We start from the raw sequence: 144,179 nt of genomic DNA on the forward strand, positions 1-144,179 counted from the left end.
AACCTTTAAGCAGAGTACTTGCATTTCTTTGGAAGGACAGACTTTCCCTTATCATGTGTAAAAATCCATTTGTTGGGACTGCCTTTTGTATTTCTTGCCTTTGTCTTCCTTCCTCTCCCGGGAAGTCTCATACTGATAATTTATGCATCTAGGGAGTGACCTTGTGATTTCCCTTACTCTCTTTGGAAGTCAAACAGCCAATATGTTGGGCCAAACTGGAGAGACAAAGCTGTTTCTAGAAAGCTAACCAGGTTATGAACTACCTGATTATTAATATGAGGGTGAGGCATGAACGCATGATTGGGGGTAAGTGTAAAGTTGGCCAGGAAGGGATTTGGCTGAACGGAATAAAGGGGGAAAATCATACAGTAACAGGTGAGGTAGTGAGTTTAGGAAGTGGGGAGAAGAGCATATGTTAGGATATGGATGAGTCTGCTGATCCTGCGGTAACTCTAAACAGTTATTAAGCATGAAATTTAGCAAATGCTTCCTGAGCTAAATCACACCATTTAAAAGGAGATAAATTCATACACATATGGACACCTTATCTTTGACAAAGGAGGCAAAAATACACAATGGAGAAAAGACAATCCCTTTGATAAGTGGGAAAGAAGTCATCTGGGAAAACTGTTGAAAAAGTGAGTTCTTTGAGGGCAATGGTGGAAAATTAAAGTTGGCTAAGTCAGTTTAGGCTCAGTTATAAGGTTTGAAATGGCTTAAAATCTAAAAGGCTTATTTATTCTGCAGCTAACAAGGTGACAATTTTTGGTTGTGTATGGAAATGTTACAATCATAACTCCATGTCAGGAATATGAATACAACTATCATTCAACAAATATTTGTTGGGTGTCTACTCATTTGCAAGGTACTATCAATTCTGATGAGAATAAAAAGAAGTATATCACTTAATCCCTGATCTAAAGTTTTTCTTTTTACATTATGGATAAGGAAATACATGCCATATCCAGAGAAAGATAAATAATTATGAATTATTTTAAAATCAGTAGTACTGGATGTACTTGTAACACGTGTACACTTGTATAGTGACACTTGTAACACTCTTTTGGTTTCCATTGAGCATAATCTGGAATCTTCCATTTGAAATTGTTTGTTACAAGTTTGTCTCTTCATTTGCAGTTTGTAATCTGTTAGTTGGCTCTAAATTGCTGCTTGTAAAAGAGAAATTACATAGCAAATGTGAGTGCTGCAAACCCACTACCATGAGAGGATTTATAAAGAAAATCTTGCTAAGTCCCCATCTCTTCTCAACTGTGAAGTGCATTAGCTGAATGGAGATTCTTTGTTTGTCTCAATGATTAATTATGTCTTGCACTGTCCTAGAAGTTGATATTTAATTATCCTAAAATGCTTTATGAATATAGATCAGGTGTCTTCAGGATCATGTGAGTGTGCCAGGTATGTTTGTCGAGTGATCTTTTCTCTAATCAATGTAAATTTTGCCAGAGACAGGAAGCAATAGTGACTTCTTCGTTGTCTGATTTTGAACTATAGCTACATCTGGAGGGAAGGGAACACCACCTTAGAGCACCTTTTATCTCAGGCCACAATTGGAATTTGGATGCTTATTTCAGTCTCAGCTATTAATTCTGGCTTATTTCCTTGTCAGGCACACACACAGTGTGTGTATGTGTGTGTGTGTGTGTGCACATTGTGTGCACGTGCAGATCATTGACATTATAGACAACACAAAATGAGTGTGTTTTGTTTCTGATTTGTATTTTGCTTGTCTTATTTATTTATTCTTGGGAGGAGGGGATCACAAGGAAATTGCTTGCTTTTTGCTGGTGGAAATCTTGGAGAGGATCTTCCTCTTGTTAGTATCACCACCATCATCCCCATCATCATGACAGCATCGTAAGCTTCATCATCAAAACTTTAGTAATCACTGCCTTTGAGATGGATTCTGTTTGGCTGTTTTTTCCACTATAAGAAAGATACACTTAGACTTCTGGACCATAAGGTCCAGGGATGCCACCATTATCTCCCTATCAATAGACTATTCTGTTACATAGTAGAATCAATTGTGCTCTTTCTTAGGTAACTTGAGCTCATCCTCGTGGCTCATGGTAAAGAATCCACCTGCAAGGCAGGGGACCTGGGTCCAATCCCTGGGTCAGGAAGATCCCTTGGAGAAGGGAATGGCTACCCACTCAAGTATTCTTTCTGGGAGAATCTCATGGACAGAGGACCCTGGCGGGCTACAGTCCATGGGGTCACAAAGAATCAAACACAACTAACTCAGGTAACTTGACAAGATGACTAACTGGGATATGGAGCTTAGCTTGAGGCCACAGAATATAACATGTGTAAAGTTAGGACCTATACTTTTATATTAGATTTCATTTGCTCTGTACAGAATTCACTGGGTTAATTGTCAAAGGCAAATAAGGAACTGAGAGTTAATAGAGGACACTGGATGGCTTCTCAAATAACTGCTTCTCTTACATTCTTCCTTCTTATGGGAAGTCTTTCCTTTTCTTTGCCAGCCATACATTAAACCAGCCTTAAAACTGACACAGATGCAGGCTCATGTCTGGAAGATATTAGTCTGCCAAAGAATTCAGCCTGTGAGCTTGTAAGAATTTAACTCAAATATTTGATAATTCCCCTGTTCTAGTGTTTCACAGGTATTTCTATTTTCTGGGTTAGCAGCCACATCACTCAGTATAGTTGAGTATGGAAAGGATTGTGAAAATGTGGGCTGAAGGATGCTTTGAACCTCTGGATCTCCCCAGTGGCACTGAGTCTAACAGCCTAAAAGTGATTTTTCTTTATATTTCACAAATCTAAACTGAGGCCTGTTTCTTAAATACATTTAAATATTAGCTGAATATAAAAATGTTAATATAGCCAACAATCCATGAATGTGCAAATGTATTTCAAAATATTCCTCACCCTGAGAATCAGAAAATGGCATATTTGGGTCAAGTGAAGATGGATACAAAAAACCAAAATGGAAACATGCCTATCTGTGTATCTAAGCATTACTACTGGGTCTATTACTATAGTGCTTGTGTCTTTTGTTGAGAAACGTTTCTCCTCAATGATGATAAACTCAGAAATAAGCAGGAACAAGAGAGCTAATTTATAAATAACATGAATCTCAACCATAATGGCTAATATCAGGAGGACATTATGTAGATGCATCCAGATCATTAAGTGAAAAGGTTGGAAACATTACAAATTCTTTATCCATGTGAAGACACAAAGACAAAAAGGGAGAAGGTAAGAGGGGATGAGAGGCAGGTGCTTTTTGTTCATTAGTTTGTTTTGGAGATCCAAAATGTAACAGGAACCTCTCAATTTTGTATATTAGCATTGCTCTCACCTGTAATACATTGCTGCCCTTCATAACCAAGGTCTTAGTTTACAGATCTTTGTGAAATTAATATCTGGGAATGAGAGTGGTCTGGATGAACTCAATAAAAACCATATTATTACACCATGACTTTGATTTCATTGTGGGTTACATAAAATATTCCATTTACATAGTTACCAATGATGTAACTAAACCCATATACTGATATACTTTATAAGAAATATCTAGAAATCCATCATGACTGGTGACTGAGCCATGATTGAGTTCCAATTTCATAATATTCCCTTTAACTTTTTCATGGAAAACCTTTGTCCCAAATTCGTTTTTCTGCTGAGGCAGTCCACAGTATGTCTTACACAGAATAAAGATTTTCTAATCAGCCCCCATTATAAAGAAGGTCCCATGAATAAATTTGTTGATGAAGCAATTTTAATAGGCATGAACTACTGTTTCTTTTTCTTAGAATGATCACCCAAAGATCAAAAACAACTGAGTGAATCTCATAACTTGAACTATTTTTCATTTTATGTTTCTATCATTCTCAATTTTCATCTCTGTATTTTACAGGAGATCATTAACCAAATAAAAATGTACTTTCAGAGAGTGATAAGTTTTCTCTTTATAGGCTGAATGAGATTCTTTTTTAAATATACTGAAAATAACTTGTAGACACTTCCATTCTTCTGTCATTTATCTAATGTGGTCTGTACTTCAACAGGGTAGATGGCAATGGCACTCCACTCCAGTATTCTTGCCTGGAAAATCCCATAGACGGAGGAGCCTGGTAGGCTGCAGTCCATGGGGTCGCAAAGAGTAGGACACGACTGAGCAACTTCACTTTCATGCATTGGAGAGGGAAAGGCAACCCACTCCACTGTTCTTGCCTGGAGAATGCCAGGGACGGAGGAGCCTGGTGGGCTGCCATCTATGGGGTCACACAGAGTCGGACACCACTGAAACGACTTAGCAGCAGCTAAGTTGTGACTTAGTAGCTTCTTTGTATTCAAGAAATTCAAAAGGAATTTGTACAGCTTTCCTTTGTTCAGCTCCCCAGGTGCTACGTTAAATTCTATCATAGAGTGGTAAACGAAGGCTACTTCCAGATGTCACCGTGCAGAAAGACTAGGGCAGGCACTGCATCAGGTGCTGTAAAGAGGATAAAATATTTAAAGTATAGGTCTTATCTTCAGGAACTGACATTTAGAAAAGGAGAAAATATATGCAGATAATTACCCATTTAATGTAACGTGTGATATGGAGGTGGAGATATCCAGCATGACCAATACTCACATGAAGGTGTTTCATGTTGACACTTTCAAGGAAGACTCCTTGGGAGACGGGACTGACTTGGGATATGAAGGGAAATTTTGACTGGTGGAGAGAGATTTGCAGTGCATGGCAAGGATTGGGGTGAGTTCCCATAATGCACATCCAGAGTGTATTATGCAGGTCAACATGATTAGAACAGAATTTATGCAGGAAAGTGTGAGAAAAGTTTGACTGGTTCAGGTGAGATGGCAAAGGACTTTGAATAGCCAGTTAAGGACTTTAACCATAGAAGTAACTAAAGATTTCTTAGAGTAAAATAAAATTAAATGCTTCAGAATTATATATAAGAGGTTGCAGGAATCTTGTAAGGCTATCAACTTCTAGCTCATGTTTTCATATTGTTGTTCAGTTGCTCTTTTGTGTCCGACTCTTTGTGACCCCATGAATTGCAGGATGCAAGGCTTTCCTGTCCTTCTCCATCTCCTGGAGTTTCTTCAGACTCATGTCCATTGAGTCAATGATGCCATCCAACCATCTCATCCTCTGTCCATCCCTTCTACTCCTGACCTCAATCTTTTCCAATATCAGGGTCTTTTCTAATAAGTTGGCTTTTCCCATCAGATGGCCAAAGTATTGGAGCTTCATTATCAGTCCTTCCAAAGAATATTCAGGGTTTATTTCCTTTAGGATTGACTGGTTTGATCTCCTTGCTGTCCAAGGGACTCTCAAGAGTTTTCTCTAGCACCACAGATCAACAGCATCAATTCTTTGGTGATCAGTTTTCTTTATGGTGCAACTCTCACAGCCATATATGATTACTGGATAAACCATAGTTGTGACTATACAAACCTTTGTCAGCAAAGTGATGTCTCTGCTTTTTAATATGCTGTCTAGGTTTGTCACAGCTTTTCTTCCAAGGAGCAAGCATCTTTTCATTTCATGGCTGCAGTCACTGTCCACAGTGATTTTGGAGCCCAAGAAAGTAAAGTCTGTCACTGTTTCCATTTATTCTCCATCTATTTGCCATGAAGTGATGGGACCAGATGCCATGATCTTAGTTTTTGAATGTTAAGTTTTAAGCTAGCTTTTTCATGCTCCTCTTCCATCTTCATCAAGATACTTTAGTTCCTCTTCCTTCTCTTTCTGCCATAAGGGTGATGTCATCTGCATATCTGAGGTTACTGATATTTCTCCCAGCAACCTGGATTCAAACTTGTGATTCATCCAGCCCATTTTGCAAGATGTACTCTGCATATAAGTTAAATAAACAAGGTGACAACATACAGCCTTGTTGTACTCCTTTCCCAATTTTGAACTGTTGTTCCATATTGGGTTTTAACTGTTGCTTCTTGACCTGTATACAGATTTCTCAGGAGGCAGGTAAGTTGGTCTGGTTATACCCATCTTTTGAAGAAGTTTCCATAGTTTGTTGTGATCTACACAGTCAAAGGCTTTCATATACTCAGTGAAGCAGATGTTTTTCAGGAATTCCCTTGCTTTTTCTATGATCCAAACGATGTTTGCAATTTGACCCCAGGTTCCTCTGCATTTTCTAAACCCAGATTGTGTATCTGGAAGTTCTTGGTTCACGTACTATTGAAGCTTGAAGGATTTTGAGTATTACTTTGCTAGCGTGTGAAACGAGTGCAGTTGTATGGTAGTTTGAACACTCTTTGGCATTGCCCTTCTGTAGGACTGGAATGAAAACTAATCTTTTCCAGTCCTGTTATATGTTTTCAAATAACAAAGTATTTATTATACCAGCTAGATAGGTAGTATTTCTTCTGGAACATTTAAACTCTCTAGTCAAGTAGATCACTGTGTTCTTTCAATTAAAATGTTCATTCTTTTTGCAACTCAACTTGGACAAACAAGATTTTCAGAAATCAAGGCCTTAGTCTTGCTCATCTCGGACAACTTTATGGGATATCTTTGATTACCACATATACTCAAAAGCCTGGCATTTGTCAGAAGTCAACATACTGGTTACTCAGAGTGCCTGAAGAACTATGGACAGAGGTTTGCAACACTGTACATGAGGCAGTGACCAAAAGCAACCCAAAGAAAGAGAAATGCAAGAAGACAAAGTGATTGTCTGAGGAGGCCTTACAAATAGCTGAGAAGAGAAGAACAAAAAAAGCAAAGGAGAAAGGGAAAGATATACCCATCTGAACGCAGAGTTCCAGAGAATAGCAAGGAGAAATGAAAGAAAAAAAGTCGTAAGTGAGCAATGCAATGACACAGAGGAAAACAAAAAAAATGGGAAAGATTAGAGATCTCTTCAAGAAAACTTGAGATACTAAGTGAACATTTCATGCAAAGATGGGCACAATAAAGGACAGAAACAGCAAGGACCTAACAGAAGGAGAAGAGATTAAGGAGAAGTGGCAAGAATATGCAGACGAATTGTACAAAAAAAGTCTTAATGACCCAGATAACCACGATGATGTGATAACTCACCTAGAGCCAGACATCCTGGAATGTGATGTCAAGTGGGCTTTACGAAGCATTAATCTGAACAAAGCTAAAGGAAGTGATGGAATTCCAGCTTAGCTATTCAAAATTCTAAATTATGATGCTGTTAAAATGCTATAGTCAATATGTCAGCAAATTTGGAAAACTCAGCAGTGGCCACAGGGCTGGAAAAAGTCAGTTTTCATTCCAATCCCAAAGAAAGTCAATGGCTAAGAATGTTCAAGCCAACATAAAATTGCACTTATTTCACATGCTAGCAAAGAAATGCTCAATGTCCTTCAGACTAGGCTTCAACAGTGTGTGAACTGAGAGTTTCCAGAAGTACAAACTGGATTTAGAAAAGGCAGAGGAAACAGAGATCGAATTGTCAACAACCTTTGGATCATAAAGAAAGCAAGAGAGGTCCAGAAAAACATCTACTTCTGCTACACTGAGTACGCTAAAGCCTTTGACTGTGTGGATCACAACAAACTGTGGAAAGTTCTTCAAGAGATGGAAATACCAAACCACCTTAGTTGTCTCCTGAGGAACCCATATGCAAGTCAAAAAGCAACAGTGAGAACTGATCATGGGACAAGGGACTAGTCAAAATTGGGAAAGGAATGTACAAGGCTTCATATTGTCACCCTGCTTATTTAACTTATATGCAGAATACACCACGTGAAATGTTGGGCTGGATGAATCACAAGCTGGAATCAAGACTGCTGGGAGAAATACCAACAACCTCAGATATGCAGATGATGCCACTATAATGGCAAAAGTGAAGAAGAACTTAAGAGCCTCTTGATGAGGGTAAAGGAGGAGAGTGAAAAGGCTGGCTTAAAACTTAACATTCAAAAAATGAAGATCATGGCATCTGGTCCCATCACTTCATGGCAAATAGATGAGAAAACAATGGAAACAGTGACAGACTTTATCTCTTGGGCTCAAAAATCACTGCACATGGCGACTGCAGCCACAAAATGAAGACACTTCTCCTTGGAAGAAAAGTTATGACAAACATAGACAGCATATTAAAAAGACCTGTTGACACAGGTTTGTATTGTCAAAGCTATAGTTTTTCCAGCAGTCATGTATGGATGTGAGAGTTGCACCATAAAGACGGCTGAATGCCAAAGTAATGATGCTTTTGAAATGTGGTTCTAAATAAGACTCTTGAGAGTCCCTTGGACTGCAAGGAGATCAAACCAGCCAATCCTAAAGGAAATCAACCCTGAATATTCATTGGAAAGATGGATGCTGAAGCTCCAATACTTTGGCCAGCTGATAGGAAGAGCCGACTCACTGGAAAAGACCCTGATGCTGGGAAAGATTGAGTGCAGTTGTACAAGGGAGTGACAGAGGATGAGATGTTGGATGGCATCATCAACTCAATGGATATGAATTTGAGTAGACTCTGTGAGATAGTGAAGGACAGGGAAACCTGGTGTGCTGCAGTCCATTGGGTTGCAAAGAATCAGACATGAGTTAGTGACAGTACATTTTATAATTGTGATATAGAAAGATGAAATGAGACAGTAACACTCCCTCCATCACATGAAAATTCTTATCCATCTGCTCTGATGTCTCTGTAACAATATTATGAAATTAACATTTGACATGATGATCCAATGATGATCAGGGTGATCCTCAGTACACTGATTTTAGCATTATCTCCCTTATTCCTTTTTTACTTTCAGACACTGTGCAAGTAAAAGCTAGATAAGCATTATTTCCTTTTTTAAGTACATTAAGCATAGGTAGTGGGCAGCCAAGAGGATAAATTAATTGTCTGCTTAATGCATCTGAGTGCATTATCTTACCCAGAAGTGAAAATCTTTAACTCTCAGGTAGCAGCACAATAGGGAAAAACCAACTACGTACTTTTCAGGGATTCAAAATACCGTGAATTGGGAAGTCAGGGAGGCCTTGGACAAAAGTAAAATACATGCACTCATTGGACAGTATTTTGGACTACTTAATATTTTCTTTTTACTCTGATGACTGCACTTTTGCTATGCTTTGCTCCAGAAGTGGTCTGGACTCACTCCTTTCAAATGGACTTATTCTGTTTCACCAGGCAGCAGATCTCTGTGATCCCTAGAATTGGCAGTCTGTTTTCCTGCAGAAGAGCTGATGTAATCTGGAATGCTTGCTCCTTTGTTCTTGCTCCATTTATCTTCTCCCCATTCTTGAAGGTGCCCGCTCCAGGACACTTTCTGTGTCTATACTAACCTCTCACAGTGGCTCAGGTTCACACTGCACCACCTGCAATTGCATTTCACATGCATATTCTCATTTTTGGTTGTGCCAGAGAATCATTCATGCAGACTTCTTTTCTTTTTCTTTCTTTTAAATATTGAATCATTTACTTTCAACTTGACTCTTGTTTCCGAATTAGTTATGCAACTTTGCAAAAACAAAGAGACCATACCCAGAAATCATGCTGGTCCTCTGCATTTGTATAAAGTCCTATGGGTGATCCCGAGGCCTAATTATGGTTCAGAACTTTTGACTTACTATTTTGCATTTTTGCCTTATTTGAGTAAATCTTCTTTGTAACTAAATTACAAGGCACTGCAGTTTCACTAGAGTATTTCACCTTACAGCATCTGCACTGTCAATAGCATTGTGCATTGCTTTGATTAATTCACTTTGCAGAGATACTGGAAGAAGTCATGGCTCTGACCCCAGATACACTTCTCCAGGACAGTTACTAAACACATTTAATCATAAGGAACATGCAAAGACTCCCCCCCCCCCCCCCCCCCCACAGAACACACATGCTTCAAGAGCCCTGTTTATTTAGCCAAGAACAAAAGCCTGCTGGCAGTTTTAGACAATTTTTTTAGAATTCCGAATTAATTTGGACTTACCTACATCTAACCTGACTGTTATGAAATTTATTTAAGAAAACCGTGGTGCTCCAAAATCCCATCTGAATCTGAACAGACCAAAATGAAGCTTAAAGAAGCTAGTGTAGCCTATTCCTCAAGGGCCTGTGCCCCTCAGTGACCTGAAAAATATTAAAGGCAGGTCAGGGAAACCCTTCAGGCTTACCCCCACTTCATCTTCCCTTTCTGGGGCGTTTTCACAGAGCGGTTTTTGCACGGCGGTAGACCTTTGTGTAGCCTCTGTGAGCTCACTGACATGGGGAGTGGTGATGAGGATGCAGGCGCTTCTGGCGTAAGGGCAGGTGACCAGATAGCCTGATGTGCAGCCTCTTCAACAGCATATGCCACTTCTTGCTCGTAAAGAGGAGCCCTGATTGCCCTTACTCCTCTTGCATAGAAAACTGAACCCTGTATGTTCACAACGTTGCCTTGTGACGACGGTGCCCCCCGAAGAAGCCCACCCTCTGCACTCCCCCTCCTATTTTAGCTTGACTGTGGGGGGAATTATGTTGGGTCTCTAAAGGGCGCGTCTTCCATCGGGCTTTTAGGTCAGGGAGCCTGTTCTTCCAGCTGAGCTCCTTTTCGGCCTCTTTCCTTCCTCCCCTCCACAACTTTGAGGGGCGGCTGTTTTCACGTCTGCGCTTAGACTTGCGGAAGCAAACGCCAAAAGGAATTAACTGGAGTCGCTCTATTAATTTATGCTTCGACAGTAATGACCTTAAGACAGAGAGGAATCGTATATTAACTTGTTCCTAGGATATAGCACGGCTAAGTTAACGCGTTTAGGAGAATCGGCCCGGCCGGGCCCATTTGCGAGGGTAAGTGAGGCCGCGCGAGGCCGTGAGCGGAGTTCCTGCGCGTCCCGCTAGATGGCAGGGCGGCCTCGGCCACGGGTGGGCCGCGGCGGCCGCAGACGTTGTGTTTGCCACTCATTATTTGACACGCTCACAAATCGACCATTTTTCTCATGTTGTTCATTTGGAAATTGTATTTAAACTTATTTATTTACACGGGCGCATACATAGCCTGGATGCTTACAAATAAATAAGCCTACACCGGCCGAGGTAAAGGTGTGGAAGAAACAAGGCGTCCCCGCGCGCGGCCGCCGAGTGAGACATCCGCCGCGCCGCAGACGCCCGCCGCGCTCCGCACCAGCGCGCACGCCGCCATCCCGCCTCCTTGATGTCAGGAAGGGAGAGACGGCTGTGAAAGTCAAAGGGCATAATCCCTTCCAGGAGGGAAACTGTTTTTAACACATGGTTTGGTCAGTGAGGGGCGCTTAGGGGAGGGAAAAAAAAAAGGCAGAAAAATCAGCATCGTACATTCAAACCCTCCCCCGAAAGAAGATTAAAACCAGATTAGAAATTTGAATTTTATTCAAATCCTTTCTCCCCTTTCCTCTCCCTCCTTTCATCTCTCCTACCCTTTTTACTTTCCAGTCTCTCTTTGTCCCTGTTCCTATCAAGTCTCCCTCCTCTTTCCGCCTTTCTCCGCAGTCTGAATTTCCACATGTCCCTTCCCCATCCTTCATTCTCTCAGAATTTGATGCCGCTGAGCTGCCTCTGATCCCGCATCCCTTTATGTCGCCTTTTCCCGTTAATGAATTGTTAAATTTTCATAGGGAGCAGTGACTGTGCTCTTCTCTGCTCCTGGGCACTGCAGTTTGCAGGCTGCTTTCCTTCTGGGCAAGAATGCCACAGCTATGAGCCGTCTACTTCTTGTCTGCAAATAATTTTTCAGGGTTTAAACATTGCATATGCAGGAAGATCTTTCTTTCTTTTTTGTCTGTCTTCCTCCCTTCCTCCACCATCCAGGTTTAGTTTAGGTAGGGTTAGAATTTCAATTAATGAAAGGTACTGGAAAAGGAAGACTGACTTCCTTCCGTGGTGATGAAAACGGTTTTCTAAAATGCCTGGCTTTTGTGGCTTTCTGCAGTGGAAACATTTCAGGAAACTCATGCGTGCAGAGGGCCATTTGGCTGCATTTTCAGAGTGAGATTTTTGGAAACACCCTCTGCTGTCATTGCCTAGTGGGCAATCTTGTACCCTTAAATTATAACTTTTAATGTATTTTCTTTCCAGATTACACTGCATTAAGGTCATTGTTCAATTGTTCTATGTTCAATAACACACTCCTTTAGTTGTGTGTCCTTCTTCCTTTTTTGTTACAGGATGATTTATGATTAATGTGTGGGTAAGGAAAAATAGAACAAAAAGTAGTCAATAAATTTCAGTCTGATTAAGAAGTGATTTCTTTCCCCCTTAAAATCTACATGTAGGATATTTAGGGAATTATATGTGGTTCAATATAAAATGTACAAATATAGTTTTAACCCACTCTGATATTTTATACAGTGGTCTGTAGTCTAACCATGTACCTAACCATTTCATCCTCTGCTGCGCCGTTTTTCTTTTTCCTTTCATCTTTCCCAGTATCAGGGTCTTTCCGAACAAGTCAGCTCTTCGCATCAGGTGGCCAAAGTATTGGAACTTCAGCTTCAGAATCAATCCTGCCAATGAATGTCTTAGGCACTTGAAATTCTTAAGTTCTTTGAAATTTTATTACAGAAAGTTATGTTTAATTGGAGTTTTATGTTAAATATATTATATTTTTAATAATAGGAAAGCGATGTATAGTATGCAGAATACTGTCAGTTGTGAAGAAATATTGCTTAAACATACCATGAACATCCCATCCAACTTAAAGACGTTGGGTACCTCAGTACTTAATGCCCTCCCTTCCCTTTTACTTCCCCCACCTCTTTTTTTTTCCCATTATATCTTTCTTATATGTCATTGTGGTCATTAATGAGAAATTCATGTTAGCAGTGTATATAATAAAAAAAAAATGAAAGTAAACCACTTTCTTTTCATTTTAGCATTTTCTTCAAACTAGGGATGCTGACCATTTCAAAAACCTATAGATAGGTGCTGACATTTTATGTTTGTGCCCTTACCATAAACCTTAACCAAATCCTTTAGATTATTTCAGGAGAATCTTTCTTCTCAGCTAATCCTGGACACATTTAGAGATCTATGAAGAAATAAATTGTTCTCCTCCTGATCTACTGTGGCATACTTCCCGTTGTTAGGTGAATAATTGAGCAATTTATTTTAATCAGGAGCTCTTTGCAGAGGGGGTGCTGGAGAGGGTTAATTGCTAGGGTAAAACAACTACAGGAGTTCAGTTTACTGGGGTGCTAATTGGGTAACAGGTGAGCATAAATAGTGTGGAGAAGCAGGAAATTAGAACATGGGAGGGACAATGTAGATTTTAAGCTCCACAGCCCTGTAAATGTACTTAAGTCATCAGTGCTGCAAACTGAGTAGTAAAGTGTTTTCCCTTCAGACATTTCAGCCTGCAGCGCTATCAATGGGATTGGCTTGGGAGAGAAAGGGAGATGGATTTACTGTTGAGTAAATGACCTCGGCTGTAGCAAACAGTTTTCCTTTAGGCTTTCTGCATCGATGTTGTGTGTTGAGGAAAAAGGCAAGTGCTAGTGAAGCTGGGCTAATTCCTAGTTATGCTATGACCAGTGACTCTCTTGTAACTGTATGTGATATAGTTTGATTATTTTGTATTTAGTGTCATACTTTTGGACATCTATGAGGGATAAAGAGAGACTGTGTGTAGGGGATGCAGAATCATTAAAAGGTGATATAAATCTTGTGCTACAGGCCTGAGGGAAAGGGTCATATTTTAGAATAGAACAGAAATTTATTTTCTCCAATTCTGGAAACCAGAAGTCCAGAATAAGTATTACTGGAACAAAATCAATGTGTCAGTAGGTCTTGCGACCTCCAGCCCATAGTGGCTGCTAGCATTCCTTGGTTTATGGCCACCATCTTCAAATCTCTCTCTGCTTAGTCACTGAAGAGAGATGTGTGTGTCAAATTTTCATTTGCCTCCTTATAACATGTGATTGCGTTTAGGTCCCACCTGGATAATCCACAATACTTTCTCTATTGCAAGATCCTTAATCTACTCACATTTGTGATGACTTTACACATAACACTCATAGGTTCTATGATAAGATCTGCTATCTTGGGGGCATTCTTTAGCCTACCGTAGAGGTCTGTGAGTTACTATTGCTGCTGTTCAATATAAGCTTAATGAATTTGATGTAATTGCTCAGAAATATCCAATTTCTCAAACAGGTGCCTCCCCAGACTTGGAGACCCACCTGAACCATCCTCCAACCTAGCCTAAATGAGTGGAACAGACAGTTGGGGAGCTGCTGGAAACTCCTAGGCATTGGGGTAGTATTGGCCAAGAAAAATACAAAGCAATAGTATTTTTCACAAGCCCTTTTTTATCAGTAGCTTTAACTTAATTTCTCATAGTTCTCTTCATCTGGTCTTCCTAACAGTATTAATTAACTCATTAATTAATCCACCAGAAGGCATTTATCAAGCACGGACTGTGTACAAGGTATTGTGTAAACTGTGGAATACAGAAATGAGTTCGGGGCATCCAGAGGACTGCAGTAATCATAGTCCTTAGCTTATTGTTAACTTTTGTCAACAGTTAGCATAGGTTTCTTTCACCTCTCCCTCCTTCTCCTTCCTTGCTATGCTTCTTTCCCTAGGAAATACAAAAAAAAAAAAAAAAATTGCGTCTTGGAGGTCGTGAAGAGGACGTGACTGCCAGTTGACCACAGAGCTGAACCTGGGCAATCTCAGGCGTCTAGTTCCATCCCCCATCTTTGGAACGTATGCTTTGCCCACCGTTCCCACGTTAGGAGCCAGGTTCAGGAATGTAGCCTTGAGAGAAGAATGTGTTGCTGAGACTATCTGGACTGAATTTGTGACTGAACCTGGAAGGTAGAAGACAGAAACTTCTATCACTTTCTTCTTGATTCGCAGGTGTATCTTTTATCTTATAGAGCAGTGTTGTCTGATAGTGTGGCAACTAACTGCTTATGACTATTTGAATTTAAAATAACTAAAAATTAAAATTCAGTGCCTTGGTCACACTAGCTACATTTCAAATGCTCAATAGCCACGTGCTTCTCCATATAGCTACCAGAGACCATGCATAGACAATTTCCATTATCACAGAAAGTTGCATAGGATAGTGCTGTCCTAGAAATATTAGTTCCTTATTGGTTTTAGACATAGTTAATATTTTCTTCAAATCTGTCCTTTACATTTTCTATGATGAAGCAGATTAAAGAAAACTTCCCTTTCTTTGACATTCCCTTTAATGGGAAGTATAATCTATGTCTCCTCCCTTTGAATCTGGGACTCTTTTGAATAGTATAGAAGTGATGCTGTGCCAGCTTCTGGGTGAAAGACTTCATAAATTGGTAGGTTTGAAATCTGATTTCTCTGAAAACAACCAACGTAGGAGGCATGTAGAGGTGTTTTGTCAACAGTCCCAGCTGATCCCGGTTATCAGTTGTTTCTACTTACCCTAGACGTTTTAGTGGAGCTGTCTTGGATGAGTGCTTGGCTAAGAACTACCAAATGGGGTCAATCCATGAAATGTGGACTAGAAGAATAGTCCAGTTAAGCCCTTCTTGAATTCTAGACCCAGAAAGCTATGAAATAAAATAAAATGGAATTTTAAAAGACCGTTACATTTCAGGGTAATCTGTTATGCAGCAATAGGTAACCAGGTAGCCTTTTTATTAAACAGACAAAAAACTGATGTAAGCAATGCAGTTTAATATGCATACTATTGCATAACAGCTATGAATGATAGAGCCTTAGCAACAGTCAGGCTGGAGTTTATATTTTGACTCTGCCCCTTGAACAGGTTGATTGTACTGATTTCATTGTCTGCACTTATAAAAGAGAGAGACTAGTGCATTGCAACACTAATATAGAGACGAGGAAGCAATGAAACGGCAGATGCTAAGAAAGCCCTTGCACAGTGTTTGATTCATGAAGGAGATGCTCTAATTAAGAAATGTGTAAGATATAGATGTGGCGCAAAGGACAAATGATTGACCTACTTGGTCAAGTGAGATGGGGGCAGTTGTCAGGCAAGTATCCTCAGAATTAAAGGATTATCTGTGTATAGAGGTAATAAAAGAATTTTTCAGTCTAATTTAGAGGAGAAAAAGATATCTGAGGTAATGCAATTAGGGTGTGCTAAAGCAGGCTCAGTCATTTATATATTTGTTTAAAAATTTGTATATGCATATATTTGTATAATATATAGGTATATGTCTGTATAGATTTAATATGTCTGCATATATTCTTATATATCTATAAATATATGCATATGAAATAGATATAAATATTATTTATTATATTTCAATGAAGACAGGCCTAACTTAATATAGTCAAATTTATAATCTTTTTTTTTTAATAACTCTGTTTTGGGTGTGTTGTTTAACAAATACTACCCTACGTAGAAAACATAGGTACTTTCCTATAGCATCTTCTAAGATTTAGTTTTGCCACTTATATGTGTCTTTAACACATCTAGAAAAAATTTTGTTTATGAGGTAAGGTAGGAATTTGATTTCATGTGGGTAATCAATTATCGTAGAACAATATATTAAACAATTCATCCTTTCCTGCTGATTTGTAATGCCCTCTGTGTCAAGAATCAAATTTCCAAATAGGCATGGGTCTATTCTTTTCAGCACTTCTGTGTATTTATCAATACATTACTATCACATGGTCTAATTACTATAGAGATCACATCTTGATATTTGATAGGGCAAGCTTTCTTTCTTTCATCCATCTCATTCCTTCTTTCCTTCCTTTCTTTCTTAATTTTTTTAATTAAAATTTTATTTGTCAGAACAGTTTTAGGTTCACAGCAAAATTGAGGGATGGGAGAAGATGTCCTATATAAACCCTGCCCCCACACAAGCACATATGCTCAGTATTCTCCAATATCAACATTTTTTACTAGAATGATATATTTATTATAATTGATGAAATTAGAAGTAACTACATTTTTATTTTCACATTTTGAAGATTAGGTAACAATGTAGGAAAATAATCATGATATTATTAAATGAACAAAAATAAACACAAGATTTCCAAATTTCCAAATCTGCTAGAAATTGTAGATGTCTGTATCATTAAAAGAATGGAAGAAAATATCTCAAAATATTTACCATGATTGTTTCTGGGTAATAGGCCATTTTCTCAGTTATCTCCACACTTCTTTATATCCTACAAATGTTTTAAGAGTACAATTACTTTTACAATCTGAAAAGCCAGTAAAGCTCAACAGAAAGAGCATTCATTTTGAAAATATTTGTGTGCAAAGAAGTCTCAAGAAGGAGCTCTTTATTCTTTTTTTGCTTATTCAGAAGGAAGAAATGCTTGACAGTTCTTCCTTTTCCTCTCACTCTTTCCTCTTGCATCTGTCTCTGGGGGCCACCCTAGTGGGCACCTACATATCCATTATTTTCAATATAACTTAGCAGAAGGGTTATTGGGCTTCCTTGATAGCTCAGTTGGTAAAGAATCTGTCTGCAATCCAGGAGACCCCAGTTAGATTCCAGGGTAGGAAGATTTACTGGAGAAGAGATAGGCTAAGAATACTTGGGCTTCCGTTGTGGCTCAGCTGGTGAAGAATCCACCTGCGATGAGGGAGACCTGGTTTGATCCCTGGGTTGAGAAGATCCTCTGGAGAAGGGAAAGGCTACCCACTCCAGTATTCTGGCCTAGAGAATTCCATGGGCTGTATAGTCCATGGGATTGCAAAGAGTCGGACACGACTGAGAGACTTTCAGTTTCATTTAGTAGAAGGGACAGGTTGTTGCAGAAAATAATGTACTATCCAGCAAGTGGCTCTCCAGCTGTTCAAATCAGGTTTGAGTTCATACTCAGTTGGATGCAGACAGATGTTGTGGAATTCTCTGTCTTCAATCCCCTTCTGGTTTATGGAACCATCTCTGCCTAGGGGTTCACCTCTTATGCTCAGAGATCACCTTACTTTAGTTTGATATGTTCAGTTCAGTTCAGTTCAGTCGCTCAGTCATGTCTGACTGTGACGCCATGAATCGCAGCATGCCAGGCCTCCGTGTCCATCACCAACTCCCGGAGTTCACTCAGACTCATGTCCATCAAGTTGGTGATGCCATCCAGCCATCTCATCCTCTGTCGTCCCCTTCTCCTCCTGCCCCCAATCCCTCCCAGAATCAGAGTCTTTTCCAATGAGTCAACTCTTCGCATGAGGTGGCCAAAGTACTGGAGTTTCAGCTTGACATGTTGGGACTATTTAAAAAAAAAAGTTCCTAAATAATTCTATTTTCTTTTTTGTGTAGTCTCCAATGATGTTGACTTTTTATTCCTACAGAAATTGGTACTATTTTTTTACAGTCTGACTTCTAAGTGAGTTTCCACTCTTTCCCCTTGTTCTGAGCAGAAATGTCTGTGGTCGTGAGATCCAGAGGTCACCACATGTGTGTTGATGGCAATAGTGATCGGCCTGTCCTTTTAATCCCAATTAGTTGCCCCTGAACCCCATTCTTGAAGAGTCATACTGATCAAGGAATCTCTACCATCAAAACAACTCTAATCTTAGGTATTGGCTCACAGATGGAGATGACGATGCTGGGAGACAACTTTTGAAAGTCATCACTTCTTAGTTAGATTTGCATTTTGTCATAAAGTTCATCCTTAATGCTGAAATTCTTTATTTTGAAAAGGTCACTGAGGATTATTGTGCTTTGGAAAATGTCTAGAGGTTTCTGTGTAATGTTCATTCTTTGGCTCTCCTTTGACCATTTACTTGTCCATATTGCACTTTTCACACTTGGAAACAGATCTATATATTCATGGGCTATTGCAGTGTTGATGTTCCTCTGTTCACTATTTTTTTTTTTTTTTTTTACTTTCCATTTTTAAAATATAAGATCTTGTGACCATAGTATTGCATTCAAGGTTCTCAAAAACATGACACCATCCTTTAGTATCATTTCCCACTATACCTCAATTTCCTTAAACCCTCTGGCTCAATAATTTCTCAGACTCATTACCATTTTATAACAAGATCATGTATTTTTCAGTCCATGTTATTCTTAGTTCAAAAAAATCTTTCACCAAAGTTCAAGATCTTAGAAGCCTTTCTTGGCGGTGAGGAGAGAATTGCTGTGTTGACTTACGGTGATCGTCTTATACGCTATTCTGAGCCCGAGGCGGTTCGACTTTGAGCCGGCTCTTGTCCGTTAAGGGAACCAACTGAAGGATGCTTTTACTTCTCTGCAGTGTGTGCTGACCTGATCAGAGGCGCGAAGGAAAAGAATCTAAAAGTGAAAGGACCAGTTCGGATGCCTACCAAGACTCTGAGAATAACTACGAGGAAAACTCCTTGTGGTGAAGGTTCTAAGACTTGGGATCGATTCCAAATGAGGATCCACAAGCGACTCATTGACCTGCACAGTCCTTCTGAAATTGTCAAGCAGATCACTTCCATCAGTATTGAGCCGGGAGTCGAGGTGGAAGTCACCATTGCCGATGCCTAAATCAACCTTTTTAATAAATCGATAATCAGTTGTTAAAAAAAAAAAAAAAAAAGAAGCCTTTCTATTCCTCAACTGTGTCTCGAAGACATTCCTCTCTTTCAGCAGACCCCACCTTCCCTTGTACTACTGCTCCTGCACACATTTAGGAAGTATATGGGAAAAAAAGGAGAAACTTTTAGAAAAAAAACTTATTTTAGAAGCAATCTTCTTTCTTTCATTTTTTAAACCTTCATGTATATTGACAAGCCTATCAAGTTCTATATGGCAGGAAATGAATCAAACTACAAATATTGATCAAGAAACATGTTTGTTGCTGATCAGAGATACAATTGCTTGTAAAAATGTGCATTTTGGTCAATATTTATTCCTTCCTAAAACTACACAATTATGTTTTCTTCTCTTAAACTCAATTTGTCCAGTTTTATTCAATTTCTTGTACCCATGTATAATTTATTTATATGATTAGCTTGTCCTCTGTGGAAACTTAAAATGATATAACTTCCTTTGAACAACGTATCTGGAGCAGTTATGATGTGTTACCATCAGCTAAGGGAAATCTCTTGCTCATGAGTCACAAAAACAGATGTGAGCAAATAATCCCTTATTGTAATCAATTTTCGGAGAAGGCAATGGCAGCCCACTCCAGTACTCTTGCCTGGAAAATCCTGTGGATGGAGAAGTCTGGTGGCCTGCAGTCCATGGGATCGCTAAGAGTCGGACACGACTGAGCGACTTCCCTTTCACTTTTCACTTTCATGCATTGGAGAAGGAAATGGCAACCCACTGCAGTGTTCTTGCCTGGAGAATCCCAGGGACGGGGGAGCCTGTTGGGCTGCCATCTCTGAGGTCGCACAGAGTCGGACACAACTGAAGCGACTTAGCAGTAATCAATTTTCATAAGGTAGTTACAGCAAAGACAAGGGTGGCCAAACTTTATGCTAGTCCCATAACTAAATTTTCACAGTCTTAAATATAGTTAAGTCATTAAGTCTTATCTTCGGAAATAAGATAATAGTAGTTAGAGATCTTAAACTTTTGTTTATTACCTAAGACACATTAACAATCATTAACTGATTGTTACATTATATTAGCATTGTGAAATAATTTTATTTTTTCTTTTAAGTATATTAAAATTTGGTTTATAATGACTCCTATAATATATAGCAACTTACATATGGAGTACAACACTGTTAAGTGATTTATACCTGTACTTTGTAATGTCCTATAAGCCCCATGTGTTGTATAAAATTTTATAATAGTTCAATTCAGTTGCTCAGTCATGTCCGACTCTTTGAGATCCCGTCAACTGCAGCATGTTAGGCTTCCCTGTCCATCACCAATTCCCGGAGCTTGCTCAAGCTCATGTCCATCAAGTTGGTGATGCCATCCAACCATCTCATCCTCTGTCATCCTCTCCTCCTCCCGCCTTCAATCTTTCCGAACATCAGGGTCTTTTCCAATGAGTCAGTTCATTGCATCAGAAAGCCAAAGTATTGGAGCTTCAGCTTCAGCATCAGTAATTCCAATGAATATTCAGGACTGATTTCCTTTAGGATTGACTGGTTTGATCTCTTTGCAGTCCAAGGGACTCTCAAGAGTCTTCTCCAACACCACAGTTCAAAAGCATCAATTCTTCGGCACACAGTTTTCTTTATGGTCCAAATTTCACATCCATACATGACTACTGGAAAAACCATAGCCTTGACTAGACAGACCTTTGTCAGCTAAGTAATGTCTCTGCTTTTTAATATGCCGTCTAGGTTTAGCATAGCTTTTCTTCCAAGGAGCAAGCATCTTTTAATTTCATGGCTACAGTCACCATCTGGAGTGATTTTGGAGTTGGAGAAAATAAAGTCTGTTACTGTTTCCATTGTTTCCCCATCTATTTGCCATGAAGTGACAGGACCGGATGCCATGAGGTTAGTTTTCTGAATGTTGAGTTTTAAGCCAACTTTTTTGCTCTCCTCTTTCACTTTCATCAAAAGGCTCTTTAGTTCCTCTTCGCTTTCTGCCATAAGGGTGGTGTTATCTGCCTATCTGAGGTTATTGATATTTCTCCTGGCAATCTGGATTGCAGCTTGTACTTTATTATTTATAATAATCATAATCACTATTATCATTATTATTTTTTTATACATTTGTAAATTGAGGGGATGGATTAATTCTGTATGCAGTAAAAAATAAATGAATTTTCTTTATAAAAGGTAAATATCATAAGGAAAGTAACATCAAAATAATATGGACCCTAAAATTTGTTCTCATGTCACATTGAGAAAATATTTCTAACATGTAGTTAGAAAAATTCTTTTACTTGCTATATAGAAAGATACTACCTTCATCAAAAAATTTTGGTCAAAAAATATGGATGGGAAATTCACAAAGAACTTACACGTGAAAGTGACTGGTGAACTTATGAAAACTTGTTTAAACGAATTTATGCTTAAAAGGAATTTAAATGAAAGAAAGGTAAGATTTTTCAATCATTACAAGAAACAATATTAAAAATAAGTTGTAATTTTAGTGAGGATATAGGAAAATGGTATTCATACATTGTGATGTAGGTAAAATTGATACAACTCCTATGGAAGAAAAATTTGCCAATATTTGTCAACATTTAGATTTTTTTTTTACCCTTTGACCTTAATCTGTTATTTTAAATAATTTGACCTAAAGAAATAATTGTATGCTCAATATGCATGTGTAAAGATTAACTTTATGGATGGTCATCTTTATATTACTATAGGAAAAAAATTGGAAACAACTTACATTTCTAATATAAGGAATAATGTGTAATAACATGGAAATATGCATACAATTTACAAAAGAAGTTTCAAATTTGACTGTATTATCTCTGTCTATAAAATATAAAGTAAAAGTGAAAGTCGCTCAGTCGCGTTCAACTCTTTGTGACCTCATGAATTATACAGTCCATGGAATTCTTCAGGCCAGAATATTGGAGTGGGTAGCCATTCCCTTCTCCAAGGGATCTTCACAATCCAGGGATCAAACCAAGGTATTCCATGTTATATTTATATTATATATATATATACACACACACACACACATATATATAAATATAAAAATATATAGGCATATACATACATATATATACACACAAATTACATTATTAGGGATTATTTTAAATGACAAGCTTATATTTCTATTTATTTACTTCTTTTACCTTATCTGTTTGAGGTTTCTTCTACTGACCCTATATTCTGTAACAATAAAAAAAGTAATAAAAAACTTCGTGGCCTGGGTAAAATCACAGGCTGAAGCTCTAAGGAGAGAGAACCAAATCAGCATGAGAAGTTTCTTCACAGTAGTCACTGATAAGTTGTATGTGAAACTCCTGTGACTTTTGACCCGTGCTAAGCTCAGTTTTGTCATCTGTTGGCCTGTATTTTATTTTCTGTGCTAATGAAGAGTTCATCTGTATTTGAACCGTCAGTCAGTTTTTTAACTATCTCACCATGGCTATTCAAAGAAAAGTATTATCCCTGAGGATTATTTTGTGATAATTCCCTACACATTTCAAACTTCTATGATAGCATGAAACCCCAAAGCACTAGGGGATATTTTTCTTATCCTTTGAAACTACTGTAATAGAAATTAATGACAAAAATTTTCTAGTTGGTATGTAGTTATTGTCTTGATTTGTTCATTTAAATGTCCAGCTATTACTGCTTCTTGGCCAGTTTGATCACTGTCCAAATAATTAAAATTAGCAAAGTTCCATTCTTCCAAACAACTGACCTTGTATTGCAATTTTTAAACAATTATGCATAAAAACAAATACAGTTTATAAAAGCCTTTCCTCAGTTGTGTTGTGGTCGTGTGTGAGGTGTGCTAAATCACTTCAGTCGTGTCTTACTCTTTGAGACCCCATGGACTGTAGTCCATCAGGCTCCTCTGTCTGAGTGTTATGATATGTGGTAGCATAAAATCTTGAGCTACAGAAAGAAGTTTCAGAGTACACCACACGTAACTGAAGAAATAACTGATCCACATGGATAACAAGAGTCCTAAACTAGTGGATACTTTTCTTGTTGACTGTACTGTTTTACTACAAAGTTCCCATTAGATTGCCAAGTTGAGCACCATCGTGACCTAGAAGAGAGGACACAGTGGAACAAGTAAGGAAAAGAAATAAAACTTTTTTACCAGAAAAAAAAAATCAATCTTATAAGGTCCTCTGATTATTTTGTTTAACACTTTTGCCTTTCTAAGCAAAAATCCATATACACACACTTATCAGGGAGAAAACATATTTTAATAAAAAGAATATAGCAGTAAGAGTCAGAGTCTCATTCCCATCTGTTAGACAAAAGCACCTACATGGCCTCTACCCACAAGTTGAAATAAGAATAAAATGTGAATATGGGAGAATTTTGCATTTTTTTAAAATTGCCTTTAAAAAGGCTCTATGCATGTAATATACTATTAAGTGTTAGTTGCAAGTTTCTCTTATTTTGCAAACTGGAAGGAATAAGGAATAAAATAATATGCTTCCCCTATTTCCTTTAGAAGTTTGAAAAGTAGTAATTAAAACTTCAGATGAATCCAAAGTTTGCTCTTCCATAACCTTTTCATTGTGTCCTGCCTCTTTGAATGTCAATGAGTATACTTCAAAATTATTCCTGTCAATTATAAAGGTTCTTATCTTTGCATTGATTTTTACATGCACAGACCAATAGCAGGAGATGACCCAATAATTAATATTGGGAAACTGAATTGCTTTTTTTCCCTAGGCATTTAGCCTTAGCTATAGAAATATTTCTCTTTTATCAATACTATGTTTTTATATTTATCCCGTTTTGTTTCTGTTTCTGAGACAAATTCTCCCATATAACAACACATTGGTTTTAACTCATCAAATGGAGGTTGAAACCTACTGCAATTTTTTAAACAAAGCTGATTCTTATGCAGTTATATCTAAAATATCCTATGCAAATAGATTTTAAATATAAAGTACATTCTTCATCCATAGATTCTTTCTCACATATTCTCTAACATTGGTGTAATTTCCTCCAAACGCTTTTTTTGATAAGTAGTTCTGTGTGTCCAACACTGTGTGAAGCACTGCAGAAATAAAAATGAACAAGAAATTGTCTCTTTAGTGACTTCACAATCCATTGAGTGGAGAGAGACAGGCATAAGGAACCTGTCATGATCTGTACCATAGATGGACACAAAATGCAGTAGTTAGTTCTCTTTCAGAATGCGGTGGGGCCGGCTCACTCTGAGTTAGATAATGCTCTTCTTCCCAATCTCATTCAGTGACTTGACATTGGGATCTCAAAATCTACTATGGTGAGCATATTTATACCATGGAAATAGGCAAATGCACAAAACAGAAATCCCCCTTCCTAAAGAACCATTTGTTAAATATTTACCCACACCACTGTCATTAAACCTTCCCAGGAGATTCTTTTTAATTTTTTTCAAGGATAAAGTACACAAATCCCTTTACTTCATTTTCTCCCCTTTTATCAAGCTCTAGTTATAAATGCTTCCACATCCTTATTATGCAAAGAAACTAACATACAGCTCTCTTTATTTGTTTAACTTTAAGCACTGACTAAAATTTTTAAAAATCGACACATTACCATTTGTTTAATCATCAGATCAGATCAGATCAGATCAGTCACTCAGTCGTGTCCGACTCTTTGCGACCCCATGAATCGCAGCACGCCAGGCCTCCCTGTCCATCACCAACTCCCGGAGTTCACTCAGACTCATGTCCATCAAGTCAGTGATGCCATCCGGCCATCTCATTCTCTGTCGTCCCTTTCTCCTCTTGCCCCCAATCCCTCCCAGCATCACAGTCTTTTCCAATGAGTCAACTCTTCGCATGAAGTGGCCAAAGTACTGGAGTTTCAGCTTTAGCATCATTCCTTCCAAAGAAATCCCAGGGCTGATCTCCTTCAGAGTGGACTGGTTGGATCTCCTTGCAGTCCAAGGGACTCTCAAGAGTCTTCTCCAACACCACAGTTCAAAAGCATCAATTCTTCGGCGCCTAGCCTTCTTCACAGTCCAACTCTCACATCCATACATGACTACAGGAAAAACCATAGCCTTGACTAGACGAACCTTTGTTGGCAAAGTAATGTCTCTGCTTTTCAACGTGCTATCTAGGTTGGTCATAACTTTCCTTCCAAGGAGTAAGCGTCTTTTAATTTCATGGCTGCAGTCACCATCTGCAGTGATTTTGGAGCCCAGAAAAATAAAGTCTGACACTGTTTCCACTGTTTCCCCATCTATTTCCCATGAAGTGATGGGACCGGATGCCATGATCTTCGTTTTCTGAATGTTGAGCTTTAAGCCAACTTTTTCACTCTCCACTTTCACCTTCATCAAGAGGCTTTTTAGTTCCTCTTCACTTTCTGCCATAAGGGTGGTGTCATCTGCATATCTGAGGTGACTGATTTCTCCCGGCAATCTTGATTCAGCTTGTGCTTCTTCCAGTCCAACATGCTTTTCTCCTGCACAAAATTTTGGAAGCTGTGCTGGTGTCAAATGATCAAGGGCAAGCTGGACTCCAAGAGAAATGTAAGTAGAGCCTGTAAGTGTGTTTTAGTCAAGGATTACTTTACTGCAAGGAACTGAAGCCCACTAACTGGCTCAGGTATAAAGTAATTTTATTGAAAGGACATAGCAGGCGCTATTGCAGCTGAGAGAGTTCACAAAACTAGGTCTTGCTCAGACAACCACAAAAGGACTGGAATAGCCAAGATATGAACAGAGGCTCCTCTCTCAATCACTTGTGGAGGTATGTAGCCTCTGGCTTCCACTCATGCGTGTGTGAGCCTTTCTCTTCCTTCACTCAGCTGGGTTCTGCTGCTCATGGCTTGCCTGTTCCCTTTAACTTTTCTCTGTACTTGTCTTCCGTTTGTCTTGCTGGCTAGTCTAACTGACAACATGACCTCCCAGTTTAAGAACGTCTTCCAGCTGACGACTGTGTAAATTCTGATAAGATCTAGTCTCATTGCCAGCCAGGGGATGGATATTCAACCTGGGGCTAGAGCCACAAGCTGCACTTTCCAAGCTCTGAGGGTAAGGTTAGTTCTCTAAGAAGTGGGTGTGGTAAGAGAAGCAGTAACATGGCAATTTTAACACGCCAGGATTAAAAGGATTAAAGTCAGAATTGGAACCCTTTGAAACTGTAATCTTCTTAAATGTACTGGAGTGAAGGACATAAGTAGAGGAGTAATATCAATTAAGGATAAAGATAGTTGGGGGATTCATATTATTGTATTTTACCTCATAAATAATGAGGATACATTGATGGGTTTTGGTTTGGGAGAACTGTGTACAGGAAACATCCTGTCAGAAGCTTATGGGATATATTATATCCTGAGATGGATAGAAATTTGGAACCATATATGAAGAGGTCATTATTATTGTACATTAAATATGTACATACAGTTTAACTATTATACAAAATGTGATTTATAGTTTCTAGTATTATGACTTTTTATATGTTACCTTTATGCCTTCACCTGACAGAGAATATCTCCTTCACTGGACAGAAATCATGTAGTTCTGTATGTTTATAAATTGCTTGACTCATTTGTAAGAATAGCATATATCATTTTGAATTATGTGTATATATATATATATGTATGTATGTATAAACTGTCTCTTTCCCCTAGTAGACTGCAATTTCTTGAGGGTATTGTTTTTCTACCATCTTATGTCTTTCCTATCCTTACCTTTTGTACAGTGCCTGATACATATCAGGATTTCAATAAGTGGATGTTCTATTTTCTGTTCAGGGAATGCTTTGTTTTCATTTAGAAAATAATTTTCAAACTGAAAAAAAAAAGAAGATAATATTGCAAAAAAAAAGAGGAAATTAGACAAGAAGATAGCAAAAGTTCTTATTCTGAAAGAACTTACAAGCATGATCACAGAACCTTCCACAGTGGACATTGTGGGGTGACTGTGGGAAATGTGAGAGGTGGTAAAGAATAGCAGTGGGTGAGATTGTCCTGAGGTTCAGGATGAGGAAGATATGCATATTTGGAATTGTAGATGTCCAGCTTAGTTCAGCAATGAGCTATCTTGTGGAAGTAAGATAGGACTTAACTTTATGTGGCTCCAGATGACAAAACTAGTGAGTAGGGGGAGGTTGATTCAATATTAAATAAGGAAGAACTTTCAAGAGATGGAGTTACTTCAAATGGGATTGGCTTTCAAAATAACTTTTATTAACAGAGAATGTTCAAACAAAGTCTAATTATTTGAGAGACAACATGGAGATACTTTTACTAGACAGAAGGTTGTGTTAAACTTTAAGGAACTTTTCAAATCTAACATTTTATGAGGTTGCTTACTGAGTTTTATTGAAGCCTTATGTACCTTTAAAATGCAATTCACAAGCATAGTGATGTATGTATTCCTTTGGGGGAAATTAACTAATCAGGTTGGAATAATTACTTCTTTGATGCATTTATATGATTTTTTTTTTTTCACAAAAATCAAGAAAAGACATTAAAAATAACATTTTAAATCATCTGTTACCTAGAGGAAAATATTTCAGTGGAGGAAAAACTGACAGGCTTGTTAAGAGTAAGGAAGGATCCCAAGAAGATTAACAAGTATGAATTATGCGTCTAGATCAGAAGGGTCAGTTCAATAAGGCAAGCTTTAAAAAGGTCCACTGGTCCAATCCCCAAGAGACAAGTTATAAAATGACTGATGCCAATCAAATCTCAAGTTGAAGGTTCTGTGTGTGTGAGTGTGTGAGTGTGCCTGTGTATTTCAACAGTTGAAATATCAAATCAAAACCAATGTCAGTCATCATGGTGTCAGTGTGGTGGAGATAGAATTGGCATGAAGCTAGAGATTTGGGGAAACTGAAAGATTTTTTTAACTGTTGAGAATTCATCTTAGAGTATTGGCAAGCAACAGAAGATTTAAGGCATAGTACATAATTTTAAACATGTTTATAACTAGAAAAGTTTCTGTATTAATGGAAAGAATAGTATTTGTCATAATATAAAACACTTTCCCACAGACAAACTCTAAGGGTGACTTCTCATTTCTAATTCATTTAACCCCAGCATTATCCTATCCTTTTATTTTCTCACCCACAATTCTTACTATTGACTGCAGTCAGCCTTTTCTCCTCCAAGTTCCCCAAACTGATGGTTCTCATGTTCTTATATGTGATTTCTTTCATTCTCATGTGTTCTTATAACTCTTTTCTAGTTATTCATTTGGAGAAGGTGATGGCACCTGACTCCAGTACTCTTGCCTGAAAATCCCATGGACGGAGGAGCCTGGTGGGCTGCAGTCCATGGGGTCGCGAAGAGTCGGACACGACTGAGTGACTTCACTTTCACTTTTTACTTTCATGCATTGGAGAAGGAAATGGCAACCCACTCCAGTGTTCTTGCCTGGAGAATCCCAGGGACGGGGTTGGGGGGCCTCGTGGGCTGCCATCTCTGGGGTCGCACAGAGTCAGACACGACTGAAGTGACTTAGCAGTTATTCATTAGAAGTTAGAGTTTAAAAAAAACCTTAAAACGTAACATGTAATTTTAAAGTCACAGCATAAAGTGAGTGTCACAGTATATCATTCATTCTGACCTATATAGCCTTGTTCCATATTCTCCCCAGAGCTGTTCCCAATTACTCTTGTCCACAGCTCTGTCTGCTCACTGGCCTGCTATTGAAGGAAAATGCATCATCTTTAAGAGGAATGAAAAGCAGCATAACAATTTTTATTCAGCATTTATACTGTGACATCAATGAAAACAATTCATGACTTTTGAGTCTAGCACATTTCTTGTGATTCTCCTAAATTTTTTCTATGATAATGCTTTCATTAAAACACCACATTAAATTTGAGCTCAATCAGAATAACCTATTTTATGGTTAACAACAAGATTATTGAACTTAAAATATGTGAAACAAAGGAAAGATGGAAAGCATCCACCCTGAGTCTTCACTGTACTGACTGCTGCTGCTAAGTCACTGCAGTCGTGTCTAACTCTGTGTGACCCCATAGACGGCAGCCCAACAGGCTCCCCTGTCCCTGGGATTCTCCAGGCAAGAACACTGGAGTGGGTTGCCATTTCCTTCTTCAATGCATGAAAGTGAAAAGTGAAAGTGAAGTCGCTCAGTCGTGTCCGACTCTTAGCAGTCCCATGGACTGCAGCCTACCAGGCTCCTCGGTCCATGGGATTTTCCAGGCAGGAGTACTGGAGTGGGGTGCCATTGCCTTCTCCGACTGTACTGACTAGGTGTTGCCTATTTCACTGGGGCTTGAGTTTCTCAAGGCAGGAGATGCGCCCAAGGAGACTTATTTGGCTCTTTTGGAATGGCATCTTCCATAGTGTTTGGCATATAAAACATAATCATTAATTCATACATTTTAGAAATATTATTGAGTCTTAACTATGGTGAGAGCATTTTTTCTAGTTTTTGAAAAAACAGTGGCCAAAAATAGGAAAACTTGATTTCTGTTCTCTAAAGCAGGTGATATAGTAGCATAGTGATTCAAACATGATCTGAATTCAAATACCTAAAGTAATTTTACTTCGTACAAAAGTATGACCTGGAGAAATCTACTTGAGTCTGTTTTTGTTTGTTTAATCAGAAGAAAGAAATCATTGGTCGGAAGACCTGGAGGATTCATTGAATTACTACAAAATACTTTGATCACTGGGCTTCCCAGGTGTCACTAGGGGTAGAGAACCCACCTGCCAATACAGGAGACATAAGAGATGGAGACACAGGTTCCATCCCTGAATCAGGAAGATCCCCTGGAGGAGGGCATGGCAACCCACTCCAGTATTCATGCCTGGAGAATTCCATGGACAGAGGAATCTGGCGGGCTACAGTTCATAGGGCTGCAAAGAGTTGGATGCAGCTGAAGCGACTGAGCATGCACACGTGCACTTTGACCACTGTCTGTCATGTGAAATGTTTTTAATGATCTTGGGCTTTATATTTCAGCTGAAGGATGGGTAATTTAAAAATAACAGCATAACACCATGAAAGCGTGGCAAGGGTTATGAGAATGAAATTCTGAAGTATTATGGAAAAACTTGCAGAAGTACCTGACCTAGTCTAAAGGGCAAGGGACGTGTCTAGGGGAAGTTAAGTTTGCTCTGAGAGCTGCTTTATTAACACTGGCTGAATGAATGCCAACAGCAACTTTCCATTCCTTGTGGGACTATTACTGAGTCTCTGAGTTTTTCAGCTTTTTTTTTTTTTTTTTTCCATTTTCTCTCTAACTTCTCTTCTGCTAGCCGCAGTGGTGCCCATTTTGGCCTTTTGTACCCTTCAGAGATTTCTGCTTAGCAGATTATATGCACAGTCTTCTGCACATGTGTATTGCATAGCTCCTGTATGCTTTTTCTTGGTTGATTTTAATTAATAGAGTGGTTATAAAAAGATGGGGGAGGTACTACATTACATTCTATGTGTGATGAGGGAAGGGCTGGAAGCCAGGTAGGGGTAGAATGAACTTCCCAGATCAGACCAAGACTGAAGCAAAATTATAAAATAGGTGACATTTACCTTTAGTTCTCACTTATTAATTTTCTCTTACCAGCACATCTATGTAACCAAAGGCCCACTGTCGTCATGTTTCTCCAGGGTCTCTTCTGTTACTGAGAGTAGCAAACTAATGGATGAAAGTATGATTTTTATAGAGTGAATATAATTTATTATTTTATATAAATTTTAAGCATGAAAGAGGTTACTATTAATTATTTCAGGACAATAGGCATAATCCAAGACTGTCTTGGGTAAATGAGGATGTATGGACTTCTTAAATATTAAAGACTTAATATAATAGCCTTTTGGAGATACTTCAGTGTGCACCTAATAAATGCTACCTTTTGCTTTGAATACTTTTTCTTTTAAATTAAAATGACCAAGTGAGAAGACAATAATTAACCCAAGTTAATTCATCTCCAATGATAGAATTCTCTTTGCTTTACTCTCTTTATCCCATGATGAGAAAGATATTTATTGGTGGGTCATATCCCAGTACCTGTTGAATTATACACTTCATAAGTGAATTTAAGCTTGGCCTTTGTATAACCTTTAAAGAACATCAGTGTATATGTGTGTCCAGGGGAATACACAGTCAGAAGAGCTGGCAACTCTTTTTTATTTCAGCTCGTGCACACCAAGACAACTCACAATTAGGACTCGGATCAAAACTAAACTATATCCAGTGGTAAATAATTCATAACGCACTTCTTTGTCTCATCTCCCTTGCTTAACCCAAACCGAGACCCATTTTCTGTTCCATTCCTCCTTTTCCCAGTTTCTGTCTTTCTGATGATGTCTGCTGTTTCAAAACACCTCATTATCTCCACTCTCCCACTGAGCCTGCAATGTGATGGCATTTGCCTTGCCTGAGGAAGGAAGAGAGAGTTTTCCTCTCCCAACAGCCCTGCACATTGAGATCTGACCAGAGCATCCTCAAGCTGATTCCAAATGCATCCCCTGGAAAGGGGAGAGCAGACTTGCTTATCCCACTGTCATCAAGTGGGAGGATGTTCTGCCAGGTCTCCGGACAGATATCATAGTCAAAGAGAAAAGCTCTATAGTGCTTAGAAAACAAAGCTATTTCAGGTTGTTTGGCTGCGAGCTGATAAACAAAGCCTGGGGTAAGAAATGCAAAACACACACACATACACACATAGACATAAAGATAAAGACCCACACACGGGCCTCTGGTCAGCTGAAGACAGAACTGACATATTTAGCAGTCAAGCAGCATTGCTTCTTTCTGACCTGTTGGCTACATATTCAGTTGATAGCTTCCTGCTACCTATCACAAACAATAAAAATCTTTTAAGAAGACAGTCCAAATTGCTCTAATACTTTCTTTAAAGAGAACAAAAATGCAGAAAGTTAGCCTGTAGGGACTTCATTTTTCATAGATATGCAATTTATGGTGTTTAAATATAAGCTTTTGATTTTAGGTTGAAACGATCTTGTCAAAAAGGTACATGAAAGACATTTACTCTGGGCTCTTTTCTATTAATACTTAGGGTTATAGCTGATCCTTCTCACGTCTTTTTATCCCCAGAACACTTGACTGGCACCTGACTTCCCTACTTTACTTTAGTAGCTGATTCAGAGAAGGCAGCTTCTGATTTTCTGTTTTTCCTTTATCTTTTTTTTCTTTCCTTTTTTTTTTTTTTGGTCACGAAGAGATTTGGGGTCAGGTTTAGGGAGAGGTGGGCTTCCCTGGTGGCTCTGTTGGTAAAGAATCCGCCTCCAGTGCGGGAGACTCTGGTTCGATTCCTGGGAAGGGAAGATCCCCGGGATAAGGGATAGGCTACCCACTCCACTATTCCTGGGCTTCCCTTGTGGCTCATTTGGTAAAGAATCTGCCTGCAATGCGGGAGGCTTGAGCTCGATCCTTGGGTTGGGAAGATCCCCTGGACAGTTCAAGGGGTCACAAAGAGTCAGGCACCACTGAGCGACTTTCACTTTCATTTTTCACTTTAGGGTGAGGTGGCTTTCCCAGTAGCTCAGCAGTAAAGAATCCACCTGCAATGCAGGAGCTGCAGGAGCCTTGGATTTGATCCCTGAGTTGGGAAGAAACCCTGCAGGAGAATATGGCAACTCAGTATTCTTGTCTGAAGAATCCCACGGATAGAGGAGCCTGGTAGGTTATAGTCCATAGGGTCACAAAGAGTCGGCCACAACTGAAGCACCTTAGCACACAAAAAATCCCAAGAATCAAGATAGTCATACTTTTGTGCAATATTTTGAAAAATCAAAATCAATGCAAAAATTCATGATGAAGAAAATATCAACATTCTAATATAAGGCAGGAACAGTATTACAGATATTTTCTTTTACCTCAGGCTCCACTATGGTTCTGTACAGCATTGAGTGGAATGTAATGACAATAAGCTGGAGAATGAACTGTATTTCTGAAGCAAATGGACATCTATTTCTCCATCTCTTCTAGGAACATGTTGGACGGGCATCAGGGTTCAGGATCAATGGAATCATGAATTCATTGAGCAAGAATTTTCCTCAGCCTGTAGCTATCATAATTACATAAAACAGACCTGACGGCACAGTGCTCAAAATAAGTCTAAAGAGAAAGATGGGGCAAAGGCAAAACAATTAGATGAGGATCATACATCTGAGTAGGTCTGCTCAGTAGAAAGTGGGAAAAGAAGGGAGAGACAGGGAGTTGGAGTAGGGAAGGCATTAGGCTATTGTGGGAGGTTTCATGGTCAGGCACACAAGGGAACTGGAGTGTGTGCACAGTATTCTTGGCAATGTTTCTATAGATTTCCTGGAGAGGTTGCTGGCATAGGAATTGGAAATTGCAGAAGACCTTGGACAGATTACTTAGCCTTTTTGTGATTCTGTATTTTTGTTCTTGCCTGGAGAATCCCAGGGATGGGGGAGCCTGGTGGGAGGCCGTCTATGGGGTCGCACAAAGTTGGACACGACTGAAGTGACTTAGCAGCAGCAGCAGCAGCATGTTTATCTGAAACATGGAATTCATAGTGTCTGCTAAAGTGATTCATGTGTTAAATGGTTATTGTTTTTGACTTCACACTTTCTACGGAGACACTCGAAGTGATTCACAGCTAAGGTCTGTGAGTCTCATTCCTAGATGATCTCCCTGATATTGTCATTTTGTGTGTGTGTGTGGTGAAAGGTAGAAGTTTACTATTTTAACCATTTTAAAATATACAGTCCTGTGGCATTAAATACATTCACAATGCTGTGCAACAGTAATGTGCATGCTAAGTTACTTCAATTGTGTCAGACTCTTTCAACTCCATGGACTGTAGCCCACCAGGCTCCTCTGTCCATGGTTTCTCCAGGCAAGAATACTGTAGTGGGTTTCCATGCCATTCTCTGGGGATCTTTCTAACCCAGGGATCGAACCCATGTCTCTTATATCTCCTGCATTTGTAAGCAGGTTCTTTACCACTAGCACCACCAGGGAAGCCCAGTCACCACCATACATTCCCAGAAATTTTTCATCTTTCCCAGTGGAAATTCTGTATGTGTTAAACACAAATTCCCCACTTCCCCTCTCTCTAACTTCTGGCAACCACCATTCTACTTTCTATTTCTATGAACTTGATTAGTCTAGGTACCTCAAACAAGTGGAATCATGTAGCATTTGTTCTTTTGTGTCTGGCTTCTTTCACCGAACACAATTTCTTCAGATTCATTTATGTTATAGCAATTGCCAGTTTTCCTTCCTTTTTAAGATTGAATAACATTCCATGGTATAGATACATAACAATTTGTTTATTCATCTACTGATGGATGCTAAGGTTGCTTCCACTTTTTGGCCATTGTGAATAGCACTGTAATGAACTTGAGTGTACAAATGTCTCTGATTTCGATTCTTTTGGATATATACCTGGAAGTGGAATTGCTGAATCATTTGATAATTTTTTGCTTAATTTTTGTGAGGAGCTGCCAAGCTGTTTTCTTTCCACAGAGGCTGTTGCTTACCTTTTCACCAGCAGTGCCGAGAGTTCCAATTCCTGTATGTCCTCAACCACATATTATTTTCTACTTTTGCTTGTTTTATAATAAAAGAGATCCTAATGGGTGTGAAGTGGTATTTCATTGTGATTTTGATTTGCGCTTCTCTAATAATTCATTATATTGAGCGTTTTATCATGTACTTGTTGGTTGTTTGTATATTTTTGAGAAAATGTCTCTTTAAATCCTTTACCCATCTTCAAACTGAGTTATTTCTTTTTGTTGTTGTTAAATTGTAGAAGGTCTTTATGTATTCTGGGCTTTTGTTGTTCAGTTGCTCAGTCATGTCTGACTCTTTGCAACTCCATGGACTGCAACACTCCAGGATTTCCTGTCCTTCACCATCTCCCAGAGTTTGCTCAAACTCATGTCCGTTGAATCTTTAATGCCATCCAACTATCTCATTCTCTGTCACCCGCTTCTCCTCCTGCCCTCAATCTTTCCCAGCATCAGGATCTTTTCCAATGAATTGACTCTTCACATCAGGTGACTGAAGTATTGGAGCTTCAGCTTCAGCATCAGTCCTTCCAATGAATATTCAGGGTTGATTTCCTGTAGGAATGACTTCTGATCTCCTTGCTGTGTTGTTTCAAGTTATCCAGATGTGTCAAGAATTCTGAACACACTTAAATGCCAAATATCTGACTGAAATAGATGCAGATCACAGACTTGGGCAAGAAAAATAATGTGACTGTCCTCCATCCAGACTGCCAGGTCAGCACCTTCCCTTCTCTTTGGTCACCTGTCCACCTCAGCTCCTGGGCATGTAGGCTGACTTTGCCTAGACTGGTCCTTCATCTGCTGCATTTTACTTGGGTTTGGCTTCCTTGATTTTTTTTTTTGCTGGGATCAAAACTATACCTTTCTTTTGTTCTTCTGAGTAACAAAAGCTCCTCTGAAAATTTATTCTGAACCAAAGCATTCAAGGGATAATACTTTATAGATTATTATACCCATAGAAATTGTTTGTCTTTGATCAGGGTCATTTAAGTTCTTGTCCGACAGCAGTTAATTTTATGATGCAAGTGTTAACACTTATGACATGTGAGCTTGTGGGAAGATATCTCTGAGGGTGGGTGATATTCTGGGCTTCTTTTTTCCTTTCTAGGAAAGAAGTTTTTTTAGCAGACTAAAGCAATTAATCGCTCAAGGATCCAACTAATCTGACTTTGTTTTCTTTTCTGGGGGACAAAATTGGGGAGGGCTTGGAAAATAAGGGGTTGGGATTGCTCTGGATATTTGAACTGATTCCCTCTTGCTAGTTAAGAAATCACTCTGGCATAGCTGTTTGCTGTGGTATTTTTCACACTTTATCTACCATCCCATGTCTCTGTTGCCTGAGAACTGTATTTGTATTTACACTGTGAAGCGTGAATATGCTGCTGTTCTTTGGGGAAAGGGATTCATCAAATAATCCTTTTGCTTGGGTATTATGAAGTGGACCATGGAACTTCCTCTGCTTGTTTTTGCTTGGAGCCCTTGGGACATGTGAGGTGGCCTTGTCCAGTTCAGTGGGTTTCAGCAGGGTAAGCCAGATTTGAAGAAACATAAATTCAGTTGAAAGAGAAGGTAACATGGCATAGCTGAATAATGGGCTTTAATAGGCAAACCAAATAGTTAAATGCAAGATGCTTGCTGCATGCTAAAACTTAAGGAATGCATATTCAATGCAATGCATTATTAAATACAACATTGAGCATATGGGTACCCACAATTAATGTATATAAATAGCTGATAAAATTGCTCAGTATTAGAAAGCTAGCGGCAAAAATGACCTCATATGTCAAGCAGACAAGTAGGCAGCTACCATTTTCTTTGTACACCTTACAGATGATAAATTAGTTTTATGGTCTGCATGGGGCCCTTATCACACTACAGCACCAAATGCATGATAAAGAAAAAAAATGCCTTGGCTCAAAAATCGAACTGGAATTTGGTGTCCCAGCAGAGCTCATTTTTTAAATGTAAAGAATTTTAGCCCGCTTCCTTTGGGGAAGATTTATTGTGGCCAAGAGAAATGTAGATCTTGGTTATGTGTTTTGATTAAAACTTGATTTTTGTTTTTATTGATACTAGGTAGAATGTGAATCCGTCATAACAGGCTGCCTATTGACTGAGAGCAGTTTGGTCCAATGGGCACAGGACAAGAAAAAGAAGGGTGAGTTCTGACTTTTATTTCCAGCTCTAGTACTAATAGACAAAGCTGACCTTGGATAAACTTTGTAACTCTTTAGTAGTTCTGCCTGCCTTGCTCAATTCCACCCCCTCCAATACTTGTGAATAAAGACTCTGTTTTATTCTATGTTCATAAGATACAGGAGTGCAGTTACCCATTTTAAAATTAAAGAAAGCTGGACTAATTCGTCCTAGAGTTATATAGTAAAACACTGCCTAAATAAATAGTATTGTTGTGCAATATGTGTGTGTCAGGGTTTTGGGGAGGGAAGCCATTGATGTCTATTTAAAAATCTTGAATAGATAAAAAAAGTCCAGAAAGATACCAAGCTCTCTCTCAGGGTTTGTGTGTGGTTTCTCAGTCTTTTTAAAGCATAAAAGCTCATGTGTTCCCTTCATACAATTTGAAATTCAAAATAAATTCAATATTAGACTGAAATCAATCTGTTAGGGTCAGAGGCCTGCTTTGCTTTCAAGTAGCATGAGACTCAGTCCTCTCCCAAACTCTGCTCTCCTCAAATCACTGCTTTGTCAGCCAAGGGTCTCCTTAGCCTTATTTTCATATCAAGCTCATCGTGATCTGTTGTTTCATAGCAGGCAAATGACACTGTGTACCTGTGATAGGATGCATTCCTGTGCCTCTGGGATGTGCCTGGGATTTCATAGGCAACTGAATTCCTTGTTTTAGGATGAGCATTATTCAGAAAGCTGGAGTGAGAAAAGGTCAACTGAAGTTATAAAGAGGGGTAGTTTGAAGATGAGCAAGTCTTTTCCTTTTTTTCTCCTGTCTTTGTCGACTCTTGCTTCACTTGCTTCACCAAACTCTTTCCCCTCCAGTCTCCTGGAAGAATGGTCTTATCTTTTACAACTATTTTGGAAAACTCACTTGATTCCTGCAATTAATTAGGAACAGCATTGTTTTTGTTTCCCACCTGGTAGCCAGAAATGATGTGTTTGGACCATATTGAGGAAGTAGGCTATTCCTCATGCGGAGTAGCTGTGCTCTGAGAGGGGCTAAGGGCAAGCCAGAGGCAAAGCCTCTGGGTCCCCTTCTGCTAAGGTGGTGTCTCTATGGTCTCAACAATGCTCCAGTGTAAATATATGTATTTCCTCACAGTTGTTGTTACTGTTGCTGTTGTTGTTTGGCCCCTTTTTAGAGTTATGGGACTGACACGTAGGAACTCTTATTCTCTCTCCAAACTTTGAGCAAAGTAAACAGTTCTTGGGATTTCACATATGTCCCTGGTATTTCATTCATCCTTGCATGCATGTGTACTGTACATAGTCATTGCACAGTCACTGTCCTGAGACCCAGTGACACAAAACCCTAAATGAACCTGCCCGTCTCCTCCTCAAGCCCGATTTCAACCTCTTTATCAGCACCACTATTTCCCCACGCTTCCCTGGTGGCTCAGAGAGTAATGAATCCACTTGCAATGAAGGAGACCTGGGTTTTATCCCTGGGTCAGCAAGATCCCTGGAGAAGGGGATGGCTACTCACTCCAGTATTCTTGCCTGGAAAATACCATGGACAGAGGAGTCTAGTAGGCTACAGTCCATGGGGTTGCAGAGTCAGATATAACTGAGCAACTGACACTTACACTGTCATCCTTCCTTCCAAGGATCCTCTACTAAATGACATGTCACCTACCTTTGCATGTGTTGCATACCTTCTTTCATCGGAGTCTCCCTACATGAAGTTTGTCTTGGCCCAAACTGTCCTCACCCCCATTTCTTCCCAACTTACTCTACTCATTCTTTGAAGTGAAGTGAAGTGAAGTCACTCAGTCGTGTCCGACTCTTTGCGACCCCATGGACTGTAGCCTATCAGGCTCCTCCGTCCATGGGATTTTCCAGGCAAGAGTGCTGGAGTGGATTGCCATTTCCTCCTCCAGGGGATATTCCCTACCCAGGAGTTGAACCCGGGTCTCCCGCATTGCAGGCAGACACTTACTGTCTGAGCCACCAGGGAAGCTGAACTAATCATTCTTTAGGTGCCTTATTAATGAATACTTTCACCAGGAGGGCTTTCCTAGAACTCAGACCAGACTGAATGCTCCTCCATTATAATTAATTCTTGATAAGCTTCATGATACAACTGTTCAGTTGCATTTCATCCCCACTGCACAGTATGATCCTTTAAAGCAGAGACCATCCTTTCTATTATATCCCCAGAGTCTACATAGAACATGGCACACAGACGACATCTAATGAATAAATGCAACCACAATGGTCTTTGTCTCATAAGCTGCAGAAGGGTGTGAAGCTGGCATTTTGACCTCCTGGAGGGTCAAGTTTACCTCCTCCTGGCTTTTGTAACTTAGGAGTGCCTAGATGTGTAGTTGACAGACTCAGAGAACTAAGGATCATGGGGAAGATTTTAATTTATAAAATATTTATTTAAGCTGCAGTTATATGTATATTAATGCTATATTGTAATTATATGCCAATATCATTTTGCTATGTAAATAATGTTCAGCACAGGTTTATTAAGTGATCCATACTATTAAACCACTGGGAATGATGAGGAAGAAAAGGCTATCTGACCACTCTTTGCTTCAACTGTTAGATCTGGGCAACTCTCCCTGACACTGCGTAGGAGCTCTTGTCTACATTGTTTACATGACACTCATGTAAGCTCTGCATGGCATTTGTCATTCTCCTGGGCTGGCAATAAACCTATCATCACTTAGAGGAAACTAATCTGGGTAGGTAATGACAGGAATGAATAAAGTCATTTTGTAGATGTGCAACTGTGGTCATTAAAAATAAAGCAGACCCTTCTCAGGGAGCTGCTAACCTTGCCAGGTAGTTGACATTGTTTAGATCAGAGGACACTCAGCCTGTGTGTGAAGAGAGAAGAAAAACAGCAGGATTTCCAAACAAATGCTTGCTCTCTCTCCCTAAGTTTTACTTGAGTTTATCAGCAGTGGAGCTGATCTGGAATGAAATGAAATGGTGGCCCCAAGTGGGATCCAGCCTCCCAGTTATTAGCTACACAGTGGGAGACAATTGACAGACATATGCACCGAGATCACGTGATAAAATTTCTGCTCCTTATCTCAGCTTATCTCATAGCATTGTCCTCTCACATCCTAGCAAATTTTGGGGCCCTAGAGAAATGAAGGGACAGAATGCTTCGTCTTTGTTTGTTAGTAAAGTCGTTCCAGAAAGTGCCACTGACAAGAGGGTTAGGGATTGGTTTCTTTGCACAGAGATTCTAAATGAGCACATAGACACATATGCAAAAAGTAGGATTTATGCCTCTGAATATGGCTTGTGAGGAGAGAGTAAACCTCCTGAATTTAGCAATCAAATTTGTTAAGGCTTCTCTAAAGCCTAAACTTCCAATTAACAAGCAAATCATCATCAGACAGCCAGTGAATGGCGAATTCATTCCATTCAACATCTTTTCAAAAGTGGATTTTGTGCACTTATCTCCATGAAAACCCAGCAGGAAGATTTTCCCTGGGAGTGCTCCTACATCTGCCTGTTTTTAATGACGGTAATGGCAAGCAATATTCTACAATTACTTTGGCGATCTCATTTCAAGCATGCAAATCATATTATTGAAGAGCCCAGCAAAAGCCATTTGTTCCTTGGAACCACGAGATAAGTTCTGTGGGGTGAATGAATGCAGCTTGGAGAAGGCCAGCCCTCCTGTCTCATAACCTCTACTGCATGGTGGTAAAATTTACTCACCTTAATATAGACATCAAAGAAGAAATGAAACAAAATCATTCCCAAAATGAAGTAGTTATTTTTTTTATTCCATTCATGAAAGATCTACTTTGTAACTCATTTATTTAATTAAAAATAACATCATTTAAAGAAAAAATTAGAAAAAGGAAAAAAGCACGTGTTGTTGCTAAAGTTCATGGAGTCAAAGCCAAGACTGCTAGGGAGTGAGAGCTCCTTTATGTTCCACAAAGGTCCTGAAGCTTTTTCCATTTTCTCTACCTTCTGGCCAACTCAGCTGAGCTGTAACATGGTCAGTCTTTTATACATATATCTAGAGGCAACATAAATGGGATAAAGCAATCATAGCATAGTAGCATTAATATATGTTAAAATTCGTTTAACAAATACCATATGAAAGGTTAGTGACTTCCCTGGTGGCTCAGATGCTAAAAGCGTCTGCCTACAATGCAGGAGACCTGGGTTCAATCCTTGGGTCAGGAAGATCCCCTGGAGAAGGAAATGGCAGCCCACTCCGGTACTCTTGCCTGGAAAATCCCATGGACGGAGGAGCCTGGTAGGCTACAGTCCATGGGGTTGCAAAGAGTCGGACATGACTGAACGACTTCACTACTACTACTACACTATATGGAAAGTTGGAGCTTTCCTGGTAGCTCGGGCGTTAAAGAGTCTGCCTGCAATGCAGGAGGACCAGGGTGTGTTCCCTGGGTCAGGAAGATCCCCTGGAGAAGGAAATGGCTACCCACTCCAATATTCTTGCCTGGAGAATCCCATGGACAGAGAAGCCTAGCCGGCTATAGTTCATGGGGTTGTAAAGAGTCAGACACAACTGAGAGACTAAGACACATACAACTCACAGCCACATATATGGACGGTTCAGTGGGGAAAGAGGAAAGATAAACCACCAGGGTGACTACTCTTTACTGGCTCACAGTTGTAAAATGGGGAGGAAGTGCCCACTACACTGGCTGATCCAGTGATATGTGCTATGCAAAGTGATAGTGCTATGCAAAGTGCTATGCAAAGGTAGGAATTGAGTTTTAATGGAGAGATACAGTTTCAGTAAGTGATGAAGATCTTGCATGAAGTCGCTCAGTCGTGTCTGACTCTTTGTGACCCCACGGACTGTAGCCTATCAGGCTCCTCCGTCCAGGCAAGAGTGCTGGAGTGGATTGCCATTTCCTTTTCCAGAAGATCTTGAAACCTTATTTTTATAGGAATGATACAGAAAGTAAAAGGCAGATAATACTGCAGTGGAAAACTAGAGGCTTAAGTGGGCTTCTCTCATAGCTTGGCTGGTAAAGAATCCACCTGCAATGCAGGAGATCCTGGTTTGATTCCTGGGTTGGGAAGATCCACTGGAGAAGGGATAGGCTACCACTCCAGTATTCTTGGGCTTCCTGCGTGGCTCAGCTGGTAAAGAATTTTCTGCAGGGAGGGTCAGGATGGGGAACACGTGTACACCCATGGCTGATTCATGTGAATGTATGGCAAAAACCACCACAATATTGTAAGGTAATTAGCCTCAAATTAAAAAAATATGTATATATATATATATAAGCAAAAAAATAAATAAAGAAGAATGTTTCAATGAAAAAAAAAAAAGGAATTTCCTGCAATAGGGGAGACCTGGGTTCTGTCCCTGGCTTGGGAAGATCCCCTGGAGAAGGGAAAAGCTTCCCTGGAGAATTCCATGGACTATACAGTGTTGCAAAGAGCATGACTGAGTGACTTTCACTTTCAAGTGGGAGTCCACCATCAGTCCTCTCAAACTATTAAGGAAACCTTTTGTAATAAATGTTCCTCATCCAGTTTTATGCACCAAGATCCTGGCTCTAGTTCTGAGGAAGGATCACTGTTTCAGATAACTCCTTTAACATCTCTTGGAAGGTTCTTTAACTTGGAACTTCCTAAAAACATGTAAGTTAGGCTGAGGCTAACAAAACATACACCATGATATGTGAACTTTCTGAATATACTACTCATTTCAGTTAAGCAGAGAAGATATCATAATGTGTACATGGACTATAACCTGGTCTGATACTCACTTCTAGTTACCTCTCCAGCAAGAAGTTCTCTAGGAGAAACTTTTGTCTATTATAATTAGGGTAATTTTTCTGTTTAAATATAGTCATAATATTTTAATATTCAAATTCTGCTCACCCTTTTCTGCGTCTTTGTCCCATCACAATTTACACTGTGTGTCATTTCTTAACACTGGGGCCCTGTCCCATAGGCAGACAATATCAATGGCAGCACATGAAAACATTCTCAAAGTTGCCTACAGGCAAAGGAAGGCTAAAGGAGGTTTGGCTCCTCCATGACATGGTCTTCAAGTGTTTTGCATTAGAATGAAATTTTTATTGTTCTTGAGGTTCTCTGGTTCTCTGCTGTGTCCTCTGTTCTAAGTGCCTTGGATCCTGCAAGCAGATGACCATCTACTCTGTCCATGTGTGCAAATGAAGGGAACAGGTGTTTATGTTTGCTTTTTTGTAAAAAGAGTAACTCACAGGTTGGCATTCAAGCTGATAGGTTTCAAGCATGGACAGGATTTTGCCTTTTGTGAAATTCTACTAGAACTTTTCTAGCCTGCAATAGGTTCAGAACAATTTGTGTCCAATTCCTTGAATCCCTCTTCCTTGAACAAAAAAGACTCCATTAAGTGTTTGCTGACTTGGATGATCTTTTCATCTAAGGAAATGGGAATTTTTCTAGAAGACAATAGAGAGATTTTTGAAGTTTTCTAAGTCTAGTATTTCATAAGGATTTATCTATAAGTAGGATTTAATAACAATGATATACATAGATAACATTAAATAGCACTTACCACATTTGAGGCCCTGCTCTGAGTGTTTTGCCTACACCATCTCATTTACTCCTTACAGCAATATTGTGAAGTATATAGTACTATTATCTCCACTTTACATATGAGGAAATCAAAACATAGAGAGATTAATTTTTTCCCAAACTCACATACAGATTCAAGTTCAGGTATGCTGGCTCTAGAGTTCATGTCTGTTTGTTTTTATTTTCTATCTGCAAAGGACTCTTTGGGATTCACTGAAATGGTAATGATGTCAGTGATAATGATTCACATATTTGATTTTCCCTTAAGAATCTGTATGTTACAGTATAACAACCAGTGACTGATGCAGAGGCTTTGCTTTTAAGAGACGGGGCTGTTGATGCTGCTCTAAAGCATCGTGTCAGCGCATCAAACTTGCTGACAGCTTGGCCACCACTGCTGTCCCCAGACGCATCAGAATTGCTTACAGCATCTGTCTTTTTGGTCTTTGAGCACCTGAGTTACATCCTGAGTGGTCATAAAAGAGTCACAGAGTGAGTCCTTCAGTCATCACCCATAACTGAGCTGCCAGAATTTCTTAAGATGTAACGAGTCAGGGGAAACGTTCATTCCATTCTCCTGAAAGTAAGTTACAACAATCAGCTAGTCTTCCTTACCTTCCCCACCTACTCCTTTCTTCTGTGAATTTCTCATAGCAATTCTTCCAAGTCTCTGAGGGGGTGGAATGAAGGAGTTTGGTCATAGGAGGATGGTAACTGTAAAGGTACAAGAGTAAATATTGTTGTTTCACTTTTCCCTTCTTCTCAAAACTGAACTAAAGGCATGGTACTTTTCCTTAGAAGCTAGTTGAGAAGACAAGAGTATCTGTGATGGTTCAGAACTTGATCTGTGCTCCAGGAGTCAATTCTTTCTGTCCTTAATGGGAATCAGTAAATCTTCTGAGTCAAAACCATGAAGGCAGATATGACATGTTAATGACCACAGGCACACTGTCTGTAACTCAGACCATGGGACAAATGAAGGAGAGTTGGGTGGACAAGTGACCAAACTCAGCACTGTTGTGTTTGGTCTCTCAGTCGTGTCTGACTCTTTGCAACCCCATGGACTCTAGCCCACCAGGCTCCTTCATCCATGGGGATTCTCCAGGCAAGGATACTAGAGTGGGTTGCCATGGCCTCCTCCAGGGGATCTTCCCAACCTAGGGATCAAACCCAGGTCTCTGGCATTTCAGGCAGATTCTTCACTGTCTGAGCCACTAGGGAACCCTGAATATACTCATTGATCAACATTAAATTGCTTAAAAGAGGATTTCAAGACACTGGTTAAAACTTGTTTTTACTAGCTGTTTTAGGGAATGATCAAGTGGGAGGAACACCAACCCTTCCATCTTTAGTTCTGAACTTTTAACTGCTTGACACTGGTTTTAATTTGGTTGTCCTGTGCCTTGATGCATGACACATGCATTAATTGTCCTTTTCTCTTTTCTCTGATACTCTTTTATTTGGCAGGAGTGACCGGGGGCTAATCTGGCTTGTAGACTCCATTAGGCTGGGAAATGATAGTCTGTAACTGTATCTATGAAGCATGTGGAACTTAGGGGTAGGTGCAGACTGGAAAGTCAAAAAGGAACCAGGTTCATTAAACCAGCTGCTGCCGCTGCCGCTGCTAAGTCGCTTCAGTCATGTCCAACTCTGTGCAACCCCATGGACAGCAGCCCACCAGGCTCATCTGTCTACGGGATTCTCCAGGCAAGAATACTGGAGTGGGTTGCCATTTCCTTCTCCCCACTAAACCAGAGAGGAGACTAAACAAGTTGCCAAACTGAGGAACTAGAAATAGATATTCACAGCCAGAGTAAAGAAGGAATAACAAGTCTGAGAGCAGACTTGAGTGATGGCCAGTAAATGAATATCTATGTATAGCTGGCTTTTGTCTGACTACTGTGTGGAGAAGTGGAAGAGATGCTGATGACTTTAGGAAAAGGAGAGCAATTCCTCTCAATGTGGGCCTCTTTCCATACTTTACCATATCTGGTGTATTCATGTATATTCATTGGGCCTTTATTATTTCCTACATTGCTTATAGTTAATTATCTGTCAAGTGTGCATATCTTGGTTTCCTAGTTTATAGGAAGCTCTTGGAGGGCAGGTCTCTTTTCTGTATTACACACAACTCATAAAAATTATCTTGAACATCTCAAGAACTCAGTGAATACTTGTGATGAATTGATCAAGACAGGTCATTAAGACTCGCTGCCATGAGCCGTCTCTAGTTGATTTGAACAGATGGTGGTGGTTTTGCCTACTTCACATGACATAGTATGAAAACAGGAACTATTCCAGGCATGAATAGGAAGCCAGACATGCAATTTGGGCATTATGGTTACCTCAGATCCTAAAGATCTGTTTACAAAAGGGAACTGCATTTCTTACTGGGGTTGCATTGAAAAGGCATCCTAATAAGAGGTTCCCTTGTAATATATTGCAATATCTTTAAATTTAAATCCATCCAATTAATAGTGTTTTGTGACTACCCAAAATCTTTTAATGAGTATTTAATTTTTCTGATCAAACCAGAATCACAGAGTGGATAATTCAAGACTAAAAGATCATTATTTAGAATGTGTATGCTTAGTTGCTCTGTTGTGTCTGATTCTTTGGGACCCCATGGACTATAGCCCACCAGGCTCCTCTGTCCATGGGATTCTCCAGGCAAGAATAGTGGAGTGGGTAGCCATTCCTTTCTCCAGGAGATCTTCCTAACTGAAGGACTGAACCCAGGTCTCCTGCATTGCAGGCAGATTCTTTACCATCTGAGTCACCAGGGAGGCCCTTATTTAGGATAAGTTTTCCAATTTATCTATTATTATGGTATTAACTAGATAACTGCTTCATCTCTAAGGAGGTTTTTAAATCTTTTTTTTTTTTTTTTTCAACTGTTAAAGGAATATTTACTGATGGTTGACTGGACAAGGTGTGGGGGGAGTGAAATATAGGTTTTTTTCCCCTATTCCACTTGTTTGAGGAACACCTTCATGATTTGGGGATCTGTGACCCCTAGTTTGTGGGGATACTATTGGGTTCAGTTCAATTCAGTTCAGTCTGACTGTTTAGAGCGTCTCCATCTTTGGCTGCAAAGAATATAATCAATCTGATTTCGGTACTGACCATCTGGTGACGTCCGGGTGTAGAGTCTTCTCTTGTGTTGTTGGAAGAGAGTGTTTCCACTGGGTGCATTCTCCTGGCAAAACTCTATTAGCCTTTTCCCTGCTTCATTCTGTACTCCAAGGCCAAATTTGCCTGTTACTCCTGGTGTTTCTTGACTTCCTACTTTTGCATTCCCGTCCCCTATGATGAAAAAGACATCTGTTTTGGGGTGTTAGTTGTAGAAGGTCTTGTAGGTCTTCAGCTTCAGCTTCATCAGCATTACTGCTTGGGGCATAGACTTGGATTACTATGATATTGAATGGTTTACCTGCATTGCATGGTGGATTCTTAACCACTGGACCACCAGGGATGTCCTTATATTCTTTTCTAAAAGGAGCTTAGGCTTAAATTACACCATCAACATGTCCTGACTGGTCAAAATAATTCAGTTGTATTTGGACTCATTCATGTATGGCAAAGAAGGGGTTAAAATATTTGGAGATTTGTTCCTTCTTTTTATTTTTTTTATTTTAAATCTTTGTTAAACATTTCAACCTATACTGGTCTTTTTGTGATCTGATCTTATATAACTCATATTACTTGATTTCCTGATTTTTGTGCTTGATTAAATGTGATTGCATCATTACATTTTTGTTTTGTAAGCTACAGTAGTAGCTACTATATCTTATGTCTATTTTGCATTGCCAAAAGCAGGTACCCAGACACTAAATACAGTAAGTTTTCAGTGTATAGTTTTTGAATGAAAATAAATAGTAAACAGGGGTAAATTGTGTAAGTCCTGGATTTGAAACCGGTGCTAAATTATTCGACTGCTTTCATTAACTGCCAGCTCTCCATCTGTTCAAAATACTATACTTCTCAATGCCAAAGCAGTATTATTCAAGCATTATTTAATAAATATTCACAGTCTGTGAGGACCATGGCGTTTGTTTTTTTTTCCAGTTACCCTGGTTCTTCTCTGCTGCACACAGGCTTTCTCCAATTGCAGAGAGCGGAGGCTACTCATTAACTGTGTTGCACAACCTTCTCATTGCAGTGGGTTCTCTCGTCATGGAACACAGGCTCTAGGCACAGGGGCTCAGCAGTTGTGGTGCATGGCCTTAGCTGCTCCAAGACACGTGGAATTTTCCTGGACCAGGTATCTAACCCCACTTTGGCAGGCAGATTCTTATTCAGAGTATCACCAGGGAAGTTCAACCATGGCTTTTAAGATGAAAGCCTATGTTAAGACAGCACATCAAATGTTGAAAACAAACATAAAACAAACAAACAAACAAAACCAAACCCAGCAGGCTTCAAGGAGGATGTCCTTGGCTTAATGCCCTTTAACATTAAGCTCAAAAGTGGCAGTGGTAGAGCTCAAGAAATGGTAGTGGGCTGAGGGTCCTCTCACCATTAGGTTGCCAATTCACAAGTATCAATTCTTTACCTTCTGATGTCTGCTTCATGATATAAAAAGAAAGTTTTTGTCCAATTCCTAGCTAAGGTGTGTGTATGCAGAGTGTGAGTGGCATATACATACCCATCTTTTTAAAATTAACTTCCTAATATCACTGCTAAGTTGGTTGCCACTTCTCTGACCCCAGTTAGCATTAGCTTCTGTGAAACTAATAATATATAATACAAGTATGTAACTGCTGCATTTTCACCTGTTGACTAGTGGTTCTCAAATTACATAGGTGAACTTCCTGAGAAAAAAGTCGTTATGCTTTCTTCTTACCTAGGATGAAGTTTATGTTCAATAAATGTCAATACCTTCTTGACTGCCTCAGCCACTAATGACTGATTTCACGAGAAATCCCTGGTACATGAAAGTGTACACAGAGACCAGTGTTAATAAAATTGGAACTCTTCTGCCCTTTAATTTTTACTCAGTTGTAGACTCCTTGACTAACTTTTCTTTCTCTTCTCAAAGTGCTTTGAGGCAGACATTAAAGGCAACTGATTATTCATAATATTCTTAAAATCCAAACTTTTCTACATCCCCTGGAGGTGGTTCAGCAAGTTAAGTACCAGAGCATCAGGACATAGCCCCTCCCAAATATGGCCTTTCTGTCTTGCAATTTCCCTAGAATGAGAACCTTCAACTCCCCAAAGCTGTCAACCTGATATTTTTTTTTAACAACATTGATAAAAGCCACCCAACAACAATGACAAGTCCCCAAAATAGATTCACAGGGTTTGTGGTGGCTAAGAGCTGGGTTTGCTAAAAATAAATCTGTTTCTGCTCCCTCCATCATCCTTTTTCTGCTAGACTATAATTAAAGTCCACATCTGAAATTCTTGTTGAGCAGCAAAGTCCCATGAGTGATTGGCATCTGGCATCCAAAAATATTCCACAAAGAACAGTGTTCTTAGTGGCACATCTGACAGGCTTGGCTCATTTTCAGGGCTCCCAGCTTCCCTATGAATGGCAAACCAATGGCTGAACAGGAAGATTACTTCAGCCCAATATCAATCAATCAGTTGGTTCTTCCATTAAGGACTTCAAGCAATTTCCTATGCCTACCCTCACTTACTCCACACTGGCACCTGAGAGGAGTATGATAGGAGAAAAATCAACCTCACTAATTGGAACACTTTTTGTTTTGCTGGGAGAGAGGAACCCAGCTTGGCTGGGAAAATGTGTTTTCCTGACAAGATGGAGAGTTGCACTTTCCTGCTGGTCCAAATAACTCTAGCTTTTGCATAGAAATTCCATCCAGTTAAAGGACCTTTGTTTGAACCCCAAATTTGTGGTCTCCCTTTAGAAGGGAGAGATTAGTTTTAGGGAGGAGGGGAAAAGCCTTTCCCATCATCTTATTTTTCAGGCTTATGCCATTTGCATGAAGACTAGACAATGTGTGATTGCTTGTGGGATACTCCTCATAGCATCCTAAGTAAGAATATTTTGGACAATGAGAAGTACTTTTCCCTCTGAGCAGTCAAATAAACCTAATCATATGAATATACAATGAGATAAAACACCAATCTTACCCTGAAAGGTTTTATGATTTTAAGTAGACCTGTGCTAAACTCTTATCATAATTGTAATTAGAAAGAGCAGGCCAGTATCCTGCTGCTTCTGCTCACATTTGACATGTGAACAGTATGAGCTTAGATGCCTGAGCTGAATTCTTGATTTGCATTAGTTTAGAGTTACTGTTTGCTATGTTGCAAGTAAAGAGGTCATATATAATGTTAACTCTGCTGAAACCAAGTACATATATTATTTTTCTATATTTGCTAGAGACAACCAGTATTTCAATTTTTTATTGTGTAAAATTATTAGTATACATTATGTTAATAATAGAATGACTTAACAAAGAAGGTCCAGATATATAAGAACTATAATCTTAGGACAGAGGCAATGATCCAAGTGTTTTGAGATGCATGTGATCCATATAATGAGATAGGTGGCTGGTGGTATGAATTTCTGCAATTAATACAACCTATTTCCTGGGTCTTGCTTTATTAATGCGTGTTGAAGATAAAGAACAACAAACAACAAGGAGGTAAAAACAAAGCAAGAGTCTTGATGGGGAAAGAGTCACTGAGATGAATTTAGAAGTAAGCAGAAAGAGAGTGGAATGTCAGGGATGTTTTTGCTGAAGGGACTGATACACCAATACACGTTGACAATTTATGCTTCAGTGGCACCTTTTGGTGAGTTTCAAATGATCTTTGAAGCTATTATATGGTAGTGCTTGACACACATGCCAAGGGCAGGTATTTGCCTATTATTGCAAAGCCCATTTCTCTATACTTAGACTATTAGAAGGATAAACACTAGAAAGTTACCTTGAATATGCTGTAGCCCTTTTTCTACAGATGGAAAGCTGTAACTAAAGAAAATTAAAGAATGAACGTAAAGTCCATATCTGATTATGGAAGATCCAAAATATAACTTTGGTCCTTTGGACATAATTCAAGTATGCTTTCTAAATTGAATATTCATCATGAGTATTGCATTGAATGGAATACGAGAAATGAAGTGACACCTCGTTCACTTTGCATTAGTACCAAGAGATACCATCATAGGTACACGTGAGACATGAAAAGTTGACATTGGCTTCTTTTTTGTTTTAGAATGTTAGTCCTCTAGAGTTGATTAATACATTTTCAGGAGTTTTGTTAGCTGGTTATTATCATGTTGTAAGCTTGAAATCAGCCATAGTGGGAAATGCTAGAATCTACAACCCAGGAGAAAATATTTGTCAGAATGTTATTGACTTGATGTGTATTTAGGAAAATGGAAATTTTAAGTAATATGACCGATAACTAAAATGACAAATGCCATGTTTGCTTGTATAAATATACCAAAGTAATGCTACATGCCAAGACTTTGTTCAACATGAAAGAAACAGTGAATCCCACTCCTTTAACACACGCTCATAAAAACAGCACCATCGATTAGACACTGAATAAAGCAATGGTGGTATTGTAGAGATGACCTCTGACTCGAGATGAAGAGAGATGATTTCTTTTCTTCATGTCAAAGAACAAACATCTCAGTCTCTCTTAGAACACTCCATGCAGGAATTCTGAGACAAATTTCTAAAGTGGAAAATTCAGCTTTGTTCTTGGACAGCTTTTAGTTTCTTTGTCAATGGGAATGATATTTAGATGAGTCTACTTAAGAACTGCCAAAAGAGATAAGATTTTATGATATTCTAAAACAGAGACTATCACCAATCTTAAAGATTCCTGTGGTGAGCTGGGACTGGCATGCACTGGTTCTGGAGGCTGGTATGCACACTTCTTCCCTACTTTGCGCTCTGTAACATCATTGTGGAAGCTTGAAATCAGTCATGATGGGACCGTTTATACCATGAAACCTGAAAAATACTGCAAATTAAGCTTTTTTGCTTTTCTACAGAAAGATGGTTGTTAAACCTTTACCAGAACAACACTGGACATTATAGTATCCTAACATTAAAGCCATAGACAATAATAAAAATTTTATTCAGAAGTTTATTTTCCTTTTAAAATTGTCCCTTTAAAATAACTTTGGCTAAATATATTATTTTTAACTAGAAGCATGGCAATAATAGATATGAAAGGAAGTTCATTTTTTATCTATACTTGGAGATATGAGGATCTATTGAAATAAATGGTTTATATAAAAGTGGAGAATTGGCAAGTATTTAGTCACTCATCATTTAAGATGTTTTAAGCCTATAGTATACTTACAAATATGATTGCTTTAGGGAATGTAAAAGATGTATAAGTCTCACCTTAGGTAACTGAGAGTCTATAAAGACAAGACCCAAATGAATAAAATACTTGAAGAACAGTAACCTTATATCAAAGGGATGCATAAGTATAATAAAAATTAAGAGGTAAAAAGAGCTGAGTACTGGGTAGGCTCATCAATAGTATATAATGAAGGTGAGACCAGAGCAGAATCTTAAAGAAAGAGCTGTATTTGAACAGCATTTGGGTCATGGAGAGGTGATTGCCAGTATGATCAGGGAGCCATGTAAGCAAAAAGTTTGTAGGAGCAGATATTGCGTGTATAGGGTTTGCTAATAGACCTTCCTGTAAGAGTAGAGGGTGTAGAGGGTATAGTACAATACAGGCATAATGAGATTCAGGAAAAAAGGAAAGAAGAAAGTAAGGAAAAAGGGAAAGAAGGAAGGAAGGAAGAAGAGAGAGGACAGGAAAGGAGTAAAGCAAGGAAGAGAAGCAGAAAAAGAGTTACTCAGTGCAGAGCACTGTGTGAAATAACCCTCATGTATATCGTGTCGGGTACTCTGCTGGTCTCTGGGGGCAGGCACTTGACCTCTTTTCACAGACAAGGAGACCAAGGCTGAGCCAGATGGACTCTCTAAAAATTTCAGTTCCCAAGAGTGAAGCTTGGTGTCCAGTTCAGCTCCTCTGCCTCTGGGACCAGGGTCCTTGCCACAACACCATGTTGTCTGGCACTTGATTTCTTGAGAACTCTTAACAGTTTCCCTAAGGTATTGTTGTAGCTAAATGCCAGTCAGAGAAGGGAAATGTTATATGTGGGAACACAGAAACTTGAACCCGCTTACCTAGACAAATGAACAATTAATAAATGGCTTGACTGAGTACAGAAACAGTCTTCCATGTTTGGGTGGACGTTAAGGTTGACAAAAGAGCAGGACTCCAACTCTAGCTGAAAAGACATCCAGGGTCAATAGCCATATATTACAAAAGGAAAGAGTCTGCAGTCATTGGCATGGAAGGAGACAGAACTTTCAACTCAAAGATAATACCAAATCCTGAACATTTATTATGAACTGTACCTCTAAATCTTTCCCAAATCACAGAATTACTGCAAGTTAGCTCACTAGAGAACAAAGAATACTTTGGACAGAAATACACAATCCCCTGGTAAAGATAAATGGGATGTAATTTAAGTAGTCCCAAACTTTCCTGCAAGCTTCAAGATCACTGCACATTGTTGGATCGGTTCATAATGGCCTGGATTGTATCCCAAAAATACCAGTGGGAGAGACTCAGCGGACTGGCCAAGCTAGAAAAGGAAAATGAAGCCATTTGGACTTGGCGGAGGCTATGGATGGTCTGACAGTTTGCAATTTATAATTTTTTTTGCCCCTTTAACATTCTTTATCTGCCTTTATTTGCTCAACAGCCCTTTGCTGAAGTTCACGCTCAGCTTACCACATTCGGTGAAGCACACAGCAGTGGACAGGGGAATTTAATCTAGAAATCAGTCTGACTCGTCTTCACGATGCCTTTTAGCTTCCAGGTCTATGCTATGAGGATGCATAAGTAAGAGCTCTGGCTAGGTCAGATGGCCTGAGAGCCCCGCCAGTATCCCTAACAATGCCTTGTAGGCAGTGCTGTCAAGCAGACTCCTGTCTCCTTAAGTGACAGCGATGAGCATTTTCATAAAATGAGATTCTGGCTGTTTTGAAGCATGAAGCCTAGTAGAAAGGAGAATCTGATCAGCTTTCTCCATGCCTTTCATAATTGTGAATCCTTCCATCTGACTGCCAGTAATTCGCCTTCCCAGACATTCACAATAGATCATCCTCACTTCGAGCTGTCTCAGACACATTGCTGGGGATTCTTTCAACCTGCCTCCTAGCTTTCAGGTGGTAAGATGGCAGGCGTCCAGTCTCTCTAAAGAAAAAAGCCTTCATTGTTCATTGTGCCACGGTATCTTCCAGCCCTTTTTGTTATATCCTGGAAAACTATTTGCTTTTTAACTGCTGCCACATGCTGGGAAAACATCTTTATCGAGCGGTCCTCAATGTTGTGCCTTGAGTCCTTTTCATCAGGGGGCCTGTGAGTCCCTAGCTGAGATGAAAAGTCGGAATGTTTCTGGCCACCTGGTTATCTTTATGTAAAACCGATGTGAATGTCATTGGCCCCTGTTTTGCTTTGTTGTTGAAATTTCCTGGAATCGTCACCATCTTCCCAGAAGTCGTAATTCAACATCATTGGCAAATATTCTCAAATTAAAATTGCTCTAATATATGTGTCACATTAATGCTATTCTACAAGAGGGTCTTTTTGACTATAATAAAGAAATACTGGGTCAAACATACTACAAGAAAGGATACTTGTTCATATTGCCAAAAACAAAACAAAAAACCCTCTCGTCTCCCTCCTGTATTTTTAAAAAACTTGTATAAAAGACTGTGATTTCTATTGACAAGAGCTTAATTTGGATTTTAAACACATTTGTCACTCAATGCATGTATTTTAACTGTACTTTTCAAAGTGGACATAATGATGGTAAGATCAAAACTTCTCAGCCAGTCACACCTTAGTTATCTATTTAATTATATTTAATATTATTTATTTAATTATATTGCTTCCCTGTGACATGCAGAGACCAGCTGCACTAAAGAGTACAACTAGTGTGGAACAGAGAAAAATGAAATTTAGAAGAAAGCAAAATGTGATTTTGAACAAGTAACTCTCTAAGGAGAGACTTCCCCAGTGACTCAGATGGTAAAGAATCTGCCTGTGATGCAGGAAGCCTAGGTTCGATTCTTGGGTCAGGAAGATCCCCTGGAAAAGGCAACCCACTCTGTTATTCTTTCCTGGAGAATTTCATGGACAGAGGAGCCTAGCAGGCTACAAACCTATTAAACAGAGGACTATTCTCTGTGAGGACTATTCTCTGAAAGGACTATGAGAACATCAAGTGCCTGGAAAAGTGTGGTGATGAGTTCAACTAGATCAGAAGTCCCAACTCGTGCTGAAATTTATGTAGCCGTTTCTAACCTGTTTTCCTGATTTGAAAGTGAAAGAAATGATAGTTTTTGCCTCATAGTCAGCATGTGAGGATTAAATGATGTGGGCAATAGAGCAGAGTCTGGCATATTAATAATTTAATTTTTATTTTTATGACAGTAGTATTGCCATTATTATAGTATTTATGTAAGACCATCTTCATCACTTTTCTGAACTTTCTCAAAGTTACTTTAGAAGCAGTTTTGTTTCACATGTGGGCCATTTTATCAAATAGTGATATATGTTCCCTTGATGACAAGGAATAATTGTATGTAAAATTTCTGAGGACAAAATTCCTGTCCTCACCTTAGCTCTAATCAGAATGTGCCCAGGGAGCAGAGTTCTGGTTTCCAACCAGGTGTGTGTTGTTTCCAGATCCTTACTTATTTATACACAGGCAAAGAGCATCTCACAGATGCCGAAGGGAAATCATTCTTGCCTTAGGATTAAATTCATTCCTGTGATGATTGGTGTCAGTATCTTGCTTGCTTGATTTCCTGAATTTCAAGATACATATTTACCTTAGCCATAAGGTCTGATTATTCTTTCAAACCTTTGAAAATGTGAATTTTGGGTTCCTGGACTTTAACTTGCTCATGATAGGATATCTCAAGTGCCTAGGTGCAAATTCGTTTGAGTTTATTCACTTGGAAAAATTGCAAGAAGGACTCAGCACCCTCTATTTAAGCATTTTCTGTGGTGTTGGTTATAACAGAATGTGTATGTTTTCAAGGTATTTCTAGTTAGATTATGCAAAACCATGTCTTTTTGCAATAAATTTAATCTCCTCCTTAGTCTCTTGCTTCTGACAACTTGAAGTAAATACTTTGACTAAATACTTTGACTCTGCCCTGAGTGCTTGGTACACTGAGTTATCTCAGCCTAAAAGGAAGAGAGTTGTAAAAGGAAGAGAGTTATATTTATTGAACAATTCTCTCCATCTATTCTCCAGAATCTACATCCCAAACTTCAGAAATAAGAAAATTTCCATACTTATAGATAGTGTTTATGGGGGTGCTAAATCCTGAAAGATGATGCTGTGAAAGTGCTGCACTCAATATGCCAGCAAATTTGGAAAACTCAGCAGTGGCCACAGGACTAGAAAAGGTCAGTTTTCATTCCAATCCCAAAGAAAGGCAATGCCAAAGAATGCTCAAACTACTGCACAATTGCACTCATCTCACACGCTAGTAAAGTATGCTCAAAATTCTCCAAGCCAGGCTTCAGTAATATGTGAACCGTGAACTTCCTGATGTTCAAGCTGGTTTTAGAAAAGGCAGAGGAACCAGAGATCAAATTGCCAACATCTGCCGGATCATGGAAAAAGAGAGTTCCAGAAAAATATCTATTTCTGCTTTATTGACTATGCCAAAGCCTTTGACTGTGTGGATCACAATAAACTGTGGAAAATTCAGAAAGAAATGGGAATACTAGACCACCTGATCTGCCTCTTGAGAAATCTATATGCAGGTCAGGAAGCAACAGTTAGAACTGGACATGGAACAACAGACTGGTTCCAAATAGGAAAAGGAGTACGTCAAGGCTGTATGTTGTCATCCTGCTTATTTAACTTCTATGCAGAGTACATCATGAGAAACGCTGGACTGGAAGAAACACAAGCTGGAATCAAGATTGCTGGGAGAAATATCAATAACCTCAGCCGCAGATGACACCACCCTTATGGCAGAAAGTGAAGAGGAACTAAAAAGCCTCTTGATGAAAGTGAAAGAGGAGATTGAAAAAGTTGGCTTAAAGCTCAACATTCAGAAAACGAAGATCATGGCATCCGGTCCCATCACTTCATGGGAAATAGATGGGGAAACAGTGGAAACAGTGTCAGACTTTATTTTCTTGGGTTCCCAAATCACTGCAGATGGTGACTGCAGCCATGAAATTAAGACGCTTACTCCTTGGAAGGAAAGTTATGAACAACCTAGATAGCATATTCAAAAGCAGAAACATTACTTTGCCAACAAAGGTCCATCTATTCAAGGCTATTTTTTTTCCTGTGGTCATGTATGGATGTGAGAGTTGGACTGTGAAGAAGGCTAGGCGCCGAAGAATTGATGCTTTTGAACTGTGGTGTTGGAGAAGACTCTTGAGAGTCCATTGGACTGCAAGGAGATCCATCCAGTCCAGTCTGAAGAAGATCAGCCCTGGGATTTCTTTGGAAGGAATGATGCTAAAGCTGAAACTCCAGTACTTTGGCCACCTCATGTGAAGAGTTGACTCATTGGAAAAGACTCTGATGCTGGGAGGGATTGGGGGCAAGAGGAGAAGGGGACGACAGAGGATGAGATGGCTGGATTGCATCACTGACTCGATGGACGTGAGTCTGAGTGAACTCCGGGAGTTGGTGATGAACAGGGAGGCCTGGTGTGCTGCGATTCATGGGGTCGCAAAGAGTCGGACATGACTGAGCGACTGAACTGAACTGAACTGAACTGAATGAGGATATGGGCTTTTCTTGTGGCTGAGCTGATAAAGAATCCACCTGCAATGCTGGAGACCTGGGTTTGATTCCTGGGTTGGGAAGATCCCCTGGAGAAGAGAAAGGCTATTCACTCCAGTATTCTGGCCTGGAGAATCTATACAGTCCATGCGGTTGCAAAGAATTGGACATGACTGAGTGACTTTTACTTCCTTTCACTTCACTTCAATAAGGATATATATTCATCTGAAGCTTCAAAATATATTGGAAACTACAAGAATTGTTGCAAGAATGTATAATAATGTATTAAATGTCTATTTTACCCCAAGCCTGACACTAGCTTCATCTGCTATAAATGAAATAATGTGCCCACTGCCAGAGGAAACATTAAAAGGATTTGAGTTTATTTTTCTGTATGGAAACAAATCTCCAGTCCAGGTTTGATGCATGATACAGGATCCTTGGGGCTGGTACACTGGGATGACCCAGAGGGATGGGACAGGGAGGGAGGTGGACAGGGGGTTCAGGATGGGGAACATGTGTACATGTTGATGTATGGCAAAACCAATACAATATTGTAATTAGCCTCCAATTAAAATAAATAAATTTATATTAAAAATAATAATAAAAAATTTAAAAAAGCAAAATGAAACTTTTATTTTTCCTAGAACATCAAAAAAAAAAAAAAAGGATTTGAGGACTACCTTTCTGCATTTCAGTATAGTAAAGAGAATGGAAACATCATGAACCTGAATTTTAAAAGTAACTGACAAAGGAGACCAGAGATAAGATATATCTGAGACAATGTAGGGAATTCAAAGTAAAGAAATCACTTTGAGTGCAAGAGAAAGAAGATAATGATATTTAAATACCTATAGACAAAATATAATTGTCAAAGTCTCTCTTGAGACTTAGCAGGTTAAGATTGATGAAAGGAAGACAAAATTTGTTCTTAAGATAGTATAGTAAGTAGAGAAGGAATAAAGTTTTATATCTTCAAAATGTCTATAACTATGAAAAATCAAGGAAAATGGGGTGGTGGATGTGGTGGAAGCAGGTGAATCCAGATTAGAAGACTTAGACACAGAATCAATGATGTAGCAGGAATATGCTTCAAAACACACAGAGGGAAGACAGAACAAATGTCTATGTTATAAAAGGGACATATATATATATATATACTTATATAAAGGGATATATATATATTTATGTATATAAAGGGGATATATACATATATATAAAGCTAATTTTGCTGAAAGTAAGAGCTACATTTTTCCTGGTGCCTCAGCAGTAAAGAATCTGCCTGCCAATGCAGGAGGCTCAGATTCAATCTCTGGGTCAGAAAGATCCCCTAGAGAAGGAAATGACAACTTACTCCAGTATTCTTGCCTGGGAAATCCAATGGACAGAGGAGCCTGGAGGGATAAAGGTGATGGAGTTTCTCAAAATGGTTGGACTTGTGCAAGTCACTTAGTTGTGTCTGACTCTTTACAACCCCATGGACTTATACAGTCCATGGAATTCTCCAGGCCAGAATACTGGAGTGGGTAATCATTCCCTTCTCCAGGGGATCTTCCCAACCCAGGGATTGAACCCAGGTCCCCCACAGTGCAGACAGATTCTTTACCAGCTGAGCCACCAGGGAAGCCCATGGCTTGGCTACTAAACAACAATAAGAGCTATATACTTAACATAACATGATGCCCATTTAATTTTTTATCAAATACTGAAGATTGATATCCCAGGCTATAGCTTACTGGAACTCATAATAAAGAGTAAGAAAAGACAATATTAACCTAGAGGTGCCAAATGTGACAGGGCAAGGAAAAGATAAAGGTGCAGTGAAACCACCTGGAGGGATTGTGAGCCACAGATGCCCTCCTCACCTGTAGATGGCAATGCATCCGAATGCATCTGAATCTTTGTGATGTCGAGGGGTCAGGGAAGGACCCTAAGGATGTGGTACATCTTTCTTAGAGAATCCAACATACCAGATCTTCCCTGGTCATTGATTAGACCCACAGCAAGGTCTTGACCCAGGAGACTCATTTTTTAAGGAGAGCCAACCAGTCAATCCTAAAGGACATCAGTCCTGAGTGTTCATTGGAAGGACTGATATTGAAGCTGAAACTTCAATATTTTGGCTACCTGATGCGAAGAACTGACTCATTTGAAAAGACCCGGATTCTGGGAAAGATCGAAGGCAGGAGGAGGATGACAGAGGATGATATGGTTGGATGGCATCACAGACTCAATGGACATGAGTTTGGGTAAACTCCAGGAGTTGGTGATGGACAGCGAGGCTTGGCTGTGCTCCATGCAGTCCAGGGGGTCGCAAAGAGTCAGGCAAGACTGAGCGGCTGAACTGAACTGAACTATCACCAAAAAACAAACAAACACAAACAAACAAAAACAGTAATAATGTCAGCAAGAGAACTTACTAGATTCTGTCTAGGAGTAGAAGGTGGGATAATCCAATTTGGGGACTGTGTATACCTCCTAGGCTTTTCTTTTTAATGTTTTAGAAGAGAATCTCAAGGCTGAAATACTGAATTTCCTATTCTGCAGGCGTATTGAGTCTCTAGTCAGCCCTCTCTGTTTGACCAGATTTGTAACCTGAATTTGTGAAGCTTTTTATGCTGGTTGTAAGAAAAATGTGACCTGCAGAAGTGGGAGTTAAGCTGGGTGTATAGGATTGATTAACTAGGTTTCAGAGCCATATAGATTTTTTGTTGGTGGTGGGGCACAGAGTCAGAAATGGCACAGGATAATGTTGTCAAGGTCAGGGATAAACCCAGGAAGAATAACTGAGATTGTAGTTGATGCTGGTGATGGAGTATCAAGGCATGGAAAAAGCAGTCAGAGAAAGGGGCAGGAAAGGAATAACACATAGAAGAAACTAGCAGTCTCTTCATTCCTCAGGTTAAACAAATACAGTTAGAGTAGTGCTGAGGCAGTCATGTGGCTGAAAAGTAGATGAGAAAGTCTGAAAATAGTGTCCAGATGATATTCCAAATTCAGAGCATAAAGAGTCATTTACAGAAAATGTGTGCAGGTTTTCAGATCAGATGGAGTCAAAGATTAAAAGGGATGGAGGAAAGAAGGAACAAAGGGCTAAGAGTAGATGGAAAAGAAAAATAAAATTACACAATAAAAAGCTAAAAAAAGTGTTTCAAGAAATCTAAGTCCCAAGCTAAACTGAGGCTCACAGAAACATATTTAAAAATAATACTAAGGATTATTAATGCTATGCACAGGGAGAGACTGGTATAATACATGGGGATAAAAATAGAAAGGTAGCAGAGAGAATAGAGGAGGTCATCGTGTGCTCTGCTTCTATTGTGCTCTCACACTTTCTGAACAGCAGATGGATTGTCCCCTTTAGGCTTCATTCAGTCTTCAGTGTAGTATCACTGTCCTTGCTTTGTTACAATCAACACCTTTTATCACTTCATGAACCTGTATTTTATTATTTCATGACTCTGTATTTTATCACATCATGACTCTGTATTTTATCACATCATGACTCTGTATTTTATCACATCATGACTCTGTATTTACAGGTTTATTTACTAATAGAGATATATGGGTCTATCATTATATTTGAAGATATCTCTGTTGTACATTTCATCAGATCTTTTACAGATCAAGATCAGTAAATTGTTACAACTCAAGGTCACCAATACTGCAATAGCTTGAGTATTGCTTTGACCTTCATGAATATGCATCACACTCATTTTAGGCTTAATTTTTCTTTCCTTTATTTTTGCTTTAAGAGCTAAAACCCTAGAAAAAAAAAAAACAAACAAAAACCTAAGTTCCTTATTTTAGTCTGAATGTGATCTGAAGATAGTTAACCTTGGAAAGAAGGAAGAAATGAAGACAAACTTTCCTTCTGGCCTCCTGATGCTTCCGTGTGAATTGATGGATCCCTCAAGGATGAATGCGACACCATGACAAGTGTGGAGGGAAAAGTTATGCTGAAGCTGACATTCACAGGGTGTATTAATTATAAGTATCCATCTCCCTAGTGATCATGTACTTTTTTTCCCCAGGAAGCAAACCAACCAAAAATTTTACTTTTGATGGAAGGGAGGAGTGTTTGGAGTTCTGTTAAGTTTTAATATCTTTAAGTTAGATTCATCTTCACAATAACTTTAGAGATTTTTAAATCTCAAACTTACATGTGTAAAATTTAGGGGGAATGGGGTGGGAAGGTACTTTTTTTTTCTCTTGGCAGTGCACAGAACTTGGAGTGAACCCCAAATTCAATTAATATGAATGAAGGAAAGGTTGGATTTTATTTTTGAGGCTGTAGGTGACAGGGTTTCTTTGGCTATGATCAAGATTTTTCTTTCTATTAAGTTGTTGGAAGAGTGCTCCTTTATTTAAATCTTGGATGCTGAATGTAACCATGATTATGATGCCAAAAAAGAAAGAGAAGTTGGATGGGAGTAGTCATTAGCACCTCTATGAGATGAAGCTTCAGGTAAAAATGGTGGGCTTGTGAACTCCCCTCAGCTGGAACATCACCTCCTACAGACCCAGAAACCACAGTTAGCTATTTCTAAAGAAAACCACTGGGAAAACCACTCAGTTTGACTGTCATGTTTTGGACCAAGATATAAAAGCAAACGATGTTGACAGTATGTTCATAAAGAAGTTCTATGGCAACAAACTACATATATATTTATTTCATCTTCTCACATCATTTGCTGACATGCAGACACAGCTTTAGACAGCCTGTTTGGCTAATTCAGGTCAAACCTGATGCATTTTCTCAGCAGGTTCTTTTGCATGAGTTAAGTGCAGCCAACGTTTCATCTGCATGTATTTGAGTTCTCCTGATTTCCATACCTACTGGGGGCTCTGAAGTGATGTCATTTTCCTAAGTTGATTCTTTTTTTCCTGACTGGACTTTTGCTGCTGCTTCCGTTGCTGTTGTAATTTGTTTGCTTCCTTCCAGATAGCTTCATGAGAGCAAAAGGACAGTCTTTTCTTAAACTGGACATGATTTTTTTTTTCTTATCTGAGACTTCTTTGTAGCTCTTTCCAAATTTTAATGAAAATAATTCTCTTAAGTGAACAAGTATATGCACCAATGTTTGAAAGACAGACTAGGAAGGAAGATATTTCTATCTTTGTAAACCAAAAACTTTTCATGTGTTTTTTGAATATATCAAAATGTATGGATTTTTCCCAAATGGTAACATTACTTTAAATGGTACAGCTCCTATTCTCCAATATTTTATTCGACTATTCATTATTTACTCATAGCACTCAATTTTCCTTCCTTTATACTATGAATTTTATAATGTTCAGAAGCTCAGGAACTACTTTCTTTTAGTCAAATGTTTTACTACTTGAAAATGTCACTGTGTAGATAATTCACAATAAGATCAACTCATGAATATTCAGGATATATTTTGAGTGCTGTATTACTCACTTAATGCTCTTTTACTGGCTGGATCACCCATATTCCTGATTACTTTCTCCCATTAAACCCTTAATTGCTATTTAAACCAGGCAATTTTTCATCCTAACTCTTGCCCAGTCTAGTGTCCTGCTATTGCCACTTGATATTAGATATGACATAATTCTCTCTCATTTTTGAAATTTGTGTGTGATTTATTTCTTGCTCTGCTTTTCAAATCAAGATGTTCTATTTTTTTTTAAATTCTTTAGCCACAATTTTCCAAAAGAGAACTTCTGAGCTGTTCCTGGAAAATAGATTCTAATATAAAAGTTCTATAACATTCCCCCTTCATATGAAAAGATCTCAATATAATCACTCAAAACTCTTCATTTCTCAATTTACAGCAAAGTATTATATACTTATATCAATAACCTCAGATATGCAGATGATACCACCCTTATGGCAGAAAGTGAAGAGGAACTAAAGAGCCTCTTGATTAAAGTGAAAGAGGAGAGTGAAAAAGTTGGCTTAAAGCTCAACATTCAGAAAACTAAGATCATGGCATCTAGTCCCATCACTTCATTGGCAAATAGATGGGGAAACAGTGGAAACAGTGTCAGACTTTATTTTTCTGGGCTCCAAAATCACTGCAGATGGTGATTGGAGCCATGAAATTAAAAGATGCTTACTCCTTGGAAGGAAAGCTATGACCAACCTAGACAGCATATTAAAAAGCAGAAACATTACTTTGCTAACAAAGGTCCATCTAATCAAGGCTATAGTTTTTCCAGTGGTCATGTATGGATGTGAGAGTCGCACTATGAAGAAAGCTGAGTGCCAAAGAATTGATGCTTTTGAACTGCGGTGTTGGAGAAGACTCCTGAGAGTCCCTGTACTGCAAGGAGATCCAACCAGTCCATCCTAAAGATCAGTCCTGGGTGTTCATTGGAAGGACTGATGTTGAAGCTGAAACTCCAATACTTTGGCCACCTGATGTGAAGAGCTGACTCATTTGAAAAGACCCTGATCCTGGGAAAGATTGAGGGTAAGAAGAAAAGGGGATGACAGAGGATGAGATGGTTGGATGCCATCACCGACTCAAAGGACATGGGTTTGGGTGGACTCTGGGATTTGGTGATGGACAGGAAGGCCTGGCGTGCTGTGGTTCATGGGATCACAAAGAGTTGGACATGACTGAGTGAATGAACTGATCTGAACTGATTATATACTTGGATATTTGTTATGTTTCTCACACCAGGTATACATCTCGCATCAGGTATAGGTGCATAATCTGGAGCTGCTTTTTATTCTTTAGGAGGTCCTAGGAGCTAGTAAACTTCTTACTTAGAATTTATATTCCTCCCTAATCACTCCCCTATCCAACTTTTGTTATGTGGTTTCTTGCTAACTAGTTATTGAAGCTGTAAAAAGTCTTTATTAAATGTTGGCAGAAATGCAACGTCATTAATATTTTCTTGTTTAGGTTTTGACTAATGTTTTCAAAAGAGTATATAAACTGTTTTGATATAAAGTAATGTTCAATAGTTGAAATTGACTGTCAACTGCTTGGTGAATGGGAAGTTTACTTTATCCCATAAAGTTTAATGTTTTATCATATAGAATTTCCAATACTCAATCTATTTTGATCCATGAAAATATGCTAAAATTTATATTTTGACTTTGAAATTATTTGAATTAATATGTGCACACTACTTGAATACTCAGTCAGTTCAGTTCAGACACCAAGTCGTGTCCAATTCTTTGTGACCCCATGGACTGCAGCATGCCAAGCTTTCCTGTCCATCACCAATTCCTGGAGCTTGCTTAAACTCATGTCCATCAAGTTGGTGATGCCATCCAACTATCTTATCTTCTGTCATCCCCTTCTCCTCCTGCTTTCAATCTTTCCCAGCATCAGGGTCTTTTCAAATGAGTCAACTCTTCACATCAGGTAGCCAAAATATTAGAGTTTCAGCTTCAACATCAGTCCTTCCAATGAACACTCAGGACTGATTTCCTTTAGGATGGACTGATTAGATCTCCTTGCAGTCCAAGGGACTCTCAAGAGTCTTCTCCAACACCACAGTTCAAAAGCATCAATTCTTCAGCGCTCAACTTTCCTTATAGTCCAACTCTTACATCCATACATGACTACTGGAAAAACTATAGCCTTGATTAGATGGACCTTTGTTAGCAAAGTAATGTTTCTGCTTTTTAATATGCTGTCTAGGTTGGTCATAACTTTCCTTCCAAAGAGTAAGTGTCTTTTAATTTCATGGCTGCAATCACCATCTGCAGTGATTTTGGAGTCCCCCCCACCAAAAACAAAAAACAAAGTCAGCCACTGTTTCCACTGTTTCCCCATCTATTTGCCCTACTACTACTTGAATAATTAAGGTAATTGCCTTATATAAGAATACAACATATTCCCATTTTCTCTGTATCTGATTTTAATTCTTATTTTTTATTTTCAATTCTGAAGGAAAGTGTTTGCTACATTGCTTGACAGGTTAGGTAATTCTGGTCCAGTGGGATGGTCATGCCTGGATAATCTATAATGCGATTATAAGGGAATACCAACTGCAGGGAACTGGGCTAACTGTCTTACCCCATATTACAATGAAAACAGCCCCAATTGAGGTAATGCATTATATAAAGGTATATCTTACTTTCAATTTTGTGGGGATAGTTTTTTTGGGGTGTATGAAGACATTGTTGTTGTTAGTGCTAAGTTGCTAAGTCGTGTCCAACTCTTTGTGACACTACAGACAGTAGCCCTCTAGACTCCTCTGTCCATCAGATTTCCCAAGCAAGAATAAAATAATATTGGAGTGGGTTGCAATTTCCTTCTCCAGGAGATTTTCTCAACCCAAGGATTGAAACTGCGTCTTCTGCATTGGCAGACAGGTTCTATACCACTGAGCCACCAGGGAAGCCCTCTATGAAGTCATTAGAGTGTAGCAATTTTGGAGCCAAACAGACCTGGGATTTGGCCCAGAAGTATCATCTCTTCGATATTTGTCTTTGAGCTAGTTAATCTCTCCATGCCTCAGTTATTCCATCTATTGAACATGGATAATAATATTTATAGATAAGAATTAGCCTGTTCAAGTCTGATCATTTGCAAAGCAGTTGACTGCCCTCAAAGCTCCATGGCAACCAGTTTTGCACCAATGCTATATAGCTACATCTAGATCCCAACCATCATATTCATTGTGTCATATTAGGGACTGGTGCTTCTTCAACCAAAGAAGCTCCATGTAGGTCCAGCCACTATCTTGACACAGTACATCATTAAAATTACAAGGCTTGTATCACACCAGATCACACCAAGCGAGGAGGACTGCTTCTCTCCAGAATCTTAAACATTCAGCTTCCAAAAAGGGTTATCCTAAAATAATACCATTTCATAATTTTATTTGTATCTTGGCTCCAAATGAAGGCAGCAGAGAGGGATTCCTAAACATGTAGCTTATAAAAAACAGCCAGGAAGGTTGGATCTCTCAGCCTAACTGTCTTTTCAGGCTGTATGTAATGCAATGGTGAAGGTATATATGCACACCTACTTCTACTTTAGTCTTTATGACTTTTCCCCAAAGAAAGATGTTCCAGTAGTTTCAAACAAAATCTTAATTATCCAAAGTTACTTTCTTTAGTGTTTAAATTCATCAGATACATCTGTGTCACTTTTGCTGTCTCGCATACAGGGTTATCGTTACCATCTTTCTAAATTCCATATATATGCGTTAGTATACTGTATTGGAGGAGAAGGCAATGGCACCCCACTCCAGTACTCTTGCCTGGAAAATCCCATGGATGGAGGAGCCTGGTAGGCTGCAGTCCATGGGGTCGTGAAGAGTTGGACACTACTGAGTGACTTCACTTTCACTTTTCACTTTCATGCATTGGAGAAGGAAATGGCAACCCACTCCAGTGTTCTTGCCTGGAGAATCCCAGGGACGGGGGAGCCTGGTGGGCTGCCGTCTATGGGGTTGCACAGAGTCGGACACGACTGAAGCAACTTAGCAGCAGCAGCATACTGTATGAGTGTTTCTCTTTCTGGCTTACTTCACTCTGTATAATAGGCTCCAGTTTCATCCACCTCATTAGAACTGATTCAAATGTATTCTTTTTAATGGCTGAGTAATACTTCATTGTGTATATGTACCACAGCTTTCTTATCCATTCGTCTGCTGATGGACATCTAGGTTGCTTCCATGTCCTGGCTATTATAAACAGTGCTGTGATGAACATTGGGGTACACGTGTCTCTTTCAATTCTGGTTTCCTCGGTGTGTATGCCCAGCAGTGGGATTGCTGGGTCGTATGGCAGTTCTATTTCCAGTTTTTTAAGGAATCTCCACACTGTTCTCCATAGTGGCTGTACTAGTTTGCATTCCCACCAACAGTGTAAGAGGGTTCCCTTTTCTCCACACCCTCTCCAGCATTTATTTCTTGTAGACTTTTGGATAGCAGCCATTCTGACTGGTGTGAAATGGTACCTCATTGTGGTTTTGATTTGCATTTCTCTGATAATGAGTGATGTTGAGCATCTTTTCATGTGTTTGTTAGCCATCTGTATGTCTTCTTTGGAGAAATGTCTGCTTAGTTCTTTGGCCCATTTTTTGGTTGGGTCATTTATTTTTCTGAAATTGAGCTGTAGGAGTTGCTTGTATATTTTTGAGATTAGTTGTTTGTCAGTTGCTTCATTTGCTATTATTTTCTCCCATTCTGAAGGCTGTCTTTTCACCTTGCTTATAGTTTCCTTTGTTGTGCAGAAGCTTTTAATTTTGAGGCAGCAAAAGAGACACAGATATAAAGAATAGTCTTTTGGACTCTGTGGGAGAGGGAGAGGGTGGGATGATTTGGGAGAATGGCATTGAAACATGTATAATATCATATATGAAATGAATCGCCAGTCCAGGTTCAATGCACGATACAGGATGCTTGGGGCTGGTGCACTGGGATGACCCAGAGGGATAGCACGGGGAGGGAGGTGGAAGGGGGGTTCAGGATGGGGAACACGTATACACCCGTGGCTGATTCATGTTGATGTATGGCAAAACCAATACAATATTGTAAAGTAACTAGCCTCCACGGAGAAGGCAATGGCACCCCACTCCAGTACTCTTGCCTGGAAAATCCCATGGACGGAGGAGGCTGTTGGGCTGCAGTCCATGGGGTTGCTAAGAGTCGGACACAACTGAGCGACTTCATTTTCACTTTTTACTTTCATGCATTGGAGAAGGAACTGGCAACTCACTCCATTGTTCTTGCCTGGAGAATCCCAGGGACGGGGGAGCTTGGTGGGCTGCTGTCTATGGGGTTGCACAGAGTTAGACACGACCGAAGCAACTTAGCAGCAGCAGCAGCAACTAGCCTCCAATTAAAATAAATTTATATTAAAAAATAACATCAGTCATAATAACATACATAGGAATAAAGTAAATAATGGAAACAAAATACTTGTATACTGAAAAATGTTTAATATTAATAAAAGAAATTAAAGAAACAAAGAAGGATACCCAATGTTCATGAATTGGAAGAATAAAGAAAAATATTGTTAAAGTGACTACACTATCCAAATCAAATGGAAAAGATCAGCAATCAAGGGAAATATATAAAGTTAATTTATAAGCAGTTCATGGAAAAGGAATATAAATGACTTGAAACATGTGAAAAGATCCCCAGACAGCATTTCTGACAATAATTATCAACATCATCATTTAAATACATAAAATAATTGACTCAATAATTCTACTTCTTAGAACTAATACAGAAAAAATTTTTTAAATTTCATTACAGAATTATTAAACATAGAAAAAACTGAAGAATTAATGAATATAACAAGATGCATCAATTTTAGTCTAGCCGTGTGAAAGAGTTAAGTAGTTAACTAACTAGATTGAGTTAGAGTCTATGTAAACTGGCATGTAAATATCTCCAGGAGGTTGTGCAGTAAAATAAAAAACTTCTATACTGAAACAGAAATATAAACACATAAATGAAAAAAAAATTCATCAGATAATTGCACAATTATCCACTTTGTTTAGACTATGTAGGTATCCTGGCTCAACTCCATTAACCAACTGCTGCTGCTGTTGCTAAGTCGTTTCAGTCGTGTCCGACTCTGTGCGACCCCGTAGATGGCAGCCCACCAGGCTCCTCTGTCTATGGGATTCTCCAGGGAAGAACACTGGAGTGGGTTGCCATTTCCTCCTCCAATGCATGAAAGTGAAAAGTCAAAGTGAAGTCACTCAGTCGTGTCCGACTCTTAGCGATCCCATGGACTGCAGCCTACCAGGCTCCTCCGTCCATGGGATTTTCCAGGCAAGAGTACTGCAGTGGGTAGGAGATAGTGCCTATGTTGATATTTCTGTTTTCAACTCTAAGGCTTGTATATAACATTAATGTCTGCTATCCTCATTAAGAGTTATCAAAGCAATGTTCACTGCAACCAGCAAATAAGCATTTACTCTTTGGCTTCCAGCTTGAAGAGGCATTGTTTCTATGTTGGAGGAAGAGAGGCAAATGTCCCTATTAATACTAGAAGACATTTCATATAGAATTTGAGCATTGCTATATGTATTGTATTGGGGCTTCCCTGGCGGCTCAGAGGTTAAAGCGTCTGCCTGGAATTCAGGAGACCTGGGTTTGATCCCTGGATTGGGAAGATCCCTTGGAGAAGGAAATGGCAACCCACTCCAGTACTCTTGCCTGGAGAATCCCATGGAGGGAGGAGCCTGGTAGGCTACAGTCCATGGGGTTGCAAAGAGTCGGACACGACTGAGCGACTTCACTTTCACTTTTCACTTTCATATGTATTGTATGTACAGGTAATTGTATCTCAGGCTTTATTTCTAATGGGTCATAATTTCAAACTTTCAGTTGGAATTAATTATGCTCTTCCCTCACTGAAATCTCCTCACCCTAGTTCTTGATATGACCTAGACTAGCAGATGCCAGCATCAGTGGCTTTAGCTGACCCATTGGTGAGACTTGATTTCTAGTATGTGGATACGCTAGGTAACTTACAAGCTGATGGCCTCATTTTTGCTACATAGCAAACTTTATCTCCTCTGGGATTATATCTCTGCCTAGAACTTCAGCTTGGATAAGGTTACCTCACCATGCAATGGGGGAATCTTGTGCCCAGGATGGCATTATAGAAGGATTGTGGGCTTTGGAGTCTGAATCCATTTTATGTCCTGTGTAAGTTACTTAAATTTCTTGATTATCATGTTCCTTATTTGGAAAATATAACACACATCTCACATTCTGTGAAGGTTAAACGGGGTTAAAGAACAAGAAGGAGGAATCACAGAGCTTGGCATCTTTTGGCATCCTATTATTGATATTTCACTGTTGTTCAGTCTCTCAGTTATGTCTGGCTCTTCATGACCCCATGAACACCAAGCATGCCAAAAGTCCCTATCTGTCATGATCTCCAAGAGTTTGCTCAAACAGATATCCATTCAGTCGATAACACCCTCCAACCAACTCATCCTCTGCTGCCTCCATCTCCTCTTGCCTCAATCTTTCCCCACATCAGGGTTTTTTTTAATGAGTCAGCTCGCTCCAACAGGCGGCCAAAATATTGGAGCTTCAGTTTCAGCCTCAGTCCTTCCAGTGAATTTCAGGGTTTATTTCCTTTAGGACTGACTGGTTTGATCCCCTTGCTGTCCAAGGGATTTTCAACACTGTTCTCCAGCACCACAGTTCAAGAGCATCAGTTCTTCAGTGCTCAGCTTTCTTATGGTTCAATTCTCACATCTGTACATGACAACTGGAAAAACCATAGCTTTGACTACATGGCCCTTTGTTGGCAAAGTGATGTCTCTGCTTTTTAATACACTGTAAAGATTTGTCATGGTTTTTCTTCCAAAGGGCAAGTATCTTTTAATTTTGTGGCTGCAGTCACTGTTCACAGTGATTTTGGAGCCAAAGAAAATAACACCTACTACTGTTACCATTTTTTCTCCATCTATTAGCCATGCTCTTAGCTTCTTGAATGCAGAGTTTTAAGCCAGCTTTTTCACTCTCTTCTTTCACTTTAAGATGCTCTTCAGTTCCTCTTCACTTTTTCCCATAAGGGTGGTGTCATCTGCATATCTGATTGTTGATATTTGTCCTGGCAATCTTAATTCCAGCTTGTGATTCATCTAGCCTGACATCAGTCTGCATATAAGTTAAATAAGCAGGATATGACAATATATATCCTTAATGTATACCATTCCCAATTTTGAACCAGTTCTTTGTTCCATGTTCAGTTCTAAAGTTTGCTTCTTGACCTGCATACAGGTTTCTCAGGAGGCAGGTAAGGTGGTCTGGTACTCCCATATCTTTAGGAATTTTCCACACTTTGCTGTGATCCACACAGTCAAAGTCTTTAGAGTAGTCACTGAAGCAGAAACAAATGTTTCTCTGGAATTCTCTTACTTTCCCCCTGACCTAACAAACGTTGGGAATTTGATCTCTGGTTCCTCTGCCTTTTCTAAATTCGGCTTGTACATCTGGAATTTCTCAGTTCACGTACTGTTGAAGCCTAACTTGAAGGATTTTTGAGCATTTCCTTGTTAGTGTGTAAAGTGAGAGCAATTGTGTGATAATTTGAACATTGTTTGGCATTGGCCTTGTTTGGGATTGGAATGAAAATTGACTTCTTGTGCCCACTGCTGAGTTTTCCAAATTTGCTGACATATTGAATACCTCACTTTAACAGCATCATTTTTAGCATTTGAAATACCTCAGCTGGAATTGCATCAAGTCCACTAGCTTTGTTCATAGTAATGTGTTCTAAATCCCACTTGAATTCATACTCCAGGATGTCTAGTTCTTGGTGAGTGACCACACCACTGTAGTGATCTGGGTCATTAAGACTTTTTTTGAATAGTTCTGTGTATTCTTGCCACCTCTTCTTAATCTCTTCGCTTCTGTTAGGTCCACACCATTTCTGTCCTTTACTGTGCCCATCTTTGCCTGAAATGTTCCCTCAATATCTCTAATTTCTTGGATAAAGCTCTAGTCTTTCCCATTCTATTGTTTCCCTCTATTTCTTTGCATTGCTCACTTAAGGAGGCTTTCTTATATCTCCTTGCTATTCTTTGGAATTCTGCATTCAGTTGGGTACACCTTTCCTTTTCTCCTTTGTCTTTTGTTTGTCTTCTTTCCCCAAGTATATGTAAGGTGTCCTCAGGCAACCATTTTGCCATCTTGCTTTTCTTTTTCTTGTCGATGGTTTTGGTCACTGCCTCCTCTACAATGTCATGAACATCTGTCCATAGTTCTTCAGGTACTCTGTCTATCAGATCTAATCCCTTGAATCTATTTGTCACTTCCACTGTATAATCATAGGGGATTTGATTTAGGTCATACCTGAATGGCCTAGTGCTTTTCTTTACTTTCTTCAATTTAAGTCTGAATTTGGCAATAAGGAGATCATGACCTGAGCCGTAGTCAGCTCCCAGTATTTTTTCTTTCCTTTCTTTCTTTCTTTCTTTTTTTTGCTGTGTAGAGCTTCTCCATGTTCAGCTGCAAAATATATAGTCTATCTGATTTCGGTATTGACCATCTGGTGATTTCCATGTATTGAGTCTTCTCTTGTGTTCTTGGAAGTGGGCCTTTGCTATGACCAGTTTGTTCTCTTGGCAAACTCCATTAGCCTTTGTCTCTCTCATCTTGTACTCCAAGGCCAAGCTTGCCTGTTACTCCAGGTATCCTTTGACTTCCTACTTTTGCCTTCCAGTCCTCTGTAATGAAAAGGACATCATTTCTGGTGTTAGTTCTAGAAGGTCTTGTAGGTCTTTGTAGAACCATTCAACTTTAGCTTCTTCGACATTAGTCATTGCGGCACAGACTTGAATTACTCTGATGTTGAATGGTTTGCCTGGGAAACGCATGGAGAGCATTCTGTCATTTTGCGATTGCACTCAAGTACTGCATTTCAGACTTTTGTTGATTATGCAGGGTATTCCATTTCTTCTAAGGGATTCTTGCCCACAGTAGTAGATATAATGGTCATCTGAATTAAGTTCTCTCTTTCCTGTCCATTTTATTTCACTGAATCCTAAAATGTTGATGCTCATTCTTGTCATTTCCTATTTGATCACATCTAATGTACCTTGATTCATGGACTTAACATTCTGTGTTCCTATACAGTATTATTCTTTTCAGCATAGAACTTTACTTTCACTACGAGGCACATCCTCACCTGGGCATCATTTCCACTTTGGCTCAGCCTCTTCATTCTCTCTGGAGTTATTTCTCCATTCCTCCCCAGTAACATATTGGACACCTGTCAACCTGGGGGGCTCATCTTCCAATGTCATATCTTTGACATTGTTTGTCAAATGTTTGTCTTTTCATACTGTTAATGTTTTGTCTTTTCATACCGTTCAGTATTCTTGTTCAAGGCAAGACTTCTGAAGTGGCTTGCCATTCCCTTCTCCAGCAGACCATATTTTGTCAACTCTTCACCATGACCTGTCTGTTCTGTGGATTGCTCTGCAGGACATGGCTCATAGTTTCATTGAGTTACACAAGGCTGTGAGCCATGTGATCATCTTGGTTAATTTTCTGTGATTACTGACATGGTTTTGAAATAATGGATTTAATATTTGGAAACATATCTGCTTAGCTTCAAAATTACTGATTTCTGCCATAATGTCTTTCCCCCTCCAACTCTGGACTCCCAAGTTATTGAGTGATGTTTATTTCCTAGCTTAAGTGCCTATAACATAATGAATACTGAATAAAGGGATGGATGGATTCATGGACAGAAGGGCAAATAGAAGGATACCTGATCAAAATCAATCCACTGTATTCCCTTTAGAGCACAGCCTGTTGGCCTTATGCCTTTCCTTAGAAAGACTGAAATCTCCATGAATTAATTTCTCATTACCCCATCTTTTTCCTTTTCCTGCATGGTTCCTGCAGTTCCTTGTCTTGAAACAGTGTGGATCATAACACATTGTGGGAATTGTCTGGCGATGAAGGTAATCCTCTATCTTTAACTACAAAGATCTGGCACTATAGACAATTCATGATTATCTTGACTAGAAAAACTTAAAAAAGTTAATCATGGTTAAGACATGTGGTATTTTTGATCAGCTAATATCCTTTAAGACAAACCCGAAGAGCAGGCCATAGGAGTAACTTTATTTTAATATATGAACAAATGGACTTTACAGCCATACAGTGACAGCACACAGATCAATGCAATATTTTTGTTAGAATATTTAAAGTTATAAGAAGGAAAGAGAATATAAGATATTCTAAAGTCTTTATATGTTGAATCGTGTTATAATTTTCTTATTTATTCTTTTACAACCAATGATAGAAGGTTTTATTATCCAACATCCCTAAGGTAAAAAGAACAGCTGTGATTTGCTGTCATCTACTGTACTCTTCTTGGCTATAATTGTGGCAGATGCCTTATGAACTTCTTTTCACTCAGCTGTCTAAAAAGGGAATGGTAGCAAAATATGATCTGAAAGGAGTTCCACTTCTGGTTGTACCTATGAAACTGTAAACTAAAAAACAGTATAAGAAGTATGTGATTATTATTATTATTATTTTTACTGAAATATTCACATACAATAAAATTCACCCATTTAAACTGTACAATTCAGTGACTTTTATTATATTCATATATCATGCAAAATAGTATGTCACAGGACATTTTCATCACCCTAAAAAGAAATTCTGTACCCATTAACAGATATTCCCCAATGACTCCTCCTCAGGTACTTGGTGACCACTAATCTACTTTCTGTCTCTATGGATTTTCTTCTTATGAACATTTTATATGAATGAAATCATACATCATGTGTAGGTTCATCCATGTTGTACCATGTATCAATAATAAGTCCATATTTATTGCCAAATATTATTCTGTTATATACACATACAACATTTTGTTTATCCATGCATTGATTAACAAGCATTTGTTTTTCTTTTTCCATATTGGGGCCATTATGAGTTAAGCTACTGTGAACATTTGTATACATATTTTTGTGTGAAAATGTGCTTTCAACTATCTTGGAAATACACCTGGAAGTGGAATTCCTGGGTCATAGGCTAACTCTAGATATATCTTTCTGAGTAACAGACATTCCATTTTCCATTGTGGCCACACCATTTTACATTCCTTCTGGCAACGAATGAGTGTTCCAATTTCTCCACATTTCACAAACATGTTATTGTCCATCTCTTTTGTTACAATCATACTAGTGAAAAAGTACCATGTTATGCTTTTGGTATATATTTTTTTAATGATTAAAGATATTTAGCATCTTTTCATGCACTTGTTTCAATTTGCATATGTACTTTGGAAAAATGTCTTCAATTGTATTGCTAGATTTTTAGTTGGGTTATTTATCTTTTTATTGTATAAATAATTTTAAACACTCTTTACACATTTTGGATTTAGATCATTATCAGGTATAGAATTAGTAAGTATCTTCTTAGATTCTTTGTACTGTCTTTTCACTTTATTAATGGTTTCTCTTGAGGCACAACACTTTTTCATTTTGGTGAAGTCCAGCTTATCTATAGGTTGCTTATGCTTTTAATGTCATATTTAAGAAGGTATTATACTCCAAGGTCATAAGGATTTACTCTTATATTTTCTTTTAGGAATTTTATAGTTTTAGCTCTTACATTTAGATTTACAATATATTTTGAGTTAATTTTTATGTATGCTGTGAGGTAGTAGGTCCAAGTTCATTTTGTAATTACTAAAAGCACTACTCTTTCCCAATTGTATTATCTTGAAAATCATTGGTGTTAAATGTAAGATATTATTTCTTACCATAAATGTAAGAGTTTGATTCCTTTCTGTTGATCTCTATGTGTACCTTCATGCCAGTAAAAACTCTAATTACCTTAACTTTGCAGTAAATTTTGAAATACCAAAGTGTGAGTCCTTCATTTTTTCTTCTTTATCAAAATCGTTTGAGAAATTTTGGGTCCTTGAACTTCCATGCTACTTTAAGGGCTATCTTGTTAATTTCTGCAAAGAAGTCAGCTGGGATTTTGATGAGGATTGCCTTGAAATTGTAGGTCAATTTGGGGAGTATTTTCATCTTATCAATATAAAATGATTAAATATTTCAGTCCATGAACACAGGATGTCTCTTCATTTACTTAAAATTTATTTCAACATGGCTTTGCAGTTTTCAGTGTAAAAGTCTTACATTTCTTTTGATACATATTACTAAATATTTTAATGTTTTTAATGCTATTGTAAAAGGAATTTTTTTCTTAATTTATTTTTTGGTTTAGTCATTGCTAATGTACAGAAGTCCAATGGATTTTTGTATGTTTGTCTTGTGTCTGGAAAACTTGTTTAAAAAATGTTTAATTAATCTAAAAGGCACCCCCTCCACCCACTTTGGGTTCCTGAAGATTTTGTGTATACAAGATTATGTCATCTCCAAATAAAGATAGTTTTGCCTCTTTCTTTCTAAACTGGATGCTCCCTCCCCCCTTTTTTTTTCTTGTCTAATTCCTCTGGCCAGTAGCTCCAATACAACATTGAACAGAGTGATGAGAGTGGACATCCTTATTTTGTTCCTGAACTTAAGGGATAAGCTGTCATGGTTCCATAATTACTATGATGTAATTGTGAGTTTTTGTACTCATACTTGATCAGATTGAGAAAGAACCCTTTTATTGTTATTTTATTGAGAGTTTTTACCACAAAAGGGTATTGGATTTTTATTAAATTCTTTTTTAGCAGTGATTGAGATTATCATGGATTGTCTTGTCTTTAACATGGTTGTATTAAACTGATTGATTTTCATATGATAAACTAATCTTACACTCTTGGGGAAAATTTCACTTGTTCATTGTGTAGGAGGCTTTCTGTAGGTTACTGGATTTGGTTTGTTAGCATTTTGTTGAAGATCTTTACATCTATATTTATAATGAATATTACTTTGTAGTTTTCTTTCTTTCTGATGTCTTTGTTTGGATTAGGTAGTAAGTAATACTAGCTTCATAGAAAGCATTGGTATGTTTTCCCTCCTCATGTTTTTGCAAGAGTTGGAATGGGCTGCTGTTAATTCTTTAAGTGAAGTGAAGTGAAAGTTGTTCAATCATGTCTGACTTTTTGCAACCCCATGGACTACACAGTCCATGGAACTCTCCAAGGATTTGGTAGAATTCACCAGTGACACCATCTAGGCTTGGACTTAACTTACTTTGTGGGAAGTTGTTTGATTACTGATTCGATCTCTTTATTTACTATAAGTCTATTCAGATTTTTTTCTTAAATCAATTTTAATAGTTTGCTTCTTTCTATGAATTTGATCATTTATCTTCATAAAAAGATTTTTTAAATAAAATTCAACATATTATTCCATAACACATTTTTAATAATGAAATAATTCTGTCTACTTAATGAATCACAGCCTTGTTTTGGCTAAAGGCCTTGTCTAACTCAGTGAAGCTATGAGCCATGCCTTTCAGGGCCACCCAAGACACACAGGTCATAGTGAAGAGTTCTGACAAAATATGGTTCACTGAAGGAGGAAATGGCAAAAGACTCCAGTATTCTTGCCATGAGAACTCCATGAACAGTATGAAAAGCAATAAGATATGACACTGGAAGATGAACCTGCCAGGTTGGAAGGTGTCCAATATGCTACTAGGGAGGAGTGGAGGGCAATAACTAAGAGTTCCAGAAAGAATGAAGTGGTTTGGCCAAAGCAGAAATGATGGTCGGTTGTGGATGTGTTTGGTGGTGAAAATAAAGTCTGATGCTGTAAAGAACAGTATTGCATAGGAACCTTGAATAGGTCCATGCATAGGTCCATGGATCAAGGTAAACTGGATTCAGTCGAGCATGAGATGGCAAAAGTGAATATCGAAATCTTAGGAATCAGTGAACTTAAATGGACATAAATGGGTGAATGAAATTCAGATGACCATAACTACTACTGTGAACAAGAATCCTTTAGAAGAAATGGAGGAGCCCTCATAGTTAACAAAAGCATCCAAAATGCAGTACTTGGAGGTAATCTCAAAAATGACGGAATGATCTCATTTCGCTACCAAGGCAAATCATGGAAAAACACATTAATTCAAGTCTATGCCCCAACAACTAATGTTAAAGATGCTGAAGCTGACTAATTCTATGAAGACCTACAAGACCTCATAGAACTAACACCACAAAAGATGTCCTTTTCATCATAGGGGTTTGGAATACAAAAGTAAGACAAGAAACACCTGAAGAACAGGCAAATGTGGCCTTGGAGTATGAAATGAAGCAGGGAAAAGGCTAACAGACTTTTGTCAATAGAAAACACTGGTCATAGCAAGCACCCTTTCCAACAATACAAGAGACAATTCTACACATGGACATCACCAGATGGATTGACAGTGGCTCAAATCATGAGGTTCTTATTCCAAAATTCAGGCTTCACTTAAAGAAGGTAGGGAAAAGCAATATGTCATTCACATATGACCTAAATCAAATTCCTTATGATTACACAGTGTAGTTGATGAATAGATTCAAGTGATTAGATCTGGTAGACAGAGCATCTAAAGACTAAGGATGGAGGTTCATAATTTACAAGAAGCAGTGACTGAAAATATCCTCAAGAAGAAGAAATGCAAGAAGGCAAATGGTTGTCTGAGGAGACTGTACAAGCAGGTGAGGAAAGAAGAGAAGCAAAAGGCAAGAGAGAAAGGGAAAGATACACCCAACTGAATGAAGAGTTCTTGAGAATAACAAGGAGAAATAAGACCTTTTTACAAAAACAGTTCAAGGACATAGAGGAAAACAATAGACTGAGAAAGACTAGAGATCTCTTCAAGAAAATTGGAGATATCAAGGGAACATTATGTGAAAGGATGGGCACAGCAAAGGACGGAAATGGTAAGGACCTAACAGAAGCAGAAGAGATTAAGAAGAGGTGGCAAAAATACACAGAAGAACTATACAGAAAAGGTCTCAATGACCTGGATAACTATGGTGATGTGGTCATTCACCTACAGCCAGACAATTTGAAGTGTGAACTCAAGTGAGCTGTAGAAAGCATTGCGATGAAGAAAGCTAGTGAAGGTGATGGGATTTCAGCTGAGCTATTTAAAATTCTAAAAGATGATGCTGTTAAAGTTTTGGACTCAACATGTTAGCAACTTTGAAAAACTCGACAGTCACAGGACTGGAAAAGGTCAGCTTTCATTCCAGTTTCCAAGAAGAGTAAGGCCAAACAATGTTTGAAATACATACAATTGTGCTCGTTTCACATGCTAGTAAGGTTATGTTAAAAAAAATTCTTCAAGCTAGTCCCCAGCAGAATGTGAACTGAGAACTCAGAGATGTACAACCTGGGTTTCAAAGAGGCAGAGATCAAATTGCTAGCATTCATTGATTCAGGGAGAAAGCAAGGGAATTCCAGAAAAACATCTATTTCTGTTTCACTGACTATGCTAAAGCTTCTTATTGTGTAGATCACAAAAATTATGGAAAATTCTTAAAGAGATGGGAATATCAGACCACCTTGCCTGCCTCCTGAGAAATCTGTATGCAGGTCAAAAAGCAACAGTTAAAAGTGGACATGGAACAACTGACTGGTTCCCAATTGGGAAAGGAGGATGGAAAAGCTGTATATTGTCACCCTGCTTATTTAACTTATCTGCAAAATGCTGGGCTGGATGAGTCACCAGCTGGAATTAAGATTGCTGGGAGAAATATCAATGCCTCAGATATGCATATAATACCACACTACACAGATGACACCACCCTTATGGCAGAAAGTGGAGAATTAAAGAGCCTTTTGATGAAGGTGAAAGAAGAGAGTGAAAAAGTTGGCTTAAAGCTCAACATTCAGAAAACTAAGATCATGGCATCTGGTCCTGTCACTTCATGGCAAATATATGTGGAAACAGTGGAAACAGTGTCAGACTTTATTTTTTTGGGCTCCAAAATCACTGCGGATGGTGATTGCAGCCATGAAATTAAAAGACACTTACTCCTTGAAAGGAAAGTTACAACCAACCTAGACAGCAAGACAGCAAATTGAAAAACAGAGATATTACTTTTTCAACAAATGTCCATCTACTCAAGGCTATTTTTCCAGTGGTCATGTATGGATGTGAGAGTTGGACTATAGAGAAATCTGAGCACAGAAGAATTGATGCTTTTGAACTGTGATGTTGGAGAAGACTCTTGAGAGTCCCTTGGACTGTAAGGAGATCCAAACAGTCCATCCTAAAGGAAATCAGTCCTGAATATTCATTGGAAGGACTGATGTTGAAGCTGAAACTCTAATACTTTGGCCACCTGATGCAAAGAGCTAACTCATTTGAAAAGACCCTGATGCTGAGAAAGATTAAGGGCAGGAGGAGAAAGGGACGACAGAGAATGAGATGGTTGGATGGCATTACTGACTCAATGGACATGGGTTTGGGTGAACTCCAGGAGTTGGTGATGGACAGGGAGGTCTGGCATGCTGCGGTTTATGGGGTAGCAAAGAGTTGGACACCCCTGAGCAACTGAACTGAACCACACTAAGGGCAAAAAGTGAAGAGGAACTAAAGGACCTCTTGATGAGGGTGAAATAAGACAGTGAAAAAGCTGGCTTAAAACTCAATATTCAAAAAAACAGTAATTATGACATCTGGTCCCATCACTTCATGACAAATAAGAGGGGGAAAAAATGGAAGCAGTGACAGATTATTATTATTATTTGGTCTCCAAAATCACTTCAGATGGTGACTGAGGCCATGAAATTAAGAGATGCTTCCTCCTTAGAAGGAAAGCTATGACAAATCTAGACAGCATACTAAGAAGCAGAAACATCATTTTTCCAACAGAGATCCATATGGTAAAGCTATGCTTTTTCCAGTAGTCATGTACATATGTGAGAATTGGTCCATAAAGATGGCTGAGGGCTGAGGAATAGATGTTTTTGAATTGTGATGCTGGAGAATACTCTGGAGAGTCCCTTGTACAGCAAGAATATCTAACCATTCAACCCTAAAGGAAATCAGTACTGACTATTCATTGGAAAGCCTGATGCTGAAGTTGAAGCCCCAATACTTTGGCCACCAGATGTGAAGAGCCAACTCATTGGAACAGATCCTGATGCTGGGAAAGATTGAAGGTCAAAGGGGAAAGGGGCAGCAAAAGATAAAATGGGTAGATATCACCATCTATTCAAAGGACATGAATTTGAGCAGACTCTGGGATATACTGAAAGACAGAGAAGCCTGGCATGCTGCAGTCCATGGGGTTGCAAAGAGTTGGTCATGACTTCACATGTTGTTGAAAAACAACAACAAACATTTTTTAAAGGTGGTAGTATCTGCTATTTTATTACTGACTTCAGCAACTTCAGTCTTCTCTCCTTATTGGTCAGTTTAAAGTTTTATCAATTTTGTTTATACTGATCATTTTTAAAGTTCATGAGCAGGAAATACAAGGACTCTGTTGAATAGTCTTTCTGACTGATAGACTCCAATATGTTGTTTTTTTTTAAATACAAATTTATTTATTTTAATTGGAGGCTTATTACTTACAATATTGTATTGGTTTTGCCATACATCAACATGAATCTGCCACAGGTGTACATGTGTTCCCCATCCTGAACCCCCCTCCCACCTCCCTCCCCATACCATCCGTCTGCGTCATCCCAGTGCACCAGCCCCGAGCATCCTGTAGTTATCATCTTTAGCTAATTATTTTCCTAAAACAGCTCATTACTCATTATGGAAGCATTCTCTGGAAGTTAAGATGAAAACTTTCTAAAATGATACTTTCAATATACATTCCTTCTTTGGTGGTAAACGTCAGAAAGTTCTATAAAATGGACTTCCTTATATTCATCCCCCCACAATCTAATTTTGTAAAGTATAAAATATTTTATGTCATCACAAAATGCTAACAACATGGTCTTTTCTTGATTATCTGTTATTCACAATTGGATCCACTTATGAAATGTGGAGTTGAATTACTTATTGTTTGTAGCACTAAAGACTTTAGTTGTGTTACCCTTCTGTCTTTTTTTTGTGGATTGAAGGGTCCCTAATCAGTCCAGTATCCCAGTCTATGCTATTGTATAAGGTCCTTAATCAGTCTATTAGATTATTTGAACCTTTTCCATTGATGTTTTCCCTCCTTTGAGGTGAAATGCCAGAATTTCATGCTGTATTCCAGGTGTGAATACACTACAGTTTTGTAACAAAAGAGGATAATCTTCCTTGTGTTGTGGAAAGGAGATTTCAAGCTATATGAAAATGGCAATTCATGAAGGTTTCAGGATGGTGGATTTGAAATATTTGGAAAGAAGAAATAAAAAATTTCCTATGTTATCCCAAGGACATAATGCCTCAAATAAAGACAAGAGAACACATCTTTCTCAATATGGTTCTGTGATAAAGTTACACTTTTTTTTTTTTTGGTGGGGAGTTTCTATGGCCCACAAAGCCTCTTTCTTCTGTCTGAGATCAGAATCTATTTTGAAGTGTGCATGCTCCATCATTCATCTTAGCATTCTTATTTGTGTGACTTCTGCTGCTCAGTAGCCAAATGGAAGATTAATCACAGAATTAGCATTTTCAAATCGCCAACAACCTCTTTTGCAGATGTGCAGTTATATTACTAAAGTCTGTTGTTTTGCCCTACATTTATTGTTAATAATTAATGTACATTTCTGGGCAAAATTATGTGCTATCACCATCTGGTTAATTTAATATAAATAGTCAAATCTAAAGCACTTTATTAAATATGTTGGAAGTAATCATCATTACTATAATGTAGCAAGCATCATGTTTTTTCACTAAAAGATGTCAGAAAATAGAACAATTCACCATATGTCAGATTAGTTACTGTTACTACAAATTCATTTTTTAAAAAACCTCATTCCTTGTATTATGTAGTCAGTGTCAAAATTAAAAGAATGCAAAGTTCATAGATTAAATGGTAAGCTATATACAGTCTATTGAATTTTCAGTAAAGAGCTTGGGTAATAAAAGTAAATTATACCAAATAGGTTAAGAGAAATTATTTTCCAGGTCTTCATATTAGTCTTCCACTGAATATCAAATGAAAATTCTGGAGAGTAACAAGAATATAATTATTTGGTATTTTTCTTTTTGAAACTGTCAATGGAAAACAAATTATATGAGGCAATTGTTCCTTTCTTAATTTTCTGCCAATATAATGGAGAAAATATCATTTAGCCATTATACTGTGTGTCCCTCTTGATAAGCATTCCTCTGAAGATTGCAACTTAGAGCCCCACGTGGTTTTTAACACCACCTTGTGAATGTTCTACTTATGTAATAAACTCTCAATATTCACGTCAAAGGATACAGAGAAGTTTCGAGGGATTCCTCACCTCAAGGTTGATATCACTCACATATTGAAGACTGAGATTCTTTCAAATTGCGTGTTTCCATAATTTAAATATGCTTAAACACAGTCATCGCTTTCCCTCCCATTGGCTTCCCACTAAGGCCAGCCAAGGAGAAAACTGTGATGATGTAAGGTATTTCATTTTCGTTTGTGATATTCTTGTTTTCATATATTTCCCAGGTGAATGTCTCGCCATAAACAGTTCCCAGTTGATCATCTCTGAACTGTGAGTGGATGTGGGGTCTTCATGGTTTACATTAAGATGTTATCCTGTAGGGTCATGCATTGTAACAGTCAAAAGAATGTCCTAACTGGTCTACACTCATGACTGGAGCAGTCATTGGTTACAGGATCTCTGTGGTGAGAAATGAACACAAGTCACAGTGCCAGTCCTTGAGTAGAATGAAACAGAGATGATTTTTATTAACAGTATTGTACTCACTGTTGTTCAGTTGCTAAGTCACATACTGCCGCTGCTGCTAAGTCGATTCAGTCATGTCCGACTCTGTGCGACCCCATAGACGGCAGCCCACCAGGCTCCCCCGTCCCTGGGATTCTCCAGGCAAGAACACTGGAGTGGGTTGCCATTTCCTTCTCCAATGCATGAAAGGGAAAAGTGAAAGTGAAGTTGCTCAGTTGTGTCCGACTCTTAGCGACCCCATGGACTGCAGCCCACCAGGCTCCTCTGTCCATGGGATTTTCCAGGCAAGAGTACTGGAGTGGGGTGCCAACTCTTTGCAACCCCATGGAATGCAGCATGCCAGGCTCCTCTGTCCTCCACTATCTCCCTGAGTCTGCTTAAATTCATGTCCATTGAGTTGGTGATATTATCTAAACATTTCATCCTCTGCCACCTCCTTCTCCTTTGGCCTTCAACCTTTCCCAGGATCAGGGTCTTTCCCAATGAACTGGCACTTCACATCATGTAGCCAAATTACTGGAGCTTTAGCTTCAGCATCAGTCCTTCCAATGAATATTCAGGACTGATTTCTTTTAGGATTGACTGATTTAAATTCCTTGCTGTCCAAGAAACTCTGAAGAGTCTTCTCCAGCACCACAATTCAAAAATATCAATTATTTGGCACTCAAACTTCTTCATGGGGGCTCCCTGCTGGCTCAGCTGGTAAAGAATCCACCTGCATTGCAGGAGATCTGGGTTCCATCCCTGGGTCAGAAAGATCCTCTGGAGAAGGGAATGGCTACCCACTGCAATATTCTTGCCTGGAGAATTACATGGACAGAGGAGAGGATACTGCTGAACAGTCCATGGGGTCGCAAAGAGCTGGACACGAATGAGTGAATGACACTTTCACTCTCACTTCACTATTATTTCTGGCCCAATTCTTGTGTCAATTGATTTTTTTCTCAGTTCACATACTGTTGAAGCCTAGCTTGAGGAATTATGAGCATAAACTTATTAGCGTATGAAATGCATGCAATTGTACGGTAGTTTGAACATTCTTTGGCATTGCTTTTCTTTGGGATTGAAATGAAAACTTACCTTTTCCAGTCCTGTGGCCACTGCTGAGTTTCCCAAGTTTGCTGGCATATTCAGTGCAGCACTTTCACAGCACCATCTTTTAGGATTTGAAATAGCTCAACTGGAATTCCATCACCTCCACTGGCTTTGTTTGTAGTGATGTTTCCTAAGGCCCACCTGACTTTACATTCCACGATGTCTGGCTCTAGTGAGAGATGACACCATTGTGGTTATCTGGATCATGAAGATCTTTTTTTGTATAGTACTTCTGTGTATTCTTGCCACCTCTTCTTAATAGCTTCTGCTTCTGTTAGGTCCATACAATTTCTGTCCTGTCCAAACAATTATTGTTCCCATCTTTGCATGAAATATTCCCTTGGTATCTCTAATTTTCTTGAAGAGATCTCTAGTCTTTCCCATTCTATTGTTTTCCTTTATTTCTTTGCATTGATCACTGAGGAAGGCTTTCTTATCTCTCCTTGCTTTTCTTTGGAACTCTGAATTCAAATGGGTATATCTTTCTTTTTCTCCTTTGCCTTTAGCTTCTTTTATTTTCTCAGCGATTAGTAAGGCCTCCTCAGGCAACTATTTTACATTCATTTTTCTTGGGGATGTTCTTGATCACTGCCTCTTGTACAATGTCACAAACCTCCATCCATAGTTCTTCAGGCACTCTATTAGATTGAATCCCTTGAATCTATTTGTCACTTCCACTGAATAATCATAAGGTATTTCATCTCCACCAGCTTTGTTCATCGTAATGCTTTCTGAGGCCCAAGTGAGTTCACATTCCAGGATGTCTGGCTTTATGTGAATGACCACATCATCATGGTTATCCAGGTCATTAAGACTTTCTTTTCTTTTTTAGTTCTTCTGTGTATTTTTGCCACCTCTTCTTAATCTCTTCTGTTTCTGCTAGGTCCTTACATTTTCTGTCCTTTATCTTGCCCATCCTTGCATTGAATGTTCCTTGGTATCTTCAATTTTCTTGAAGAGATCTCTAGTCTTTCTCATTCTATTATTTCCTCTATGTCTTTGCATTGTGGATTTTAGAAGGCCTTTTTATCTGTCTTTGCTATCCTCTGGAATATACCCAACTCTGCATTCAGTTGGGTATATCTTTCCCTTTCTCCTTTGTCTTTCACTTCTCTCCTTTCTTCAGCTATTAATTAATATTTGTATAGCTTCCTCAGAAAACCACTTTGCCTTCTTTCATTTCTTTTTCTTAGGGATAGTTTTGGTCATTGCCGCTATACAGTGTTATGAGCCTCCACCCATAGTTCTTCTACCCGATCTAATCTCTTGAATCTATTCATCACCTCTACTGTATAATCACAAGGGATTTGATTTATGTCATATCTGAATGGCTTAATGGCTTTCCCTATTCTTTCAATGTGAGCCTGAAGTTTGCAATATGGAGCTCATCATCTGAGTCACTGTCATCTCCAGGTCTTGTTTTTGTTGACTGTAAAGAGCTTCTCCATCTTTGGCTGCAAAGAATGTAATTGATCTCATTTTGGGCTGTTAGAAAAGGGGATTCGCTATGACCAGTGGTTTCTCTTGACAAAGTTCTGTTAGCCTTTGTCCTGCTTCATTTTATATTCCAAGATCATACCTGTCTGTTACTTTCACCACCAGAAATATGCACAACTGACTGTCATTTCTGCTTTAGCCCAGTTGTTTCATTCTTTCTGGAGCTATTAGTAATTGTCCTCCACTCTTCCCCAGTTGCTTATTGGACAGTTTTCAACTTGGGTGGGGGGGTTCATCTTCCAGCATCATATTTTCTTGCCTTTTCATACTGTTCATTTGATTTCAAGGCGAGAATCCTGGAATGAGTTGCCATTTCCTCCTCCAGTGGGCCACATTCTGTCAGAACTTTTTACTATGACTAGTCCATCTTGGGTTGCCTAGCACTGAATTACAGAAACCCTTTCGCCATGACAAGCCTGTGATCCATGACTGGGGTTAATAGTGTTAGCTCTAATCTTTTGAGCTTTAAGCATGAAGTCAGTGATATTTTAAGGATTTTCCATGGCTTATTCTTTTGAATGCTCATGACAACCCTGTGAGGAAGGTACCATTAATAATTCCAGTTTAAGTATTGGAGACTAAAGTCTAGAGGTACTAATTTACTTGTCCAAAGTCACAGAACATGGGATCCGAATTTAGGCAGATTGACTTCAGCACTGTCATTCATTACTCTCACCCTTAGTTGTAGGTTAGAATCACCTGGGTAGCTTTTAGAAATTACCTAACACTTGATTCTCTTCTAAGAATCAAATCAGTCTGAGGTGGGATCAGAAAACCAGTGCTTTGTGAAATCTGTTCAGTGTTTCTACCACATGGCCAAAGTTGAGAACTCAGACTCCAGAGGCTATAATCTTAGGGGAGATTAACTTAGATCCAGATGCAGCTGGCAGCTGAGATGTTTATAATGTATGAGGTGCGGTGCTATGGGCATCACATGAATGACCTCTTCTACGTCTCACTGAGCACTGTGAATGAAGACAGACGTCGTTATCTCAGTGATTACGAGAAATTCTAAATGTAGGGAGATTAAGCTGCCTGAGATTGTCCAGCTAATAAGAAGTACACCCTGGATGTGAATGGAGTTCCTTTAACTTCTAAATCCAGATCTATTTAAAGAATACTTAGTGATATAAAAAGTATATAATTAGTTATTAGTATTAGGACTACTAATTGTGTGGTACTGACTAGAGTGATGAGGAGTTCAGAGGAGCAACTGATGGTGAACTCCATCAATCAGCGATGCTTGGTCGTAGGATGACTCAGAGAAAAGAAAAGGAAATGTTCACTTGCAAAGAGAGTCAGACTTCAGAACAGCTTACTAAATTAAAACAAAACAAGTATTTTAAAGATAAAACAACATGAAAAATTAGCGGTAATCACCACATTTACCTTGGAGTGATGGTGAAGAAACAGAACTCACCTCATATAATCATCATATTCACAAAGATATGCACTTACCTTTACACATCAGCATAGGGAAAGCAGGTTTTCTTTTTCTTTTATCTTGCTATAGAGTCACATTTATGGAAAATCTCAAAGACTTCTTTTATTTTGATCATAACTGGATACCTTTTTTTCCCCTGACTATGGTATGTGAAATGCTAGGCCAAACAGGGTGCAGGGAGACATAACCATTTTTTGCTTCCATTTTCACTCACTTCATGAGTGAGATTTTATGTTTTTCCTGGACTTTTAATATTTATAAATGAAATTCAAACTCCAAAACATTCAATTTAAGATTCTTCTTGGGCTCAGAACTTGCTCCATATACCTCAAATTATACCACTGATATCTTGACTAATAATTTGAGCACCAATTCCCATGGCTGTTTTCAGCATTTACTATCAAGCAGCCATGTTCTTTTCAAGGTCAAATTAGCATTCAGTTAATTCAGTGTTTTATTTATTCAAACAGTGTTTTATTTATTCAATTTTTTATTAAGTATCCATTATGTTTCAGGCACTATTTTAGGTACTGGGGACTATCAATAAACAAAATAAATTTCATGATTATATAGAACTTGCCTTCTGGTAGAACGAGGAAAGACATATTAAATAAATAAATAGACAATAAATCAGATGATAAGTTCAACGGAAATAAGTGTAGCAGAAAAATAAGCATATGAATAAACAGAAATTGGGAGATAATATTTTGGGGATCATGATGTGAGTGGGATTCATTTTGGTTTGGAGACAAGCCTGTGTGATTCCATTGTCTATGCCCCTAACTTCATAGTTTGTTTCCTTTCTGTGTGTGCAGAGGATGGTGTCAAAAAACTGTCTTAGACTCGAACTAAGCAAGCAGATCTCTGAATCAAGTTTTTATCCCTTTGGATACCTGATTCCATTCCATATTCTCTTTCCACACCTAAGGATGATTGCCTGCTTTGTTTCTCCATAAAGGCAGTTATTACTGGTCATTTGATTTAAATTTCTTATTCCAGAATTTTTGTGTTGGAAGGAATCTTTTAACTTTTCTAAACCTTAGTTTCAGCCTTTTAAAATCACAGTTTGGGTTAGCTCATCCAGATGGCTCCTTCAGGTTCTGAAAAATTATACATTTTATAGGTATACGTTAATAAACATGAAATCATGCTATTAAATGTGAAGAGTGACGCAAAGTGCTTTTTTCCCCCAATAAGGGCAAGAATAGCTAGGCATTGGTGCTCAGTCATGTTAGAAGAGGAGGAGAAAAGGTTACACAGTATCTCATAATTCTGAGGTGTGGTGTGTAATTATCCATTTGCAAAAGGCTTTCTTTATGTTCTCCTTCACTGGGAAAGTTAGAATAAAGTGAAAATAAAGTTCTGCAATTATGAAATCTGCTCACTTGGCTCTTTCTGCTCTTCAAAGTAAATTCTATGTTAATAGAGAAAAGTTAGTTAGTGTAACAAACCCCTAATTTGTTACCATTGCAATTGCTTTTTTGTTTCAGACCCATTAACATTTGTGTATGAATTTAATGCTCAGTAAAATGTCAATCTCAGCCATGGTCTATCAAGCCATGGCACCAGCCTCCTGGGATAAGAATCTTTTAAATTGCCTCCAATATACTTAATTTTCGCTTAAAGGTTGCCCTCCTTTAAACCTTTAGAGATTTGTTTACCTGAGATTAAATGCTCTGGATATCATCTAGTAACTGTTCAATCAGTATTTACTAAGCACTATGTGCCTGTGTGGTTTATTCTAGGAGCAGAGCAGGGCACGAGTGAGGGGCTTGTGCTCCTATGAGGAAGACAGTCATTTTAAAAAGTTACTATAAAATATGCTACATATTATGATGGAAAAAATTGGATGCTACGGAAAATGGGTCTGTACTTAGCCTAGGGTCTGGGAAACTCTGGAGGAAGTGAAATTTAAGCTGGAATCTGGAGATGAATAGGAGCTAGCTAGATGAAGCCAGCATGTCTGTATTGCCTCCATGTGTGCCTGTGTGACTTAGTGTGAGACAGGTCCAGTAGGGATGGATGCAAATAGGGAAACAGCCTGTGCAAAGGGAACAAAACATGGCAATATGAAGGAATCCAGCAGAACCAGCTACTGATGGGAGTTAAGATTGGAGAGTATAAAGGGAAGGAAAATAGGTGGGAGACGAGTTTGGGGAGGTGAGTGGGAGGAAAATGGGGAAAACTTTTTTAACATTTAAGTAGTTTTGTACTTAATCCTAAGAGAAACCATAAGAGGAAGGATACAATTAGATGTGAATTAAAGAACAGTCATTTAAGTTCTAACGTATATCGTGTTTTTGAAGGGAGAAGTTAAGGAGACAAGACACTGGTGTTATAGTTCAGGAGGTAATGGCATTTTTGAGGTAATGGCATTTTTGACTAGGGCATCAGCAGGAAGTCTTGAGAGGAAAGAGTCAAGAATGACTCCCAGTTTTCTGGCTTGAGGTACTGGATAGATGGTGTGTCTACGGTGTTGCCACTTACTAATATGGGAAGCTGAGTCTGGATGAAATTTGACAGTCATTAGTATGTAGATACTCACCGTCTGCCAAGCACTCTGATTGTTCTGTTATGGGGCTCATCTTTGAATTGTTGATGTTTGTAGTATTTCTTATCTCTTTACTCTGGAAAGGGTTTCTTGAAGGCAGAAACCGCATTACTTACCTATTTATTGCTTCCCTCACAGTTGTCTTGGGCTTCCCTGGTGGCTCAGATGGTAAAGAATCTGCCTGCAACCCAGGGGTTTGATCCCTGGATTGGAAAGATGCCCTGGAGAAGGGAATGGTCACCCAGTCCAGTATTCTTGCCTGGAGAATCCCACAGACAATGGAGCCTGGCTGGCTAGAGTGCATGGGTTCGCGAAGAGTCAGACACGACTGAGCAGCTAAGCATGCATGCACAGCATCTTACACGGTGCTTCGTGAAGGGACCACACTTGACTGTTTGCCTGGTGGAGTCTTCTACAACCATCTGACTCCCCTCACAGCTGAGCTGGTTGCAGCCCACTGAGCTGCCCCCTTGTTCTTCCTCCTGTCCTGAAGGGGCTCTCCTCTTTCCTTTCCTAGTTTAACCCTGATTTCTTCTCAAAGTCTCCTTCTTCATAGTTTAAATAAAGCAGCATGATGTACAGAAGGATACTAAATTGGAGGAAGGGAAACATACGTGTTGGTAGCAGTTAAGTGTTTTTTGACTTGGGCAACCTTTAGTGTATCACATTCTTTCTCTGGGCCTCTACTTACCCATCCAATAAAGAAATAGTACCTAAGATTAAACAGACATAGAGAATAGACTTATGGACATGGGGAGAGGGGAGAAGAGGGTGAGCTGTATGGAAAGAGTAACATGGAAACTTATGTTATCATATGTAAAATGGATAGCCAACAGGAATTTTTCTGTATGGCTCAGGAAACTCAAACAGGAGCTGGGTTGGAATGGGGAGGGAGTTTCAAAAAGGAGGGGATATATGTATACCTATGGCTGATTCCTGTTGAGGTTTGACAGAAAGCAGCAAAATTCTGTAAAGCAATTATTCTTCAAATAAATTAAATTTTTTTTAAAAGAAATAGTATGTAAGATTGCTTCCAAGTACAATGAGTTTCAGGTTTTTCATATATTCACCTAATTTATCTTGTGGTTATTCTCTTATGTTCTGAACTGTGCATAGTGATGCTTATGTTCCTAAATGTATAGTTATTTATGCATGTTATGGATTTCCTCTGCTCAAATATCATTCAAAGCTCATCAAGAGTTTATTTTCTGGTACTACACCCAGCCTTCCTTTCAATACAATGATAACCATAACAAGAGGTTCAATAAACACTTATTGAATGGAATAAGATAGGCATAAAGGTGTCAGAAACACACATATAATCATTCTGCACTGTTTGGTCACGCTTTGCCTCACACAACCAAAACTCTATAAGGTGAAATGGAACAGGAGTTAAATTCTGCTGTTTTTCTCACACTTGCTCAAGGGGGAAAGTTAGATGATAATATCTTGAGGGTGCTTCAGGAAGATTTCTCTAAGTCTTTTTTTTTTTAAATTAAGCAATGGAGGACTTTTTTCAAAAACAATAACTTCATGTCATATAATCTTGCAAAATATTTAACAATTAATGAAAGATAATTTGGTTGAAATAGTGATGGAAATTGGAGCCCTCTTACATAATTTCTCTTTTGTGTACCCCCTTTCTGGACATTTGGGCAGAATGCTTGGATTTCTGGATAGACTAGGTGGTCTATCTTTAAGTTTCTATTTGACTCCATACTTCATATCAGACAATGGCATGGCTTATTATTTTTCTCTTATCCCCAGGCTTATGCCAGAAGCTGTGAAAGCTTTCAGAGATGAAGAAAATGTATCCTTTGTCATCACTGAGAAAGATGACCTGCCCCACATGCATGAAGCAAGTAAAGGGCCTCAATATAACAGCCCTGTACATTTTTCTGTCTATGGAGGAGCTGAAGCAGGTGGTCCTCATAGTCTCCTCCAGTTTTCACATTCTATGATTCTAAGTGTTAATGATGTAGCCATGTGTGTTAAGTGATCTGAGCTCAGGAGTAATGCACTATATAAATTCAAGGACCATTACATGCATAATCACAGCTGCTAAGCAGGGACAAATTCCCTGTTTGCATGATAACCTCAAGAAATCCCAAGGGGAACACTGTTTGAGACCAAAACACTAGTGTATATATATATATTTTAAATGTAAGAAAAGAAAGAAATGCTAATCCCAATGGCTCCCTAAGTTCTTCCTCAACATGTTGTTGCAAGCAAATCATTCATTTGTCATTTAGGAAAATATCCCAAATAACATTCTTCCCTGATTAAAATAAAACTTCCAGTGCTGGGCTGTGATGGTTGCCAGAAGTGTGTCTGGGTTAATTGCACACCTGCATTTTATTTCAAGTAAATTGCATGGAGCTCCCCTCTCTGTGCCTCTTACAAAGCAGGAGCCCACCTGTCTGGAGGCTCTTTGGGCAATGAAGGGCTGCAGAAAAAAAAAAAAAAATTAGTCATCCTCTTTTCTTCCTTGTGACTTCTTTGACCTTGAGACTTCTAATGGCATTTCAGACAAAATGAACATAATCTAATGGACAGCGGGGAAGAGGGAATGGCTGGGTACATCTGTCGTATTACTGGGCTGTCTGAACAGTCAATGAAGCAGGGCCAAACCATAAGAGGCCTGTTCAGTTTAGCTCCAGGGTCTGCAGAGAAGGAGCACAATCATTTATCTTTATTTACTGAACTCTGCTTTCTGTTTAAGAAAAAAAAATTGACAGGTTGACAAAAACCCACATTGGCGCTGCCTGCTGCCCAGAGATAAATGCTATTTGTGCTCTGGAGAGTCAAGGACAGCTCACGATGCCCTTTAGCTGGTTTCAGTGGGTGCCTATTACATGGAAACAAAAAATGCCAAGGCACCTGGATCTTCTTTCCCTATCAGCACATACACATCTTCCCGTCGAGGGATCCAGTAGATGAATCCACAAGAAAGAAGAAATAATGTGGCCCATGATTCTCCCAAGCAAGCAATCTAAATTGGAAGAATTTAGGCAAGAGAACCAGGGACAAAGATGAGTGGGAAATGTTGACTATCTCACAGATTTCTATATGAGGAAATGGTTAGAGACTGTCCATGGCATCCATAGCAGATGCATTCTGACATATCAATAAAGGGAGATACAAACAATGTATATTCCAGCTGCAGAGAAAACTTTACTCTGAGCAGGAATTTAAGAATAGGATCTGAAAGTCCTATCCACCAATACCTACTCCTTGCTGGATTATGCTGATCATGTCACTGACATTTTTAAGGTAACACCTACTGCTTGCTGCTGCTACTGCTGCTGCTAAGTCGCTTCAGTTGTGTCCGACTCTGTGCGACCCCATAGATGGCAGCCCACCAGGCTCCCCTGTCCCTGGGATTCTCCAGGCAAGAACACTGCAGTGGGTTGCCATTTCCTCCTCCAATGCATGAAAGTGAAAAGTCAAAGTGAAGTCGCTTAGTCGTGTCCGACTCCTAGCGACCCCATGGACTGCAGCCTACCAGGCTCCTCCATCCATGGGATTTTCCAGGCAAGAGTACTGGAGTGGGGTGCCATTGTCTCTATACTTTTATTAGAATAGTCATCACCAAAGTCAAATTCTTTTTCCTCAAGGAGTATCTAAAACTCTATTAGGAGTAAAAAAAATGTGAGAGCTTATTTTATTTTCCTTCTTTCTCTTATCTCATCTTTTAAAATTTCTATTTATAAAGGTTTTATAATGTTCATGATGTAATCATGCAATAATATACAGATATAATTTATAAATATAAAAAAGAGATATGTGCTTGAAACTTTTATTTACAATTGGGAAGTGCAATTTTAAAAATCTGAGATCATTTTTTAAAATGCAATATGATCATTTACAGTAATTCCCATGCTAATTGCCCAGACTTGAGATGCCCTAACATACATGGAGTTATTTTTTCCAGAAATTCTGGAAAACAGTGAACTCATTATCTCCCCTAGTTCTTAAAATAAATAATGCTGCACATTGCAATTATTACGCCATTGGTAAACATCACTCTTAGTCTTTCTACCAAATAGTTGGAAGAGAGAGCAGTGCTATTAATATTATCAATAGTCAAGCTTTGAGATAGTTTCTGCACTTGTCACTTGTCTCATGATATTTACATAAACCCAATAAGTCCCTTAGGGCAGGAGTCCACAGTCAGTCCCCTGTTAGGAACTGGGTCTCAGAGCTGGAGGTGAGTGGCTGGTGAAGCTTCATCTGTGTTTACAGCAGCTCCCCATTGTTTGTATTATTAACACTGCCTGAGCTCCACTTCCTGTCAGATCAGCAGCAGGATTGGATTCTCACAGAAGCTTGAACCCTACTGTGAACTGGACGTGTGAGGGATCTATGTTGTGTACACTTTATAATAATCTAATGCTTGAAGATCTGATTCTGCATTGTTGTCAGTTGCAAAATTATTTCATTATATATCACAATGAAATAATAATAGAAATAAAGGGCACAATATATGTAATGTGCTTAAATCATCCTGAAACCATTCCTCCCTTCCACCCTGGTTCATGGATTTATTGTCTTCCACAAAACTGGTCCCTGGTGCCAAAAAGGTCAGGGACCACTGCCTTATGGGACAGGATTTGGGAGTATGATTGGAGGGCATATGGAGGAAAATATAGCAAAGACTTTGAGGCTGTGATTTCCTGCATTTGGGCCCAGAAGAGTGTCTAGGAGAGTAGCAGAGACCCTGCAAGCCACAGTAAAGCAGTTTGGGGAATTGAAAAGGGCAGTCCAAGAATAGACTCATCAGTTTTCATGCTCTTGACTAACTTCATTGCTCCATATTCTATGGGTTTGCTTTGACTACATCCAAAAAAAGCAAATGAGATGCAGATGTGTGCCTGTGAAGGGTCCTAATGTTTGGAAAGGAAGTGAAAATTTGACCAGAGGTAGAGCCAGTATTTTGGAGCCCAGGCTAGCCAGGCTGCAAACTCCAGGGGGCCACAGTACTGAGGAGCCAAGGCACATTATTGGAGAGCTGGGATGTATGCAGGCAGGTGAGGATGGAAACTAGTGTCAGAGTAGGAAAGCTTGAAGAAGCTAGAAGAGACCCTACTGACAAAAAGCCATGATCTCATTACAGGAATGTTAATAATACAGACATCAGGGTATGGTTAGAATGAGAAGAGGCCACTCAGAAGGTGTGAATGGCAAGAGGTTAAATGACAGTGACGAGGAATACATTAGTTTTGGTTTCATACAACTGATCCTTGAATTCTCAGCAGTAGGACTTGAAGAAGAAAGCTGATACACTTGGCTCAAGACAAAATTGGAAGCTGTGGAGGCCAGCAGAGTGAGGAAAGCTCTCTTTCTGAAAGTCACGTTAATAATTTGTGAACTGTGGTGTCTGCTGGCCTGTAACATGTCCCTGTGTCAGGTTTTGTCATGTTCAGATAACTCTCCTTGACTGACGCAGCAGGATGGGGCCCCCAGAACCCGACCCTGCAAACCAGAGTCATTGAAGAAACAGTTTAATGAATCCAGTCTCAGATGCTGTGGATGTCACAAACTCCAGCAAGCCTGACTTCTCTTGCTCTGAGTTGTTTGCTAACATTGTTTACTAATTAATATTTTTACCCCCTTAATAAATAACTGCCAGGATATTTTTATTGCATTAACTAAAAAAGCAATAAATTTGTTACAAAGAATGTAGCTTATATACATTTCATCCATTTATTTAATGATTTACATAAAAACAATTTGGGAGAATTGTAAAGAATATTTTTGGAAAATGTCTTAACTCATTATTGTTTTCTATTCACTTTGTTATAATTGAATAATTCAATTCATAGCTGTTAAGAATAATTATTTTGAGATATTAAACATAATTATAATTTTCTTCCTTGCTGTTTATTTCTTATATTATTTATGTTGTTTTGTGCACTAGTATCCATAATGGCTGTCTACTTTTTATTCATTGAAATCAGTTCATGATATGAGTTTTTGTTTCTATTTAATTTAATAAGCACTGAACATTTAGCTCTATCATAGCATGCTATTAGATGCTGTAATAAAAGATGCTGGCATTGCAAGCTTTCAAACAGGATGGTCTAGAATACACCTTGGTATCAAACAAACAGCAATATCTCAGGGTTAAACAAACAACATGTTGTTTTCCTTTCATTTTAGAGCCCAATGCATGGCTTGGCAATTTTCCTTGGAGACAAGTTCTCCAGCACTTTTTGGGGTCTAGGATCTTTCCATCTCAAGGTTACGCCGTCTTCTAACATAAGGTTTCTAAGGTCCATTTGGAGGGAAAGAAAGCTAAAGGATTGCATAGGATGGATTTTAGGAACAGACCTAGCGGTGGCTTTATCACTTCTACTGACACCTTATCAACTAGAAACTAATCACCTTTTCAACACATACTTCTAACTTTAAGTTTACCAACCTCTTTCTCCAGTGCAGTAAGTTCATTAGGTATGTCATCTGCATTCCCAAGTTATATAACAGATGACAGTTCTGTCAAGAGTTTTCCGTTGCATATCAGGCATAGCCATCTTCCAGCTTCTTATTTCATTTTTATCTCCTGTTATTAATTGGTTGCTATCTCAATGGCATATACTTTAGGTGTTTGTTACAGCAGTATCCATACCCATTTTCAATGAACCCTTTTCTATACTATTAAATATAGCTAAACTATGATGTAGTAATAAATAAAGTCTAGAATTAGAAAGCGAAGAAGAGTAAAAGTTAAAACCAGAAATGTCTGTAGGATCTAGATCATAGGTAAGTGAGAATAGATGTTATGTAGGATCTTAATCTGAGAGGGGCATGAGGGCATGAAAGAAGAAGAAACAGAGGCAGAGTACTCTCCTTTAGGAGATGACTGCTATCACCTAAGAAGGAATAGCAAGGCTCTAAACCAAGGTTCGGAGAAGGCAATGGCACCCCCCTCCAGTACTCTTGCCTGGAAAATCCCATGGATGGAGGAGCCTGGTAGGCTGCAGTCCATGGGGTCGCTAGAGTGGGACACGACTGAGCGACTTCCCTTTAACTTTTCACTTTCATGCATTGGAGAAGGAAATGGCAACCCACTCCAGTGTTCTTGCCTGGAGAATCCCAGGGATGGGGGAGCCTGGTGGGCTGCCGTCTATGGAGTCTCACAGAGTCGGACACGACTGAAGCGACTTAGCAGCAGCAGCAGCAAACCAAGGTTGTGTGGAAGAAATAGAAAAAATAAAAAAGGAAGCATCTGAGAGATGTCCTGAAGGAAGAACATCTGGCTTTGTAGAAAAGTAGTCAATCAAAGTCAAAGGCACGTGTTCTCATTCCAGTTACTCAATTTACTACCTATTTAATTTCCTGTATCCTTTGTTGCCTCACTCTAAGACTAAATATGATCAAATCTGACCTATTTTATTTTGAAAATAATTTTTGAAAATAAAATGCTATTAAATACATGAGAATGTTTTACAAACTATAAAACTGAATGTAAATGTCAATTCATTAACTAAAAAGAAACAATAGAAATGGCTTTAAAAAGCAGTGTGCCTGGGTAACTATGAGAATGTTGCATCTCTAACAGAAACGACAGAAGGAAGAGACAAGTGAGGCATGATGATACCCTGGCTTTGCCTATGATAAAGTGCAGTTTTCATCCAGACCTTCAGTTACATACATCCAGCAACAGTCTAGCTTAGTTGGGTTCCCCAAAAGAATGTCCTAAGATGATGAATTCAATGCAAATGATTTATAAGGAAGAATCTAGTAAGGAAGTGTGTGCATTCTCAGTTGCTTAAGTTGTGTCTGACTCTTTGCAACCACATGGATCATAGCCCACCAGGCTCCTCTGTCCATGGGATTCTCCAGGCAAGAATACTGGAGTGGGTTGCCATGCCCTCTTCCAGGGGATCTTCCCTACCCAAGGATTGAACCGGAATCTCCTGCGTTGCAGGTGGATTCTTTACTGCTGAGCCACAGGAGAAGCCCAGTAAGAAAGTGGAGGAAACAATTGAGGAAAAGGGAAAAAGCCATGCACAGCTGAGATTAGAGGCAGGGACATGTGAAGGGCAACCTCAGCCTGACCCAAGAAAGTTCTGCAGTGTAAGTCATGCCTCAGGGTTCATTCCACCTGAGGGTAGGAGGCTTTCATACTCCAGCAGGACCAAATGTCAGTTGTTGACTAAGAGCCTGGTAACAGCAACTTCCAGGCACTTCCTATGCTTACCTAGGCTGGTAATCTGCTCCAGGAGCCAAGGGTAGAAATCTGGCTAGAGAAGAGCTACAGATTTGGGCAATCAGAACCAAAAATAAAAAAGAGAGGAACCTAGAATCAGCAAAAGACTTCCAATAGGACTTGAGGGAAGCTTTCCAAGGGTAGATTTCAATTTTAGGAGAAAGGGTGAAATAAGAAATCTGTTTGTTTTGTTAGCATCCTATAAGCAATTAAAGTTAAGGGCTTTACATGTTAATGGGTTTTAAAGTATCTCTGAGCTTTTAATTATTATCTTTCTTTGCAATTTTTTTTTTCTTTTTGTAAATTCTAATATTACTCCCAACCCCTGTTTTCTTCTCTTGTCCTTGGAGATCTGTGATGAAGAAATGGAATTAGGGAGATGCTGGAGAAAGGGTACAGACTTGCAATTAGAAGATGAGTACATTCTGGAGCTCTGGAGACAGCATGGTTCTCACAGTCGACAGCACTGTGCTGTATACATCAAAGCTGCCAAGAGTTTAAGACTTTAAATGATCTCACCACAAAAAACGAAATGATAACTATGTGAGGTGATAAAGGTGTCAGCTGTAGGACTATGGTGGTAAGCTTCTTGTGATAAATAAATGTATCAAATCAATACACTGTACACCCTAAACAATGTTACGTGCCAATTATATCTCAATAAAAAATAATAAAATACACAGTCACCCCCCAAAAAAACAAAACAAAACAAAACTGTGACTTAGGCAAAGCTATCTTCATTGCCTTACCTAACCTTTGGAAAGACCCTTCACCAACACTCAACTATTATGGGATGCCCCACTAGCCCATGTTCTCTTGAACACCCTGTCTTCTCTATTTGTGAGATTCTAATCATGAAGTTGTATGTACCTAACAGAGATTATGGAGAGGGCAATGGTACCCCACTCCAATACTCTTGCCTGGAAAATCCCATGGACGGAGGAGCCTGGTAGGCTGCAGACCATGGGGTTGCTAGAGTGGGACATGACAGAGCGACTTCACTTTCACTTTTTCCTTTCATGCATTGGAGAAGGAAATGGCAACCCACTCCAGTGTTCTTGCCTGGAGAATCCCAGGGACGGGGGAGCCTGGTGGGCCGCTGTCTATGGGGTCGCACAGAGTCGGACACGACTGAAGCGACTTAGCAGCAAGCAGCAGCAGCAACAGAGATTAAGCTCTTTTTATCCTCTCCTACCCCTCCTCCCTTTCCCTGCCCCTCTGAGGATATTACCATTTAATAGCAAATTTATTTCTGATGGTGAAATTCTAGGTAATATCAAAAGGCAAGTAGATTTTCAAAATTCTTATGTCTTTATTAGGTCATGACTTTTTATAGAATATCAGGATTGGAGGAGATTTAGCTTATTTCACCCTACACCCGCCTTGATTTATTTTATACATTTGATCCTCTAATAGTTTATTTTTAGGGAGTTTTTGTCGCTTCCCCATAACTTGGTACTAAAGAGCACTAAGTGAAGATTCTACTGAATTTTGAGAATAAATGTGAGGATGCTGATAAAGAGGGTACAGGGCTGAGCATGAAAAAGTGAACCTCAACTTTGCAGGAACTCCAGTTTCCTCACTGATAACACAGACTTCTTTGCTGTGCATTGCAAGCAGATCTTCTTCCATAGGCTGCTCTCTAAGCTCACAAATGAGGTTACATTTTTTTCCCCTCCCTGGGAAGTGAGGATTTATGTGGCAGAATTTTTACTTAGTAATTAATTTGGACCCCAACAGCGTGGAGATGGTGAGAAAGGGACCCTATTAAGACTTGATATTAAGTTAATAGCAGGTGACAGTGACTTCATCAAAACCCCTGTGCAAAACATCAAGTAGATGGAAATTTCAGTTCTGGTACATTACTCAGCTGAGTATCGTCAGACCTGCTTACAAGGGTCATAAAGATTATTTGTACATTAAAGAAGGGCCTGTCCATCAAGCTCAGTATGAAAGAGAAACAGGAAAATTACCATCACATAAACCACAGAAAATATAGTGGTACTTTTCCACTAATGAAACATTCAATACTTTGGAAATTCTCACTATTTTTTCCTTTGTTGAGATACACACACACACACACACACACCCCCCCCCATACATTCTTGCCACAAGAATGAGTGAGAGTGTGCTAGAACAGATCATTTATGTATCTTACCTATGCACAGAAACCATTACAGGAAGATAGGGGACGACATCAGGGACCATGCCTTTGTGATTTAGACAATTGATAGCTAAACAGACGGCAAGGGTCACTTGATGAAATGTTAGCAAGGCTAAACAGCCTCTTTGGAATATTAACCTCCCTGTTTTTGTTTTGGCTGTGCTGCACGGCTTGTGGTATCTTATTAATAGTTCCTCAAACAAGGATTGAATGTGGCCCAAGGCAGCGAAGGTGCCAAATTCTAACCACTGGACCACCTAACTTCTCTGTTTTATCATTGGATAAAGTCATTGCATATAGGTCAGGGGTCAACAGACAAAGCAATTAGAAAAGATGTTTCGATATAGTTATCACAACATAGCAACCTTTTCCTTCAAATGAAGTTAAAGGACAAAAAGGTTATTTATTTATGTGTCCTGATACTGAGGATTTGGGGCAGTCACAGGATACTCATGTCACTTTAAATTCTGAGCAGTTGCTTAGTGAGAAGACTGGACTATCTTCTACTCACTGAGGGTGAAAAGCCTTCCATTCAGCAACACTTCCATACTTTGTGAACAGGAAGCTTGGAAGTTTCTTGCAAGTGGTTTGCAACGGGAATATCTTTGTTTCTTACCTCTGTCCCTTGATACTTTCTACAAGCCAAAAGGATATTTCTGATTAATATGGTAATTAGATAGTTATTAAAAACAGTAATCATCTAGAAATTATTTGGTACCATAAACATCTCATATACAGAAAATATTCGAACATTTAAAATTTGAACATTACAATTGGCTTCATATGCAAGAAGCCAAAGGGGATATAAAGAATTTTTAAGTTCCCAAGAAAGCACTCACATTAAGAACAAGTTGTCTTCTTGATCAGGTTGGAAGTTAGTGCCACACACCCAATAGATTCCCCTTGTGGCCAGTAGCAATGAACCAATTTCTGTTAATGAAGAGCTCATGTTTATGGTTAATATAGAAGAAAATGTACTGAAGAGGGGAGCTCAGTCATTCACTGGAGATAGCTTAATTCTGGTAATTTCCAATTTCCAAGCTTGTTTTAATTTGTTATCAAAGTAATCACTCATTCCTGCTGGAGTCAGAAATAGCTTTTTGTCGCCTATAGCCTGGCAGATTATTCAGATGGAACCCCATTTTTTTAAAGCTCACCTGCTCAGCATCTGTGATATGTTCATAACTTCCAACAGGTATGTTTTCAGCATCAGACCCAGGCTGAAAAGAACTGAAGATACTTTACTGCAGTTTCTGAGCCAGGAAAAAATGTTCCATGACTCTAAATTCTGATTGAAGCTTACATACAAATAGCAGACCATGATGGGGAGGAGAGATGGGAGAATGGAGTACTCATGGGACTTCATCTTCTTTGCCAGCCTAATCCTGCATGCTTTCTCTCCACTTTGCCACAGGGCAAGTTTATCTGGATTTTGCTTCAAGCATGAGACTACTCTTGGGGGATTGCCCTTGGGTTTTCTGGTACTGGTTCATATTTCCTTTGATTCACAGTATTCATTTACTCACAATGTCCAGGAGAGTGGTCAGCTAAGTGTGTTTGGCCAGCTGCAGACAAGCTTAGCAAATGATGCTGTGCAAATACTAAACACTATTTAGAAATTTAATGTTGAGGTCCACCCCAGATTATTCAGTTTACAAAGATGATTCCACCACCAGAAACATGGATATTATTTTACATTGTTTTATCAGAGCTAAACTAATGAAATAAATGTTCCTACTTGTCATAGTTTTCATAGACTGGGTTTGGGTACTGGAGTTGATGAGAAGAAGGATGCAGGGGACCTAAGTCTCGAGTGAAACAAGGGTACTTTATTTGCAGAAATGCATACTTCAGTTCAGTTCAGTTCAGTCGCTCAGTCGTGTCTGACTCTTTGCAACCCCATGAATCACAGCACGCCAGGCCTCTCTGTCCATCACCATCTCCGGAGTTCATTCAAACTCACATCCATCAAGTCAGTGATGCCATCCAGCCATCTCATCCTCTGTCGTCCCCTTTTCCTCCTGCCCCCAATCCCTCCCAGCATCAGAGTCTTTTCCAATGAGTCAACTCTTCGCATGAGGTGGCCAAAGTACTGGAGTTTCAGCTTTGGCATCACTCCTTCCAAAGAACACCCAGGGCTGATCTCCTTTAGAATGGACTGGTTGGATATCCTTGCAGTCCAAGGGACTCTCAAGAGTCTTCTCCAATACCACAGTCCCAAAGCATCTATTCTTGGGCTTATATATCTTCAATAAAATGATTACTCAGCCATTACAAAGAATGAAATTCCACCAGTTGCAACAAAATGGATAGTCCTAAAAGGTCACTGAAGGGAGTCACTGAAGGGAATCCAAGCAGGTGCTCTTTCCCATGATCTCAGTCCTGAGAACTGCGTGCAGCTCTGCTCATTCCTGTTCCAGGAACTGATAAGGAACAGAGAGTCCTTGAGAAACGGCACACAAAGGAAGAAAACAACATATTGGATCCCTTAAAGTTGAACATCCCCTGACACCTACTCAGTGCCTTAATTGTTTCTAAAACTATGGAGATAGAGGGCATGCAGGAATCATATGAAATTTTAGCTTCATACTGCATAGAGGGGCTCAGGGGCACTTCCACAGGGGGCCAAAAGCAGCCTTGCTTGATCTACTTAGCCACGCTTATACAGCTTGCTAAGATCACCATGAGGATTAGAACCATGATGTGTAACCAGGATTTCCTCTGGAGAAAAATGACAGCTGCAACAGAGATGGAGGGTGAGAGGAGACAAGGAATAGAAGGTTATCAGGGATGTGGCAGGAATTAAAGAGGAAGAGGGAAGGAAGGGAGAGGACATATTTGTCTCAAAGACTTCCCTTCTCAAGTTAGTCATCTTTGTCTAACTCTTGGAAGTGCCAAGTTTTAAATCAAAGTAGAAGAGTAAGATGGAGAAGGCAATGGCACCCCACTCCAGTACTCCTGCCTGGAAAATCCCATGGACGGAGGAGCCTGGAAGGCTGCAGTCCATGGGGTCGCTGAGGGTCAGACACGACTGAGTGACTTCACTTTCACTTTTCACTTTCATGCATTGGAGAAGGAAATGGCAACCCACTCTAGTGTTCTTGTCTGGAGAATCCCAGGGACGGGGAAGCCTTGTGGGCTGCCGTCTATGGGGTCACACAGAGTTGGACACGACTGAAGTGACTTAGCAAAGCAAAGAGGAGTAAGATAGTTAAAGGAGATAAAGCTAATTGTCCCTAAAACCACAACTTCAGGACACGTGTTCTGAATATATACAGAAACACAAACAATCCCAAACCACAGTTCCCTCATTGTCACTGAGTAGCTTCCAGGGATGATAATGAAGAATTGTCTCCTCTTTATTGCTTTGGCTGATGCTTGAGTCTGTGGCGCCAAGAATCTGGATCTCCCAGAGCCAGGCAGTAGAAAAACAATACATTAGCCTTAAATAATGGGATCTCTGATGCCCGGATTGCCACAGAGGAAGGGTTAACTGAGCCAGGGCTTTGTACAGCAGGAGCCTCCATATATAATCTCTTGTTTCTCTAGGCTGGGAGGGAGAGAAAGCAGCTTAGGGGAGGAACACACAGAGGGCCCTAATCTTATGATAAAAATAATATGATTCCTCTACCTGCTATCTCTCCCCACCAGGTTTCTGCTTCCTTTGCAGAACACTAGTAATGCCCATAAATGTCGGTTAAAATAAAAATTTCTGTTCCATTAAACATATGAAAAATATGTTGCATTGAATACAGTTGGTTTGGGAAATCTGTTTTTATCCCTCCTAACCAATCGTCCATACTAACTGCTGCTGCCACAAGTGGCCGTGCTGGGTCTGGGGCTGGCTCTGATGCACGGTCAAGCTGACCACACACACAGTGTCCTGCGACTCCACAGGGCTCCACAGAGCTCCACAGTGAGCCCTGTGACTCTCACACTGGACTGACCCCGCCAGTGTTAGAGTACAGAGTATGGCCAACTGCTCTGAGAACATAGGTGAATTTATGCTCTGGAGGAAAAATATGGTCTGCTTCTATTTTCATTCTGAGAATCTTGAACTACAGTGGCGTGTCCTAAGCCAGGCCGGGACTCTCACAGCAGACTCTAGGGCTTCAAGGTTAGTTTGTGCTGGCTTATAATCCACATGCAGCCAAGTTGGCTGAGCTAATTCACTTGAGTGTAGCAGGTGATATGGGAATCTTTGCCTACCAACCATTTAAGAAATATTTCTTGTCTACCCACCACATGCAAAAGTCTGTCCTAAGGATACTGCTTAGTTACAAAGCATCTTCCAGGTGCCAGGAGCTTGCCGATGTGACCTCCTTCATGAGACAGTTATTATCTTTTCCTCCGTTTTTACAGCAAGGAATCTGAATCAGAACAGACACCTGGCTAGGGGCATGTCTTTTAATAAATGATGCTTTTCTCATTGAATGTCTCACCCCACTCCCAGACATGGCCCCTCAGCTATGGCAGTTCTACATTTTTCTGTCTTTTTGCTTCAGACCTGAGTACAAAGCATTTTCTTTCCATGGAATTCCTTTGGGCATACTCTCCCTCTCCTCTTTTCCTTAACTCTGATTCATTCTTTAAGATAAGATACCAAATTTAAGGCAACTTATTTCATTCAGGTTATTGTAATAGGGAGAACATGTCAGGCCTGAAGATGGAGGCATCTCAGCAGAGGCTTTGTCTTAGACTTTGAGAAAAAAAGGGTGGACAAATTCCAGATGGGATGATTTTACAGTTGGAATTGTTTTTGAAATCAGAAGTTCAAGTCAACTGAACATGAAATGTATCTAACTAATTTTGGGAGGATAATTTCTAATTTCAGCTACGAATTCATGAACAAAAGATGGGGAGTTGGAAAGTCTTTTTCAGCAGGTTCAGGTAAAAGAGGCAAGATTTGAATCTGACTTTGTCACAGGTAAAGAAGTGACTCACGTGCAGGTCTTATAGGGAGTTGTGATAAAGAGTGAACTGACCCATCGTATCTAAGCCCAGAGAGCATGCTTCTCCACGGTAAACCACTTACAAGAACACAGAAAAGTGGGGTGGGGGAGGAAGGGCATGAAAGGAGGAACAGCATGAAACATGCTGTTTTCATGACACGTGGTCACATTTCAGGAACTGTCACCCCCAGGGTCCCAGTCTGAATCAGGAACTTCCTCTCTTTCTTGCTTGAGGACACCGGATCACTGTTTATTATCTCACTCATCATTTTGTACTTTCTTACGTGTTTGCTTGACTGATTTTCCAGTTAACCATCAGCCTGAAGACAATGACTGTCTCCTTGCCTTTGTATCCTCATCCTGAGCCAGCTCAGTGCCTGGGCTACAGGAGGCACTGACTTCATTAACTGTGGACATAGAATGGGGAGACACCAACTGGGGCTGAGGGTTGTCTTCCAATATAAGAGGAAAGTATGAACAGAGACTCTGTGAATCAACCTGAATAGTGCAGAGGGGTCTAGTGAGAGATGAGCCCAGGATGCCCCAGAGCCCACAGTTTCTACCAGGGCCTCTCCAATTCATTCCAGAGTTGGGCAGAGGGTGCCCTTCAACACCCTTGGTGGCTCTTCCTGAAGCTCAATCTTAAGTGATCTTGGGCTGTCACCTTCACCCTTCTCCTGTGGCTGATCTTCCTGCAATTCTGATGGCGTTGCTATCAGAAAAATTTTCCTGGCAATTCAGCAAAGGGAAGCGAAGGGCACTGTATTCTATCGGTAGCACAAGAGTCCCTTCTCTTCTTACTGCTTCCGCCTACAAATATTTATAGAGATCATTATGCCTCCCTTAGCTATCATTTATCCAAGCAGTAACAGCACTAGTCTTTCCATCTTGCTCATAAATCAACCCCTCCAGCCCCTGTAATCATCTCCCTGCTCCTCTATGAACTCTCCAAGGTCTGTTGACATCTTAATAAGATACCCAAAACTGAAGGCTCCTCTCCACCAGGGTACCAAAGCAGTTGCTTGTCTATTAGAGGGATGGCATATTCTAAAAAGACACCTTGGCCTTGTGGATGGAATTGTGGAGTTAAGCTCATTTCTCACATATGGCCACGTCTCCCCTTCACACTGTTTTCTGTATGATTGTTGCCTGTGCGCCCCTCTCCCAAACTTCAGTCTGGATGATCCAGCTCAGGTAGGCTTTGCTTTCAGCCTTTGCTACTCTGCTTCAGGACTCTACTTTCCAAATCTTATTTTCGCATTCTTTGGGCTTTTATAATGACCCCTAAAGTCTTCATTATGGTGTTCTAGCTCAACTCAAGCTTTCCTTCTCCTGCCCCCCATCAAAATATATCAACTGGGCTCTTTGTTGTTGTTCAGTTGCCCAGTAGTCTCTGACTCTTCATATACCACATGCCAGGCTTCCCTGTCCTTCACCATCTCTCAGAGTTTGCTAAAACTCATAGCCATTGAGTTGGTGATGCCATCCAACTATCTTGCCCTCTGTCATCCCCTTCTCCCCCTGTTCTCAATCTTTCCTAGCATCAGGGTCTTTTCTAATGAGTCAGTTCTTCACATCAGGTGGCCAAAGTACTGGAGCTTCAGCTTCAGCATCAGTCCTTCCAGTGAATATTCAGGACTGATTTCCTTTAGGATTTAGTGATTTGATCTCTGTGCAGTCCAAGGGACTCTCAAGAGTCTTCTCCAACATCATAGTTCAAAACTATCAATTCTTCGATGCTCAGCCTTCTTTATGGCCCAACTCTTACATCCATACATGACCACTGGAAAAACCATAGCTTTGACTATTTGGAACTCTGTCAGCAAAGCAGTGTCTCTGTTTTTAAATATGCTGTCTAGGTTGGTCATAACTTTTCTTCCAAGGAGCAAGCATCTTTTAATTTCATGGCTGCAGTCATCATCTGCAGGGATTTGGAGCCCCAAGGAATAAAGTCTTTCACTGTTTCCATTGTTTCCTCATCTATTTGCCAGAAAGTGATGGGACTGGATGCCATGAATGTTTTTTGAACGGATGCCATGAGTTTTTTGCATGTTGAGTTTAAGACAACTTTTTCACTCTCTTCTTTCACCTTCATCAAGAGGCTCCATAATTCCTCTTCACTTTCTGCCATAAGGGTGGTGTCATCTGCGTATCTAAGGTTATTGATATTTCTCCCAGCAATCTTGATTCCAGCATGTGCTTCATCCAGCCCAGCATTTCACATTATGTACTCTGCATATGGGGCTTCGTTAGTGAGTCAGCTGGTAAAGAATTTTCCTGCAGTGTGGGAGACATGAGTTCAATCCCTGGGTCGGGAAGATCCCCTGGAGAAGAGAACGGCTGCCCACTCCAGTATTCTGGCCTAGAGAATTCCATGGACTGTATAGTCCATTGGGTTACAAAGAGTCAAACACAACTGAGCAACTTTCACTTTCACTTTCAATCTGCATATAAGTTAAATAAGCAGGATGGCATTATACAGCCTGACGTACTCCTTTCCCAATTTGGAACCAGTCCATTGTTCCCTGTACAGTTCTAACTGTTGCTCCTTGACCTGCACACATGTTTCTTGGGAGTCAGCTAGAGTTGTTGTGTATTCCCATCTCTTTAAGAATTTTCCACAGTTTGTTGTGATCCACACAATCCAAGATTTTAGCATAGTCAATGAAACACAAGTGGATGTTTTTCTGGAATTCTCTTGCTATTTCTATGATCCAACGGATGTTGGCAATATGATTTCTGTTTCCTCTGCCTTTTCTAAATCCAGTTTGAACATTTGAGAGTTCTCAGTTCATATACTGCTGAAGCCTAGCTTAGAGATTTTGAGTATTACTTTGCTAGCTTGTGAAATGAGTGCAATTGTGCAGCAGTTTGAACGTTCGTTGGCACTGCCTTTCTTTGGGATTGAAATGAAAATTGTTTCCAGTCCTATGGCCACTGCTGAGTGCATATTGAGTGCAGCATTTTAACAGCGTCATCTTTAAGGATTTGAAATACCTCAGCTGGAATTCCATCACCTCCACTAACTTTTTTTTGTAGTGATGCTTCCTAATGCACTTGACTTTGCATTCCAGGATGTCTGGCTCTAGATGAGTGATCATACCATCATGGTTATCTGTGTCATTAAGCTGTTTTTTGTATAGTTCTTCTGTGTATTCTTGCCACCTCCTCTTAATATCTTTTGCTTCTGTTAGTTCCTTATCATTTCTGTCCTTTATGGTAACCACCATTCATGAAATGTTTCCCTGGTATCTCTAATTTTCTTGAAGAGATCTCTAGTCTTTTTCATTTTTTGTTTTCCTCTATTTCTTTGTATTGTTCACTTAAGAAGGCTTTCTTATCTCTCCTTGCTATTCTTTGAAAGTCTGCATTCAGATGGGCATATCTTTCCAGTTTGGACAAACTTGATTCAAATCCTAGGCCTATCACAGTGGCTTGGTGAGTGACTTTGAACAAGTAGTTTAACTTCTCTGACCCTTAGCTATTTAATCTGTTATTAAAATAGGGATACATATTATATACAACTCATGGACTATTTTGAGAATTAAAGAAAAAGTATATGTTAATAATGGGCTTCCCAGGTGTCTCAATGGTAAAGAATTCAATTGCAAATGTAGGAGATGAAGGTTCAATCACTGGGTTGTGAAGATCCCCTGGAGGAAGAAACGGCAACCTACTCCATATTCTTGCCTGGGTAATCGACGAAAAGAAGAGCCTGGTGGACTATAGTTCATGAAGTCACAAAAGGATTGGACATGACTTAATGACTAAACAGCAAAGTGTTAACAATATCCAATTAATAGACACTGTTGTTATTGTCCTCTCTCTTCTGTTATCCTCTTTCTTTTTCAGGTCCTCCTGTTCTTATTTTCACATCCAATGGGGAAGAAAGGCTGATTGGACTTATTACTTTCTCATATTCATGATTTTTTAAAAATAATTAGGAAGACGGTGACAGAAAACCCACAGGAGGCATGTACTCAATGAGGAATTAAGTGACATTCCTTCTGAAGCAGCCATGATACTGTCCAGGAAAATTAAGGAAGAAATAGAATGTATTTGATGATATTAGAGAGCATTCAGCTATATGAATTAAGGAAGGTTATGTGAGAGGAGGGCTTCCCAGGTAATGCTAGTGGTAAACAACCTGCCTGCTAATATAAGAGACAGAATAGGTGTGGTTTTGATCCTTGGGTCTGGAAGATCCCTGGAGGAAGGTATGTTGGTCCAGTCCAGTAATCTGTCTGGAGAATACCGTGGACAGAGGAGCCTGGCTGGCCACAGTCCATGGGGCCACACAGAGTTGGACACAACTGAAGCAACTTAGCACACACGCACGCACTTGTGAGAGGTATATTTTAGGTATATCTGAATCTTATCAGTAAAACAGCTACCACAAGGTTGTTCAATTGTAGAAAATTATTTTGAGCAGCTAGTTAAAAAGATCTTGAAAAAACTCCAAAGCCAGGTATTAGCAGCTGTGCTAAGTCGCTTCAGTCATGTCCGACTCTCTATGACCCTTTGGACTGTGTCCCGTAAGGTTCATATTTTCATGGGATTCTCCAAGCAAGAATACTGGAGTGGGTTGCTATTCCCTTCTCCAGGGGATCTTGCTGATCGCTAGATAGAACTTCCCTCTGTCTCCTGCATTGGCAGGCAGTTCTATACCACTAGCGCCATCTGCAGGTCAAAAAGCAATAGTTAGAACCGGACATGGAACAACGAACTGATTCAAAATTGGGAAAGAAGTACATCAAGGCTGTATATTGTCTTTCTGGTAATTTAACTTCTCTGCAGAGTGCATCATGGGAAATGCCGAGCTGGATGAATCACAAGCTGGAATCAAGATTGCCAGGAGAAATATCAACAACCTCAGATATGCAGATGACACCACCCTTATGGCAGAAAGTGAAGAGGAACTAAAGAGCCTCTTGATGAAGGTGAACGAGGAGAGTGAATAAGCTGGCCTAAAACTCAACATTCAAAAATCTAAGATCACGGCATCTGGTTCCACCACTTCATGGCAAATAGATGGGGGGGGGGGGGGGGGGGGCGGGGAGGAAATGGAAACAGTGACAGAATTTATTTTCTTGGGCTCCAAAATCACTGTGGATGGTGACTGCAGTCACAAAATTAAAAGACATTTGTTCCTCGGAAGAAAAGCTATGACAAACCTAGACAATGTATTAAAAAGCAGAGACATCACTTTGCTGACAAAGTTCTGTTTAATCAAAGCTATGGTTTTTCCAGTAGTCATGCAAGGATGTAAGAGTTGGACCATAAAGAAGGCTGAGTGCTGGAGAAATGACTCTCTTAAACTGTGGTGCTGGAGAAGACTCTTGAGAGTTCCTTGGAATGAGAGGAAATCAAACCAGTCAATCTTAAAGAAAATCAACCCTGAATATTCATTGGAGGGACTGATACTGCAGCTGAAGCTCCAATATTTTGGCCACCTGATGTGAAGAGCCATCTCATTGGAAAAGACCCTGATGCTAACAAAGATTGAAGGCAGGAAGAGAAGAGGTCAACAGGGGATGAGATGGTTGGATGGCATCATTGACTCTAGGGACATGAATTTGAGCAAACTCAAGGAGATAGTGAAGGAACATCAAACTCCAGGACTAGTGAAGGAGATAGGGAAGCCTTGTGTGCTGCAGCCTATGGGGTCTCAAAGAGTTGGACACAACTGAACAAGTGCCATCTGGAAAGCCCTATGAGCAACTGTAGGAAGATCCCATTACTCCAGGATTGGAGAGATCAAAGGAAATAATGTGTTAATAGAGTCCGGGGGCCAAGACTGCCTGGAAAGAATTGAAACTTTGAGAGATTCAATCATAAAGGAATAGGCAGCACTGCTCAAGATGCTTGACATAATAAGAGAGAAAGGATGCTTCTCCCAATTTCCTACTCTCCAGTTTCCCACCACTGGCTGAACTTAACCACAAACCATTTGGCAAAAACTGTGAATCAAACTCCATAATACAAAGCAAAGAAGCGTAAGGGCAGAGAATGGATCTGAGAGCAAACAGGTTAGTTGATAGCACAGCAAGAATCATTAACACATTATCTATAATGGAAGTTGATAAAAGCTGCCTAAAGGGTTCAGAAGACTAGACTAATGACTAAAGGTATCTCAAGCTCCATCTCCATCTCTGCTTCTGCCTCTGTGTCTATCACTGTCTTGCAGATTAAAGGAAATTTGCTCTCCCCTAAGGAAAAACAAGTCTTGCTTCTTAGTCTCAGGGGCCCAGTTAGGAGACAGAAACCATTTCAATTATTTTGAACTGGGTATTTTTATCCAGTTTTACTGAGCTATAATTGACACATTACATTGTATAAATTTAAGGTGTACAGAATGATGCTGTGATGCACATATATATTGCTAAACCAGTATCTCAGTATGTTTAGTTAAAATCCATCAACTCACATAGTTGATTGTTTTTTCCTTGTGATGAGATCTTTTAGGATCTACTCCCAGAAACTTTCAAATGCACAATACATATTATTAAGGTGTGTGTGAATAGTTGATACTAAGTTAACTACTAAAAGAGATAAACAAGAGCTTAGAGGTAACAAAAGTAGCAGTACAGAAAATAGCTACAGCCAAAGATTGAAAAAAAAGTAAGCAAGAAGAAATTCAGAAGCACAAAGGAGGGCCCTTGAATCTAAGATCCAGCTCTAGAATCATTGTGCGTGTGTGTTAAATCACTTCAGTCATGTCTGACTCTGTGTGACCCTATGGACTGTAGCCTGCTAGGCTCCTTTGTCTCCATGGGATTCTCCAGGCAAGAATACTGGAGTGGGTTGTTATGCCCATGTAGTATTTATTCAGTTCAGTTAAGTCTCTAAGCCATGGCTGACTCTTTGTGACCCCATGGACTGCAGCACAGCAGGCTTCTCTGTCCTTCACCATTTCCCAGAGTTTGCTTAAACTCATGTCCATCGAGTCAACGATGCCATCCAACCATCTTATCCTCTGTAGTCCCCTTTTCCTTCAGTCTTCAATCTTTCCCAGCATCCGGGTCTTTTCTAATGAGTCAGTTCTTCGCATCAGGTGGCCAAAGTACAGTATCCGTCCTTCCAAAGAATATTCAGGACTGATTTCCTTCAGGATTGACTGGTTTGATCTCCTTGCAGTCCAAGGAACTCTCAAGAGTCTTCTCCAATACCACAGTTCAAAAGCATCAATTCTTTGACATTCAGCTTTCTTTATGGTCCAACTCTAACATCCATAAATGACAACTGGAAAAACCATAGCTCTGATTAGACAGACCTTGTCAGTGAAGTAATGTCTCTGCTTTTTTTTTTTTTATTGAACTAAAAGAAAATTTATTTTTAGTTTTTTATGTCTTTGCTTTTTAATATGCTGTCTAGGTTTGTCATAGCTTTTCTTCCAAGGAGCAAATGTCTTTAAATTTCATGGCTATAGTCACCATCTTCACTGATTTTGGAGCCCAAGAAAATAAAGTCTTTCACTGTTTCCAATGTTTCCCCATCAATTTGCTATGAAGTGGTGGAACCAGAGGCCATGATCTTTGATTTCTGAATGCTGAGTTTTAAGCCAGCTTTTTCACTCTCCTCTTTTACTTTCATCAAGAGGCTCTTTAGTTCCTCTTTGCTTTCTGCCATGTGGATGGTGTCATCTGCATGTCTGAGGTTGTTGATATTTCTCCTGGCAATCTTGATTACACTTTGTGCTTCATCCAGCCTGGTGTTTCACATGATATGCTCTGAATATAAGTTAAATAAACAGGGTGACAACATATAGCCTTGATGTACCCCTTTCCCAATTTGGAACCAGTTCCTTGTTCTATGTCTGGTTCTAACTGTTGCTTCTTGACCTGCATACAGATTTCTCAGAAGGAAGGTAAGGTGATCTGGTATTCCCATCTCTTTAAGAATTTTCCACAGTTTGTTGTGATCTACACAGTCAAAGGCTTCCAGTATCATAAAATAGAGCAAAAAGTTGTGCTTGAAGTCAAGAAGAAATTAGTTAATAATTGGCACACCTGTTATACCTTGGTGATACAGATTTTCATTGATGAAGTCCATGATTTTCCATTTTGCCATTTAAGCCCATATGCTAAGAGTCAAATTCAGGACACTTTCAAATCCATATGTTTGATTAAGGTTGGAAACATGGAAGCCCCAAGAGTGATTCTGGATATTCTATATGAACCTTGAAAGCCTCTACCAGATATGATCCACTACACTGAAAGGCTGCTAAATATGGAGTCTATCTTGACTGAATCAATAAAGGATCTTTGCTTCTGTAGGCAGATTGCTCTAGTAGGAATGTAAGGAATTGCTTCCTTCTCTTTGCTTATCTAAGTCAGAGCCTTACTTTAAGCTTCAATTGAAGTCACATCCCTCTCCCCAGTCTGACATCATCTTTTTCTTAATACAACTGTTTTTTTATGGTATTTTTTTCTTTTTTTCCATATCTCTCATTTAGGAAAACAAACAAAGACTAATTGTATGTGAGTGTGTCGTTTGGTTATGGTGGTGAGGTGGGTCTCATTTCTAAACAATGAGAGCGAAGTGGGTCACGGGGAAGACAGGAGCTATATCTACAGGACTGAAGATCAGCAAACCAACAGGAAGCAGACAGGAGAATGTGAGGTAAAAAATGGGGCACTGGAGAAATATTCTTGTCCCCTGTTCTGTCCCGGAATTGTTTGCATGTTGACCTCAAGAATGCACACAGTGCACCCACTGATTAGCAGTAAACTCCATTCAGGAAATTCTCCTTATTCCCAGCATCCCGTGAAATGCTAGTTCTCTTTGTGCGGTTTGTTCTTGCTGAATGAGTATGGAAGATCTCTCAGGGCATCTCTTCACCATCTTTTCAGAGTTGCATTGTTCCCAGCACAATGCAATCTTTCCTTGCTTTTGTCCATTCCAGCTTTTCATTTTGAGAGCAGAAGCTGCTTCACTTTGTTGGACAGATTGTCTCTGACTAATACGGCTCAGCATCAGGATCAGCTTCTTTGTACTCACCCAGAATTTTAGGCTTTATTTTTCCAAAACTGAATGTACCAAGATGTACTTTCTCCAGTGCTGTTCATTATCTTTGCTATTTTGGTTTTTGCTCAGGATTATTCTTTGGAACAGTAGGTGGCAGTGATTGCCCCAGGCACTGTGTTACAGCACCCAGCACTACTATAACTTAGGGACGATGTGTTTAAAAATTAAAGAAAGCAAAGAATCCAGCTTGTACACTCTTAGTTTTCCATATTTTCAGAGTTAACTATTATGTGACATTTATTAAAGAAACAACAGTAACAAATTCAACCTTAAGCTTTGGGTAAACAGGGACTATTTCTTATTGAATATCTACTATATTCTAGGAACTTTTTATATATTGACTGCATTTCATAAAAACTGGGCCAAATAGAAACTATCTGCTTCCATTCTACAGAAGAAGCTCAAAAGGTAAAATGATTGGCTCGATCACAAAAACTGTAAGAGAATAAGCACGTGGTCACTGTAGGAAGATAAGGGCCACAGGGAACAGAGTATTGGGAGACCATCCAGGAGGCAGATGGGCTCTGCATTCCATTCCTGAGTCCTGTTACCTCACGGCTGTTCTTGGTGATGTTTTTCCTTTGGGGAAAAGATTGGGAAGAGGGTCGTACAATGGAAACCAAGTAGCTAGTTATAGACAGGTGCTGGCCTATCATTTGAAGGAAGGATAGATCCTTTCCTTGTACTTCCAGAGGTCAGACAGGACCAAAGAATGCCTATCAAAGGAAGATTGATGTTGATATAGAATCAGCAAGTTCATTTGATAATTAGATCTGCTCTAAAATGGAACTGGTGTGTGGGGAACACCCAGCTCCCTGCCACTAGGAGTGCTGAGCAGAGTCCACACCTCTATGCCCCTTCCAGCTCTGACTGTGATAAATAATTATGTATTCTCTCTTTAGCTCCATAATTCAGCTCTCAATGGGCAGCAATCACTGCTTTTAGTCATCAATTTTTTTCTTTTAGCTTACGGTCGAAACCCAGAGTGGAAACTCTAGGAGCCTCAATTCCTAGATGGATTTTGAATAGCTGAGTTTAAGAAAATCAATACACTAACGTGTGTTTCAGCAGAGCAAATACTCAAGGAAAGCACTACCAAGCTAGCATTTGTTAAATGAGTTGATAGTGTGTTTCTGGTCATGTTTGTGTCAAGTGGATGAAGAAATTATACAGGGTAAGTGATTTTAAACACTACAAATGGGCTAACACATGAGGCCGCATCTAAGGAGTACTAGCTATTGAAAAATGCAAGTAGCTTGTTGGGTAATTCCAGGCATCTTGAAATTTTTATTAATTTAAAAAAAATCAGTATTTTACTTTGCTGACTCAACCTGAATTTAGATTTCAATTAGTTTACAAACACTCAATTACTATAGCCAATCTAGAATTTAATTCCAAAGGATTTGGTCACAAGGAAACAAAATCCTGAGGGAAGATTCTAGAGTGACATTTTTCCCTCTCATCACTGAGGCAAAATTCTTTTTATTAATACCATTGGCTTTTGGTTATTTCTGACAGAAATAAATTTAACCAACTAAGACTTAAAAGACTGAAAAAGTGTGGTCATTTATTGCTTAAATTAACCCACCACTCTTCCCAGATTCCTTTCAACTCCATTTTCTGGGGAGTAGTCAAGGATTTATTCAAAATCATGCAATGCCTAAAATAATCATTATTCCCTCTATTATAGGTGGTATTATATCCGGGGCCCTCTCACTTATAGGCATGTCTGTCAAAAGGACCATTTTTCAGGCTCACAGTTCCCAGGACTCTGTCACTTTCTTACTTACAGAGGCCCAAAATGGAAACTATTTTTCTTTTCATTATGAGCTGTCACTTCTTCATCCTGGCACTGCAATGATAGACTTTCATTCATCTTCTATATTACCTTTCCTGAAACCTCTGACACAGACTGACACAATGCAAAATGCAGGAGATCTTGGAGCATACGTTGGCAATTTTGAGGGAAGGCAGCAGCTTGTCTCACTCCGTTATTTTAAATATATATTGAAAACACTGAGATCCCTGATGTGGTAGACTGGAAATGCTAATGGGCCATGCTCTGTTTTTACCTGTCCTTATAATGCCTGCTCCCTCACCCCAAATCAAAGTGACGAGCTGGCAGAGGGCAGACGAGTTGCCAATACTTTACCATAGTGGAGGGCAAGAGTAGAAAGTTTGCTCTAAATCCATGAGGACATGAGACAGAGGAGGGAACAAGAGTTATATTTTCTCAATTTCTTCTGAGATTACTGAAGAGACCACTGATTGCGTGTCCATTTGGGCTATTCCAAAGACAAAATAAGTCTCTAGACAGATTCTCTTTGTTAGGTGAGATGACATAGGTTGTGAAAGTATTCACAGAAGAAGAAAAGAAAGTTTCTATTCACTTTCCAAGGGAGGAAATGGGCCCCACACATGGAGTTGGTGTCGACACTGAAGGGCTGGAGTTTGAGTCTTTTACTGAATTTCAAAGGGCGAGGTGTGGGGAAAGGGGTGGGTTCATGTCTGATCTGGCCCACAGCAGTATCCAGGCTGGTTGTTTCTCTATAGGATGTGACTTTTTGGAGAACAGACTCACAGTCTTCAGGAATTTTCCAGTTCTTGGGTGTCTTTTTTTTTTTTTTTTTTAACTTTACATAATTGTATTAGTTTTGCCAAATATCAAAATGAATCCACCACAGGTATACATGTGTTCCCCATCCTGAACCCTCCTCCCTCCTCCCTCCCCATACCATCCCTCTGGGTCGTCCCAGTGCACTAGCCCCAAGCATCCGGTATTGTGCATCGAACCTGGACTGGCAACTCGTTTCTTACATGATATTTTACATGTTTCAATGCCATTCTCCCAAATCTTCCCACCCTCTCCCTCTCCCACTGAGTCCATAAGACTGTTCTATACATCAGTGTCTCTTTTGCTGTCTCGTACACCGGGTTATTGTTACCATCTTTCTAAATTCCATATATATGCGTTAGTATACTGTATTGGTGTTTTTCCTTCTGGCTTACTTCACTCTGTATAATAGGCTCCAGTTTCATCCACCTCATTAGAACTGATTCAAATGTATTCTTTTTAATGGCTGAGATACTCCATTGTGTATATGTACAATAGCTTTCTTATCCATTCATCTGCTGATGGACATCTAGGTTGCTTCCATGTCCTGGCTATTATAAACAGTGCTGCAATGAACATTGGGGTACACGTGTCTCTTTCCCTTCTGGTTTCCTCAGTGTGTATGCCCAGCAGTGGGATTGCTGGATCATAAGGCAGTTCTATTTCCAGTTTTTTAAGGAATCTCCACACTGTTCTCCATAGTGGCTGTGCTAGTTTGCATTCCCACCAACAGTGTAAGAGGGTTCCCTTTTCTCCACACCCTCTCCAGCATTTATTATTTGTAGCCTTTTGGATCACAGCCATTCTGACTGGTGTGAAATGGTACCTCATAGTGGTTTAGTGGCCCTTATCAGATGCTCCTCTATTTTGAACAATGTTGAGTTTACACACTCCTTCTCACAACCCCAGATACTGAGCAGAAAGGCAGTGACATCTCACTGTTTTTCTGGGTCTCTGTTCTCAGTGGGATGGTTCCAGAAGCATTCCTCATATCACGGGAGACCCAAGACAGAGAGGGATGGAAAGAATAAGAGAAAGCCAGATCCCACTTATTCCTACTGCCCTCAAACCATGCTGAATTTTGATTCTGCATCTTATTCAGAAATATAAATATATAACATACCAACAAATTCTTGCCACGGTTGGATTCTGGAGAGTGTCAAAGGAAAAATACCTCACATTCTTGATATTCACATTTGTAAGGGGACATGGAGCTGGCTATAAGTGAAACTGTGAAAAAGACAGTTTTATATTCCCATTACATTTCCAGTTGGGCTTAGATATTTAGTGGATCAAAATGTTCATTGCTCAGCATTTTTCTGTAGCAAAACAAGCTGGATAGGAAACTCTTATGCTTTGTTTCAGGACCATGTCATCACAGCCCAGCACTGGTGAAGTGGGTCTCACATCTGCTCTTTGATTCTAGGCTCTGTTTGACCATGCCCCTGTTACATAAAATCTCATTTGGGAGTCTCACTTTACTTTCTCAAACAGATGTTTTGTCCTCTAAGTAGATTACAAACTATTTCTAATTAGGGGTTGGGTCTTATTTAACATTATATTACCAGTGTTTGACATACTTCTTGCTTAATAAATGTCTGCTAATCAAATGAGTGTGTAGTAATAAATTCTGACCAGATTTATTGCTCGTTTATGTCTAGTTCTGACCTCAGCTGTGAACTATTAGAGGTGTCTTCTTTTCACAGGTGAATGCTTTAAAACTATGAATTGGGTGGTGCTTTTTAATTCTCCATAGCTCTCTTCCTATGTTTAGTATTACCTAGCTGACTCAACTGAGCTTAGAGTTTGGGATTCTTCCATTCTGCCTTGGACTAACATTTTAACACCCCTTTTTTTCCTAGTGTCTTTTGGTCTCTTCTCATTGCTTTTACTTAAGGTACATTTGTTCTGAGCCTGACCAAGATCATTGACATTCTCCCACTCACATGAGGTTACAGTCAATGAGACCTGTCTTCAGTTAACTGTCACAGCCTCACTTAGACAACCGAACCCACTCTACGCCTGAATGGGCAACCATCCTTTGTCTGTTTCTCAATCCAACTCTTAGGGTTAAGTATTGGTGCATTATGAATGTGAAGATAAGAGAGAGATTAATAATTAGAAGGGGACAGAAAAATTGCAGAAAGCTAAGTTTTACCTGGAATACTAAAGAACTGAAAATTTATTTTTAACAGGCAAGAGAACTTAATAAGATGGCTGAATACCAAATAATATACAGGAACTAACAATTCTTATATGTTTGATCAAGAATACGTATAACACCAAGTTAGAATATGCAGTGGAAGAAAAAATGTATAAGGCCAATTTTTAAAACAATTTTATTGAGATATAATGATATACAATAAACACATATTTAAAGTATATAATTTGATATGATTGACATATGTGTATATATAAATAATCAAGATAATGAGCATATCTATCACTCCCAAAGGTTTTATCAGGAACATATCTATATAGTCAACATAATAGAACAAAATGGAATTCTATATAAAAACATAAGATATTTGTAAGGAAAAAGATAAGCTAATTAGAAAATTCAATTTATATGATAGATGAAAAGGCATATTACTTAATATATAAAGAGCATCTATAGCTTAATAAGAAAAAATATAGTAATAAATATAAAAAGTGGGAAAACAGACCAATACATATTTTATAAAGAAAGAAATAGCTTTTTAACAAATATGCTCAACCTCATTAAAATAAGGAAAGTAAAAATAAAGCTATAACCATTACAATTTTCCATCTAATAGATTAAAAAACTAAAAAATATAAATAGTCCAGAATATTAATTATTATGAAGATAAAGCACCCTCATTCCATTATGAATGGCATAGGGCCTTTATGGAAGATATTTGTGAAATATCATTTAGTGAAAAGTCACATTCCATTTAAGCCAGAATGGAATTTCTTGGTGTTTATTCCACAGATATACTAGCACTTGTGCTAAATGATATAAATGCAAGAATATTTCTGCAAAATTGTTTTAAGTACAATATATTAAAACCTGATGCCCAAAATATTGGATTTGTTACATAAATGGTGGTATATCAGAAAGCAATTCCTTGAAGTTATTGACAGGCTAATACATGTATATGATACAAAATTCAAAAAATATGAAAGAATATACAGTATAAAAGAAACCTTTTTCATTTCTACCCAAATCATATTGCTATTTTTCTCAGTGCAACTATTGCCACTGATTATATCCACTACTGGAGGCTTCCAGCAAGGGTCCTAGTGCCTCGCTGTTCTTCCCCGTGAAGGACTCCTCTACTGGGCCATCTTGGTTCTCAGCTTCCCATCAGTACAGTTGAGGATTTGTTAGATCTATGTCATCATCTGAGTCTCTCCCTGCCCAATCCTACATTCTTTACTTTCTTCTGTCAGTGGTTTCTGTTCTCCACAGAAGCTAAGACTTCCCCTGCCTAATTTTCTTCTCTCCTCACTTTAAAAAAAAAAAAAATTCCAGAGAGTTAGTTTCATAATAAAATAATTTGTACTCCTAAGCCTATCAGCTTCCAAGAAGATTCCACTGTTACATATGGAAATTACAAAAAAGGAAGGAGATGTGATTTACCAATAATAGCTGAGAAATGGGAGAAAAGTGTGACATAAATGAGAGGGAAATTTCAAAGTACAGATGACAGTAACACTGACTACAACAGTTTCTTCTTCAAAGGTTGCTAGTGGCTCACAGTGACAGACTTTATTTTCTTGGGCTCCAAAATCACTGCAGATGTTGACTGCAGTCATGAGATTAAAAGATGTTTGCTCCTTGGAAGAAAAGTTATGTCCAAACTAGACAGCATATTAAAAAGCAGAGACATTACTTTGCCAACAAAGGTCCATCTAGTCAAAGCCATGATTTTTCCAGTAGTCATGTGTGGATGTGAGAATTGGACTATAAAGAAAGCTGAGCACTGAAGAATTGATGCTTTTGAACTGTGGTGTTGGAGAAGACTCTTGAGAGTCCCTTGGACTGCCAGGAGACCCAACCAGTCAATCTTAAAGGAAATCAGTCCTGAATATTCATTGGAAGAACTGATGCTGAAGCTGAAGCTCCAAAACTTTGGCCACCTGATGAGAAGATCCAATTCATTGGAAAAGACCTGATACTGGGAAAGATGGCAGGCAGGAGGAGAAGGGGATGACAGAGGATAAGATGGTTGGATGGCATCACCGACTCAATAGACATGAGTTTGAGTAAACTCCAGGAGTTGGTGATGAACATGGAAGCCTGATGTGCTGCAGTCCATGGGGTCTCAAAGAGTCGGACACGATTTAGTGGCTGAACTGAACTGAACTGAATTGAAGTGGCTCACTATCACCCACAGAATGGGAACAAACTCTTTTAAGTCTTCTCTATTATCTCTTTCTAAAATTTCTCTTTCACTTTCCTATATACAAACTAGTTGCATTACTGACTATACTATGTAGACACATAATTTTAGAATTGGAGAAATGTAGTTTATATTGTGTCCTTCCTCATTTTAGAGGTAGGAAAATGGATTTATAGAAAGTCAATTGGCCAAACTTTCCACCCTCTAAACATACACACACACACACACACACACATACACACACACTCACCAGATGAACAAAAACTCATGTACATACATGCACACAATGCCTTTCCAAGAGTCTAAGACAATGCTATTTAGTGGAGATGTCTATGATGCTGGATGTGTTCTACATGGGCTCAGTTCATTATGGTCACCACTAGCCACATACAGCTACTGAGCATTTGAAATGTGGCTAGTGAATTAGCCATGTGCGACTAGTGGCTATGATACTGAACAGTGTAAGTCTAAGATTTTATCTTCTTCCGTCTATGATGCTTATTCCATTCCTTTTTGTCTTTCTAAATTCAACACATTATAAAGGTGTTTGTCCTAAGTCTAAGCAATTTTCCTTAATGAATCCTCCATTGGCTATTTTAGCTTACTTATAAATTTATATCCTCTATACTATCAGACTTGCCTCATAACTCACTTGCTAAAGAATCTGCCTGCAATGCAGGAGACCCGGGTTCAATTCCTGAGTTGGGAAGATCCCCCTGGAGAATGAAATGGCAACCCACTACAGTATTTTTGCCTGGAGAGTCCCATGGACAGAGGAGCCTGGCAGGCTACTATCCATGGGGTGACAAGTGTCAGACGTGACTTAGTGATGAAATCATCATATACTATTATCTTTGTTGATATAGTTTATCATTCAACACATGTTTAATGAGTACACATTGTGTTCAAAGTCTTACACAAGATGATTTTAAAAAGCTACTTGTATTGTCACTTACTTTTTAAAATTTATAATATAACTTCAGTTCAATTCAGTCACTCAGTCCTGCCCAACTCTTTGCGACCCCATGGACTGCAGCACACCAGGCTTCCCTGTCCATCACTAACTTCCAAGCTAGCTCAAACTCATTCTGTCGAGTTGGTGATACCATACAATCATCTCATCCTTTATCGTCCCCCTTCTCCTCCTGCCATCAATCTTTCCCAGCATCAGATCTTTTCCAATGAGTCAGTTCTTTGCATCAGGTGGCCAATTGGAGGTTCAGCTTCAGCATCAGTGCTTCCAAAAAATATTCAGGACTGATTTCCTTTAGGATTCACTGGTTGGGTCTCCTTGCAGTTCAAGGGACTCTCAAGAGTATTTTCCAACACAGCAGTTTAAAAGCATCACTAATACAATTATGTAAAGTTTAAAAATAAAATAAAATTTAAAAAAATAAAATAAAAGCATCAATTCTTCAGTGTGCAACTTTCTTTATGGTCCAACTCTCACATCCATACATGACTACTGGAAAAAACATATCTTTGACTAGATGGACCTTTGTTGGCAAAGTAATGTCTCTGCTTTTTAATATAGTGTCTAGATTTGTCATAGTTTTCTCCCAAAGAGCAAGCATGTTTTAATTTCATGGCTGCAGTCACTATCCACAGTGTCACTATTTCAATTTTTTCCCCATCTCTTTGCCATGAAGTAATGAAGTAATGGGACTGGATGCCATGATCTTAGTTTTTTAAATGTTGAGATTTAAGCCAGGTTTTTCACTCTCCTTTTTCATTTTCATCAAGAAGCTCTTTAGTTCCTCTTCACTTTATGCCATAAGAGTGGTGTCATCTGCATATCTGAGGTTATTGATATTTCTCCTGACAGTCTTGATTCCAGCTTGTGTTTAATCCAGCCTGGGATTTCGCATGATGTACTCTGCGTATAAGTTAAATAAGCAGGGTGACAATACTCAGCCTTGACATAGTGCTTTCCCCATTTGTAACCAGTCTGTATTTCCATATTCAGTTTTGACTGTTGCTTCTTGACCTTCATACATACATCTCAGGAGGCTGGAAAGGTGGTCTGGTATGCCCATCTCTTTAAGAATCTTCCAGTTTGTTGTGATGCACACAGTGAAAGTCTTTGGTATAGTCAGTAAAGCAGAAGTGAGTATATGTTTTTCTGGAACTCTCTTGCTTTTTCTATGATCCAATGGATATAGGCAATTTGATCTCTGGTTCCTCTGTCTTTTCTAAATCCAGCTTGAACACCTGAAGTTTTGGGTTCATGTACTGTTGAAGCCTCCTTCCTTGCAGAATTTTGAACATTAGTTTATTAGTGTGTGAGATGAGTGCAATTTTGTGGTAGTTTGAACATTTTTTGGCATTGCCTTTATTTGGGATTGGAATGAAAACTGACCTTTTCCAGTCCTCAGTGGCCACTGCTGAGTTTTCCAAAATTGCTGGCATTTTGAGTGCAGCACTTTCACAGCATCATCTTTTAGGATTTGGTTACTGAATCTTGTTTTGATTTGTAATATGTCTCATAGGTATTCACCTTTCTTACACTACCAGGTTTTAGATCCCATTCAGATGGATATTGTGTCTAATGACAACCTGATTTACTAAAAAATATGCATCTAGTATTAAATAACTATGTAAGTTTATGTGATAGATAATTATGCCCAGGGATATTAGTAACTTATTAACCAGGTAGGGAGGTAAGAGTGACTTTATAATGAATTGGAATAGAGAGAAGAACTATAATATTGACCAATTTATGGTCAAAAGTTTCAAGTTAAACTTTTACAGTAGATAGTTCAGAAGTCGAATTTACTAAATTTTATTTCAAAAGATCTTGGAAATATTAAAACATCTGTTTCTTTAAAATACATATTCCAGTTCCCTACCACTATTGAAAGGAAAGATTTTTCACTTAATTTCTTATTTGTAATTTCTTTCTACCTTAGAATTGTTAAGAAGATACAGTTTTCTTATTGACAGTATAGTGTTCCAATTATTGTATTTTTAGTGGAAATCAGTGGATGAATGGTTTCAATTCCAAAAAGTGTCTGCAGTCTGTCTGATTCCACAAAATTGGAGGGATCTAGTTAACTTAGTTAGGCCCTGTGCTTCGTATTCATTAATATTTCTTTCTTTTTCAGTCTGAGCTCCATAATTACAGTCTGATGAGTTTTAAGTGTTCAGCTCTATTTTTAAATTTAACACATGATTTGGCAGTTTGCACAGGGATTGACAGACACTTTAAATATATCAATAGAAATCTATTTTTTTTAAAGGAATAGATTAATTTGCCTGCAGTAAAAATGTCCTTTCTGCAGTATCAAAAGCCACTGGAAGATTGAGGGTAAGTGACTAAATAATTTATCTGTTCACTGACAGGAGTTAAATAGTTAGGATGCTTTAAATAAAAGAGGCCTGCATCTGCTCTTCTCATTATCTGGCCGAGTCAGAAGAGAATGAACTCCGAGAGAAGTCCCTGTTTGGCGGAAACATTCTTTCCTTTACCATCATTCTTCCTTTAGGGCAACTCAAGTCTCACTTCTTTAGGAATCTTTATTTGTTCATTCACTTCATACAAACTCTTATTTCTCTGAATTCCTATATTGTATATGGTTCTTTCTATACAGTCAGGTGCCACCTTTAATTTCCTTTTCATCCTCCCATTCTCCTTCCTGCCTTTTCTCCTTCCCTCCTTCCATTTCTCTCTTTCTCCTTCTGTCCTCTCCCCCTTCCCTGTTCCCTCTTTCTTTCTTTCTTCCATTCCTTTACCTGAAATTCCAGTTTAATGGTTTTCTCCCAAAGAGGCAGGAAAGCATGCATCTGTTGTCTGCCTAATATGGTATAAGTAGAGAAGAGATACTAACATTTTGTACTGATTTAAAGAATGCTCAAACTACCACACAATTGCACTCATCTCACATGCTAGTAAAGTATGCTCAAAATTCTCCAAGCCAGGCTTCAGCAATATGTGAACCGTGAACTTCCAGATGTTCAAGCTGGTTTTAGAAAAGGCAAAGGAACCAGAGGTCAAATTGCCAACATCTCCTGGATCATCAAAAAAGAAAGAGAGTTCCAGAAAAACATCTATTTCTGCTTTAATGACTATGCCAAAGCCTTTGACTGTGTGGATCATAATAAACTGTGGAAAATTCTGAAAGAGATGGGAATACCAGACCACCTGACCTGCCTCTTGAGAAACCTATATGCATGTCAGGAAGCAACAGTTAGAACTGGACATGGAACAACAGACCGGTTCCAAATAGGAAAAGGAGTACATTGAGGTTGCATATTGTCACCCTGCTTATTTAACTTATATGCAGAGTACAACATGAGAAACGCTGGGCTGGAATCAAGCTGGGCACAAGCCGGAATCAAGATTGCCAGAAGAAATATCAATAACCTCAGATATACAGATGATACCACCCTTATGGCAGAAAGTGAAGAAAAACTAAAAAGAGCCAGTTGATGAAAGTGAAAGAGGAGAGTGAAAAAGTTGGCTTAAAGCTCAACATTCAGAAAACAAAGATCATGACATTCAGTCCCATCACTTCATGGCAAATAGATGGGGAAACAGTGTCAGACTTTATTTTTGGGGCTCCAAAATCACTGCAGATGGTGATTGCATCCATGAAATTAAAACACTCTTACTGCTTGGAAGGAAAGTTATGACCAACCTAGATAGCATATTGAAAAGCAGAGATATTACTTTGCCAACAAAGGTCTGTCTAGTCAAGGCTATGGTTTTTCCAGTGGTCATGTATGGATGTGAGAGTTGGACTGTGAAGAAAGCTGAGTGCCGAAGAACTGATGCTTTTGAACTGTGGTGTTGGAGAAGACTCTTGAGAGTCCCTTGGACTGCAAGGAGATCCAACCAATCCATCCTAAAGGAGATCTGTCCTTGGTGTTCACTGGAAGATCTGATGTTGAAGCTGAAACTCCAATACTTTGGCCACCTCATGCGAAGAGTTGACTCATTTGAAAGACCCTGATGCTGGGAAAGATTGAGGGAAAGAGGAGAAGGGGGCGACAGAGGATGAGACGGTTGGGTGGCATCACCGACTCGATGGACATGGGTTTGGGTGAACTCCGGGGGTTGGTGATGGACAGGGAGGCCTGGTGTGCTGCAGTTTCTGGAGTCACAAAGAGTCGGACACAACTGAGCAACTGAACTGAACTGAATGAATGAATTGGTTGTTCTTAGAAATCTCTCAAGGGCTTCTCTGGTGGCCCAGTGGTAAAGAATCCACCTGCCAATGCAGAAGATGTGAGAGAAACGAGTTCAGTTCCTGGGTCGAGAAGATTTCCTGGAGAAAGAAATGGCAACCCACTCCATTATTCTTGCCTAGGAAATGCCATGGACAGAGAAGCCTGGAAGGCTACAGTCCACGGGGTTACAAAGAATTGGCCATGACTAAGCAACTGAGCACAGGAACCTCTCAAATCTTTGGAGTGTCTGTGCCTCATCATGTCCATGTATATGCATCACTGTAAGTAAAAATTCATATTCTGATGGTGTATCTACTCTTGTATTGGTTAGCAAGGCCAAAAGGTCTGTTGTTATTTTTTTTTTTCCTGTAACATGTCTCTAGTAGTGCTTAGTTATCTTTAACTTCATTGAAACAATTTTGTTAGATTGTATTATGACAGCTGTTGTATCAGCATGCATTTAAAAAGTAAAAATTGGTGAGTTTTTGTGTATCATTTTAATATTGAAGATGGAAAAAAGCAACTTTTCCCACATATTATGCTTTATTATTTCAAGAAAAGTAAAAACACAACTGAAGCACAAAGATTTGTGCAGTGTGTGGAGAAGGTGCTGTGGCTGATTGCATGTGTCAAAGTGGTTTACAAAGTTTCATGCTGGAGATTTCTTGCTGGGTGATGCTCCACAGTTTGGTAGACCAGTTGAAGTTGATAGCGGTCAAATCAAGAAATTAATTGAGAACAATCAATGTTATACAATGCTGGAGATAGCTGACATACTCAAAATATTCAAAGCAAGCACTGAAAATCATTTGCACCAGGTTGGTTATGTTTATCACATTGATGTTTGCATTCCACATAACCTTCTTGACTGCGTTTCCATGTGGTAGTCTCTATTTAAATATAGCAAAAATGATCTGTTTTTAAAACAAATTGACATGTGGTGAAAATTGGATACTGTTTAAAAATGTGGAATAGAAGAGATCATGGGGCAAGCAAAATGAACCACCACCAGCTTACACCAAAGGCTGGTCTTCATCTAGAGAAAGTAATGTTGTGTATATGGTGGAGTTGCTGCTGCTGCTGCTAAGTAGCCTTCTATTATGAGCTCCTCTGGAAAGTTAAGCAATTAATTCTAAAAAGTACCACTCACAATTAGACGAACTGAAAGCAGCACTTGACAAAAAGTATTTGGAATTAGACAACAGAAAACACATGATTTTCCTTCAGGATAATGTGATCACATTTTTTGATGATAGGTAAAAACTAATACAGCTTGGCTTGGAAGTTCTGAATCATCTGCCATTTTCACCAGACACTGTACCTTTGGATGTCCATTTATTTTGGTCTTTATAAAATTCTCTTAATGGAAAAATTTTGCATTCCCTGGAAGACTGTAAAAGGCATGAGAAATAGTGCTTTTCTTAAAAAGATAAAAAGTTTTGGAAAAGCGGAATTATGAAGTTACCTGAAAAAGTGGCAGAAGATTGTGGAACAAAATGGTGAATACATTGTTCAATCAAGTTCTTGGTGAAAATTAAAAATGTCTTTTATTTTTATTTATAAACTGACAAACTTTTAAGCCAATTCAATAAATACCTGACTCACAGGTAAACAGCTGAAGGCAATTGCTTCCAGATGGTTACCAGACGAAAGCATTACCTGTTAGTAAACCAGTGACAGGTCAAGGCTAATTTCTCAGAAAAAGTGATTAGCTCCCAGGAATCTTGGTGAAGTATTTTAAGAGAATAAATATTCCTCTTCATTCTCTCCTATAATAATCTTTGTCCATGCACAAACACACACACTAACAGAAGCCCACATCTTTTCAGGGCCTCTGTGGAATCATATTCACTTTTCAGGGTTACTGATTGAAGCAACACATATCCAAAGATTCACCAGCAGAAACCAGATTATCTGTACTTTAAAGCATTAAAAATAAAAATAAGCAAGTAAAATAAAGCAATAAAGGTTACATACAGTCCTCCATTTGAATGGATATAGAGAATCCAATATTTTCATCCTATGGGTATTGATCATATATAAGGATTTTTCATAGGCTAGCACACGAAGTGCAAGATGGCAGAGTAGAGGAATGTGTACTCATCTTCTGTGAGTACACCAAAATTGCAACTAGCTGCTGAGCAATGATTGACAGGATAATTTTGGAACCCACCACAAAAAGATACTCCATGACCAAGGGCAAAGGAGAAGCCACAAAAAGACAGTAAGAGGGCTGCAATTACATTTAAAACCAAACCTCATTCCCACCAGAGGTGCTTGGAGGGCACTAAACAAAACCGTGTGCACACCAGGACTGAGGGAAAGGAGCAGTGACCCCCACAAGAGACTGAGTCAGACCTGCCTTTGAGTGTCTGAGGGTCTCCTGAGGAGGCATGAGTCTGCCATGGCCTGCCACGTGGAGACAGGCTCTGACAACAGCAGACCTGGGAGGTTTAGTGTGTGGCACGAGTCCTCTTGAAGGAGGTTGCCATTAGCTCCACTATAGAGCCTCCGGTGGGTGACTCACAAACTGGAGAACAATTATACCAAAGAAGTTCACACACTGCTGTGGAAGTTCTAGGCCCCACGACAGACTTCACAACCTGGGAATACAGCAAATGGACTGAGAATCCCCAGGCAATCTGACTTTGAAAGTTAGCAGGATTTGATTGCAGAACATCCACAGAACTGAGGAAACAGACTCTTGGAGGGCACAAACAAAACCTTGTGTACACCAGAATCCAGGAGAAAGGAGCAGTGACCCCACAAGAGACTGAGCCAGACTTGCCTGTGTGCGCTTAGGGAGTCTCTGGGGAAGGTATGGGTTGACAGTGGCCTGCTGTGGGGTCAGCAGCGCTGACTATGACAGTCCTGTGAGGCCCAGTGTGTTGAAGGAGGCTGTCATTACTGCCATTGCCCCTACCATAGATTGGCCTCAGGCCAAACTACACAGACGGAACACAGCCCCACCCATCAGCAGAAAAGAAACAATTAACACAGTTAATACAATCACCAAGGACATAGAAGAAATAAAGAATAAGCAGAGATGAATAACACAATTACTGAAATTAAAAATGCTCTGAAGTGAAAGTGTTAGTCACTCAGTTGTGTCCAACTCTGTGATTCCATTGTCTGTAGCCCATCAGGCTCCTCTGTCTGTGGAATTCTCCAGGCAAGAATACTGGAGTGGTAGCCATTCCCTTCTCCAGGGGATCGAACCCAGGTGTCCCACACTGCAGGTGGAGTCTTTACTGACTGAGCCACCAGGGAGGTGTGTGTATGTGTCCTATTATTTCTGTAATTATCTGCTTGATCTCCTCCCTCTAGAACACAGACACAAAGCACCCCTAATAAGAATCAATACAAACCACTCAACCAACCTCTCCCTCCAAGGGCAAAAACCAAAAATGCTCTAGAAGAAACCAATAGCAGAATAACTGAGGCAGAATAATGGATAAGTGAGCTGGAATATAGAATGATGGAAATAACTGCTGAAGAGCAGAATAAAGGGAAAAGAATTGAGGATAGCCTCAGAGGCCTTTGGGACAATATTAAACATACCAACATTCGAGTTATAGGGATCCCAGAGGAAGAAGAAAAAAACAAAGTCATTGAGAAAATTTTTGAAGAAATTATAATTGAAAACTTACCCCATATGGGAAAGGAAATAGTCAACCTAGTCCAACAAGTAAAAAGAGTCCCTTGCAGGATAAACCCAAGGAGAAACACATTAAGACACATATTAATCAAGCTAACAGAGATTAAACAGAGAGAAAGAATACTAAAAGATGATGCTGTAAAAGTGCTGCACTCAATATGCCAGTAAATTTGGAAAACTTAGCAGTGGCCACAGGACTGGAAAAAGTCAGTTTTCATTCCAATTCCAAAGAAAAGCAATGCCAAAGAATGCTGAAACTACTGCACAATTGCACTAATTTCACATGCTAGCGAAGTAATGCTCAAATCCTTCAAGATAGGCTTCAATAATATATGAAATGAGAACTTCTAGATGTACAAGTTGGATTTAGAAAAGGCAGAGGAAACAGAGATCAAATTGACAACATTTGTTGGATCATAGAAAAACACAAGGGGAGGAGCCAGGATGGCGGAGGAGTAGGACGGGGAGAACACTTTCTCCCCCACAAATTCATCAAAAGAGCATTTAAACGTCGAGTAGATTCCACAAAACAACTTCTGGATGCCGGCAGAGGACATCGGGCACCCAGAAAAGCAATCCAACTCTTCGAAAGGAGGTAGGAAAAAATATAAAAGACAAAAAAAGAGTCAAAAGAGGGAGGGACAGAGTTCCGTCCCGGGAAGGGAGTCTTAAAAAGAGAGAAGTTTCCAAACACCAGGAAACCTTCTCACTGCCGAATCTGTGCCGAGCTTTGGAAGCACAGAGGGCAACATAACAGGAAGTAAAATAAATAAACAATTAAAACTCGAAGATTGCGAGTCCTACGGTAACTCCCCCAGCGGAGAAGCAGCGCAGACGCCTGCACGCGCCATTAGCAAGCGGGGGCTGGGCAGGGAGGCACAGCGCGGGCTGCATCGCTTAGAGTAAGAATCTGGCCTGAATACCCTGAACACTATCTGAGCGAAATAATTTGGGCTAGCAAACCAGACTGTGGGATATCTACCACGCGAAAAGCCAGCCCTAACCTAAGACCGCCAGGCCCGCGCACGGAACAAAGAATTGAACAGAGATAGCCGGCTGCAGACCTTCCCCCTCCGGTGACAGGCAGCCAGAGCCGGAAGGGGGCAATCGCAGCCCCAGAGAGACATTGTCTATAAAACTGTAAGCAGGCTTCTTTACTAACTAAAACTTTTTGGGGGTCTGGACGGTTAACATCTGCCTGAGAAGGTGCGCCGGTTTTACACCCAGATAACCGAGTGGCGGGGAGGCGATAAGTCGCAGCATTGGCGCTCGCCAAACACCTCATCACTTGAGCTGCTCGGACCTGGGAAGAGCACAAAACTCAGGCCCAACTGAGTCTGCGCCTCTGAGGACTACCCGAGTGCCTGAACCTGAGCGGCTTGGACCTGGGAGGTACATGCAACCCAGGGCCAGCCTCGGACTGTTCCAGGCGGAACAACCTAGAGCCCGAGCAGTGTGGGCAGGGAGGCTACACGCGCCGTGAGCGGGGGCAGACCCAGTGTGGCTGAGGCACTGCGAGCGCACGCCAGTGTTATTTGTTTGCAGCATCCCTCCCTCCCTCCCCACAGCGCGACTGAACAAAGAGAAGAAATACAGCTCCACCCATCAGACACCGACACAAGCTTCCCTAACCAGGAAACCTTGACAAGCCACCTGTACAAACCCACACACAGCGAGGAAAAGCCAATAAACAGAACTCCACAAACTGCCAGAATACAGAAAGGACACCCCAAACTCAGCAATTTAAACAAGATGAAGAGACAGAGGAATAGCCAGCAGATAAAGGAACAGGATAAATGCCCACCAAACCAAACAAAAGAGGAAGAGATAGGGAATCTACCTGATAAAGAATTCCGAATAATGATAGTGAAATTGATCAAAAATCTTGGAATTAAAATGGAATCACAGATGAATAGCTTGGAGATGGGGATTGAGAGGATGCAAGAAAGGTTTAACAAGGACCTAGAAGAAATAAAAAAGAGTCAATATATAATGAATAATGCAATAAATGAAATTAAAAACACTCTGGAGGCAACAAATAGTAGAATAATAGAGGCAGAAGATAGGATTAGTGAATTAGAAGATAGAATGGTAGAAATACATGAATCAGAGAGAATAAAAGAAAAACGAATTAAAAGAAATGAGGACAATCTCAGAGACCTCCAGGACAATATTAAACACTACAACATTCGAATCATAGGGGTTCCAGAAGAAGAAGACAAAAAGAAAGACCATGAGAAAATACTTGAGGAGATAATAGTTGAAAACTTCCCTAAACTGGAGAAGGAAATAATCACCCAAGTCCAAGAAACCCAGAGAATCCCAAACAGGATAAACCCAAGGCAAAACACCCCAAGACACATATTAATCAAATTAACAAAGATCAAACACAAAGAACAAATATTAAAAGCAGCAAGGGAAAAACAACAAATAACACACAAGGGAATTCCCATAAGGATAACAGCTGATCTTTCAATAGAAACTCTTCAAGCCAGGAGGGAATGGCAAGACATATTTAAAATGATGAAAGAAAATAACCTACAGCCCAGATTATTGTACCCAGCAAGGATTTCATTCAAGTATGAAGGAGAAATCAAAAGCTTCTCAGACAAGCAAAAGCTGAGAGAATTCTGCACCACCAAACCAGCTCTCCAACAAATACTAAAGGATATTCTCTAGACAGGAAACACAAAAATGGTGTATAAATTCGAACCCCAAACAATAAAGTAAATGGCAACAGGATCATACTTATCAGTAATTACCTTAAACGTAAATGGGTTGAATGCCCCAACCAAAAGACAAAGACTGGCTGAATGGATACAAAAACAAGACCCCTACATATGTTGTCTACAGGAGACCCACCTCAAAACAGGGGACACATACAGACTGAAAGTGAAGGGCTGGAAAAAGATTTTCCATGCAAATAGGGACCAAAAGAAAGCAGGAGTAGCAATACTCATATCAGATAAAATAGACTTTAAAACAAAGGCTGTGAAAAGAGACAAAGAAGGTCACTACATAATGATCAAAGGATCAATCCAAGAAGAAGATATAACAATTATAAATATATATGCACCCAACACGGGAGCACCGCAGTATGTAAGACAAATGCTAACAAGTATGAAAGGAGAAATTAACAATAACACAATAATAGTGGGAGACTTTAATACCCCACTCACACCTATGGATAGATCAACTAAACAGAAAATTAACAAGGAAACACAAACTTTAAACGATACAATAGACCAGTTAGACCTAATTGATATCTATAGGACATCTCATCCCAAAACAATGAATTTCACCTTTTTCTCAAGCGCACATGGAACCTTCTCCAGGATAGATCACATCCTGGGCCATAAAGCTAGCCTTGGTAAATTCAAAAAAATAGAAATCATTCCAAGCATCTTTTCTGACCACAATGCAGTAAGATTAGATCTCAATTACAGGAGAAAAACTATTAAAAATTCCAACATATGGAGGATGAACAACACCCTGCTGAATAACCAACAAATCACAGAAGAAATCAAAAAAGAAATCAAAATTTGCATAGAAACGAATGAAAATGAAAACACAACAACCCAAAACCTGTGGGACACAGTAAAAGCAGTCCTAAGGGGAAAGTTCATAGCAATACAGGCACACCTCAAGAAACAAGAAAAAAGTCAAATAAATAACCTAACTCTACACCTAAAGCAACTAGAAAAGGAAGAAATGAAGAACCCTAGGGTTAGTAGAAGGAAAGAAATCTTAAAAATTAGAGCAGAAATAAATGCAAAAGAAACAAAAGAGACCATAGCAAAAATCAACAAAGCCAAAAGCTGGTTCTTTGAAAGGATAAATAAAATTGATAAACCATTAGCCAGACTCATCAAGAAACAAAGGGAGAAAAATCAAATCAATAAAATTAGAAACGAAAATGGAGAGATCACAACAGACAACACAGAAATACAAAGGATCATAAGAGACTATTATCAACAATTATATGCCAATAAAATGGACAACGAGGAAGAAATGGACAAATTCTTAGAAAAGTACAACTTTCTAAAACTCGACCAGGAAGAAATAGAAAACCTTAGCAGACCCATCACAAGCATGGAAATTGAAACTGTAATCAAAAATCTTCCAGCAAACAAAAGCCCAGGTCCAGATGGCTTCACAGCTGAATTCTACCAAAAATTTAGAGAAGAGCTAACACCTATCCTACTCAAACTCTTCCAGAAAATTGCAGAGGAAGGTAAACTTCCAAACTCATTCTATGAGGCCACCATCACCCTAATACCAAAACCTGACAAAGATGCCACAAAAAAAGAAAACTACAGGCCAATATCACTGATGAATATAGATGCAAAAATCCTAAACAAAATTCTAGCAATCAGAATCCAACAACACATTAAAAAGATCATACACCATGACCAAGTGGGCTTTATCCCAGGGATGCAAGGATTCTTCAATATCCACAAATCAATCAATGTAATACACCACATTAACAAATTGAAAAACAAAAACCATATGATTATCTCAATAGATGCAGAGAAAGCCTTTGACAAAATTCAACACCCATTTATGATAAAAACTCTCCAGAAAGCAGGAATAGAAGGAACATACCTCAACATAATAAAAGCTATATATGACAAACCCACAGCAAACATTATCCTCAATGGTGAAAAATTGAAAGCATTTCCTCTAAAGTCAGGAACAAGACAAGGGTGCCCACTTTCACCATTACTATTCAACATAGTTTTGGAAGTTTTGGCCACAGCAATCAGAGCAGAAAAAGAAATAAAAGGAATCCAAATTGGAAAAGAAGAAGTAAAACTCTCACTATTTGCAGATGACATGATCCTCTACATAGAAAACCCTAAAGATTCCACCAGAAAATTACTAGAACTAATCAATGATTATAGTAAAGTTGCAGGATATAAAATCAACACACAGAAATCCCTTGCATTCCTATACACTAATAATGAGAAAACAGAAAGAGAAATTAAGGAAACAATTCCATTCACCATTGCAACGGAAAGAATAAAATACTTAGGAATATATCTACCTAAAGAAACTAAAGACCTATATATAGAAAACTATAAAACACTGGTGAAAGAAATCAAAGAGGACACTAATAGATGGAGAAATATACCATGTTCATGGATTGGAAGAATCAATATAGTGAAAATGAGTATACTACCCAAAGCAATTTATAGATTCAATGCAATCCCTATCAAGCTACCAACAGTATTCTTCACAGAGCTAGAACAAATAATTTCACAATTTGTATGGAAATACAAAAAACCTCGAATAGCCAAAGCGATCTTGAGAAAGAAAAATGGAACTGGAGGAATCAACCTACCTGACTTCAGGCTCTACTACAAAGCCACAGTTATCCAGACAGTATGGTACTGGCACAAAGACAGATATATAGATCAATGGAACAAAATAGAAAGCCCAGAGATAAATCCACGCACATATGGACACCTTATCTTTGACAAAGGAGGCAAGAATATACAATGGATTAAAGACAATCTCTTTAACAAGTGGTGCTGGGAAATCTGGTCAACCACTTGTAAAAGAATGAAACTAGAACACTTTCTAACACCATACACAAAAATAAACTCAAAATGGATTAAAGATCTCAATGTAAGACCAGAAACTATAAAACTCCTAGAGGAGAACATAGGCAAAACACTCTCTGACATACATCACAGCAGGATCCTCTATGACCCACCTCCCTGAATATTGGAAATAAAACCAAAAATAAACAAATGGGACCTAATTAAACTTAAAAGCTTCTGCACATCAAAGGAAACTATTAGCAAGGTGAAAAGACAGCCTTCAGAATGGGAGAAAATAATAGCAAATGAAGCAACCGACAAACAACTAATCTCAAAAATATACAAGCAACTCCTACAGCTCAACTCCAGAAAAATAAATGACCCAATCAAAAAATGGGCCAAAGAACTAAATAGACATTTCTCCAAAGAAGACATACAGATGGCTAACAAACACATGAAAAGATGCTCAACATCACTCATTATCAGAGAAATGCAAATCAAAACCACTATGAGATACCATTTCACACCAGTCAGAATGGCTGCGATCCAAAAGTCTACAAATAATAAATGCTGGAGAGGGTGTGGAGAAAAGGGAACCCTCTTACACTGTTGGTGGGAATGCAAACTAGTACAGCCACTATGGAGAACAGTGTGGAGATTCCTTAAAAAACTGGAAATAGAACTGCCTTATGATCCAGCAATCCCACTGCTGGGCATACACACTGAGGAAACCAGAAGGGAAAGAGACACGTGTACCCCAATGTTCATTGCAGCACTGTTTATAATAGCCAGGACATGGAAGCAACCTAGATGTCCATCAGCAGATGAATGGATAAGAAAGCTATGGTACATATACACAATGGAGTATTACTCAGCCATTAAAAAGAATACATTTGAATCAGTTCTAATGAGGTGGATGAAACTGGAGCCTATTATACAGAGTGAAGTAAGCCAGAAGGACAAACACCAATACAGTATACTAACGCATATATATGGAATTTAGAAAGATGGTAACGATAACCCTGTATACGAGACAGCAAAAGAGACACTGATGTATAGAACAGGCTTATGGACTCTGTGGGAGAGGGAGAGGGTGGGAAGATTTGGGAGAATGGCATTGAAACATGTGAAATGTCATGTATGAAACGAGATGCCAGTCCAGGTTCAATGCATGATGCTGGATGCTTGGGGCTGGTACACTGGGACGACCCAGAGGGATGGTATGGGGAGGGAGGAGGGAGGAGGGTTCAGGATGGGTTCTTAAATTTGTAAGGAATATATTAAATTTAAAAAAAAAAAAAAAAACAAGCACACACACACACACAAAATTATTTTGGTTCCTAATAATGCAATTTTTCTCATCTCATGGCTACTGAGAGTCTGCAGCAGCAGGAGACACTCATAAGCTGTAGATGAGTCAAGGGAAGAAGCAAAAACATTATTTACTCTGAAAAAACCAGAATGGTGATGTATCTGCTTAAAGATTATTATTTTTTTTTTCTTCACATGTCAACTAGCTTATCACTGTGACTAGAAAACCCTTTCTCTTTTCATTATGACACACTGCCTTCTCATTTGGAGAGAAGACTTAGGCCAGAGACCTGGTAATGCTCCTAGAATGTAGCATTAGCCTAATTAATGACCATTATTTTCTCACCTTAAACAAATATACTGCATTTCATCTTTTGGGAAGAGACAAAGACTTATTTTACATGCAAATCTTGATGGATTTAAAATACTTTTCCCAAATGTATACTCAACTTTTATCTCTTCAATAAGACTAAATCTCTTTAAAGAAGATAAAAAGCATGGGGATATTCTGTAGAAAAGAATGAGATTGGAGGTAAAGGGAAAAAATGCCAAGTAAATCTGTGGATTCTTTGCCTCCCACAAGAATGCAAAGATATAGCTTTTCCTATGATTACAATTAATGTACATTGTATCATTAACTGTGTGGCAATTCACTGAATTTATTCAATCTTTTCACCATGCAGTTGGGTGGGTAAAATAAAAGAAACACCAAAGTATAGTCATTTATTCAAAGAACTTAAGGAATAAACAAACAATTTTTTTAATATAAAATTAAACTAAGTTTGAGTAGATGAGCACAAGGGAAGAGTTCTAACAAATTCCCAGATCACAGAGACTATAAAATTTTCCAGAGTTACATAGTAAAGGAGACCTGAAGGATGAATAGGAGTAATCTGCAAGCGAAGCAGGAAAAATTCATCCAAACAGAAGATTGGCATGTGCAAAACCCAACAATAAGAGTATAGTGTAGTCTTCCAGGATTTCTTGATGCAAATGTACAAAGACATGTAAACTTCTTGTTTCCTCAAAAGGTAGCAACATGTGCACATCATTCTCACCCTTCCTTTGTTAAATTAACCATATATTCTGGACATCTGCCTGTACAGGTTCATTAATTTCCAACTTCTTAGGAGCCCACTGTGTGGATACAGCTGAATCTAAGTAGCTAACTACCCCGATTGATCACTTGCATGATTTCAGATTTTTGCTATTGCAAACATGTTACTCTGAATAAAATAACAATGCTTTCCCAGTTCCTCACTATCTTTACATGCTTTTTCAACACCATATAAAATTGTTCCTTTTTTTTTTTTTTTTTTTTCATAGCTTTTCTTCCAAGTAGTTTTTATTTTTATTTTTATTTTTAATTTTTTTTAATTTTATTTTATTTTTAAACTTTACATAATTGTATTAGTTTTGACTTTACATTTAGCCAAATTGTAATTTTCTGGCTTGAGATACCTTGTATGTTACCTTGTATGTAACATTTTCATAAATATTTGGGTCTCTTTGTGAACTTTCTATCTTGTTTCCTTACTTTGGTTTTCTATTCATTTGCCAGCATTACATTTTAAAATTGTTGAGTCTTTATAGTACTTTAATATCTCTTAAATTGTATGTCCTTCTTTCCTTTTTACTTCCAGTAGTATTAAAGCCATACTTACTTGTTCATATATTATATAAAATTAGAGGGATGGTATGGGGAGGGAGGAGGGAGGAGGGTTCAGGATGGGGAGCACACATATACCTGTGATGGATTCATTTTGATATTTGGCAAAACTAATACAATTATGTAAAGTTTAAAAATAAAATAAAATTAAAAAAAAAAGAAAAAAAAGAAAAAGAAAAACACAAGAGAATTCTTGAGAAACATCTACTTTTGCTTTATTGACTACGCTAAACCTTTTGACTGTGTGGATCACAACAACGTTTGGAAAGTTCTTCAAGAGATGAGAACACCAGCTCACCTTACCTGCTTCCTGAGAAACCTATATGCAGGTCAAGAAGCAACAGTTATAATAAGACATGGAACAACAAACTGGTTCAAAATTGGAAATGGAGTACATCAAGACTGTATATTGTCACTTTAATTATTTAACTTCTATGTAGAGTACATCACGTGAAATGCTGGGCTGGGTGAATCACAAGCTGGAATCAAGGTTGCTGGGAGAAATGTCAATAACCTAAGATATGCAGATGACACCATCCATGTGCAGAAAATGAAGAGGAATTAAGGAGCCTCTTGATGAAGGTGAAAGAGGAAAGTGGAAAAAGTTGGCTTAAATTTCAACATTCAAAAAACGAAGATCATGGCATCTGTTCCATCACGTCACGCAAGTATTTGGGGAAACAGTGGAAACAGTGACAGACCTTATTCTCCTGGGCTTCAAAATCACTGCAGATGGTGACTGCAGCCATGAAATTAAAAGACACTTGCTCCCTGGAAGTAAAGCTATGACAAACCTAGAGAGTGTATTGAAAAGCAGAGTCATTACTTTGCCTACGAAGGTCCATATAGTCAAAACTATGGTTTTTCTAGTAGTCATGTATGGATGTGAGATCTGGACAATTAAAAAGGCTGAACATCAAAGAATTGATGCCTTTGAATTGTGGTGCTGGAGAAGACTCTTGAAAGTCCCTTGAACAGCAAGGAGATCAAACCAGTCAATCCTAAAGGAAATCAAACCTGAATTGAGATTGGAAGGACTGATGCTCTAGTTGAAGCTCCAATAATTTGGCCAGCTGATGTGAAGAACTGACTCATTGGATAAGACCCTGATGATGAGAAAGAGTGAAGGCAGGAGGAGACGGGGACAAAAGAGGGTGAGATAGTTGGATGGCATCACCAACTCAACGGACATGAGTTTAAGGAAACCCCGGGAGTTGGTGAAGGACAGTGAAGCCTGATGTGCTGCAGTTGATGAGGGTGCAAAGAATTAGACATCTATTTCTGCTTTATTGACTATGCCAAAGTCTTTGTATGGATCACAATAAACTGTGGAAAATTCTGAAAGAGATGGAAATACCAGACCACCTGACCTGCCTCTTGAGAAACCTGTATGCAAGTCAGGAAGCAACAGTTAGAACTGGACATGGAACAACAGACTGGTTCCAAATAGGAAAAGGAGTACATCAAGGCTGTATATTGTCACCCTGCTTATTTAACTTATATGCAGAGTACATCATGAGGAACGCTGGGCTGGAAGAAGCACAAGCTGGAATCAAGATTGCTAGGAGAAATATCAATAACAGATATGCAGATGACACCACCCTTATGGCAGAAAGTGAAGAGGAACTAAAAAGACTCTTGATGAGAGTGAAAGAGGAGAGTGAAAAAGTTGGCTTAAAGCTCAACATTCAGAAAACAAAGATCATGGGGTTCTGGTCCCATCACTTCATGGCAAATAGATGGGGAAACAGTGGAAACAGTGTCAGACTTTATTTTTGGGGGGCTCCAAAATCACTGCAAATGGTGACTGCAACCATGAAATTAAAAGACGCTTACTCCTTGGAAGGAAAGTTATGACCAACCTAGATAGCATATTGAAAAGCAGAGACATTACTTTGCCAAAAAAGGTCCTTCTAGTCAAGGCTGTGGTTTTTCCAGTGGTCATGTATGGATGTGAGAGTTGGACTGTGAAGAAAGCTGAGTGCCGAAGAATTGATGCTTTTGAACTGTGGTGTTGGAGAAGACTATTGAGAGTCCCTTGGACTGCAAGGAGATCCAACCAGTCCATCCTAAAGGAGATCAGTCCTGGGTGTTCATTGGAAATACTGATGCTGAAGCTGAAACTCCAATCCTTTGGCCACCTGATGCCAAGAGTTGACTCATTTGAAAAGACCCTGATGCTGGGAGGGATTGGGGGTAGGAGGAGAAGGGGATGGCAGAGGATGAGATTGTTGGATGGCATCAGTGACTCGATGGACATGAGTTTGGGTGAACTCTGGGAGTTGGTGATGGACAGGGAAGCCTGGCATGCTTCGATTCATGGAGTCACAAAGAGTCGGACATGACTGAGGGACTGAACTGAACTGAACTAAACTGAGTGACTAAACATGTGCTGTCTTCTGTCTAGAATGTCCAGTTTGTGGAATCTTCAGGAGTAGAAGGAGAGGAAGGCATATCTATCACCTCAGCTAAAGCAGTGGAACCAGCCCCAGTGTCCATGCAGTGACTGACAGGATAGCCTCAGATCCCAGTGCTTTAACCACATTTAAGTGACTAAAAGTTAGCTTACAGTAAGATGATAATATTAGTAATGTTTTTCATTTATCAAAGTCCATGAACATTTTCTTTGGAAAACCCCCACTCATGCCTGCTGCTGCTGCTGCTGCTGCTGCGAAGTTGCTTCAGTTGTGTCCAACTCTGTGCGACCCCATAGATGGCAGCCCACCAGGCTCCCCCGTCCCTGGGATTCTCCAGGGAAGAACACTGGAGTGGGCTGCCATTTCCTTCTCCAATGCATGAAAGTGAAAAGTGAAAGTGAAGTCACTCAGTCGTGTTCAACTCTTAGCGACCCCATGGACTGCAGCCTAACAGGCTCCTCCGTCCATGGGATTTTCCAAGCAAGAGTACTGGAGTGGGGTGCCATTGCCTTCTCCGACCTGTATCTTTAGGGATTTGGAAATCAGTCTGTGACTGTGATTCTCAAATATTAGTGTAAATCGGAATCACCTGTGACTGTAGCTTTGTAGTATAGTCTTAAGTCAGGTAGCCTAATTCCTCCAGCTCTGTCTTTCTTTCTCAAGATTGCTTTGGCTATTCAGGGTCTTTTGTGTCTCCATACACATTTTAAAATAATTTGTTCTAGTTATGTGAAAAACATCGTTAGTAATTTGTTAGGTTTTGCATTGAATCTGTGGATTGCCTTGGGTTAGTATAGTCATTTTGACAATATTGATTCTTCCAATCTATGATTGTGGTGTATCTTTCCACCTGTGCCTTCAACTTCTTTCATCAGCATCTTATAGTTTTCAAAATACAGGTCTTTTGTCTCTTTAGGTTTATTCCTAGGTATTCTATACTATAGAGCTATAGTCATCAATATATTATGGGATTGCACAAAATAGATATATAGAACAATATAGAAGGCTCAGAAATAAACCAATTATTTATCTATGATAAAAAGATCTATATATAAATACAAATATATATTTGTGAAAAATAAATATCTATGATAAAAATTAAATATCATTTATAAATTATTTATCTAAATAAATCAGTTATTTATCTACAACAAAGGAGGCAAGACTACACAACTGGAAAGAGTCTCTTCAACAAATGCTGTTGGGAAAATTGGAGAGCTACATGTAAAATATAAAATTAGATCATTCTTTAACACCATACACAGAAATAAGCCCCAAATGGATTAAAGACATAAATGTGAGACAGGACACTAAAAAAGTCCTAGAGGAAAACATAGAACACTCTCTGATATAGATTGGAGCAATATCCTTTTCGATATATCTCGCAGAATGGAAATGCAACCATAAATAAACAAATGGGACCTATTTAAATTCAAAAGCTTTTTCTCAGCAAAGGATATGATAAACAAAACTAAAAGACAACCCTCAGAGTGGGAGAAAATATTTGCAAATGATGTGACCAACAAGTAATAGTGTCCAAAACTTGCAAACAGCTCATGAGGCTTAGCATCATTAAAAAAAATGCAACCCAATCAAAACAATGGGCAGATCAAAATAGACATTTCTTCAAAGAAGACAGATGGCCAAAAGGCACATGAAAAGATGCTCAACATCATTAATTATTAGAGAAATGCAAATCAAAACTACAGTGAGATATCACCTCATGCCAATCAAAATGGTCATCATAAAAAATGCACAAACAATAAATGCTGGAGAGGGGATGGAGAGAAATGAATCCTTCTACACTGTTGATGGGAATGTAAATTGGTGCAGTCACTATGGATAACAAGTATGGCGGCTCCTTTAAAAAAAAAAAAGAAGAAAACAACTAAAAATAGAGCTACCATATGACCCTGCAATCTCACTCTTGGGCATATAACCAGAGAAAAATATGGCCCAAAAGGATACATGCACCCTAATTTTCATTGAAGCACTGTTTACAATAGCCAAGGTATGGAAGCAACCTAAATGTCCATCAACAGAGGAATGAATAAATAAAATGTGATACATATATTGTTGGAATATATTAGAATATTATTCAGCAATTTAAAAGAATGAAATAATGTCATTTTCAGCAAAAAAAATAGACCTAGAGATTGTTATACTAAGTGAAGTAAGCCAGATAGAGAAGGAGAGATATCATATGACATCTCTTATAGGTAGAATATAAAAAGAAATTATACAAATGAACTTATTTATGAAACATAAACAGATTCACAGACTTAAAGAGAGAACTTACACTTGCCAGGGGGCAAAGAGTGAGGGGAAGATATAGAGAGTTTGGGATCAACGTGTATACTTTGCTGTATTTAAAACGGATAACCAACAAGGATCTACTGTATAGCACATGAAACTCTGGTTGATGTTATATGGCAGCCTGGATGGGAGGGAAGTCTGGGGGAGAATGGACACATGTATATGTACAGCGAAGTCCCTTCAGCTGTCCACCTGGAACTATAACTACATTGTTAATTGTTAATCAGCTATAGTCCAATATAAAATTGAAAGTTTTTTTTTTTCAAGAATCACCTGTAAGGATCCTTGAACCACAGAAAGCTGGGTCACATGGCTGTAATCTCTGTTTCTTTAAGTCTGGGATGCAGCCTGATAATTCTGCTTTCCAAGGGACCCCAGATGATGCTGATGTTTCTGGCTTAGGGACTCCACTTTCAGAACAATATGGACCAAAATTCACCTGTGATTATTATTTCCAGGTGATAGAAGTTACAAACCATCCAAATATTCATTGATAACTTACTATTTCCGAAGTAGAAGTAGTACGGCAAATTTAGTTTTCAATGGCCACATTATCTTGTTG

At 39.2% G+C, this 144,179-nt stretch overlaps 1 protein-coding gene, 1 long non-coding RNA gene and 1 other non-coding gene across 3 annotated transcripts; all 3 read left to right on the plus strand.

Moving 5' to 3' along the window:
* Nucleotides 1-15,885: 15,885 nt before the first annotated feature.
* Nucleotides 15,886-19,451, plus strand: LOC112444152 (small ribosomal subunit protein uS10-like). Its single transcript, XM_059881000.1, has 2 exons — nt 15,886-15,946; nt 19,086-19,451. The coding sequence occupies exons 1-2, from the start codon at nt 15,886-15,888 to the stop codon at nt 19,394-19,396; spliced, it is 372 nt and encodes a 123-aa protein (XP_059736983.1). The 3' UTR covers nt 19,397-19,451.
* Nucleotides 19,003-19,069, plus strand: LOC112444218 (small nucleolar RNA U54). The gene has a single exon (XR_003032477.1). It is a non-coding gene; the product is annotated as a small nucleolar RNA U54 (small nucleolar RNA).
* A 2,859-nt stretch (nt 19,452-22,310) lies between the features above and the next one.
* On the plus strand, nt 22,311-95,929 carry LOC112444176 (uncharacterized). Its single transcript, XR_003032412.2, has 6 exons — nt 22,311-22,409; nt 36,986-37,067; nt 73,755-73,813; nt 83,368-83,413; nt 91,963-92,005; nt 95,645-95,929. It is a non-coding gene; the product is annotated as an uncharacterized lncRNA (long non-coding RNA).
* The last annotated feature ends 48,250 nt before the right edge of the window (nt 95,930-144,179 follow it).

Source organism: Bos taurus, chromosome 24 (assembly GCF_002263795.3).
Source record: "Bos taurus isolate L1 Dominette 01449 registration number 42190680 breed Hereford chromosome 24, ARS-UCD2.0, whole genome shotgun sequence".
Lineage (NCBI taxonomy): Eukaryota > Metazoa > Chordata > Mammalia > Artiodactyla > Bovidae > Bos > Bos taurus.

Bases quoted from the DNA above. Each gene is read 5' to 3' on its own strand.
- LOC112444152 (XM_059881000.1), top strand. From the start codon at position 15,886: ATGTGGCGCAAAGGACAAATGATTGACCTACTTGGTCAAGTGAGATGG. The intron at 15,947-19,085 runs GCAAGTATCCTC...TTCGACTTTGAG, and splicing joins GAGATGGGGGCAGTTGTCAG to CCGGCTCTTGTCCGTTAAGG.